Source organism: Polyodon spathula, chromosome 1 (genome assembly GCF_017654505.1).
Source record: "Polyodon spathula isolate WHYD16114869_AA chromosome 1, ASM1765450v1, whole genome shotgun sequence".
Lineage (NCBI taxonomy): Eukaryota > Metazoa > Chordata > Actinopteri > Acipenseriformes > Polyodontidae > Polyodon > Polyodon spathula.
This window is the reverse complement of record NC_054534.1, coordinates 33,085,922-33,207,817: the sequence shown is the minus strand read 5'-3', so window position 1 is coordinate 33,207,817 and position 121,896 is coordinate 33,085,922. Positions and strand designations below refer to the sequence as shown.

The following is a 121,896-nucleotide window of genomic DNA, read 5'->3' as shown; positions in this document are numbered from 1 at the left end:
ATAGTATAGCTTGCTAGTTAACCATGTTACTCCGTATATATCCGAGGCATGTCAACACAGCTCTCTGCCCTCCGTTCAATCCAGTAGGTGGCGCTAAAGAACTATATGCATTACTTAAACCAGTACAGTAACCAATTAGTAAAGAATAATTACAAAAGAAATCACACAAAAAAACTCTGACTTCTAGTGGCTTATAGGACTAGTACATTTAAAAAGCGTTAGAAGTAAAGTACACAGCAAAACCACAGAAAGACCAAGTGCTAGTCATTACATAAAAAGGACGCAGCATTAGGAGGGTTAGCGCTCTGGATCACAAAACCACCACAGTGTTGACACTGGGCATATTTTACTCATGCAAAAGAGACTAAAAACACTTCTTGTTGTCTACCTACATGAGCAGACTGACAGAACTGCCCCCTCACCTCCTAAGAGGTGGTTCCCCAGGGGAGGACTGGGCGTGCTTTCCGGGTGTTGAAATGTTTGTACTGTTTAAACACATGTGCACCCTGGATGGGGCATGCTTTCAGGGGAACCTGTCTGCTCTGCGGAGCACCCCTGCATTCGCTGAGGGTTCACTAGGAAAAGCTAGTGCATTCAGCTAGGACCAAGAGGGACTCAAAGTCACCTAAATGAAACAATATTTCAGATTAAGAGTTGCAAAATCAATTGTATCTAGTTTGAATTAATTCAGATTTTCATTTTATTTCATTTCTAATATGTTGTCTTTGGATGCATATATACAGTGCAGGCCTGCATTTAATACAGGTCTCCACACATGTGCCTGTCTGTTTTTGAATGCAGGTCTCTACACACGTGCATGTTTGCCCTTCTATAAACAGTGAGCCGAGTTCAATAGCTGTGTCCACAGGGGAACTCCATTACGTAACACACATGCAATTAGACAGTCTTACAAGAGCCTTACAAGAGCCTTGGTGAGTAAGAGAAAGGTGACATTGTTGTGAGCCTGTTTCACAAAAAATAAAGCCTTACGTGTTCTTAGAAATTGATTGATAGTTCTTGAATGGCATGAATATACACAAGGCTAATTAATTATATTAAACTTTTTTAAAAAATCACAGTTATTAAAACAATTATAGTGTTTATTATTTATTGCGATTTTTTCTACAAAAGTATCGCAAAGCACTGTAAAGTACATAACAGAAAAAAAAGAACAAACCACAGCACATTTGTATAGCATGTCACACATACAATTGCCACAATCAGACCATTAAAATACCGATTTAAACAGTATACACATAATACAAAAGCAGCAATTTTAAAGTTACATTAAAACCTACTAAGATAAGAAAGCCATTTTATAAAAGTGCATTTTTAGTCTTGATTTGAAAACAGTAACGGTCCCGGTTTCCTTGACAGAGCAGACAAAGCATTCCACAATTTCGGAGCTCTACAAGAAAAAAGCCCTACCTCCCGTGTTGCTTTTGTTTCAGTTAAAGAGGGAGTATCAATGTTGTAATCCTGAATTAAATCTCTTATTAACGGAGCCTTATTAGACAGAGACCTGACATTAAATAAACCTAGGTGTACATTGGTCCAATCAAGGGCATGTGATTGAGCAGGGGTAATAGGAATTTGACGAAGGTTGCTGTAGCACACACCTCTCTGTTTATTCAAAGCGTAGCGGGAATGGCATCCTTTAAGTGGCGCTAGATGTTACCAGCTAGCCCGCTTGCCCCTGACCTATTTAGATGCAGTAAATACATATCAATGCTACTGCCACATAATTCACAATTATTTTGTTTATGCTAAACATTATTTTCCTTGATAAACACTTTTAACCAAGTAGAAACGGCACAAAAAATTTGTGGAAATATTTTTTAGTTGAAGCATGCCCCCTCGTGGCTAAAACCAGTCAGTTCTTAACACTGTTTTTATTTTTAAGACGTTTTACTCAATTAAAGTGCGTCCTGCCCCCCACCTCCCCCTAGTGGTAACATGTCCAAATGACCAAAGAAATGGTTTTACTTTTTGTAAAACGCGTTCACGGAAATGTCCCCTTTCACTTGTTGTAGCTGAACCAACGACCTTTCTAGAGCAGTCGAGTCTGATGTATTTAGGTAACCGGGATCGCTTCAGTTAGAAATCGGGTCTTGTTGGTACCAACATAAGGTCGGACCGGGACCACAGGATAGGTAGGTAGGTACTGATCCCGATCCCCGATAGCAGAACTAGTGAGGCCTATCTGTGCAAGGCAGGCTTTTGCTGAAAACACATGCGTAAGATTAGAGCTATTACATACTAGTAATCTTAGGAGTTTGCATATGATATTAATAATGTATTATAGCGATTTATCAAATCCAGTATCAACAGTTATATTTATTTTGTGTTATTTTTCAAATTTAACTTTAGCAAATATAAACTCTCAGAGAGTTGCTGTGCTTTTCCCCCGTGGACTATATATATAATAAGATATTAAGAAAACTCAAAAGTGAAAACGTCTTTTACTTCATTACTCGTCATTTTGTTGTGGTTTGTTCGTTTTACCAAAGGAATAATGACCCAGCAGTCACAGTGAGCAGGGTTAGCTGTATAGCCCAGCAGTCACAGTGAGCATGGTTAGCTCACAGTGAGCAGGGTTAGCTGTGTAGTCCAGCAGTCACAGTGAGCAGGGTTAGCTGTACAGTCCAGTCACAGTGAGCAGGGTTAGCTGTATGCTCCAGCAGTCACAGTGAGCAGGGTTAGCTGTATAGTCCAGCAGTCACAGTGAGCATGGTTAGCTGTGCAGTCCAGTCACAGTGAGCAGGGTTAGCTGTATAGTCCAGCAGTCACAGTGAGCAGGGTTAGCTGTATAGTCCAGTCAGTCAGGGTTAGCTGTATAGTGAGCAGGGTTAGCTGTATAGTCCAGTCACAGTGAGCAGGGTTAGCTGTATGCTCCAGCAGTCACAGTGAGCAGGGTTAGCTGTATAGTCCAGTCACAGTGAGCAGGGTTAGCTGTATAGTCCAGCAGTCACAGTGAGCAGGGTTAGCTGTATAGTCCAGTCACAGTGAGCATGGTTAGCTGTATAGTCCAGTCACAGTGAGCAGGGTTAGCTGTATGCCCCAGCAGTCACAGTGAGCAGGGTTAGCTGTATAGCCCAGCAGTCACAGTGAGCAGGGTTAGCTGTATAGCCCAGCAGTCACAGTGAGCAGGGTTAGCTGTATAGTCCAGTCACAGTGAGCAGGGTTAGCTATGCTCCAGCAGTCACAGTGAGCAGGGTTAGCTATGCTCCAGCAGTCACAGTGAGCAGGGTTAGCTGTATAGTCCAGCAGTCACAGTGAGCATGGTTAGCTGTTCTACTCTGTGAATACCTGAGTCGAATAGAAAACAGGGCACTGCTGTAACAAGGCCCTGCCTGTGAAAGAATGAAAAAGCAAAGAGAAAGGAAGGTCACAGTAAAGCCGTTTTTCAGCGGTACTGTTCAGACAGACATCATGTAATTGTGTTTGGTAAAGTGACTCACCCCTGCCTGATTGTATTGGGTTTTATGACCTGTGCGCCAGTGCTGTATTGTCTGCCCAGTATAAGGACACAGCTGCCTAATCCTCGTGAAGCCTAGCTTACAGCTCTCAGGCACATGTATAAGATTCAGCTATTTGGGTCCATCCTTGTAAAATTAAATAAAAAAAAAAAAAACACAAAAACAAACCAACACATACCTGCAAAATATTTTGATTCTAAATGGAATTTCAAACCCGAGGCAGTAGCCTGGCTAATGTAGTGTTGTGTCAGCAGCAAGGGGTGCAGTGCCCTCCAGTATGTTACAATGAGCATACCCCAGAACTCGCTTGAAGATCGCGGGAGATATTTACATGTGATTTAAACGCTAAGCGATTACCTTTATTTTGATACCAAGGTCGTCCTTGTTTGTCTTAAACGGGAGTAATCATTCTTCAAAGTGCACATGGTACATTTTTGGGGTGCACCCCTTTCCGCCCTGCAAGGGTTGCAAAAAATATACATTTTTCACATTCTTTGAATGCAGGAATATCTAGGACCTGGAAATGGAGTAGGTAAAGGGATTGGATTGATGTTGGAACTTCTATACTCAAATATCACCCGCTATAAGTTTAGGGGATGCTTAAGTGAGAGTGACAGATATCTGAATGCAAGTACTGTGTGTTCTGTTGGTGATGATTTGTCATTGTGATGTACATCTGTGAGTGATTTAGTTATTATGTTGTTAGAGGATTATAGGCCACTGAACAAGTAGAAACATCTACGTTTTAAAAAAAAGCTACTATAAAAAACATTACTTTTTTATTTATTATAAATCTTCAAATAAAAAAAATGAAAATACCCCAAAATCGACGTAATGGACGAGAAGAGCACAGTATTCCAGTATTTTGATAGGACATTTTTGAACTTGTGTATCCAAAGGGAGGGCAAAACTCCATAGTTCATTTTTGATAATTATTTGAATGTGAAAGGATGCTTAAAGTTCACTTTTACTAGCTTTCCCATTTTTTTCCCCTGGAATTTCAACTTCATAATGTCTTTTATTTAAGCTGCTTCTGTAGAATGTCCATTGTGACAGACTTCAATGACATCCCATGGGGGAATCACCTCTCAGGTAAATTATTGGAGAATTTTCTAACACTCTAAATATTCTAAGGGGGTTCTAACGTGACTCTGAATTGATATTGTTACACAGTAGCCTACTATTGAAGTAGACACATGGCCTTTTCAAAACAGACTAAATGAAATTGACTTTTCAGCAAGTCTGTGTGCATATGAGTATAGTGTAGCTATTTAATAACTGAGTGGCAAGAATATGATTAGGACATGGAGTATGAAAACAAAAACAAAAAAAAACCCTTAAAGTACAGATTCCTACCTCTTGGGTTTTAAGACACAAATCTCTTCGGCTGTAGCGTCTGCATGCTCAGCGTTTGGATGCTGTGCTGTGGGGGTGTGTGTCTTGTGGGTATTTTCTGTGTAGATGGTTAAAGCAGCAGTGGCTCTGTTTGTAAGGAAGAGAGGTGGAGGGGACGTGTCCTTCTTCTGACTGTGGCTCTGATTCTTTCTGTTGTGAAGGATGGCATCGGGGTTGCTGTGCCAGAGACTCCCTTTGTGTGGGATATGCAGGTTTGCCGCGGTGTCCTGGAGAGCAAGAGGTGAAGTGACAACGGACGGCCCCGTCCAGATGAGCAGTAACCATAGCAATGAGGACCAGGAGGAGGGACAGAATCGTGACGCTGCTCTGCCCATTTTACCGGGGTACGCAGTGCCCTACAGCCCCTCCGCATACTGCAGAACACGCTGGAGCCAGGTGGTAACAACGCGTAGACCCGGTGCTGCAGATGAGGATGAGCCCCCTGAAGTCAAGCCTCTGGCCTCGGGCTCAAAGCAGCAGCAGCTACAGCAGAAGCAGACGAGAAACACCTACACTGTGTTCTGCCCTCGACAGCTCTCCAATGCAAAGAACATACTCCTGGACCTGGCTTTTAGGAAGGCTGGTGAGAATAAGCAGGGAACGGCCGGACGCAAAGCAGGCTAAGGGGGCACAGAGGATAGAGAGGCGCTATATGACAGCAAGGAGGATCCTAGGGCTTTCCAGAAACTGAGGGAGGAGTACAGGACTCTCTGTCACAACCTCTCAGACCTGCCCAAACCCATTTCTGCAGAGGAGGGCTTCCTGGTCCTGCATAAAGTGATAGTGCTGAAAGGGACTCTCAGTCTTCAGTCAATCAGTGAGTTTTTTGAGAAACTGGGCCAGCTTCTGACAGAGCAGCAGGTATTGGTGAAGTCAGACACTCGGTTTGCCATGCTGAGTCGCTATGCTGTGGAGGACCTGCGTCTGTTCACCTCCCCTCAGCTGATAGACGTCTTGAGAGCCTTTGTATGGCTGGGGATTCCACCCATGCACAGCATGCTGAATGTGTTTGATTCAGAGCTTTGCAGACAGGTCTGGGATCTAGACTCCAGTCAGGTTCTGCAGGTGGGGGACCTGTGGTGATATCTGGGTCGGGCTGTGCCACAGTACTTGGACCTTGCCTACAGCAGGCTAGGACTGCGGTGCAGAGAGCTGACCCTGCCTCAGCTTGTACAACTGGTTTACCTCATAGGGGAAGGCAGGAGAGTCCCATAGGAGCTAATGCAGAACCTGGAGGTCCTGGTTCTGAGGTTCTTGGATCGGATGACTCCTGAGGAGCTAGGAGCAATGTGTCTGGGCTTCTTCAAATCCAAGAGTATGCTCTCTGAGCAGGCCATGCACAGGGTTGGGGACAGAGCCAAGGCCTTGCTGGAGGAGATGAGCAGCTATGCTGTAGTGAATGTACTCAAGATGCTCCGATACAGCCATGTGGGTCATGTGGGATTCCTGAGGAGACTAGGAGAGGTGGTCCCAGAGAGAGCCCCCTCGATGGGAGCTCAGGGACTCATGCACATTGCCTTGGCCTGCTCCTCCTTGCACTATCTCGACGAGAGGATCTTTAAAGCCGTAGCTGCTGAGGTGCCTGTTAAAGTTGCTAAGTGCTGTAGCAAAGACACTGCCAAGTTGCTCTGGGCCTTTTCCTCCCTGAACTACCAGCCCAGCAATGCAGAATCCTTTTTCTCCAGCATCACGCAGCAGCTGCGTGTGAAAGGCACTGAGTTTTAAAGGTGCCCTGAGCACCTCTTGACTGGGCTTTTCGCACTAGCTTTCGTTGGTCACTTTCCACATAGCCTCATAAACCTTGCCCCGAGTCCTGGCTTTTTGAAACTAGCTGCCGAGTCCACCCAGTTAGAGCTGAAGAAGGACCTCTTCACCCTGGATGGCACAGTGGAGCTGGAGCTGCCTGGATATGTTGGCCCCCATCTTACAGAGGGAATCTGCACAGGGGTGACTGAGATGCTGTGGGGATTTGCCAGCCAGGACGTGTGCCAGAAAGCAGAAGTGCGAGAGGCTGAGACCCTGCTGCAGTCCATGCTGGGGGCCCTCGGTATGTGAAGAACCACATGATCCTGCCACACATGAGGTCCAGTGACCTGGCGATCCATCTGGACTCCGCAGGCAAAGCCCTGCCCTTCAACACATAGTCTGCCGCAGCCCTGGATCCGGGTAAACCGCATGAGCGGAGCATCAGGAAGTGGGAGATGAAGCACGTAGGAGTGCCACTCACTGATGATCTAGTGTCTCAGCTCCTGAATGTGAAGAGCAGTAGAAGCACCCCTCAGCCTGCACCTGATGAGAGCGGCAGTGGTGGCCCCAGGACTCTGGATTGCACGAGTCCAACAGCAGGAGAGAGCAGGAGGGAGTTCTTCAGTGGTGTTGACCTGACTGAGGTGCACCTTGATGCCATGACAGGGTCCCCCAGCTCCAGATCCCCCCTCTCCACCCTATCGGATCCCCCCTCTCCCTTCCCTAGAGTGCGCAGACTGGCGGTCTAGGTCTCGAACCGGAACCAGTTCCGTTACGGGTCCCGTCACCTACTGGGGCTTCATGCTATGAAGAGATGGCAGCTGAGCCAGGCTGGCTACACGGTGCTGGAGCTGCCCTTCTGGGAGTGGTTCCCTCTGCTCAGGCGCACACGCTCTGAGAAACTCACCTATCTCCATTGCAAGCTCTACAGGACCCTTGACTGAACAGGCACAAAAAACAGGGTCAGGGAATAAGCCATTCGAGGCTTTACTCTGATCAGAGTTCAAATGGGTGTGCTGTAGACATGCCACTGATCGCCTCTGAGTTCATATACAGGGTAGAAGCTCCATGTCTTTATTTCAAAATGTTGGCTATATAAAGGGGGTATTGTAGCCAGTGCATATTCTGAGCAAAGTTTAGGAATAAAGAACATGATATGTACCGCAAATCTGGCATTTGTCATTCAAATGTGTTCAGAGTTTTAAATGCTAAATCTCTAAACTGTACATTTTCATCCTGTAACTGCCATAAATACTGATAGATAGATACAGTATCAGTTAGGTTTCTTTGCCTGTGAATTCTGTGCCTCGTTAGGTGAATTGGCAGGTTCGCAGGCACGATGCCTTTCAGGCTGTGGTTGGTTACATTTTGAACACCTAAAACATGTCTTTCACAGTCCTGAACTGGTTGTAACCAAAAAGTCGTAATTCAGTACTTTTCATCTTTAGGTATGACTTTGGTAAATTTGTTGGCATTCTCAAACAAAGTCTTCACCAAAATGAGTCCTGCATAAAACCCTTGTTATGCAGCTATGGCCAAAAGTTTTGCAGCACCCTGTAGAATTACTGGTAACTCGTCGTTTTGCTTCATAAAGGCAAATAAAACCTGCTGAATAATGTTACATTAACATTGAATTACATACCGCTTTGTAGTTTTCCATATACTTCACGAAAAACTGACAAAAATTGAAATGAAATACTACCGCTATTATGGCTTCCGGTAGACTTTTGCAATATCATTTTGTGGTTTTGATTGATTGCATGATGTTAAATAAAAGTTCTGAGTTATGTTCATATATCCTAAAATTCTACACGGTTCAAAACGTAGCATTGATTGAGAGGAAAGCACTGAAGCTTGGATGTGTTTAACTCTGTCCATAGTGAAGCCAGGAATGGATCACACCACTGGAGTTATAGGCTGGACTGAAATACCCCTACTCCAGTGCAACAGACAATCAATCACATTGCCATTAATAATAATATAATATGTTTTCAAAAATACAAATGCTTAAAAATAATTGCTTTTGGTAAGTGGAGGGAATATGCAGTGCTGTAGACAGGTCAGAGTAGACCAGTTGTCTGTGCACCAGGATAAACACTTGTCTATTCTAGCTAGGCTAGCTCTCACCATATGATAGTTAAACAGTGCTTAAAAAATAAGATTGGAATAACAAACACTCTAAAAGGGTTTCATGAAATGAAAATGTGATTTCATTCATTAAATGGTCCTTAAAATTTTGTGGGCAGTGCCCCATATTTCTACAGTTTTCATTGTCAATATGAACCGGTTATTGGTCACACTGAAGACTGAAACAGCATATGATGTGAAACAGAAAATGATGTCGAAGTGATTTAAACAAGTTGTTAAGATAACTGACGTTTCTCACCTGTAAAGCTTGTCTTTAATATCCAAAGCACCAGATAAGCATTACAGGTAAATGTCTAAGCAAAAGTTCACAGAATCTCTTAAAATAATTTTTCAGATTGATGAAAAATCTTTGAAGATTGTATCTAAATTTGCAATTATTAAAATGTGAATACCTTGGCTGTATTGGGTGGTGGTAGAAGGGAGTACCTCACTGTTGAGTGAAGGATTGTTTGGATAATGCATTTGTGTTTATTGTTTCCGTCCTCCTTGAAAACATGCAACAGGAATTAATTTGTGTCCCTGGTTCTGGAGACCTTGTAGATGATTATTTGGATTTTCTTTTGTGATGGAATTTGTACCACAACGTCCTTGAGATGTGTGTGCTCATTGCAGAATGACATCAACTTCTAAAAACAATGGATGTTTTTCTGTTTTCTGTTCTCTGTAGATATGTTTGTGTTTGCTCAATTAAGTTATGTTTAGGTAATGATGCTCAGTTACACAGCTTTATTAGCAGACACACTCCTAGTGGTACATTTTGAAAAACCTAATGCATTCAATATAATATAATACAAACCGGGTTGTCCTCGGCTCTCCGCACACCAGTGACCCCTGTAGTTTGGCCGGGTGCCTGCGGGCTTGCCTGTAAGCTGCCCAGAGCTGCGTTGTCCTCCGACACTGTAGCTCTGGGTGGCTGCATGGTGAGTTTGCAGTGTGTAAAGAAACTGGCAGCTGACGGCACACGCTTCGGAGGACACCGTGTGTTCGCCCTCGCCCCTCCTAAGTCCGCGCAGGGGTGGTAGCGGTGAGCTGAGCCTAAAAATAATTGGACACGACTAAATTAGGGAGAAAACAATGAATATAATTGTAGACTACTAAATTAAAAAAAAAAAAGATTTATATATATATATATATATATATATATATATATATATATATATATATATATAATATATATATATATTTATATTATATATATATATATATTATTATACCATGCGATCGATCCTGTTTTGCACCATGTGATCAATTATAAAAGATCAGTTATAAAAGCAGTTCTAGTAGTAAAGTAAGACTTTATTCACAGGGTCTTCTTTTAGACTAAAAACTTTATATTGTAAGTCTATTGCTTAGATTTTCTGAACATTTCTAAAAATCACATTATTTTTGTCATTCTGTTCATTACAGTTACAGTAAAAGGCTATTCTTGAGTTTTGTAAATGGGCCAGTTTACAGCCTGATTCACACACATGTTGTATCCTTTTCCGTACAAAGCAGAGACAAGAGCAAGAAGCCTGGAGAGACCATGGTGATCAACCTCTGTCTGCCACACTTCAGACCCTCCATTTACTGCAATAAGGTAGTGTGCTACAAACCCACTGTTTACTGGAAGATACTGCACCTCAAACCCTCCACTTACTGCAATAAGTACTTCATATCACTAGAATAGACACAATACCCATCAGAGCATGTATCTGTATCTTTATTCCTTTTGTAATGATAAGATTTCCTTCGCAAATTCTGACACAAGCAGTACATGAGGCTACATCAAGCTGCTGCAAAGGTGGAGGTGCTGTAGAGGTTTGCAGTGCTTTGAACTATTAATCCTGTTGAAGAATTGTAAATAATATAATAAGCTGTGGTTTCCAAAATGGCCATGTTAAGTAACAGAACTAGAAGTCGCTATTGTGCATAGGTTATACCAGTGCTCTAAAGAAGCAGTGAGCTAGCTGCAGCTTGCAGCCCCATTATAGGGTCTTTTTAAAAGAACTGTAAAAAAAAACAAAAAAACAATTTAATATAAAATCAAATATTAAAAGCCATGTCTGCTTCGTGCGATCTTAAATATTATTACCTATTATTAATATCAATAATTGTAGGATTCCCAAAATATTGTGTTGGGATTTTGTCATGATTGTTTACCAAACCTTTCTGGGGCTCAACATTAGACCATATATTTGCTGAGCCCCCTGGTCACACTTTCAGAGTAAAGCTAAATATAAATTGCAGCAGTGAAATGGGGATGAACAGCAGGACTTATCAATTCTTGAGTTTGTGGTTTTGCTTAAAATGAATCTGACGGCACACACATATAGTACAAGAGCTCTAACCCACCCTGCCCTGCAGGACAATGTAAGCAGGATCCTCTACAGGGCAGTGTAAGCAGGCTCCTCTACAGGGCAGTGTAAGCAGGCTCCCCTGCAGGGCAGTGTAAGCAGGCTCCCCTGCAGGGCAGTGTAAGCAGGCTCCCCTGCAGGGCAGTGTAAGCAGGCTCCCCTGCAGGGCAGTGTAACCAGGCTCCTCTGCAGGGCAGTGTAAGCAGGCTCCTCTGCAGGGCAGTGTAAGCAGGCTCCTCTGCAGGGCAGTGTTACCGGGCTCCTCTGCAGGGCAGTGTTACCGGGCTCCTCTGCAGGGCAGTGTAAGCAGGCTCCTCTGCAGGGCAGTGTAAGCAGGCTCCTCTACAGGGCAGTGTAAGCAGGCTCCCCTACAGGGCAGTGTAAGCAGGCTCCCCTACAGGGCAGTGTAAGCAGGCTCCCCTACAGGGCAGTGTAAGCAGGCTCCTCTACAGGGCAGTGTAAGCAGGCTTTTCCAATGTAGATTTAGTTGAGTGTGTTTAGCTACTGTACCGAATGTAACTTTAAGTTACTCCACAGTTAGAGCTTATCGAGGTCTGTGAAACTGGCCCAAATTTTTTAATTTTTTTATTGTTTTTTTTTTATTTTTTTTAGGACTTTCCTGACCTAAGTACTGGTTTTGTTAGCCTCTTCACTCTCTAACTGTCTCTACAAAAGGGAGGTGACTAAACTGCAATTCAATCATTTCTCCCAGCGCAAACACCACCATGTGTTCACCTCCAACACAGTTGCACTGAATGGACTGAATTAGACTGGGTGTCTCATTCAGACTACCTTGAGTGAATAACTTCTCCAAAGAAAAAACAGTTCTATTGTTCTGTAGAATTAAAAAAAAAATGACAATGAGCAGAGTAAAGGTTATTGTTGCCACAGTTAAATTACTTTTTATTCCTTTGATGTTCTTTATATCTTTTATACCACAGACAATTAGCCTCCATTTCCAAGGACAGAGATTTATTAGCGTGATGTTAGGGGAACAAAGCTGAATGTATTAGATGGAATAAGGTGTTAATGAGAAGAGGGTGTTTCCTGATTGATGTTTTATTTAGGAACTATTAACAAGGATCCCAGATTAAGGGGTTTATATGATTAACATAAATCTAATCTGATTTCCTATACTCCCTGTCCTATCCCAGGTGTGTGCAGATGGCTATGAAGTGTCCAACCTGATCTCTGAGGACCTCAGCCTGCGGAGACGAGGGTTCAGGGCAGAGTACTTCATCCGTCCTCCTGTCCACATCACACTGTCCTTCCCCTTCAGGACTGAGATCAGGAGAGTGGATGTAGACATGATGACGGGGGTGACAGACAGGGGACAGACGTCTCGGGGACTGGAGATCTTCACTTCATCCACCTCCTGCAAGCCAGTGTCTGATAGCCCAGAGTCAGGTTCGTGGAATAGCCCAGCCTTCTCCGATAAAGATATTTTTACGTTGCTGGGGAAAGCTGTCCTGAAGGAGCACTGCCAAGCCTCCTTCAGCCACCGAGGATACAGACACAGGCCTCCCTTTCACAGTGGTGATCCTCCAGCCCTGGACTGTAGTCTTGTGCAACATCAGGAACTCTGGAGCAAGGGCCCTGCCTCCCTGTCAAGTGTGACACACCTGAGGATCTGTCTCTCCCACACGGGTGGCTCCTGCCCTATGGGTCTCAGAAAGCTGGAAGTTTGGGGGCAGCCCTCGAGATCCTGCTCTCAAGATGTGATAGACAGAGTCTTGAAGGCTCATCTGGAGAGCCAGAGAACTGTACCAGCCTTGCTCTGTCTTCCACTTCCTCCCGCAACGGTTCAGCCTTTGGAAGCCAATGGAACGTCTGATATTCCTGAGGAGTTTATAGACCCTATCACCCAAGAAGTGATGACTCTGCCCCTGCTGCTGCCTTCTGGGAAAGTGGTGGACCAGAGCACCATGGAGGAGTATGAGCGGAGGGAGGCAGGCTGGGGACGCCCCCCAAATGACCCCTTCACAGGGGTACCCTTCAGCCGACATTCTAAGCTCCTGCCTCACCCCAGCCTGAAAACCAGGATTGACCGGTTTCTGCTGCAGCTTGGAGACAGGCAGGCAATGGCAGTAGGTGTGCTTGGCAGAGCCACCCTGTCAGCGCTGCCACGCCCATCAAGATTAATATCTGTATCGGCAGCAGCCTCTTCAGAGAAGAGGAAGAATGAGCCTGTGGAAGAGAGTGGACTCCCTGCCACCAAGGACTTCAGAAACCCCATAGCCTCTGAGTGCAAGGTTTCCCCTAGAGACTCCACATGCCTCCCTGTCTGTGTTGCCCCACTGGGCCGAACAGCCTCTTCTAGATATACAGTGAATGATAAAGCATCCCGCAACCCAAGGCACTTCACTACCTCCAATAAACTAAAGAGATTGACTGCGTCAAGAGACTCAGAGAGCCACTCCGAGACTTCCTCAGGAGGCTGTGAGGACACTCTGTCCTCTGGAGCTCTAGCTCTGCCCCGCAAAGAACCTGCGACTCCCAGTGCGTACACACACCCTGAGACCCAGCCTGCCTCTCGAGACTGTGCCCTGGCTACCTCTCAGGACCTGGGGCTCCCTGATCTGGCGGCAGCAGACCCCAACAGCAGCTCTGCCTCAGAAAGGCCGTCCAAAAGGCTGAGAACAGAAAGAGCTTCCAGCTTCTCACAGATTCCTCCCAGCTCAGGTGAATAGTCTATCATACTTTTGTATGTGTACCTTCCCTAAAAAGCATATTTTTATATATAAAGGCAAGTTTTATATACAGTATCTCATACATACTGTAGTAATTTAGAGGTTGAAAAGTCATCATAGGATCACACCTTGAGTGAAATACAGCACTCCATGAACGATCGGGCGGTGTTTATATTATGATTTATTTATTTATTATATGTATGAAGGTGAAGCGCTGTGTGTTTTGTTTTTGTTTATTTAAATGTGTTTTGGCAGAGGTGAGGTTGGCAGCTCGTCCTCTGCCAGGAGTTAAAAAAAACTTGTGCAGAATGTGACCGAGGGATTAATAAATAATTGGTAGCTAGCTAATCCCTCGGTCACTAATATAAAAGCCTGCAGCTCTCTGCACTCCGGTCGTGTGTTCGAAGGAGGAACTGAAAAACGAGAGGAGACAGTAATTTAACGAAGCAAAAGAATAGGAACATTGACAGCAATCTTCCCAGTCTGACCTGTTATATTTTGTGTTTGTGATTTGTTTTATTTTACACTTTTTCTTTTGTGCCCTGTGAGCAAGTGTTTTTGTGTTTAAATATTTCATTTAGTTTCTGTAAATGAACGACATGCAGCATCTTTTGAACTGCAGTACTGCATCTTTGTTTTCTTCCTGGATCTAGCCTGATGTCACCTCACACGCCGTCCTGTCATACGGTGTCAGATTTGTCGGCCCTTTACTATTTGTGATAGATGCTTGTGTTTGTGGGGAACAGCATGATATATTCTAAAGAAACAAAATTACCCCTTAAGATACCCTTTGAACTTTGGGGTGAGAAACAGTTCTGGGAATTACCCATCAGGTTTTATCACCTGTATAACTTTTGCCTCTTTTTGTGTTCTTGGAGTAGCTGCATGTACAGCTTGCTGTTAATTTGGATTATTTCAGTTCTGTAGTTTTTTTACTCTAAGCTCTCTTCTCCATCGTGCACAGGCTGGCTTGCAGTTAATTCTTGGTCAGGGCTCAGGCCAATGGAGGCTACAGTCTTTTATCTGTTCCAAGGTCGATATGGTTTCTATGGCAACACTAGTGACATGTTAAAGAAATGAAAGTCTTGTTTTCTTATTTAATTAAACCATTCTTTACTCTGTGTAGTGTTGAGTCAAATCCAATCTTTCACATGCCTTTGCTGTATTGCATCTAGGTTTAGCACTGTGCTGTTCTAGCATTTGTCCTAGCCTCCCCTCTGCTGTTCCAGCGTTTGTCCTAGCCCCTCCTCTGCTGTTCCAGTGTTTCTCGTAGCCCTGCCTCTGCTGTTCCAGTGTTTGTCCAAACCCCACTGTTGTTCCAGCATTTGTCCTAGCTCTTCTCTGCTGTTCGATTTTGCTTTTTTAGTCCTGTGTGAATCATGCTTTAGCCTCCCTCATTGGAACAAGGTATTAGGAAATATATGTGCTCTCTTCTTGTGCAGTCTGGATCTCACCAAAGATATTCTATTACACCAAGATATTCAACTCCAGTGATTCTCAATGGAGACTTCCTTCAAGCTACATGCAAAGGATTGTGGGATACAAATAGAGCTCCAGGGAAGTTTTTCTATTGAGAGTCAATGGAACGGTAGTGCATTGAGCTGGTTTAAGCTATTGTTACCCAGGTTTAAATATAGAAAAAACAAAACTAAACTGTGTATACTTTACTTTTCTGAATGCAGTCCCAGAGATGGCGCATGCACAGAAAACTGAGATGAGCGTTTCACACAGTATAGAGGACAGGAGCAAATAGAAAACTGAGATGAGCGTTTCACACAGTGCAGAGGACAGGAGCAAATAGAAAACTGAAATGAGCGTTTCACACAGTGCAGAGGACAGGAGCAAATAGAAAACTGAGATGAGCGTTTCACACAGTGCAGAGGACAGGAGCAAATAGAAAACTGAGATGAGCGTTTCACACAGTGCAGAGGACAGGAGCAAATAGAAAACTGAGATGAGCGTTTCACACAGTGCAGAGGACAGGAGCAAATAGAAAACTGAGATGAGCGTTTCACACAGTGCAGAGGACAGGAGCAAATAGAAAACTGAGATGAGCGTTTCACACAGTGCAGAGGACAGGAGCAAATAGAAAACTGAGATGAGCGTTTCACACAGTGCAGAGGACAGGAGCAAATAGAAAACTGAGATGAGCGTTTCACACAGTGCAGAGGACAGGAGCAAATAGAAAACTGAGATGAGCGTTTCACACAGTGCAGAGGACAGGAGCAAATAGAAAACTGAGATGAGCGTTTCACACAGTGCAGAGGACAGGAGCAAATAGAAAACTGAAATGAGCGTTTCACACAGTGCAGAGGACAGGAGCAAATAGAAAACTGAAATGAGCGTTTCACACAGTGCAGAGGACAGGAGCAAATAGAAAACTGAGATGAGCGTTTCACACAGTGCAGAGGACAGGAGCAAATAGAAAACTGAGATGAGCGTTTCACACAGTGCAGAGGACAGGAGCAAATAGAAAACTGAGATGAGCGTTTCACACAGTACAGAGGACAGGAGCAAATAGAAAACTGAGATGAGCGTTTCACACAGTACAGAGGACATGATGCTGCTATTATTGGTATGAGATGTCAGTTTATATATACTTTGAGGTTTTTTTTACAATTTATTCGTATTTCATTTGGATCATTTACTGCTGCAACATCTCTGTGTATAGTAATATTAAAGTAGCAACTGCAGTAGCCTAAGTACAGCAAAATATACTTATTACTGTACTGGTACAGTAAGCACAGTAAGTTGCTGCATGTCAGTATGTTGCTGCAGTCAGAAAACGTCTTTAGTACTAGACTTGATTTTAAGTTGTAGTGTACACTGGATTTCGTTTTTATTTGGGTGGAGGGTTCTTAACAGACTGGCAATTGTGCAAACATCTCGTAAAAAAAAACCATCTGTCTGAATTGTTGGATTCCCGCAGTCGTGCACTGAAATGATGCCCTGTTCAGGCACTAGATCCAAAAATTGCCCCGGAGCTCTGTTTGTATCACATCATCCCTTCTGCGCCTCATGACGGAAGTAAAGGCAGAGTTGAGTATCTTGGTAATGTAGAATATCTTTGATCTCTAAGGAAGTGTCTATGCTGTCTTCCTGTACAGGCCCCTCCTCCCATGAGCAGAGGCTGTCAGAGAGTTTGGATGTGGCGTTGACCTCTGCACTGCGTAACCTCCCATCATTCACTACACAGCTCGGCGTGGACAGGCCCATGCCAAGAGTCTGCGAGGGGACCTCCAGCTACAGCCGGACCAGTCCAGGTAGGTCTGACAAGGGGGCTGGTTAGACAGACACGGGGTATTTGTTGAACCAATGTGAGTTCATTTGGGCATGCGTCTGTAATGGCAGTTGCACAGGAGACCAAGGGTTTTGCTGTCGGAAGACATGGGCTCAGGCTGCAGCATATATAGGACTGCATGGCCAATGCCAGGACAACATCACCCAGGAGCCAGAACCAAGACAAGTTTGATTTACGATAAGATGAGACCTAGAGTGCTTAGACGATAGATAAGAAAGAAGAGAGAAACTGAAGCCAGAATCCTGTATCTCTAGACTCGGTGTATAGGAACACACTTGAGTAGGAGGCAATACATTGTTTCAGAGCAAGCCAGTACTAAGACCATTCACTGATCCCAAACAGTTAGCTAGAATATACTATTTTCTGTATTCTTTGCTTTATCAGTGCCACTTTTCGTATCGTGTTGTGGGAATGCAGCAGGCACTCATGAATACATGCAGCAGATGTTTGTTCAGTTGCTTGTCGTCTTGTTTTTTCTCTACAGATCACGGGGCGGCAGTGGCTGGTGGACACAACTGCTGCTGCTCGTGTTCACAGACGCTGTCTGTCTACTCGCTGTCCACTGCCGTCTTCCAGCTTCCCTGCGCCCATCTGCTGTGCCGACCCTGCCTGTCCCAGAAACACGCACACCAGTCAGTCTACTGTCCTTCCTGTGGGGTCACTGTACCAGCCCAGGATGTTACACGTGTCTATTTCTAATAAACAAGAGACACAGAGAACTGTCTGTCCATCTTATAAAGACATAGCCTCAACCGGGGACATCACTTACGAGTTTGGAGGGGAGACATGTCTGTCCCCCCAATGTGGTGCAAATTGGTGTTTCAGTGTTGAACTGCATTATAAAGCCATGGCTTGGAAATAAAAGAAAAAATGAAATGCTTGCAATACAACTTCTTCACAGAGGAAAAAAAAAAACATTCATTGAAAGGTTGGGTACTTCTGTCAAATAACAAAGTATAACTGTATAGAAAATAGTTTATGCTGCTGGGCTTGGCATTAGAAGCAGCAGCAACATTCAAGGCCACAGAGCAATTAAAAGTTCCACCTGACTTTATTCAGAAGCACTTTCAAACGTACACCCTGGAAGATGAGCGCAGTGGCACTGAACAGCAATTGCTCATCTCACAGACACATTGTGCAGGGGTCCGTATTTGTCAAAGCAAGAAATAAATAGCTTGGAATGTTAATTCAAGGACTGTACTGTGCACAAAAGTTGTTTGTTGCTAGTTTTGTAACATAACTGCACCTCTGAGTAAACTGCTTTGATAAATAGGGATCATTGTGCCTGATGAATCATGAGGAATTAAAAAATAAATAAATATCACCGTTTAAGGTGTTTTGAGACAGTAGTATTCAAGATGTGCATATTGAAGATGGTCACTTCATCTCCTTTTTGGATGTTCTAATTTGACTTTGTTTCACGCTGCTTAGGTCCTGAGTCCCCCTGAATTCTAATGTAGAATGATTTGCATGGTATATGCGACTGCACAATTAAGTCTGCAGGCTGGTTTAGATGAGAAACTCTGCAACCTACCACTTTGACCTTCTGTGTCTGGGAAACAGACTTCTGCGTCTTTGTTCAGCTGTTTCTAAATAGCTTAGAAGGACAGCATACTTTGTTTTCTACAAGTAAATGTACTTTGAACCATTTCTTACAGACCAAGTCTAAGCTATTCAGCATAGCGTCTGTCTTGTACTGCATTGTAAATCTGTGACCCCTCCATGAAGACATTGAAAAATACTTTGTCAGAATATAGGTCATTGAACGTATGATTCTTTTAGCATTTCTAAATTCACTGTTGAGTGTTTAATAGTTATCAATGGTAGTTCTGCGGTCTCATCCAGCAGTCTTTTTTGCAATCCTCACATCAGAGTGGGGGGGGGGGTCTCCATTAACACTTGGATTCCTAAAACACATTTCAGACATTTAAAGTTAAGGAATAGTAGTTCTAATGGAGTAGTTAATATGTTGCTATGGCACCCAAGCATATCCTTAATTAACAGGTAAGTCAGTAACTGTTCCCCCACCCTTGTCTTCTTTCTTTGTACAATCCAAAGTTAATGAGTGAAATTGGAATGAGAGATGCCTGTGCACACCCAGACTGCCTTATTACCGTCTCTCATTTACTGGGAACACTGACTCCTCACAAGAGCGCACTCATGAAAGCACACCAGCAGGGATCTCTGTCACTAAACAGAACTGGACTTCTACTTGTGATTTCTGTAGCCTGTCTTGAACAGAAACCATTAAAGCTGGGGTCACACAAAAGATTCAGCATGGTTGCAAATTAACCAATTGTTTAAAATGTTGATATTATATCTGCTCTGTTAATTAGAGACTTCATATTGATGCCTGTTCAATCAGATAACCAACCAAATAAAGACACCCACCATGTATAGATGGTTTGACCCATCACCAATAACAATGAAAACAGCCTGCACTTTACAGCAGACACTGAGCTGTGGAACCAGTTCTGCAGAATAACTCCCAACCCCACATAATTTTCTGTCGACATACCTACTTGTATATTTCTCTGCTAACTGAGGGGTACTTTGATGCACCCCTGTACTTGCCTCTGGAGATTTGATGCTTTGTTCACTTCACTGCAGTTCAGCAAAATCCTTACTGGTTAGGGTTAGGCTCTCCATTAGACCTGCCAGATACGTCCCAGGCCCTTACCCCCACGGTTCTGTTAGATTTGTACTAATATGATCATTCTTATTTTCTGTAATAATTATTCCATTTTCTTAGATGTATGGGTAAAGTATGGTAAACAGTAATTCAACATTTATCAAATTATATTCTACCACGACATATCAGATTACAGTTATCACATTATTAGGAGATATAATATATCAGATAACAATATATCAGAATACCAATAAGAAATAGACCATCACTCAATGTAAGGTTCATGTTCTTTTTACCAACAATTAACCATAGTCCATTGTAACATATATATATACATACATATATAAATTGTGACAACATATTATCATACTAGTTTAGAAATTGATATCCTAATACAGCACAAAAGTAATTACCACGTCTGATCTATAACTTTGATGTATGCAGGCTCTTGTCTGAACCTAATGTGATACTGCTGGGTATGGATGCTGTTTGGGTGTGGATGGGTGTAGATGCTGTTTTGGTGTGGATGCTGCTGGGTGTGGATGCTGTTTGGGTGTGGTTACCTTCAGGGATTAACATTCTTGTTCTTTTCCACAGATTTTTTCTGGCTTGTGTGACCTAATTATTTTCGCCCAAATGTAAACACATTCTCAGCACACAGGACCCTACCCAAACTGGTTATACAAAGCAGAGATTTTACAAAGTAATAATGGTAACAATGTGTTTTCAAACACACACACACACACACACACACACGTTATACAAAGTAAATATATAGAAAATGAAGCTTATTCCAACACTTAAAACACACACACACACACAGATTATACACTGTCATAGACTAGGGTTAGAAATACAGAAAATGAAGCGTATTCCGGCAGTTTAGTAGACTGCTGCTTTGACTCGGTGGATGAAGAGAGGCAATTAACTGCAGGAAACAAGTCTTGCTTACTAATTTCTGTAAAGCCTCCCTCAGATCTGCTCTGGGTTCAGAGGGGCCTGCACTGTCCTGCCCTTGTGTCGTTACATTCGTTAACGCGCCATTAGTGCACCTCGAGCTAACTTGCTTAATGTGCTCTTAATAGAATTTTACAATGCAGGCTGCTTTGGAACGCACACTCTTCACTAAACAATCTCAAATGTTGATTGATGATTAGAATATTAATGCTTGTTTAACCAGCTATCAGACTTCTAGATATGCTTTCTCTTAATGTCAGGTACCCATAAGCATTTAAAAGTAACACTGTATGTTCCCATAGTAACTGACTTCCAAGTAGGTCTAAAAATTAATTACACTGGCCAATTACATCCATTAGGATATGATTTTTAAAGTTTGATCAATTGTTTGTTTTTTTAACAGTCTAAAGTGTGGGCTTTATCATTGTGTAAGGGAGGTGGGGGTAGTTTTGCATTTCCCTCTTGTACAAGCACATGTGCGGACTAGGTTTAGGCCATGTCATAGGTCATTAAGGGGTGGAGACAGCAGAGGATAAATGGAGCCAAGCTGAAATAGAGCAGACTGCAAGGTGGTATTAAAAGGACTGAATGAGCTGTGAAGCTCCGTAATGCAGCTGCCCATAAGGAAGAGTCTTGACGTGTACTACTGTGCTGTAACTATTCCTGTTCAATGAAAGCACCTGATGTCTTGCTCTCCACTTGTGGGGTTTTATAAGAGCATAAGATTGTTGAAAAAGTCCCCTGGGTCTACATTGTCAATACCTTTTAGAATTTTGAATGCTTGAATCAGATCACCACGTAGTCTTCTTTGTTCAAGACTGAATAGATTCAATTTTTTAAGCCTGTCTGCTTATGACATACCTTTTAAACCAGGAATAATTATGGTTGTTCTTCTTTGCACTCTTTCTAGAGCAGCAATATCCTTTTTGTAGCAAGATAACCAGAACTGAACACAATATTCTAGATGAGGTCTTACTAATGCATTGTAAAGTTTTAGCATGACTTCCCTTGATTTAAATTCAACACTTTTCACCATATATCCGAGCATTTTGTTGGCCTTTTATAGCTTCCCCACATTGTCTAGATGAAGACATTTCTGAGTCAACATAAACTCCTAGATCTTTTTCATAGATTCCTTCTTCAATTTCAGTATCTCCTATATGGTATTTATAATGTACATTTTTATTGCCTGTGTGCAGTACCTGTAGGTTAGGAATAGCAAAGGACCTAATACTGATCCCTGTGGTACTCCACTAGTTACCTTGCTCCATTTTGAGGTTTCTCCTCTAATCAGTACTTTCTGTTTTCTACATGGAATCCCTACTGCGTTCAGTTTGAGAATTAATCTTTAATTGCTGTTATCCATTGTCGATGTTGCATCCTCAAAAAATCAAGCAGGTTAGTTAGACACAATCTCCCTTTCCTAAAACCATGTTGACTGTCTCCCAGGATACTGTTACCATAAAGGTAATTTTCCATTTTGGATCTTATAGTTTCCATAAGTTTCCATATAATAGTAGTCAGGCTTATTGGTCTTTAGTTACCTGGTTCGGTTTTGTCTCCCTTTTTGTGGATTGGTATTATGATTGCAATTCTCCAGTCTGTCGGTACAACCCCTGCATCAAGAGACTGTTGCATGATATTGGTTAGCGGTTTGTAAAAAACTTCTTTCATTTCTTTGAGTACTATTGGGAGGATCTCATCTGGCCCAGGTGATTTGTTTATTTTAAGAGCTCCTAATCCCTGTAACACTTCTGCCTCTGTTATGCTAAAGTTATTTAAAACTGGATAGGAACAGGTCGAACATGTGGGGCATATTGTCCGTATCCTCCTTTGTAAAATCTTGTGAAAAGTAATAATTTAATATATTTGCTATTTTTTTCTCTTCATCTATGATTTTGCCATTTGTATCTCTTAGACATTTTACTTCCACCTTGAATGTTCTTTTTCTGTTATAATATTGGAAAAACCTTTTGGAATTGGTTTTAGCCCCCTTGGCAATGTTCATTTCTATCTCTTTCTTGGCCTTTCTAACTTGTGCTTTCAGTTTCAAGTACTCTCTGTGTACTTTGTCTCTTTCAAACACTCTGTAAAGTGCCCTTTTTCTCTGAATATTTTTTTTAATTGATCTATTGAACCATGTTGTTTTAGATTTTGATTTGTCTACTTTTGGGATGTAATTGTTTTGCACCTCTACTACTACATTTTTGTAAAATAGTTAGTGTAATAGCTTCAAGTTTGAACATTTTGTTTTTGATACTTCTAGCATTTAGATAAATACATTTAATGGCTCTTATCTGAGTTGTTGCCCTTGTTTTGATGTGGTCTCCTTTCTGTTTTTTTTGTTGATTTCTTCCTCCTTCCTTTCTAGTCTAAATGCTTCTGAACCTCCTCGAGGATCCTTTCTTCAAGTAGATTGATTCCCTTTTTATTTATGTGAGGTCTGTCCCACCTATATAGATAGTTCTTGTTGTAGAAAGTGGTCCAATGTTCAAGAAAGGTGAAGCCTTTATGTGTGCACCAGGTTTTCAGCTGTCTGTATGCTCCATTACAAGGGGCCGGCAGTACATGTTTACATTTTGTCAGTTTTTTATTAAGAATATGGAAAACTACAAAGTGGTGTGAAATTCAATATGTTAAACTGACATTATTCAGAAGGTTTCGTTCGACTTAATGAAGCAAAATTAATAATTCTACAGGGTGATTGTTTGCCATAGCGGTATAAATAGGTCAACATTACAGATTTTCGGAAATGTCACAACATCACTGGAGTTTAAAAAAAAATACATATTCATCAATGGTTTATATCGTTCATAAATATTCAATCCAATTAGTTTTCTGAAGCAGTAAATACATGAAAAATATGACAGAACATGTTTCAAAATTGTTTTGGAAAGTGCTGATTTGTATTTCAAATGCTGCTCTAGTTCCAGGCTGTGAGATGTCTCTCTTGTGACTTGTATGAATACATGTTAGATATTTAGATATTGCTGCCAACCAAATGTCTATTTGTTCCAGCAAATGTATAGTGAAGCGCAGGTCATCAAGTAACTTGGTGAGAGCAAACCGTTATTAATAAAAATGTACATTATAAATATAATATGGGAGATACTGCAATTGGAGAAGGAATCTATGAAAAAGACCTAGGAGTTTTTGTTGACTCAGAAATGTCTTCATCTAGACAATGTGGGGAAGCTATAAAAAAGGCTAAGAAGGTGCTTGGATACATTGTGAAAAGTGTTGAATTTAAATCAAGGGAAGTAATGTTAAAACTGTACAATGCATTAGTAAGACCTCATCGTGAATATTGTGTGCAGTTCTGGTCACCTTGCTATAAAAAAGATATTGCTGCTCTAGAAAGAGTGCAAAGAAGAGTGACCAGAATTATTCCAGGCTTAAAAGGCATGTCATATGCAGACAGGCTAAAAGAATTGAATCTGTTCAGTCTTGAACAAAGAAGACTACGTGGCGACCTAATTCAAGCATTCAAAATTCTAAAAGGTATTGACAATGTCGACCCAAGGGACTTTTTCAGCCTGAAAAAAGAAACAAGGACCAGGGGTCACAAATGGAGATTAGAGAAAGGGGCATTCAGAACAGAAAATAGGAGGCACTTTATTACACAGAGAATTGTGAGGGTTTGGAATCAACTCCCCAGTAATGTTATTGAAGCTGACACCCTGGGATCCTTCAAGAAGCTGCTTGATGAGATTTTGGGATCAATAAGCTACTAACAACCAAACGAGCAAGATGGGCCGAATGGCCTCCTCTCGTTTGTAAACTTTCTTATGCTCTTATGTTCAACAAAAAAAACATTTACTGCCTGTAATTTGTTCCCAGATTTGAATAAACTGTATACAAAATATTGTTGTAATGTTTTACCCATGTTGCCTCAGCACTGCTATTCACATACTGATCAGGAAAATCTCCCGCTTTCATGCCAATATCATCAGTGAACATAGATAACAAATATTGCTAAGCTACTGACCCTGCCTGGCCTTATTTGGCCACTGACCAGTAGTGGGTGCTGTGATGAGCCAGTTTACTTCTCCAGAGGCCAATGCAGCACTCCCTGTGTAACCCCAGGCAATGTATTCAACTCTACATGAACAGGATTGGAACCTGCGAGCTCTTGGTCGCAGGGCTCGCCCTGCACTCCTCGCCTTCATAGTATCAGAAACATGACGCTATACATCTCGTTTTTTTTTTTTGTGTGGCACATATTACTTCAGTTCTTACCTATTTGAGCAAGGTCTGTTCCACTTGTTTGGATTAACGAGAGTCGACTCGATTAGAAATGTCACACCCACTTATCTCCCTATCGCTGCATCTTCTTCATACCTTCTCTGCCTCTTTTCATCTCAGCACTCATCCTGTTCACTTACATTACTCCTTTTTATTTCACAACCCCCTCTATCTCTATTAATCACTCCTCTCTTTCAGTTTCTTTCTGATTAGCATTCATGTAGAGCTCCCAGATACCTAGCCTGCGAGAGGTCAGGAAATGAGATATGAATGGGCAGAGAGTAATTGCTTAAATAACTTAAGTGACTCGAAAGATGGAAAATATTGATTATAGATTAATTTGTGCTCCTGACCTTGAGCCAGGCAGAGAAAAGTGAAATTTAGGTGAGGAGTCATTTTCGTGAGGGAGAGATTTTGAGTCTCAATGCTCAGTTCACAGGCACCTGCCTCTTTCCTTCTGTTAGACTTCGTAAAATTAGGAACTAAAAAAAAAAAAAAAAAAAAAAAAAAAAAAAAAGATAAAAAATAATATTTTTTTAAATAAAAATACAAAAAAAAAAAAAAAAAAATGCAAGTTAATGGAACCCATTCAGACAAGGTGTCATTATTTAATTACTATAGTGGTTTTGCTCTTTGGAAAAAAAAAAAAAAAAAAATTCAAAATTGAGCCTTTCAGCTACTCCAAAAGGTCCCAACGCTGAATTTTACATTAGGGTCCATAGCTACTAGTTACTTGGGTAAAAGTATCAGATTGGATACCACAATAAAATATGATGGATCTGTTCATTAAAGTTATTAATCCAGGAAAAAAAAACAAAAAAAAAAAACATTGAGATTACAAATCACGTTTCAAGGGCTACCTGGTCAGGTTTCTACCTCGAAATGTCATTAAAATAAGAATGTGTTCATTAAGCACACAAAGCCCTTGGATGAGGGTTCTCCTCTGCAATCATTGCTCGGGCTTGGTTAGCAGTGCTTCTTTGGGGCAGCCTTGGGGTCTGGAATTCCCTCCTGCATGCCTCCAGGTTTACATCTGCAGCTCAGCGGCACTTCTTCTTCAAACTGGCCTGTTTATCCTGATGAGCATAATAAAGATTATCCTTTAAAGTGGAGTAAATGTGTCACAGTGTGTTCATTCTTATTTATATGATGCAGATTTAGTGTCCATGTCCACTTGAGCCACCAGACATTTTTTAACCTGAGTTGGTTTTGAACCAGGACCTCCAGTGGTGAAGAGCTTGAAAGTCTGGTAAGTACCTGGATTAGTACAGAGGTCAGCTCCTAGATTAGTACAGGGTCAGTACCTGGATCAGTGCAAGATCAGTACCTGGATCAGTACAGGATCAGTACAGGGTCAGTACCTGGTTGGGGTTTCATTCAGTTTTAAATAATACCTATCAATTAAAGCATGCTAAAGGTAATTTCTCTGGGTATCTACACACAACAGTATAAAGTATTTCTTTAAACTAAGAGCGATGTTGCCACTCTACTGCATGCTTCTCTATTCCAGATAAACATGCACTTTAAACAAGTTTCATGGTATTTGCCTACTAAACAGATCTGATCCAATCAAGGCTGTTGACGCATTTATTAGGTAGTTTATTCTGAACTGCATATTCATTTCACGTCTGCTGGGTGAGACCCCTGCCTGCTGTGCATCACGATTTTAATTCTAAACAACCAGCAGTGATTCTGCAAACTTGTGTTTGTGTTTGCATGGACCGACTTAAAATTATATCTTTTCTATAAAAGAATATTAGGTTGAATGCCCACAATCATTTTTAACCCTTCCTTGTGCATGCATCCAGTTGAAAGGAAATTAGATAAATAATTCCTGTACTATAGTAATTATTGAGTGCACTCCAGATGTCTCAGTTGTCCATCAGAAAGTAAGCACTGAACTCATGAGGGTGAAAATATGGTTCAGAATAGTTTTTAAAAACAATACTGCTGAAATAAAAATCAATTGTCTCAATCATAGTCCTTTGGTTTCCAGTTTTATTTTTCATTAACTGTTGTTTCACATTAAAAAATTCTCTTGCCTCTACAAAGTGTTGAAGATTTCAGATTGTAACACAACAAACTGTAAAAACATCCAAGGAGGGTGAATACTTACTCATAGGCGCCATATATATATATATATATATATATATATATATATATATATATATATATATATTTCATATATATATATAACTGCAAAAAGTCATTTTTAACATAACAAACCCCCCCCCCCCCCCATTTTTAACACACACACACCCACCACCACCACACACACACACACACAACTTTGGCTAGTGTTTACCAATACTGCCTGCAAGTAAATATTTCACATGTTCTAAGAAAATAACCAGTCCTGGTTATTAGAACTACCTTGTAGAGAAGTGGTAGCTGCAATCTATGCTATCAGGCTCTTTCAGGAGTTATCCAACCTGTAATAAACCTCTCCTGAATCTGCATACGTCTTCAGTTGATACTTACTTATTCCTAGTAACTATGGAGGGGTTCAGCATGGGCTTAGGTGCAGGACAAGTCACAGTCCACATATACTGTATATTTGTGCTACCAAGGGAGTTTCCTTTCTTGCTTACAGCGCTGAATTCATATTACTCCTTTGTGCAAGTTAAACAATAATATAATTTACAGAAATCACGCGCTAAAAAAACGACAGGATTGGACATAAAATTGTGTCACCTGCCTTAATACTGTCAACTGAGGCCGGGGTGTTTGCAATTAGTTAGTTAGTCAAAGTGTAATCACTGTTTGGATCATTTCCCAATGACAACCGACTACAGTACCTTTAGAGGAAAACCGACATTCAGAGATCTGTAGACTCCTCTCCAGAACAGCGCATAGTGGTTCAATAGAGTTCAGAGCTGGCAGGATATGGGAGACTATATCCCTAGAGAAGTTTATCACAGTAAATGTGCACGGTAAATGTGCCGTTTTCCTATCGTTTTACTATGCATTTAACATAGTTTCACATTGATTGCCATGTTTTAATACGCTGTACCATACCTCCCTGAGCTTTGCAATGTTTACCTATGCTTTACCAGGCCAATGTTAAGTAATTCGATTAACAAATATACTTGGTGCTTAGTCTCAATCCCTGGATGGGGTTATATCTGCTCCAGAAGAAACTCAGGAGCGCAAATATGAGACAAACAGGAACAGGGTAGGGAAGGGCAGGGAAGCGATCGTTTCTGGACGCCGGCGCCAGACAGGTAAATACCAACGCGCAGTCCGGTTTCCTTTTCTTTTCAGACTCCTTAAAGTGAAACTTGAATTTCAAATACAAATGCACTGCCTGAGTAGAGCTATGTTCAGAGCCAGAGCATGGTGTTAGAACTTCATAATATCGGTAATGGACTTGACTGAGGTATCACATTTTTAATTTCATCAAGGCACAAGCGTTCTGCAATTGTCCCTATCTTTTTTGCAGGACACATGATCATTGATTAGGTTTTGCTAAAGAAAAAAAAAAAAAACAAGTTAGGTGCAGAAATTAAATTAACATAGCGAGTGTATTTCTATTTTTTATCCATATTTAAATGATTTTAGAACACCTGACATTTAAAAACGAAAACAAACATTAAGCAGACCCCTCTGTCAGGTTTGTTCGATTACAATGTAGAGAAAAAGTGATGATCAGCACCTTGGACAGCGTAACTTCATAAAAGTCAGCAAAGTATTTTTTGCAGGGCTGTCTGTTTGTATGTAGCACAATACTGGTGCTGTTTCCTGTTTCTGAGCTAAACTTGTTTGAGTCATTATTTTAATGTGTAACCTGCTTCGTGTACATTTTTAATATCACTGTGTATTGTTTTAAACTTTAAAGCGCTTTGAGATGTGCTGTATGAATTGCACTATAAAAATAAAGATTATTATTATTATTATTATTATTATATTATTATTATTATTATTATTATTATTATTATTAGCTATGATTTGATAATAGCCATATCCGGTAAATTGGATACAATTTCCCAAACAACACACACACACACACACACACACACACACACACACACACACACACATATATATATATATATATATATATATATATATATATATATATATATAATATACTTTATTGTAATACCTTGAGGAATTTTTTAATGTTTGAAAAACATAAGTAAGACAATGTTTACATTGTGTTCCCTATTCCTTTTTTGCGCTGAAGGGTTTTCATTTATTATTGTCAAATTTGTTCTGCACAAATGAGATTGTGAATTGAATTATTGTATTGGGAAGGAGATGGCCACTTCAGAAGCTATGCTGGATCAAGTAAAGCTGCGTTTTTTTTATTATCGGTGTCCTTCAGGCTTTGAATGCAGTTGCCTTGTGCTGGGCTGTTTTGTTCATGATTAATACATATAACACAAACCCTGGAAGTAATTGTTTTGTATTGTGGCATTAGACGGTACGTAACTGAACAATGACTCACTTAGTTTAAATGCACAAGAACACAAAGGGGGGGGGGGGGGGGGGGGGGGGGTCAAGAAGAAACAACTATGGTGACGTTGAAAAAAGAATACATAAAGCGTTGTATAAATAGGTAAGCAAGACATGAAGAGACATAGTCGTCAGTAGCTAAACAGCTCAAAGGAACCGAGTGCAAAGACAGAAGATTTTGGACCTGTCGTCATGCCCGAGTCTGCCTTGCCCCTGTGCCTCCTGGGTCTTCTCGCTTTGTCCTCCGCCTGTTATATCCAGAACTGCCCGAGGGGAGGAAAGCGATCGTTTCTGGACGCCGGCTCCAGACAGGTAAATTCCAATGCTCAGGCGGATATCAGTTTGGGTACGTGTTCAGTGCGCCTTTTCTCTTCGGATTCATGAAAAGTGAATCTTAAATTTCAAATGTAAATGCACTGTCTGAGTAGAACTGTGTTCAGAGGCAGGGCTTGCTGTGTTAGAACTTAATAGTACCGGTAATGGATTTGAGTGCGATATTGCATTTTTAATTTCAACAAGACACGACTATTCTGCAGTGGTCCCTTAAGTCACATTTGATCATGGACTATGTTTTGCTTCAGCGAAAGAAAGAAAAATGCACGTGAGAAATAAGTTAGTTGCAGAAATTAAATTAAGATTGCGAGTTTATTTCTATTTTTTTTATTCATGTTTAATTGATTTTAGAAAAACTTTGTTTTTAGAAAACCTGAAGTAAAAATACAATGTTTAAAAAAACATCACGTTAAACATCCTAATTGTAAAAAAAAAAAAAAAAAGATTTCAAAAACGAATATCTATCTATCTATCTATCTATCTATCTACGCTTGAAGGGAAGTAGTTGTAGTAAAACTGACTAGCTAAAACTACATTTTTTTTGTAAGGTGTGGATAGAAGTGAAATATCTGACATTTTAAAGCACATAAATACATTCTTGGTTTGTTTAGGTAACTCGAACCCTGTTTTGTAAGCAGCTATGTGCCTTCCCTTGGATACCTTCTCGCGCTTGTAAGAAATCACTGAAGCGAGCGGGGAATTGGAAAGTATCACATCTCCCGTCTGTTACCGTATCAATAATGTTCCAAAACTGCTCAATGCATTTCCATGGGATTTAAGCCAGTGACCGATATCAATGTGTGATGATAGTATGTTGTTTTCAGCTTGTGTGCAACAATGCAATTATAATCCTTTAAATGTTACTTATTCTAAGGACGAACTTTCAGGTTATACTATTTTTAACATTTGATGGAAACCAAGGAAATGACGGCTTGTCTCGTGGCAAGCTATGATAAATACATAGTATAACTGTAGTAAAAGCATGTCAAAACTGCAGAAACTCCGAGATAAACTTGGAAAAGGTTCCTACTAACTAGTTGTTAACATACTTCCATTTTATGGATATGGGGCCATCACAAAATATTTATTCCCAATGCTAAACTAAACGGCGCCTTTCCTCAGCCCCAATTTTAATCAATAAATATCTTGACAATCTTAATTCCTAACCGTAAACTCTAATGTTTAGATTTTGTGTTTTATTACTATTTTTTTTTTCTCTAAATGTGATTGTCCTAGCTGTTAACCTGTTGTCACAACTTCAAATTGTGACGGGTAATCTTCCCACCAGGTTTAGTCATGAGAAATGGGTCCCTGTCGAACTCTACCACTATCTCAAGAAGGAGACTGGTTCCACACAATAATGTTTCTAGCTTGTTTTTTTTTTATTGCTGAAAGAGCTTTGTGTCGCCTCCAAATCCTTCCTTCCCTCATTCTAAAACTCTTCTACCCAGTCAAGTGCAATACAATTGTTCGGAGCAACCGGAATATAATTCTGGAATATAATTATGTATATACAGTGGCACTGGAACAATTTTTAAAGTGAGGGGGCTGAAAGCCATTGAACAAAACTGTAACCCCTGTACAAGATGGAAGCCAGCTCCCCTAGTTCCAGCGCCCTTGTGTATAGATAATAATTCTGGAACTTTCAAATTCTGAAAAAACAGCAATACAACTGTGGATAATACATTATAATTCTGAAATGTTCTTATATTTACATACATGAAAATAATACATAATTACAAAGACATACATGTAACCCAATGGCTCATTCTAATACTTTAGCAGATAAAAGTGCCCCTTTATATCTTATAAACTGGCAAAACAACCTGTTTAGAATTTATTAAAAAAAATTTACACAGATCAGGAAAACCTTGTTAAGTTGGCACAGCCAGCTTGTTTTCAAGAGGTGGTGGAAAAAGTAGACAAATTTACATTTAACATCATCCGTTCTCATACACGTTTCTCATTGTTCAGTGATTATATATACTTCCTATAAGAAAATAATATCAAGTGACAATGAGACCTTTGTTGCAATAAGTTATTAATCAGATTTACTATGTAATTAAATAAACCTGAATGAGTTGAATCTTAACCACCACCTGCAGCTGGTGATATTCATGTTTTTTTTTACTTGTGTCACTTCCACCTGTACCCAATACTATTTCACAGAGTAACTGTACACTCTCCCCTCTCTCCTCAGTTCATGGCTGTGCATTATTACAAACTCTCGCCTTTTTCCTCTGTGTGTTCTTGTAAACTCTCCCATCTATTCTCTGTGTGTTATTATAAACTCCCCCCTCTCTGTGTGTTCTTGTAAACTCTCCCATCTCTTCTCTGTGTGTTATTATAAACTCTCCCCTCTCTCTCCACTGTGTGTTCTTGTAAACTTTCCCCTCTCTCCCTCTCTCCTCAGTGCATGGCGTGTGGTCCTGGGAGCAGGGGGCGCTGCTTTGGCCCCAGTATTTGCTGCGGGGAGGAGCTGGGTTGTTACGTTGGTACCCCGGAGACGGAGCATTGTCTGGAAGAGAATTCCCTGCCGTCTCCGTGTGAGGCTGGAGGGAGAGTGTGCGGCGCCGAGAAAGGGGGCCGCTGCGCTGCACATGGTATCTGCTGTGATGAAAGTGAGTCTCATGGATTTTGAAGCTCAATGTTCCATTCAATGATAGACTCAGCCAAAGGTTTACTTTTAAACCGATCTTCAATTAGTTATTAGGATTTAAACATCTTACATGTAAATAATACCCTAATAGTGTTTGCAGTCACCTTATTTTTTTTTTAGTGGACTGCAGAAATGAGGTTTACATTTGTGTAGGTTATATTTAGGCATTTAGGCATTTATAGATGTCTATGGATTTTAATGTGTTCATGAGTAGCTGAGACCTGTTTTATATTGCCACATTTTATTTCAATGCAGTTAGTTAAAATTGAAGATCTGTCTTGATAATATCTATATCCTGTTCTTTTGTTAATATAGGATACATCAAACATATTAAAAAAAGTGTCCTCTGAAAAAACTGCCAATGAAATATTCCTATCATTGTATTGAAAAGGCTTTTCCTGGGGTTTGTGGGGGAGCTTAAATAACCCCATCATGCGTGGCTGTAGCCAACGCCATTGTCTTTTGCTAGTCATGATCACTAAAAACCGTCAACATTTACAAAGCTCTCACTTCCAATAATAATTGTGTCATTCTCGCTTTAGAGAGCTGCATGCTGGACTCCAGTTGCCTGGATGAGGACAGTAATAAGAGACGCACCTCCACAGAAAAGAACATGACGCTGATGGGCAGTACTGCCAGTGACTTCCTGCTGTGGCTCATGCACATGGCTAACAGGCAGCCACAAGGGCCAGACAGGAACCAACAGTTTTAGTGCCAGAGCCTCAGAGCCTCAAACCAGTTTAGACTGACTGGTCAGAGGGATTGCTAGGTGGTATAGATGTTTTCCATTGTACAAAAAGTAATTACAAATAAAATATATACTCTATTCTGGCATTTCTTGACAAGTGTATTGCAGTTTTTATTTCTTATATTGAAATTTAACATGTAAAAAGAGAACATGTGCACAGTGTAAATATGAGCAAATAAAGTGTTTTCTTGCACTACTTATGGAGCTATGTTGAAGTCATTACTCTGGGGAGCTGGCACTTAACTCCAGGGTGTCCTCTGGACTGTGCAGTTCAATGACTGAAGGCTGTCCTATACAATGACTGTAAAACAAAGAAGCCCAAGTCTCTATGTGGGTCAGGAATCCTAATAGTTTGCATAGCAAATAAAAACACCTTCACAGTGCAGAGAAACAGGCCTGTACCAGACTACCTTCACTGGACAGGAACACAACACTGAACTGAAAATACATTCATCACAGCAAAATGTTCTTGAGCATCAAGTCAAATACACACACATCAGTGCAGCAAAAGTGCTATAGAAATACTTATTGTCAACATGTTCATCAAATAACTTTACTTAGATTATTTTATTATAGATGAACGTTTGAAAATAACTTTGGGAACATAAACCTGCCACAGATCTTTTAAAAAAATTTCAGTTTTAATAATTTTTTTTTTTTTTTTTTAATCAAGTCTTTCTGTTTGATCAACTCTTAAGAGAGTGTACTCTTACGGGCAGTATTTTAGTTTATATACTGGTTTATATGTTGTTGTGATGATCCCTGTGTCGTGTTTTCAGCTATCACTGGCATTTCCTCTTAGTAATAGTGTGTTCACAAGGGTGTAAATTTGACACAATGGAGCTAGACTACCTCATATAGCACCAGCAACATTCAATTCTGCCGCCAACAGACATGTTCATTGTTTGTTTTTTATTCCATAGCAACCATAGATTATGATAGTTTCTCATTGGCTCCCTATTACTCACATGACCCACCCACTCATCCACATATGCAGAGCGAAGGTTTGTGTCATGTGGGAAGTTGTGACTGGGGGCTTGATTAGAGTGGGTTTGATTATTTAGCACCAGTATGCTCTATAGTACTAAACTTTCAAAACACTTTAGCACTAGTTTTCAAAATGATTTGCAAACCTGGTTCATCAGGTTTGCATGGCATTGAGTTCACTGAAAAGTATCCTGAATTCGAGGACTTTTGCAACTCTAGGCTGTGTGAATTCAGAACCTTAATTTTGGTGAACATATAAATATAAAGAATAAGACTGGTGTGCTAGAAAATATGTGTCTGTGTGTATGCTGCATTGATTATAAAGTGCAAGCAGAAAAATTTGACAACTGTCTGTATCTACCAGCTCCCTGTATGGTGTATATGTGTATAGTTATAAAATACTGATATTGGAGAGTCAATACCTAATTTCTTGGCAATCATTGATTTTATGAAAAGGAAGCATTGCATAGCCCACTCTCTTCATTAACTTTATGAGAATATTATTAATTAGTAATGTGATTTACAGTGGTTACAAAATATCACCTTACAAAATGTCACATTACAGATAAGATACAATACAGTCAGTAATACATAGGAGCAAATTCAAATAAGAGAAAATAAGAAATACAGCAAATATGTATATATAAATACGGATGCAGCCAAGGCAACCTTTGATGGTCATCTAATCTTATTTGAAAAAAAAAAAAAAAATCTGTTTAAAATATAGAAATAATCCAGATGCTGCCAGGACAAAACTCAGTCTGGACCTACACTATACATATTATAGTTTCTAATATTTAATTTGTAATAAAAAAAAAATAAAAGGGTATGTAGCGTATAAACTAAAATTCAACTATGGTAGGGAAATGAAAAGGATAACGTCCAGTAAACTGGTTTAGTTTAATCATCAAGTAGGGTTGTTTGCCCTGGAGATGCCAGGGACAGATACAGTTCATATAAGCAACAAATTACATCCAGCCTCACTACTTATGGAAAGGACGAATATAGACAGAGGCAGAGCAAATGGACAGACTGGCTGTGTTTCCTTCTCACAGCCCTGCAAGGGCTGCATCTATCAGGGGTACACTCTGCTGACCCAGAAAAATCATTAAAAAGGAGAATCCCATCGACAAAATTACCATTCAGAAGAACTTCAACCTAGACCAGGAAAGTCTAATAATATCTATATTCAGGCCCACTGACCTTCACTCTCAGCTTTGTTAATCTGGGGTACTGAAATCATGGGGAGTAATGGCAACACATTAGAGTCAAATCTTTGTTTTTGTGATGTTTAAATGACTGTATCTCTTGAAATTGAACAGCTAGAAGTTTGAAACCTGTGCCAGTTAATAGCTTTGTACTCTATTTGTACTATTACTTGTTTGTAGTATATATATAGCAGTTAACTTCACACGACATGCATATCATTCATTTGGTGAGGAGGCTGTGTGGTCCAGTTGTTAAAGCAATGGGCATATAACCAGGAGGTCCCCTGTTCAAATCCCAGCTCAACCACTGATTTACTCTGTGTGACCCTGAGCAAATCACTTACCCTCCTTGTGCTCTGTTGTAAGTGACTCTGCAGCTGATCCATAGTTCACACACCTTAGTAAAGCGCTTTGTGATGGTGGGCCATTATGAAAGGCCTAAATAAAAAAATATTATTAGCTGTCACTGTCCAGCAGACAAAGCTTCAGCATCCATCCTCAGACAAGGCTGCACCAAACAATTCTTGAGAGATTCATAATGGACGACACACATTCATGGGAAATTACAGGAAAACACCATATTTATAAATTATAATCTAAATGAAAAATACAAACAATACACAGACTATGTCAATTTGACTTTTTAAAATATTCTTTATTATTGTTTTACTCAATATACCCCATTTTCAAGCTTCTAAATAAATCTAAAATGATAAAATTGTGGCCACAGTGGTGCGTTGGTGGCTATTTTAAATGGTACATTGCCTACATATTATTGACAGATTCTACGTTTTGTTAGTAGTCATTTGCCACATGGGCACTAAACAATCTGTATTTTTTTTTAATTAAATGAACAAACTCCCTTAAATAATGCATTTCCATAAAACACGTTTACTGGGACAGCTAGCAATAACCCAAATTATATTTATTTTTTAATTGGTAGAAATACAGTATAAAAATAAAACTTGTTTTCTTCAATATGCTGTAAATGTTTAAATGTTACAATAGTTCAAGCAGTAGTCAAATCAGATTTACAACATTCAAATCCAATAAACAGATTACAGTGTGTCATCTCACAATTTCCAAAACAGTCAAGTCACTTTCCTTAATACAACAATAAAAGCAGATGAATCGCAAAGATCATGTCACGTATTTGTAATAATAAATATTTTTTTATTATGTTTCCAATATATATATATATATATATATATATATATACACACACACACACACACACACACACACACACACACACACACACACACACACACACACACACACACCCCTCCAAAACTATTGCCACCCTTGATAAAGATGAGCAAAAAAGGCAGTATAAAATATACAACACAGGCAATGAGCTATATTTTATGCTCAGAAATATTGGAAAACTATATTATTTTATACTAATACAATTTCTCAGAGAAAACTTTTATTTTTAACACGTCATAAGGGCAAAAATTATTGGCACCCCTAAAGACTCTTATAAATAAAATCAACCAAAAAAATTTGTATTAAAATTCTACTTTTTTAAGTACATCTCAGTCTTAAGGCACTGTATTGTGGCCTTCCATGGCTTCCTGTTTCACTGGGGTATAAAAATGAGGTAACATGCATGTAAAATTCATTTCTCATCCATCTCCATGGGGAAAGGCAAAGAACTCACAAATGAAAATAGACAAATAGTTGTTGACCTTCATAAATCAGGCAATGGGTACAAAAACATAGCTAAAAACCTAAATATACCATTTACACTATTAGGGCAATAATTAAGAAGTTCAAAAGCAGTGGAACAGTGGTGAATCTGCCTGGTAAAGGATGCAAGTGCATCTTGCCCCCACGCACAGTGAGGAAGATGGTTCGGGAGGCAAAGAAGAATCCAAGAGCCACAGCTGGGGAATTACTGAACTTGCATCTTGGGGTCACCAAGCCTCCAAATCTACAATTAGACGCCACCTCCATGCCAATAGCCTATTTGGAAGAGTTGCCAGAAAAAAAGCCTTTATTGAGAGCAACCAACAAATGTAAGAGCCAGGAGTTTGCTAAACGGCATTGGCACTTGGATTAGATCCCTTCCAATGTGTTTTCCAGTCTCATAAAAAAATTATAAAAAAAGGCTCAGTGCCGTTATCCTTACAAGGGGAGGGTGCACAAAGTACCGAAAACAAGGGTGCCAATAATTGTGACACAAATTTTTTTTTTGGAAATAAATTTACAATTTGAGAAATGTGTAATTTTGGTTAATTCCCTTGAATCATTAATAAAGTACAATATATTCCACATGTTGGAAAATTACAATATAGCTCATTACCTGTGTTGCTTATTTTATACAGCCTTTTTTGCTTATCTTTATCAAGGGAGCCAATAATTTTGGAGGTGCCTATATATATATATATATATATATATATATATATATATATATATATATATATATATATATACACACACACACACACACACACACCTACAGAAAGTCTACACCCCCTTTAACTTCTTTCACATTTTGTTTTGTCAGTGCCTCAGAGTTTCATGCATTTAAATTATGATTTTTTTCCACTTATCTACACATCATACTCCACATTGTTCAGGGGAAAAAAGTTTTTATTGAGAAAAATATTGTATATTAAAAATAGTACCAAAACTGAAAGATCATAATTGGATAGGTCTCCATCCCCCCTGAGTTAATATTTGGTGGAAGCAGCTTTGGCAGCAATTACAGCTGTGAATCTGTTGGGATAGGTCTTTACCAACCTTGCACACCTAGATTTCGCAATATTTGACCATTCTTCTTACAAAACTGTTCAAGCTCTGTCAAGTTCCTTGGGGAGTGTTGATGGACAGCAATCTTCAAGTCATGCCACACATTTTTGATTGGATTTAGGTGCTGCTCTGATTGGGCCACTCAAGGAAATTTACCTTTTTGTTTCTTAGGCACTCCAGTGTAGCTTTGGCTGTGTGCTTTGGGTCGTTGTCATGCTGAAAGGTGAACTTCCATCACAGTTTCAGCTTTCTTGCAGAGGGCAGCAGGTTTTCCTCAAGGACTTACTCTGTACTTTGCTCCATTCATTTTCCCTTCTATCGTGACAAGTGCCCCAGTCCCTGCCGATGAGAAACATCCCCATACATGATGCCACCACCATGCTTCACAGTAGGGATGGTGTTCTTTGGGTGATGCGCGGTCTTGGGTTTGTGCCAAACATAACGCTTTGTATTTAGGTCAAAAAGTTCCATTTCAGTTTCGTCAGACCACAAATCTTTACAGAAAATCTCCCGAGTGTTTTTTTGAGTACTTCAAATGGCACTCAAGGTAGGCTTTCTTGAGTAAAATACAGGCCAGATTTGTGGGGAGCTTGGGATATTGATGTCACATGCACACTTTGACCAGTTTTGGCCATAAAAGTCTGTAGTTCTTGCAAAGTTGCCATTGGCCTCTTGGTAGCCTTTCCTCCTTGCTTGGTCATCCAATTTGGAGGGACGGCCTGATCTAGGCAGGGTCTTGGTGGTGCCATACACCTTCCACTTCTTAATACTCGTCTTGACCATGCTGCAAAGGATATTCAAGGCCTTTGATTTTTTTTTTATACCCATCCCCTGATCTGTGCCTTTCAACAACTTTGTCCCGGAGTTCTTTTCAAAGTTCCTTGGTGCTTAGTTGAGTCTTTACTTTGAAATGCACTACCCAGCAGAGGGACCCTACAGGAACTGCTGAATTTATCCTGAAATCATGTGAATCACTACAATTTAACACCGGTGGAGGCCACCTGGCATGTGATTTTGAAGGTGATTGGTTACACCTGAGCTAATTCAGGATTGCTATTACAAGGGGGTTTATCCAACCAAGCTATTTCAGTTTTTATTTTTAGTATAGTGTAGGATGTGTAGATAAATGATTTTTTAATTTTTTTTTAATGCATTTTAATTCCAGGCTATAAGGCAACAAAAAGGTGAACATTTTGTAAGGGGGTATAGATTTTCTATAGGCACTGTATGTGTATATGTGTGTGTGTGTGTGTGTGTGTGTGTGTGTCTATATATATATATACCACACACACACACATATATGATTATATATATATATATATACATATATATATATATATATATTATACACACACACACACACATACATAAGAGGTATTTAAATAGTGTTTAAAAACCCCCACCAAAATTAGTTTTGGTGCAAAAATTAGTACATTTAACATTTGATTGTTATTGCAACCTACCTTGTAAGGTGTACTAAGCTAAAAGTTTCCCTACACTTGATTAAAAAAAAACAAAAAAAAAAAACACTTTCTATAAACTGTTCGACTGTATTTGTGTGTTATATTGTCCTTGCCACATATTGTTAGCAGAAGGGTTTGACAGTTGCCTTGCCGATAGCTAGGTCACGTTAAAGCAGTGAATCACTAACCCAATCTTTCTCTGAACGGGGAAAAAAAAAACACCCCAAAAACTCCCACCAAAATGTAATTCTAAAATGAACATGAAACACATATGACTACTAACAAGTTCTTAAGTAAAAAGTCTTAGTTGTTTCTACCTGGTTTGGTAACTTTATTGGGTGTGTTTCTCCTTTCTGAAAAAAAATATGCAAATGCCGATTTGGAGTAAATAGCTTTGAGAATTTAGCTCAATATGTGTAATTAGAGACAATATTCTAGCACCTAAATCACACCTACTGTGCATGTGTGTACTTAACCCAGATATATATATATATATATATATATATATATATATATATATATATATATATATATATATATATATATATATATATATATATATATATTTTGGTATTTGAATGATTACAAATTTTGATAACGAAGCTCATTGTCTAAGACCCTAAATTTCAGTCAGAAGTAATGTGGAGGCTTTTATTTTCTTTGGACAAGACATGGATCATATGCCTAAGCAATGGTAATTACTAAATTGGAAACTGTCTACCGATATGAAATTACAATACTGCAAATGTCTTGGTTAAACATAGGTATTTACTAATTAGCCACAGCAATGCTTGTGAATCCAGTGCACCTTGCTGAAAAAGTCTTTAGAAAATTCAGGAGTGTACCTAGATAAACCCTAAAAAAACACACTTGGTGGAACTGAAATAGTCAGATTTCTAGCAAGCAATATTTGACTGCTGTTTTTAATTTGAAAACCAAAATACCAAGAGTAATAAAGACCTGTGGTGCACCTGTCTATTTAAAACCACTTACTTAAGCAGTTGATGTAAGCAGGTTTGACTGTAGGACTATGGACATAAACTTTATACGATTTGAAAGGGTTTTGCATTGTACAGGTATTCTCTACTGCCACAAAATGAGTGATTATCAATACATTATCAATAATAAGTGAAGAACATTCAGGAGAGACCAAACCTAACAAATTTCCACGATCATTGTTACTATGATAGTCAGCATATGTTTCTAACAAATCCCATTGTTTGCTCATTCTGGAAGCAACAATCCGCATGTACTTATTTTACATAGTGTCTGGGTTAAAGCAGTAACACACTTGATTGCAAAATTATTGCATTTGAAATACCTGGTTTCCTTTCCCATTTCCTACCGGATTGTAAACACACAGGTCACAGTGCACTCTCAGTAAACTGCAATTAAATCTACAGTGAGATTCTTTACTGCAGTAACTGGATCACTAGTATTACATCTTCCTTTTGTGTCGAAGTTTAAGTTTTATACGTGCTACATAAACAGTAAAAACAACACCATTCACCTTTGTCCTAAATGCTGCTGCAAAATATATATATATATATATATATATATATATATATATATATATATATATATATATATATATATATATATAATATATACATATAGGTATATAATTTATATGTATTTATTTTTATATACTTGGGCTGGTACTATACATTGTATATATCTATTGCTATGATCCTGCTGGAGAAGAACTCAGCTGCTTAATTTCAACATTTGGAGCAGACCCCCAGTACGTTCTACGGTATCCTTTGCCCTTAATGTGTGATGGACAAATAAAGATAAAGTACCTATTTGAGCGAAAATTAAGGTTATTGCACACTGTCTGATGCATCTTCACTTAGTAATATTCACAGGAAAAAACTAAATGTTTAAAATCTGACTTCCTATTATAACCGAGTAAGTTTTGTTCAGTTCAACATAAATAGAGTAAAAAGGTCCATTTACTTTACCTCCATATTCAAACGAAGTTTACCTTCTGTAGGAAAGACTAATACTTCGTACCATTCCTTCCTTCATAAATTTCATTCAGCAGAATATCTGAACATGAACGAAGCATTTTACAAACCCAACAATGTTACTTTCACATTGTTTTTAAAGTCTTGATCACAGGCACCAGTGTAGTCTCCCATTGCTTACTCTTTCATGCAACGCTCACAGTAGCATGACGGCTGCCCATTTTAACTCTTGATGTCAAAGTACTAGTGTTTCACAGTAATGTTAGAGAATATGCAGTCTTCTTAAAATCCTAATCTGCAATGGTATGAAGCTACAGCAGGACGGTCTTAGTCTGCAGGTCCTTTTCTATTGTGGTGATGCCGTAGCGCTAGGTTTGCATTACAGTCTTACGGCCCCCTGATTGCAGGCGGGATCATTCCTGTTTCTGTTAGGTGGGATTTCAATGCGTTGAAGATGCTTAGTTGCTGTTCTGGCTGCAGAACCAGAACCTGCTGTAACACTTTACTAGGGTTGGGTCCCCTGAAAAAGGAAATAAATAAATGAGCACATCTACAGTACTGATCAGCTAAAAGCCTCTACACAATTAGAAGTGCTACATCTGTAACTGATACACAAACATAACTATTGCAAACTAAAGTCTCAGGGGCTGTGAGTACTGCACCTGGAAACAATTATATTTAGAATCTGGTTGCAACATAATCCTGCATTGGAATAGCCCTCTTACAACTAGAGTACAAGCTGCCATATTAAACTTACTCACTGAATTCCAGTTTCTGCATTACGAAGAAAGAAGCGAGGATACCTCCTTTATTGTTATCCAGGAAAAAATAGATTACGTTTCCTTGATGCAGTATTAAAGTATTATTAAAGGTATGCATTTTTTTTTTTTACCTGATGAAGCTGGTGAGGTAAACATGGACAAATGTAGCCACTAAGTACTGGCAGTCAAACCGATCCATGATCCCACCATGACCAGGAATTGTGTCTGCAAAATCCTATTGAAAAAAAAAAAAAGAATTTATTAGGTTGTAAAGCAGGACTGACTGAACTAAAAGTTATTCTGTACCCTTTCCATCCTGGGTTTTTGTAAATTGCTGTTATACAGTCTTGCACCAGCAGATGGTATTCAAACTGATATTCCTACAATGCTGTGTTAAAGCAACCTCATTTTAGTAGATGTAGTATACTACTGTGTGTCACAGCAGTCACGCTGTTGCTTCCCAGTTACTACTGCTTTTTGGGAGTCTTGGTCTGCAACATTTCTGGGTGAAAGATTTTGAACCACCCTATAGAATTAACTAATTTTGCTTCATAAAGTCAAATGAAACCTGCTGAATAATGTTATGATAAAATACTGAATTACATACCGCTTTGTAGTTTTCCATATACTTAAAGAAAAACTGACAAATTGTCAAAAACTAAATCTAGCATGAAATACTGTACTACTATTATGGCTTCCGGTATACTTTTGTGATACCATTTTGTTGTGTCTTTCATTACATGATGTTAAATAAAATAATCTACAAAATCATAATGATGTTCATATAGTTTATTTATTTATTTATTTATTTTATTATTATCGCTCAATCCTAAAATTCGAGGTGATGCAAAACTTTTGGCCATATCTGTAAACTGCATTATGGAGAAGAAAGTAGTTTGGTTATTGTTTCCAGAAAATATATATATACTGCAGTCTCAGGCAGATACAAAATGACATACATACATTAATACACTCAATTGCTTCATCTACAGGTAAATAATTCAAATATTGAATCTTGTTTCAAGTAAAACATTGAATGTTAAATTAAATAATTGTACTATTTTTATAATAGCAGTAGTATAAACCTGTATGAACTTGGTCCAATACAATCTACTTTTGCTATAACATCCAATTACAACAGGCAGAAACACAGGACCACGTTTCCCTAGTGTTAGCAAGGGCAGTACTGTATCAATCTACATATATAGATATATTATATATATATATATATATATATATATAATATATATATCGATTATACCATGTGTGTGTGTGTCGGTGTGTGTTATATATATATATATTATATATATATGTGTGTGTGTATAGGTGCCTGTATGTATGTATGTCATGAGCCTTGCAAAAGTATTCAGACCCCTGACCAATTCTCTCATATTACTGAATTACAAATGGTACATTGAAATTTTGTCCTGTTTGATATTTTATTTTAAAACACTGAAACTCAAAATCAATTATTGTAAGGTGACATTGGTTTTATGTTGGGAAATATTTTTAAGAAAAATAAAAAACTGAAATATCTTGCTTGCATAAGTATTCAACCCCCCCACATTAATATTTGGTAGAGCCACCTTTTGCTGCAATAACAGCCTTAAGTCTTTTCGGGTAAGTATGTACGAGCTTTGCAAACAGTGTCGGAGTGATTTTGGCCCATTCTTCTTGGCAGATTTGCTCCAGGTTGTTCAGGTTGGTTGGACGACGCTTGTAGACCGCAATTTTCAAATAGTGCCACAGATTCTCAATGGGATTGAGATCAGGACTTTGACTGGGCCACTGTAGGACATTCACCTTTTTGTTCTTGAGCCACTCCAATGTTGCTTTGGCCTTGTGCTTGGGATCATTGTCCTGCTGAAAGATGAATCTCCTCCCATGCTTCAGTTTTTTAGTGGACTGAAGCTAATTCTCTTGCAGTATTTTCCTGTATTTTGCTCCATCCATTCTTCCTTCAATTGTAACAAGATGCCCAGTCCCTGCTGATGAGAAGCATCCCCACAGCATGATGATGCCACCATCATACTTCACTGTAGGGATGGTGTGTCTTGAGGCATGGGCAGTGTTAGGTTTGTGCCACACATTGTGCTTTAAGTTTTGGCCAAAAAGCTCTATTTTGGTCTCATCTGACCACAAAACCTTTTCCCACATCGCAGCTGGGTCACTCTCATGCTTTCTGGCAAACTCCAGGCGTGCTTTCAAATGGTACTTTTTGAGTAACGGCTTCTTTCTTGCCATCCTCCCATACATGCCAGTGTTATGCAGAGCTCTTGATATGGTTGACTGGTGCACCATTACTCCACTCCCAGCCATTGAACTCTGTAGCTCCTTCAGAGTGATTGTTGGCCTCTGTGGCTTCTCTCACAAGTCTCCTTCTTGTTTGAGCGCTGAGTTTTAGAGGGACGGCCTTTTCTTGGCAGTGCCTGGGTGGTGTGATGCAGCTTTCACTTCCTGATTATTGATCCAACTGTGCTCACTGGGATATCCAAACACTTGGATATTATTTTGTACCCTTTCCATAATCTATGCATTTGTATTACTTTATCTCCAACTTCTGTAGAATGTTCTTTGGTCTTCATTTTCCTTCAGATTCACAACCTTACCAAAGATCCTTCAACAGTGGGGTTTTTATCCAGAAAATGTGACAGCAACTTTAATTGTTCATAGGTGGAGGCCAATGGTAAGGTAATTGTGTCCTCGTTAGGGCAATTTCTTTCATCGGTGCAAACTGGGAGCTTCCACAGCGCAGGAGTTGAATACTTATGCAAGCAAGATATTTCAGTTTTTTTTTTTTCTTAAAAATATTTCAACATAAAACCAATGTCACCTTACAATAATTGATTCTGAGTTTCAGTGTTGAAAAATAAAATATCAAACAGAATGAAATTTCAATGTACCATTTGTAATTCGGTAATATGAGAGAATTGGTCAGGGGTCTGAATACTTTTGCAAGGCACTGTGTCTGTCTGTCTGTCTGTCTACCTGTCTATCTATAGTACCAGTCACAAGTTTGAGTACATCGCTTGAAACCTGGTTTTTCATGATTATCTATGCTTTTAACTGTATAAACTTGTCTATAAACACTTAATATTTCATTATATGATATGTGTACTTATATAAGCTGATAATCATAAGTGAATTGCATTCAAAAATGACATTTTTAAATGAAAATGTAAATCTTGTCAATTTCAATGAAATGGTCACTGTGATGAGTCAAAGGGTTTTCGGTCTGTGATTCAGCCTCCCGACAGTAGATGGCATCAAACCAACTCGGGACTTCCCTTACCAAGATCTCGTGACCATGGCAAAAGTCATCTTTTGAGGGGCGGCACCTTGGTGAGGGGCGGAAGTACGAGTATGTAACTTCCAGCCACTGGAGTCAAGTGAAGGAGAAGGACACGTGTCGGTTGGGGATTGGTGTTCCACTGACTACAGAGGCGGGACATTACATACTAAAGGGAACGTACTACTGTGTTCGGGGTTGGTCCGAAAGTAAAGTAGGAGGAGTAACGGGTGGAGGGAGAGTCTGGTTTTGTGCAGCGGGATTTTTTGAAACACTAACATTTCTTTTGTCTTTTTTTTGTTTATGTATGGTCACCACGAAGACAAATTAAAGACGAGTCATCACAGTTTGTTTTGGATTCCACCCCTGCACTCCTTCCCTCACACCATTTTGTTTTTCGTTTGTTATTTAATCCTTTTGTTGTGTATAGAAAATAAAAATAAATTATTTTATTTCTGTACACATAAATTACTGTCTGGACATTCCATTTAATACACTCTCGCCTCACAGTCACCCAAAGCAAGGGGATTTCAGTCTGAAGCCCAAGTCAGTTAAAAGTCTGAAATGTGTATAACACAGTGTTAGAACACTGGCCTAAGTATACAAGTGTCTTTGTTAGATGTTCTCTGAGTTAACTAGCATGTTAGCTAATTAACCTTTTGTCACCAATTATTGTTAACAGGTGAGGGTCCATGATTATTATAAATATAGGTAGCTGTAGCAGGGGGAGATCTGTGCTGACTCTGCTGGCGTGTTCACAGTACTGCAGGAAGAGGGCGGCAGTCGTCCAACAACCGCCTGTGAGTCATGGCAGTGACACTGGGAGGTGGGAAAGTGGGTGTGTGGACTTTCCCCCTCTCTGAATGGCTGAGAGGCGAGTCTTGGGAGATTGCTAGCCCTATAAAAAAATGCTCTGCTGTTTCCTCAGGTCGGCCCTTTAAACGCGCCGAGAGTGTGGAAGCGCTGGTCCACGACCGAGAACCAGTCGGGAGAAACCGAAACTGAGTGTGTCAAAGCGAGACAGTGAGAGCGGGGAACCCTTGGGCAGACCCCGGAGTATTGTAACAGAGCAGGCTAGTTAGCCGGCAGTGTAGGTCGGTGATCCGGGTCGCACAGGTAGCGGCGACTGGGATATAGCTGTCAAGTGCAGCACCTTTTCTTTGTAGTTTTGTTACTGTTTTATTTTCCCTGTTTCTTTGTGCCTTCTGTTTTGAATTATTGTTTCGAAGCACCTGCAAGGGCGCCGGTATTGTGTACCATCGCTTGGTATGCCCGTGGTTCTGTTTACCATCGTTGGTAAATCAGACCACGGACCCACAGCGCCATCTGCGGGCTAAAAGAAAAATAGCACCCTTAAATAAACCTGGGCACCTGTTCGGTGTTGCCAAATCCACCTGTCTGTCTCCTGTGTCAGTGAATTACCCACCACCCTTACACAGTAGCATAGGCACAAGTTTGTCATTCCTGAATGTAAGGGAGCAGAAAATGGCAAAATACACTCAGTTAAGGAAAGAAAAAAGACTGTAATTACTTTAAGAAATGAAGGTCAATCTTGCAAACAAATTGCAAAAACTTTGCAAGTATCTGTAACTGCTGTGGCCAAGCCCATCAAACGATTTGAAGAAACTGGCACTAATGAGTTCCGAACAAGGTCAGGCAGATGAAGGGTGACCTCAGAATCAAAGAACAAGTTCATTTGAGTCACAAGTCTGCGAAACCAGCGATTAACTGCCCCTGAAATACAAGCTCAGCTAAATGCTACTAGATGTACAGATGTTTCAACATCAACTGTTCAGAGGAGATTGCGTGAAGCTGGCCTAACTGGAAGAATTGCTGCAAAGAAACCATTGTTAAGAGTGCAGAATAAGAGGAAGACTTGCCTGGGCCAAAAAACACAGAAACTGGACGTTTGAGGAGTGGAAGTCGGTCTTATGGACCGATGAGTCAAAATTTGAAATATTTGGGTCCAACCGCAGAGTATTTGTAAGACGCAGAGAGGGTGAGCGCATGAGTTCTGCATGTGTGGTTCCCACTGTCAAGCATGGAGGAGGCAGTGTCATGGTCTAGGGTTGCTTTGCTGATAACAGAGTTGGTGATCTTTACCAAGTCCATGGCAAGCACAACCAGCATGGCTATCACAGCATACTTCAGAGGCATGCCATTCCATCAGGATTACGGCTAGTTGGGCAGTCCTTCATTCTTCAGCAAGATAATGACCTGAAACACACCTCAAAGTTGTGCAAGAACTATCTGGCGAAGAAGGAAAGTGAAGGACAACTCAATCTAATGACCTGGCCTGCCCAGTCTCCAGACCTCAATCACATAGAACTTGTATGGGACGAACTGGACAGAAGAGTCAAAGCAAAGCTACCCACAAGTGCCCTACATCTTTGGGAATTGCTGCAGAAGAGCTGGGAAGACATGTCAGTTGATTTCCTGCTGAAACTTGTTAACCGAATGCCTCGTGTTTGTGAGGCTGTTATTAAGGCAAAGGGTGGCTATTTTGAGGAATTCAAGATTTAGAGACAATTTTCAATTTTCTTGAACATTGCTTTGATACTCCTTATGTTTTGTTTTGTATATTGTAACATATGTTTTCATTTTCAAGTATTTACAGAAACGTATACAATGTAAAACATTGTTAATTATGAAAAAACCTACTATCCAGCAAGTGTACTCAAACTTTTTACTGGTACTGTATGTGTATATGTGTATATGTGTGTATTATATATATATATATATATATATATATATATATATATATATATATATATATATATATATATATATATATATCTATAATATCTATCTATCTATCTATATATATATATATATATATATATATATTATATATATATATATATATATATATATATATATATATATATATATAGAGAGAGAGAGAGAGAGAGAGAGAGAGAGAGAGAGAGAGAGAGAGAGAGAGAGAGAGAGAGAGGTCTTAGCACTTCTAAAACAGTGTTCATTATATTACTATATTAAACTGTTGATAATGCCTGTTATGGTAACAGTACTTGTATTCAGTATAAAGGAACTTATAAATGCAATGAATCTACCTCCTGCCAATTTTGTTAAATTGTGTACAGTGATCATACTAACTTGCACGACAGCTTTAATGTGTGTATGAAATCAGTACATATGAAGAGATGTTATATAAGGTCTCTCCCTCACAGGCCCACTGCTTTACCACTACTGTGTTTAGCGAAAGCTCTGGATAACATATTTGTCTGGTTTCACCAACTCTAATTAGCACCAACTTTGGACTACCTTGTAAGGTTATGCAGTCCAAAATCAGAGCTAAATCAGGATATTTTAACAAGCCAAAAAGCACAAATAATAAAATACTCTTCTTACTTTGATTTTGAAAGCTCTTTTAAATCCACTAGCAAAGAATCCTCCAAATGGCCCTATAAGTGACGCAAAAGTAGAAAGCGCAATGCTGTGGATCTGGAATGGATAGAGCTTCACTGTTTTCTGTAAAAAATAAAAAGCATCATAAAACGTAAACAAAATCATACTTATGGCAACCTCAACTGACAAACTTAGCACTTAAAATACTTCTTACTTATTAAATTTAATGTTCTTACCCATCTAAACACAGTTTGCAACACTGAAGGAAGTGTGTAGTCCTGCAACACGAACAGATCTGACGGTTCACAATCGATTAGAAAACTGTTTGATTCACTGTATTCCACAGGGCACACAAAGTAATTGTACTGTGCCAATAGATAGGCAAACTGAAAAAGAAAAAGAAAAAAAAAAAATATATATATATATATATATATATATATAGCAAAAGAGCAATCGATTATATTTCTGCTGCCATCCTCACACCTCTACAAAGAAGTCATCACACCTTGGAGCTTAGTTTTTGGATGGACAAGTGCACAAAATATGCTTACTAATTAGAATCAAATATAAGTAGACTTGCTCCCTTTGAACACCAACTTGTCAGGAGCTCATTAAATACTGATACAATCTCTCTCCTTTAACAGTAACATATTTTGAACCGACTTGGTTTCTTTATTGAAACCTCATGAATCGGTGAATTGTGGAACCCGTTGCAGGGTTTTTGCTATCCAATATTTTCAATTTCCCCGCCATCGTATGTATTCTTGCAAGCTCCCATCTCGCCAGCATCTCCCGCTACCAGTACCGGCATCATCTCTCGCTTTGTCTCGTGTACTAGTCATAGTAGTATATGCATGCGGTATCGTTGCTCCGTGTTAACTTAGCGGAATTGTCACCCGTCAACAACACCCTGGCCTTCAACTCAAAGGATTCAAGGTAAATAAAGCATTACTTTTTATTATGTTATAATTTTATTACTTTTTACATGTTACATTACCCAGTATGTTATAGTATTTGCATTGTTTTTATGTTACTGTGTTTTTCATTTGTGTTTAGTGAAGGAAAATGCAACTTAGATAGGCTTTGATAAGTGTAACCCCCGTGGTTGGCGAGGGATTACTGTATTCTTTATATCTACAAATGCAGCCTGGTGATGCCAGCTTCTACTCCCTGCTCAATTACATCACGTCACCAGCTCATCTGATCAGAACATACTCAAACCAAAAAGTGTCACACCTGTTCTACAAGTAACAGAGTATATGGTGCTCCATGAAGAAACTTAGTCAGACAAGGTGAGTGATTTACTATTGTATTTTATGAGACTATGAAAAATAAACGTTGAAAAGGCGCAAGCCTACATATAAGGATTGGAAAAGCCTCAGCCTTGTCAGGTTAATAAAGATGTCAGTGACCTCACACCATGCAAGACCGGCTGTGTTATGAGTTATCAGACGCTTCCATGCCCCATTTAAATACTGTTGTTTCAGTTCAGGAAACTGATTATAAAAGATTATAAAAGATAATAACCACAGACACAGACTGTGAAAAATGTACACGCACGCACGCACGCTCTGAAGGCTTCGCCCAGCCTGGTTACATTAAATTAAAGAGTGGTGTTGTTGGGAAAACATCTTTGCCGTCCCAACCAATTACATAGGAAAACCAAAAGTGTAATTAGTACTCTGAGGGGAGTTAGGTTTTTGTTTGTTTATGTGTTAAATAAACGTGCACAACCCCGCTAAAAATACAGTTCCATGTCTAGGTTAGTGCTTTATAACGGCGCAAACGCACCTGAGCCGGGAGATCTGGTTACATAATATATACATATTTTTTCTTAGTGCGGGAACAACATTTGTTTAACTTACTATGAATCCAAACATGACTGTTGAAAAGAAACCGCCAATAAAACCTTCCCAAGTCTTCTTCGGAGATAACTGTAAAGAAATTGATCTGTTGAACATTTCTGGAGAAATCCAAGATATATTCAAGCAATTCACCTGCAACTGTATATATATAGCAACGACACACAGCCCCTAAAAGAGTGATATACAGTAAAACATCAATTATTCAAACTAACAGAGTATAAGGGTTGTACAATCAATGTAGTGTAGTGTACGGGGCTATCAGGTTCGATCGTAATGTTATCCACTTTCAGGAACTATTACAATGTTTTCATCACATAAGTGTTTTATTTTTTTCAGCATTACCTAAACAAAAAATACAAATGTAATATAAATATTTCAGGAATTATGTAACTTGGGGACCAAATCACCAGCATCAAAATATAATTACCTTAATTAAGGGTGTCCTTCCAAAGAAGAAACCACAAATGTAAGCCGTTATGTCATTACAGATGACAGTAGAGATTGGCACAATAAACCTATCAAGGAAAACAACAGATTCAGCAATTAAAGAACAGAACCTACATACATGTAAGCTGTATTTTACATTAACAGGCATGAATACATAACTATGACCCCGTTCACATTTACTGAGCCGGTCTTGGGCCGTCTCTGGGCCGCCTCAAATTTCCGTTCACAGTTGAGGTCTTAGGGGGCCTAAGTGCGTTCACATATGTAGCTCAAAAGGAAGCCTAAATTGCGGCGAAGTGCTTGTCGGGAATGTAAACAGTGACGTAAAGATCGCATTCCCAGAAGTCAACATAAGAGACTGAGCTGGGAGATTTGCAAACATAAATATGGCAATCTTATTTTTTGCAACACTGTTGGTACTGTACTTATTGCATAAGATACAATAAAGGTGTGTGCTGACAGTGCAGTCGGTTACTGTGGAAAGAAGCCATCGTGTTGGATCATGCATAAATGAAGCAAATAAGGATGTGTATATTACATTAGTGCAGATTATTATATTAATGGTGGCTGAATATGCAATGTCGTATGCATTTATCAATATTACGTATAGTATGTATTTATCAATATTGACATTTACAATCTTAGTTACAATCTGAAATGTGTGTGTGTGTCTGTGTGTTTTATCGTTTTAATGAAAGCTGTACAATGAAGAAATACTTACCATTCATGACTGACCCATCATTGTCAAAAGTGTCGGTGTATTCAGTGCATTCCCCATTGCTATTTTCTGGGCTGGAGATCGCCGTAGATCCTATAGAATCCAAGATCCGTGGTGGGTTTATCTCTGGCCTGCTGCTCAGTATTTCAGAGAGTTCTCGGAAACGTGCAGGTTTTTCTCTGAACTCCACTCAAAAGAGTGTATCTGATAGCCCCTTGCACCACAGAGATAACACAGACATAAAGGAGATAGCTGCTTCTGCATCCAGCGCTCAAAGAATATCACGGACATTTGCAGTGCTTTTTGAGATGTTATAGTAACAAAATAATGACTTGGATCGCATTATTGAGGAGTTTGGTGATAAAACGAGTGATCGGTAGAAGATTTATCGGTATGCACGTCTATAAACAGGTATGTGAAAAATACAGCGAACATGGGGTGGGGCTTGTTGGCTGGAGATGCAGGGCTGTCCTTTTGCGATTCAATATCTTTTAAACTTATTCTATTCTGAAAAAAATATATATTTAATACAGCGTGTGTAAAATTAACAGCATGTGTGTAAATAAATTGGACCTGACACGCCTGACAATATATGGAACGCTAAAAATGAATGAATAAATGGAACGCTAAGGGTTAATTTCTGCATCTTCCCAGAGGCTACCTCTTAAACCAACATTGTTTGATCTACTACGCTCGACCTAGTAGGGGAGTGGTTTGAGCGACGTCACCGCATTGACGCGATAAGGCCGGCCCAGGGCCTGCGTTGGGTTCACACATGCAGATAGGCCGGCCCTGAGGCGGCATTGGTGTTTAGGCCGCATCAAAAAGCTGGTCTAAATTTCACCGGCCCAGGGCCGCCTTTTCATTTTTCGAGCGTTCACACATGAGATAAGGTGGCCCTGGGCCGGCCTAAACCGCAAGTGTGAACGGGGTCATAATTTCTATAGTTAGAAAAACAAACACATACAGGTATTAACAAGTTAGGGTTAGGATTTGAGTTTATATACACTAGTATATCATTTATTGTTTTCCTATTGAGTCATCATTATACATCTAAAACAGATTGAGCAGGAAAAGAGTTTTAATCTCACCAGATCAGTCCTTCAAACAGGTTTTGGATGACAAGGTGTGACTGTGAGACTACAATCAACAGTGTCACATGGGTCCAAGCAAACTGCACATTTCCAAAAATAAAACAGAAATCAATATTATACATGGCGGTGTGTAACAGAAAATGAAACATTCACTTCTACCAGTTAGACATGTGGAAGATAACTACTATTGTATGGATCACAGCAACATTCGTTAGAAAACGTAAGCGGTGAAGCAGACACTAGTCAAAGCAGATGTTTTAAATATATTTCAATATATATCTAACATTTTAGAGACCATTTCATTTTGTGCACTCTGGATAATGATAACAACTCAGTTAAATTGGGTATTGCTTCATGCAATTAGAAACAGTGCAAATGAGTCATCTAGAAGCATTTTTTGGGGGTTTAAATACTTTAATAAGCATGGCAAATAATGATGTAAGCAGAGAGAGTCATAAAAATAATCATTCAGACAACACATAACAGGATACTAAGCAGGGCACTTGTATGCAAAAGCAGATTATATAAAGTATTGATTCCTTTTAAACAGGAATATTGTAAAGCATGCATGGATAAATGTATTTCACAAGAAATATAGGCTACAATATCAAAGGAAATATCTTTGTAGAGTACTCTGTAACACAATCAAGAGATTCATACACTATTAAATATGATTAAAGGAATGCTGTATGAAGCTGTCAAGTTTACCATGAGGATAATGTTATAATCTAGGAAGCCATGAGCTTGATGGTAAATGCAAACAACTCAGACATATTAGAATAATTAGCACACGTTACATTGCTGATACACACCATATAAAACTGCAGGCGGTAATGTTTCTTCACTAAACTCAGTACAAACATGCAGAAACCTGAAAAAGTAATAACATGCAGTCAGTTTTCTCAACATGGACAAAACAAACATTTAAAATCAGATTTTGTTTCTAATCAAGACGGCAGTTTTTAACAAGAAAAAATAAAAAACATTTAGCAGTGTTATGAAAAAAGGGACAATTGTAATTATAGTATGGCCTATATAGCCTGGAATCATTGGGATGGAAAATGGTAAATTAAATTAAATGTATTTGGGCCGACTATGGTCAGATGGTTTTAAATCTATTTTAACAGCCATGAGGCGATTTCTGTTGATGTAAACTGAAGTAAAGGACTAAAACTGCATTTTAGTAAAAAAATAAACAGAACAACACAACCCTATTCACAAAGCTGTTCTTAACAAAATTATTGAAAGCAAGTACATTTTTATGAATAAAATACAGGTGACTGTTTTTTGTGAATGGGGCCCATGAAGATTAAACCTTGAACACACACAGCAGCACACATCCTCCACAGATATGCAGATATGTTTCTCGATGTCAGATCTACAACAAACTGAGGAGCAGATGTACAAAAGTCTAGTGTGAAATGTACTAAGCAAGAGCAATGCTGTTTGTGACTTTTTAGGGAATACTGCGGCAGCAGTTCTTCTTAGTGGTTCAACCTTAGACGAATATGTAATTATGGATGTTCCTGCATAAATTCACAAAAATGGGGTGGAGATGAGGGTTCTCAAATATTATAATGAGATGTACTAAAGTTGCGGCAATTGCAACACTTATAATTGCATCAATTTGTTAAGTTATTAAACTTAATAACTTTTGAAAGCACGTTTTAAACAGTTGCAACTGTTGCTGGCATTTCCCAGTGCCCTTTTTTTGTGCTTAGCCAGTTGTGCTCAATGCATTTTTGAGGCGAACAAAATTTTATCTGAACTAATTTTCACTAAAGGCAGGGTGTATTTACAAGCCTTTCTACGACATTTCTGGTTTTTCCAACTTGTTGGGAGCAATAGACTGCACATATGTGACACAAACCCCTCCAGCTCATTCTGAGCATCTGTACAGGACCGTGATCTATTGTGTATTAATTATCTAAGCTAATAAGTAGGCCAAGTTTTAAAAAAATTATAACAAAATAAAAACACTACTATCATTTAGTTTGAATGTAAAATAATATTTTATTCTCACTGCACACCAATGATTTATTTTTTACCAGTAAAAAGAAAGTGCTCTAGGTATTCACTCGATTTTACTGTTGTACTGTATACTGTATAGGCCTGCTGTACAGATTTATATTTTTTTACATAATCTAATGTGCAGCCTACCCAAAACACATTAGTGTTATTTCGGCACAATGATTTACATTTAAAATGCATTGAGCACTAGAAATGTATGTGTGTTGTGACAAAGTGCCCGCCCCTGTGTATATTTTCTGTCATATGTTGTGTGTTAATGTTGGTGTATAGTCATTGGTACACAGGATATAAATGGGTCTGTGCAACACAAGTGTTTAAAATGTATATTTGTATTTAGGCACGAGGATTGCACAGCTCTTTGTGTGCAAGTAAAAAGTAATAATATGTGAGCACGGGGAATTGCACTTTTATTAATTCACGTGCAGTTGTACCGAGACTCCAACTGAATGATTGATTAGCAATCGAGTCTAAGTACAGCTGCATAAAAACAGCATGTTTTCACCCACTCACGGTTGGGTGTTCGGTGAGTGGAGAACGGGAGAAACAGGAGAAATTATTTACAATTGCTATTGCGTGCTGGTGGGACCAGCACGATACTTGTTAATTTATCAACTCACTGTGTTTGTCAGTGTGTCTGTCCGTGCACCGTTTTGTTAAGTATAGTCCGTTTTTGTTTGTCTCTTTTATTTTGGCGTAGAGTGCTGTGTCCTGTTTCTGTTTGTTTGTTTGTTAAACCCTTTTATTTTTCAATAAACCGGCGCAAGCAAGCGCCATCATCATTTCACATTCATCTGTCCTGTCTGTGTATTTCATTCCTTCCTGGTTCTGACGCCGCCCACTTCGTCCGTCTTTGTGACATGTGGTGTCCTGCGTGGGACAACAGCACCTCCAAGCGTCACACCAGGAGAGGTGTTTTTGGTTAAAATTGGATTACAAAAATAAATAATAAAATGGGAAGGAAGGAGAATAAAGAGGTGAAGGACAGGGAGGAAGAGTGCCGCCTAAGGGCCTGACATCCCTGGCGATTTAACAAGCCATTGCCGGGGTGCTTCCTCTGCAACCAGGACCATCTGTTCGCTAACTGTCCCTTCCGTGGCCCCTACCAAAAGGGAGAGGAGAAACTGGCCCAGGAGAGGAAGGGGAGGAGGAGGCAGAGAAGGGGAAAGAAGATGAGGAAGGCAGAGTGTCCACCGCTCCCATCTCCACCAGCAGAGGAAGAATTCCTGCTGGTTTCGCCTCCACAGCCAGAGGGAGAGGAGCCATCTCCAGCGCCAGAGGGAGAGGAGCCGTTGCTGCCGTCTCCAGCGCTAGAGGGAGAGGTCCCACCACTGTCTCCAGAGGCGCACCAGTCCCCTGCAAGTGAGGGAGAGCCACACCTGTCCCCTGCAAGTGAGGGAGAGCCGCATCAGTCCCCTGTAACAAGGTTAGACTACACGCCGCTCCCACCTCCGTTGCCAGGAGACTACACGCTGCTCCCACCGCCAGGAGACTACAAGCCTCCGCCACCTCCACCGGCAGGTGCAGAGCAGCAGGAGCTGCCTCTGCCTCCGCCACCTCCATCGGCAGGCGCAGAGCAGCAGGAGCTGCCTCTGCCTCCTCCACCAGCAGAGGGTGAATGCCTGCTGGGTCCCTGTCCACCAGCAGAGGGTGAATGCCTGCTGGGTCCCTGTCCACCAGCAGAGGGTGAATGCCTGCTGGGTCCATGTCCACCAGCAGAGGGTGAATGCCTGCTGGGTCCCCGTCCATCAGCAGAGGGTGAATGCCTGCTGGGTCCCCGTCCACCAGCAGAGGGTGAATGCCTGCTGGGTCCCTGTCCAACAGCAGAGGATGAATGCCTGTTGGTATCACTTTCCCCACCAGCAGAGGATGAATGCCTGCTGGTATCAATTCCCCCACCCTCACGAGGAGAGGAGCTGGAGCTTCCTCTGGCTCCATCACCATCAGGGGGAGAGGAGCAGGAGCTGCCTCTCCCTGTACAAGAAAGAGTACCAGGACTTGATGCTGGCATTCCTCAGCAGTCACTACATAGTCTGCTGAAGGGAGCAAGGGGAAAAATGACCCGGCCACAGCGGCTACGAAGAGGGCCAGCACATCAGCTTGTCCTGACTCCCTGCCTCGCTTCGCCCAAGGATGCCTGCCTCGCTTCGCCCAAGGATGCCCGCCGCTCAGCATCGCCTGGGGTTGCCTGCCGCTCAGCATTGCCTGGGGTTGCCCGGACTGCTTCACCTGGGGTTGCCAGCCGCTCCGCATTGCCTGGGGCTGCCTGTTGGTCCGCAGCGCAGAAGGAAGTACTGTGGCCGGAACCCCACCAAGGGGAGCTGCCGGCCACGAAGAAGGGGGAGGAGGTCTGGAGACCACCAACCCCATCAGTAGTTTCGCTGCTGGAGATGAGGGGGGGAGGTCCGGAGGCCTGCTCCCACTGCAGCTTCTTCACTGCCGGAGATCGTGGGGGAGGTCAGGAGACACTGCAGTTTCTTCGCTGCTGGAAGTACTGTGGTCTGAGCCCCACCAAGGGGAGCTGCCGACTCCGAAGAAGGGGGGAGGTCAGGAGACCACCCGCCAAGCAGCCTTTCCGCTGCCAGGACTACCCTGGCAGGAGTATGCCACCCCGCTGTCAGCACTGCTGCTGACAGCCTTACGACCTGTGGGCCCCTTGAAGCCTCTGGTCCTGGCCCAGGACTTTGTGCTGGACTTCTGGGCTTTTAAGGGGGGAGGTGGCCATTGAGACCATGTGTGCTTTGCACAGGGGGGGGGGTATATGTGACAAAGTTCCTGCCCCTGTGTATATTTTCTGTCAAATGTTGTATGTTAATGTTGGTGTATAGTCATTGGTACACGGGATATAAACGGGTCTGTGTAACACGAGTGTTTAAAATGTATATTTGTATTTAGGCACGAGGATTGCACAGCACTTCACGTGCAAGTAAAAAGTAATAATATGTGAGCACGGGGAATTGCACTTTTATTAATTCACGTGCAGTTGTACCGAGACTCCAACTGAATGACTGATTAGCAATCGAGTCTTGGTACAGCTGCATAAAAACAGCATGTTTTCACCCACTCACGGTTGGGTGTTCGGTGAGTGGAGAACGGTAGAGGAGAAATTATTTACAATTGCTACTGCGTGCTGGTGGGACCAGCACGATACTTGTTAATTTATCAACTCACCGTGTTTGTCAGTGTGTCTGTCCGTGCACCGTTTTGTTAAGTATAATCCGTTTTTGTTTGTCTCTTATTTTGGCAAAGAGTGCTGTGTCCTGTTTCTGTTTGTTTGTTTGTTAAACCTTTTTATTTTTCAAAAAACCGGTGCAAGCAAGCGCCATCATCATTTCACATTCATCTGTCCTGTCTGTGTATTTCATTCCTTCCTGGTTCTGACGCCGCCCACTTCGGCCATCTTTGTGACAATGTGCAATTTTATAGTATTTTTTTTAAACCTGAATCCTCCTTATGTCGAACAAACATGGTTTAGCGAGGGGCCACTGTATGAGTATGAAAAGCTTTTTAGGGGGCAAGGTGAAGCCCCCACTATAGAATCTGATGTCTTTCATTTATATAATATATATATATATATATATATATATATATATATATATATATATATATATATATATATATATATATATATATACACACACACACACACACACACACAGAGTGCCTATAGAAAGTCTACACCCCCTTTCAAAGTGTTCACCTTCTGTTGCCTTGTAGAGTGGAATTAAAATATATTTGTTTTTCTTTTATATACACATCCTACCCCTCAACTTCCAAGTGAAAAAAATATTTGAGAAATTTGTAGATAATTAATTAAATATAAAAACTGAAATAGCTTGGTTGGATAAGTGTCCACCCTCCTTGTAATAGCAATCCTAAATTAGCTCAGGGGTAACCAATAACCTTAAAAATCACACACCAAGTTAAGTGGCCTCCACCTGTGTTAAATTGTAGTGATTCACATGATTTCAGGATAAATTCAGCAGTTCCTGTAGGGTCCCTCTGCTGGGTAGTGCATTTCAAAGCAAACACTCAACCGTGAGCACTGAGTCGCTTCCAAGTCGCTTCCCTTGGAGCACAGTCAACACGATTACTAAGAAGTGGAAGGTGTGTGGCACCACCAGGGCCCTGTCTAGATCAGACTGTCCCTCCAAACTGGATGACCGAGAAAGAAGGAGACTGATCAGAGAGGCTACCAAGAGGTCAATGGCAACTTTGCAAGAGCTATAGGCTTTTATGCCCAAGACTGGTCAAAGTGTACATGTCACAACAATATCCTAAGCACTCCACAAATCTAGCCTGTGCGGTAGGGTGGCAAGAAGGAAGCCATTACTCAAGAAAGCCCACCTTGAATCCCGTTTAAAGTATGCAAAAAAAAAACACTCGAGAGATTATGTAGCCATGTGGCAAAAAGTTTTGTGGTCTGACGAAACTAAAATGGAACCTTTTGGCCTAAATGCAAAGCATTATGTTTGGCGCAAATCCAACACAGCGCATCACCTAAAGAACACCATCCCTACTGTAAAGCATGGCGGTAGCAGCATCATGTTATGGGGATGTTTCTCATCGGCAGGGACTGGGGCACTTGTCAAGATAGAAGGGAAAATGAATGGAGCAAAGTACAGAGAAGTCTTTAAGGAAAACCTGATGCCCTCTGCAAGAAAGCTGAAACTGCGACGGAAATTCACCTTTCAGCATGACAACAACCCAAAGCACACAGCCAAAGCTACACTGGAGTGGCTAAGGAACAAAAAGGTAAATGTCCTTGAGTGGCCCAGTCAGATGTAATTGCTGCCAAAGGTGCTTCCACCAGTATTAATTCAGGGGGGTGGAGACTTATCCAATTATAATTTTTCAGTTTTGTATTTTAATATTTTTTTTTTTCAACAAAAACTTTTTTCCCCTTAAATGCATGAAACTCTGAGGCACTGACACCACAAAATGTGAAAAAAGTTCAAGGGGGTGTAGACTTCCTATAGGCACTGTGTGTGTGTGTGTGTGTGTGTGTGTGTGTGTGTGTGTGTGTGTGTGTGTGTGTATATATCTCAGTATTAAAATAGGTCAAACGAAGACAGAACAGAATGCATTGTACAGATGACGTTTACATTTAACAAAAACAATGTTATTTTGATTCTTGCATGCATAGACGTTATCATTTGGGCACCCTCTGCTTCAGCAAACCACAACTCAACTCCCGCTATTTATTTGAACAAAGTCACATGACTCTCGCAATGCTAGAGATCTCGCTAACAAGACGCAACAAATACTTAAATTAGTATACTTCGGCTCTGTTCAATAACATGTTTTATCTTGGTACAGACGACAAAATGTACACTTTGTGAACAGTGACAACGAAAATGCTAATTGCAGTATGTCTGCGCTGTGATGGGCCCATCTTAGTACATCTACCCCTGAATGTTTTAACCCTAGAACGGTGCTGGCATGCAGCACACTCCAATGAGATTTTTAAAAATCTAAATCCCATTTATGCTTTGATATTGAATTTTTTTTTCAGAAATAAATAAATAAATAAATAAATAAATACATCATTACTATCATTACATGTAAAAATCCCTGCCACCAAGGATAATCTTGTAACACTAATGGTCTCTCAGTAAAATCATACAATTGCTTGCTAATTGTCTTAAATTACTAGACCAATTTCTTGCTAACTGCGTTAGATTTCTTCCAGGTGCACTGAGACAAGTGTGAATTGCAACGGCCTGTGTTTGTTTCCTAAGCAATAAAGCAGCAGGTAACTTATTTTAAATACTAGCTATGATTACCTTACTGCTTATATTTAGAACCCTTTATAGGTTAAACGGCTTGTTAAGTTATCATTACTAGGATAATTGCTTGCTATCTGTCTTGATTACTAGGCAAGCTGCTTGCTAACTGTCTTAGATAATTACCAGCTGCAGGCACGTGAGAGTAAGCAGACAATCAAACACTTACCTAACAAGTAGAGTGCGAAGGAAATGAAGCGGTGGTAGCGAACCAGAAACTGTAGAGGTTCATCTCTTTGGACCAAATTCCCAAAGTTCTCAGCCACAGTCTCTCCATAGAAGAAGTAATTAACACACAGCAAAAAGTACCTTGTACAAAACAGAGGCAGGTATGAAACTTTACCTTACATTTCAGTGTCCTTCTCAGTTACTTATGCCACTTTACAAGTGTGTGACAATAAAGCTGTCGTGGTATTGTGGTGGTAATACTGCAGCTCACTGTTAAACTACAGTCATCTTTCAATTTCCAGTCATATGGTAGAATAAGGTAGGTCACAGTGTAGATTTTTTTTTTTTTTTTTTATTTTTATTTTACAGTCAAGGGTTATTGTTGGTCCCCCACCCAGTCATTACTTCAAGTATATATTTTTAATGTTTTTATAAATATATCTGGTTATAAAACTGCCAAATTCCAAAGCCTAAATTTAAAAGACAGTATTTATGTACATTGTTTGTACAGTCTTCTTAACCAACTACAGCATTTGTGGAATCTTTTGTTGCTAGCAAGAAGTTGTTTAACATTTTTAGATGTAATCCTAAAAATACAGGCCTACTGTACCCACATTATACAAATTAGAATTGGGTCCTTACAATAACTAATCTCCTAGTGTTTAATTTTAGTCATAATTTTAGTATTTTAAAAGGAAACCGTATACCAACAAGAGATATAAAAATAAAAAAAACATTGCACGGATTGCGAGTATCAGAGCTCTCCACCTGCAAAACAACAATGCATTTTGTCTTTAATACTCCCTGATAAATATGGGCCTTACAGATTGCATCAGATACATGCTTGCATTTGGTGCCAGTCCACTACTATGATACTGTACAGTAGATCACACCAAAGACTACCCACAGGGCGTTTAATATATCTTTACCCATGTGCAATACCAGGGAGTATTGTGGAGCGTTTGAACTGGGAATTAACTGGCTCCACTTTAGCTTTGAAAACAATTCTAGTATTTAGTGCAAATTCTCCCCCAAGACTAATTTATAACAGAAGGCTGGGTTTAGTCATTAGAGTCCTCTCTTTGTCCCCAATGGGTTGTTGCTCTGCAGGCTAATTTTCATTGCAGGCACTATATACAATGTACTTTGTTTAGCAGTGCTATTTGTTTGGAGTCATTTACAAACAAACTGAGGCATTATGAGCCATTTTCTACCATTATACATGACATGACTCTGTCCTTTCCAAATATGTGACCAACATAATGAAAATATATCCAAAGGGCAGACCAGCAGCATGTTTAACACCTTGTCTGAACCATGTGCTTTAGAGGTATAAAATAATAAATGGCCTTGGGATGACAAAAAACAAAGGTTTACTGTAGCTTCAATCATTTGTCTGGCTGTAGGCGTTTACATAACAAACCTGCATATAGTCCCTTGACGAAACCTAATACTACGACAGAGTGAGATTTAAAAGCACATAGCGGTGTAACCCCCAAGAGTTTTTATTTTTTTTCAGCAAGTACTGTACTACCCATCATTGTTTTTCAGATACTAGCTTATAGTTTACATCAATCAGCTATGGCACACATTATAGTTTTTATATATTAATCTTGTATTGAACCAATTTTTATTTGGTTCTTTTAAGTATTTTTTGTCAGAAAAACAAACCAACATTTTATTTGCAGATATTTCAAAATCACATTTCTAGCAATAAAAAAGATACTGAAAAAAAAAAAACACAATATTAAATCAACATACAAGACTTGAGTTCTAGCCTTACTTCTGAGGAATGCAGTGTCATTCTACACCACAAATCAGGAGAAACATTTACAGATTTACAAAGGAGTGAAGGTCATCACAGCGACTGCTCCCCTCAGTTCAATGCTGCTCATACAAAGTGTCCTGTTTCCTTACCAGCTTAGTGTTCTGAACCACGGAAGCTCATAGGAATGATAAACTCTGTAGCCGATAGTTATAATCTCCTGGAAACACTTGATTTGAATGGCTAGGACCTAAAACCAGGAAAGAGAATTCTTTATTCAACATATGGGAAAGGAATAATATCCTTGTTGTAATTAAGTAAAGATTTTTAATATTTCTGGACACTTGACACACATTTTTAGGATTGGGTGTACATAGTCACATACTGTGCTACTACATGGGTTATTCTTGAGACCTGACAAGCGGGGTCTAATACTAGTCTCTCAATGCTCTACAAACTATAATTGTAATTCCAACAGAACCCTGTAAATAAATACCCAAGTGTACCATTAGCATTAGCGGAAGAGGTCCCATGTAGATGATTAGAAAAAAGCCAGAAATCATTGTTAATGTCAAGATCCCACGAATCCACCAGTTCTTCCACCTGCAAAGGTAAAAGCACAGTGTTAAACATGTCCTTTCCAAAACCTTTTTAACTACAACCAAGGACCAGAATATTCTTCTATTTTTGTTACTGCACCAGGCTAGGGTGTCTTCATTCTTCTATGTTAACATTAACAGGGTTTGCTCTCAGACAAAAGACTAGGATACCTTTCTGGGAGAGACAGTAATCTTATGATTTTTTTTTGTCCTATTCCTTATATCCATCCATCATTGTATATCTGTTGATTTTATTGTAATTAAAGGCATTCTATGTATAATGTGCTTTACTGAGCAGCCCCGGGTTTCATCCCTTGTATAATGTGTACCCCTTGTGTGTTACCTTATCAAAACACCACACTATATAGTACTTTATAGAACCCTATATACATATGTTATTTGTGCAGCCAATATATAAAACTCACAGAAATTCTCCCAATATTTGTAAAAGTATGGACATTATAGTCATACAATGATGGTAATGTACTGTATGAGCCTCCTAATGAGATTCACGTTATATTGGATTTCCTCCCAATTGATGTACATTGCAAATAACAAACCTGTTGCAAAAGACATTCAAATTGAAATCAATGCATTGTAGCCATATTGCTACAGCTCTGGACTGGAAGCCCAACGGTGCTCAATTTAAAATGGAACTGGTAAGTATGAATGCTTCTGTATACACTTTGCAGAAAAAAGGCTGCTAAGCTGAAGAAAGGGTCTGAGAAGTGTTGCTCCTCTACTGTAATTGAATTTATTAGATATAGGACTAGTTTTCCGGACAACACTTGGCACACAGATTGCAAATACCAGAATCTGTTTAATGTCAACTTGGTCATTAACTACAACTAAAATGTCAATGGATACAAATACAGTGATGCTCTTTTGAGTATGTTGATCAAATCTAGAATTGTAGCTGAATATGAACTGCTCTGTCTTGCTCAATCCCAATGTTTTCCTGAGAACTGGGTACTGGTTCCAGTAGTTTAAAAATAAGAAGAGGACATTATTGGCTACAGTACCCCTTTTACTCATTTAGTGCACCTTGATAATCACTATTTTTATTTTGAAACCTAGCTTATTGTAATTGACAAATATAATTTTATAAAGGCTAATTCAAATGCTAAAATAAGGAAAAGGAAATTTGGTATATCTATATATTTTAACCTTTAACCAATTCAGCAAAACAAAAACTTTTTGAGTCAACATATTAACACATCAGAGTTAAAAACAAATTATGAATCAGGCAGCAAGAATTTCAAATAAAGCACATGATGACTATTTGCACAACTCAAAAGCATGTGAAAGAAGCCTGTTGTCTGCCAGTTAAAAGAAAAAAAAAAAAAGCTGTGTCATCTTAGAACCTTCCGTGAAGTAACTGCAGGGATATTATAGAAGGCTTTGTGGTTCACAAGAGTTTGCACCGACTTTAACTGTAATTCTATCCGGCAGGGCAGAGGAAAGGCATCCAGCATATCCTGCCCGCAAAGCTGAGAAGGATTATAGATGTACGAATAGTATCTGCTTCTTATTAGAGCTCCAAAACTGTATTCTCACTTTACTACTTGAAACAACATATTTGATGTTTTCCACTAGAACTGTATGTAGAAATATAACGTATTTTTTATCAGGACTGCATTAGTCATGTAAATCATGAATTTGATCAAATGTACGACATATCCACTTAAATATTGGTGCACTGTAAGGGACCATGAACAGGAAAGTCTTTCTTTTTGTGATGCCTTTGGACACACCAACCAACATAATCACTGTAATGCATGTCATATTAAAATAAAAACAAATTAAAAAGCCTGCAACATCTGATGACAGTATTACAGTGTAGCAACACGTATTAACAAACAGAGGAGTAGTAGCATGCAGACTTCAAGGTACCTTGAAGACATCCCGGCCAGGGCTTTGTTGAGACATTTGGGAGTGTTATCTACAGAGGGCTGTACTTCTGGAGTATCTGTGTCAGGTTTGGAGTCTCTGTCTCCTTCTCCTCCCACTCCAATCCTGTCATCTCCATCAGTATCCTGTGGAAATTGAATAGCAAAAGATATTTTGCTTACAAGAATTTCATTGAGCAAGAACAGATGGGCAATGCACCATAATCCTATTGAGCAAGTTGTAATGCAAATATGCCCAATCAGTCACCCAAATAGCAACCTAAAAAAAATTAATATATATATATATATATATATATATATATATATATATATATATATATATATATATATATATATATATGTATGTTGTATGTAGAATTTAAAATTGCCACAACTTAAAAGTATTTTCCAACTGACAGAGGAACAGCAAATACAGTTGCTTTGGTACAAGTACAAGCAATATGAAATCAACAGAATATACACCTTGCAGTTGGCATTTTCTATGCTCTGCTGTTGTCTGGAGCTCCCTGTAGTTTCTAACACAATCATTTTTGTTGGAGAGTAGCAAGGTTTTGGAATTGTTATACAGTGCAGTCACACAAGCAGTCATTAGCCATGGAGGCACTTGTGATTGTGAAATGCTAAAAATTCAAGTTTCACAATACAGTGCTTCCAGTGCTTCTAGTAGATCAAACAACACTCACATCACCTGATGATATTGGGCACTAAGGGGAAGTCAGGGTTCTCCCCAGGCCTTTTCAGCCAGGCCTGGCAAAGTGGCTGAAAAAACCTTATCCGCCCGTCTTGCAGATGCTACTGTGCCTTTAACAAAAATGACTCATTTAGCTTCTAGCAGACTAGATCAGTTGCCCAGTGCTGGATGAAAAAAAAATCTTCGAACCACATGACAGCTGTGTTACGTCTTGACGCAACATTTAACCAATCAGACAGTGGGTGCGGGTTTTCTGTGTTAAGCACTTCGAGAGGCTAAAACTTAAATGACTGCTAAAAAAATAACCAATTATTTTCAAAGCAAAAATGTAAACAAAGAATTTGGGTCGTCAAAATAAGCCAGCGATCTGTGCAATCCACTGCCTAATACTATATTTGCGGCAGCTACTTTATTAAAAAAAGATTCCGATTATTTTTGGGTATTATCATTGTCCATTTTTTGTCGTATTATTGTACCGTAAGGTGATATATAGTACATAATAGCTAGACATATGTGATATCGTAACAATATGTACCCAGGTGCTTGTGAGAGATATTGGGGGCTCATGTAGAGGCTGTACGCCTTTAAGAATGGGCGTGATGGGATATCAGCTGAACACTTGTCAGCTGACATACAAATGCTTAAGTGCAGAGGTACTGGATTATTACACTGTGGTTTCATGCAACAGTTATGATGGTGACCAAAAGTGTGTGAGTACTGTTGTGTTAAAAAAATTATTAAAATGAACAGTTGCATTCAAAAAATGTAGAACAGCGAAAAACCAAAATAAACATGCATTAACAAAATGCCCTGAAAACTTAACATAAAGAAAATAATTTAATTGTAGCAATAAGCTCAAGAAAGAAGCGAAAAAGGAAGTAAAAAGGTTGCCGTTTTTTGTTTTTTTTTGTGTGTGAACTCTAATAATCCTACGTTATCTTTCCCCAGTCAAATCGTAGAGTGCCTAAATTAGCACGGTAACTTACCATAATAAAAAACAGCAACAAAAAGAAAATGTAGAACATAAACAAGCACGACCTGATACAGTCAAAGACAAACAACACATTATTCAAATTCTTTGTCTTATTATGTATTTAAGGTAAGGCAAGTTTATTTTTCCGTTAAAACTGCTCCCGGCTATAATGTTCTGCCGACCGGCTATACAGAATTCCTGGGGAGAACCCTGGAAGTGATACACTTCCAATGGCACTGCCTCAACGCCAAGTTTTTATTTTTTCCAGCTGCCAAGCCAGTTGCTTCATTTCGTCCATCTGTGTATGGCACAGAGGGCTATAACCCTGATGTATCCTCCAAGATTAAAAAATCTAAACAAAATCCTAATCTTTACAATATAAACTATTAAGCAGTAGAGATTACATAACTCCAAGCACAAGCACATGCACTACTGTATAAACACAAAAAGCCTTACAACCAATAGAAGGAAATGTTTCAAAGTCACATATCTCTGCTCATTAAGCCAGCCTTGCATTCATGAATCCAAAACATCTTCAAAAGGTGCCTGGAAGCACTTCAATTTGCAGATTAGACAGCTGCAATCATTCCTCAGTGTGAAATATCTTCTCTCCACACTTCCTCAATTCAATAAAAAATGCCATGAAGGTATAGAAATGAAGGTTTGGGGAGACCAAGTCTGTAAATGCTGTATAGGACTGCTGAGATTTAAAGGACATGTTCCCTATGAAAATCTGTCAGAGTATAAATGGAACACCCTAAAGTGCTAAACGTGGCTAAAATGATGTTTTTTTTTTTTTTTACATTTGCATTGCTAAAAAGAGTATGGTAAATTATGACTGTAAATGTGATAAAAAGTATTTAACTTTCTTCAGTCTTTTACTATAACTATAATAGTCCCACATGGACATGCTCTTCTGTCACCTGAAGGCAACTTCCTCGCACCATGCAGTACACAGTCTCATTTTTTTTAGTAGCGCAATTATTGTAGGCACTCATGCCAACCGTTACTGAGAATAAACATTTCCTGGGTTACAAAACAGAAACAGCAACCTGAAGTTAAAGCCTCTTGAATATATTTGGTCTTTCTTTGCTACATTTTACTGGGTTTGTTTTGGCTCCACACAGAAATAATCACAGTGAGCTTTCTTTTCTGGCAGCACGCACATTTCGCATTAAAAATTAATCAAATGAGCTAACTCCTAAAGGGAATCAAATCAACCGTCTTCAACCATCTACTGCATAATTACATTTAAATCTGAATTTACAGTGTATTTAATACACTCGGTTGGCTGTACATATGGTAGACCTCAACAGCTTTACCGGTGGAATCTTGAAAAATACTGTACAGCTTCTAATTAATACTTTAGTGATCCAGAGTGTGTTTCAGCATGATTTGATTTACATTAGATTGTATTGAAAGCTTTTGAATTAAACAAAGACATACAGTATTGGAGGATTCTGGCTGCACAGCACTTGTCAAAGCTACAGCCATCCACATCAGATTTTTTACATATTTATCTGTGCATTTATTTAACACAAAAAATCAATCAATCAATACATAAATGACAAGCAATCACTTTAATAACTACTTAAGATAATCTTCCATTAATCTTGGTTAACCTTTGGAAGACTATCTACCTTTCAAAAAAGGAAAGGGGTGGTTTGCTGTCTTCTCATCATTAAGATGAATAATACTAATCTATATAAAAAGTGCACTGCAGAAGTACACTGTACAAAGTAAAGTATGTTTTTGCCAACACTGTCCACATTTCACCTGCATAGTATTTTTTTTTTTTTTTGGTTGCTCACATTACAATGTGTTGAAGACCTGTTTATCAGCTGTCACTTGTTCATATGCTTCATCTAGGCCCCCCTTCTCCAGCTGTTTGGTTCCTAATTACTGTAGAAAGTAGAATTTTATTTCATGAGACTATATATAAGTTTTCTTTGGCCTTTTAAAAAAAAAAATACAATTGTACATTTTGCAAAACAATTTGTGGTAGATGGTACTGTACGTATCAGCGGAAAGGGTATTTTTACTTAATCAGACACTTATGATTAGTCATAGTGATGGTTAAACTGTAGGAAATTTGCAATGCACAAGAGTTTAATCTACTATACAGTATGCTGTGCTCAAAAAGCTTGCTGACATTTAAGAATTTCCTTTTATGGAGCAGTCCGTAAAACCATGCTAAATAAGGCAACCTCCCACGCCCAGGAATTAAAACTTAGCAAGGAGTCAATTAATATTTTTTTCTAGTTTAATTCAGCAGTAATTGGGAGTATGTTTCTGAAGAATGGAATGAACCATATCTCAAACTGGGTTCAAACTCCTGGCATTACTTAAAACTAATGATCCACACTGCAGAAAACTACAACTGTACTTGCCAATATGTTTTCCTGATCTTTCAAGCAATAACCTCAAGTGTCTGGAAACACAGGGCTCTATTCACAAAACCTTGGAGAAGGGCTTTTTTTTTTTTTTAAAGGTTAAACAATGCTTTGAAACCTTCATTAAAGATTTCATGAACTACAAACTAGAATCATTTAATCAAAACAAACTTCAAAATACTAATCCTTCAAGTTTTGTTAATAGTGCCCATAAATACTAAATTCTTTTGCTTTGTAACATGCAAACTCCCTTTGTTTTAAGTAATTCAAACAGTGATGATATGCAAAACCACTCCAACAGCAACATGTATTTTCACCAGCTTGGCCAACAGCTTAAAAATGTTTTTCAGTTCTTTGTTGGTTTGACTTTTGCTCTTTTGCTAGGTAGAAACACTTCACGATTTTGGTAGGTCACAGACGGTATTGCTGTCCAGTCCTCAGGTAATGTACATTGGTTTGGTTGAGTTCAGGTAAGGGCTTTGGAACCACTCTCTCACTGGATTTGTACTGGGTGTCCAAGTCACATCTGAACCCTAACACGTGTTATTTTGGAAGTAACATGGTTACCAATATGTCAGTCCCAATAATCTGAGAGTGACCAATCTGTTCCTAACACTGTGATTTATCACTTCATAGGACACCTTACACCACAGAAGGCGCTGTTGGACATACGTCCCAGCAACAAAGGGTTTGGTGTGAAGCTGCTCGACCATAGCAACCAAGCTCATGACTGGATTTTCTTCCTGTATTCACACAGACAGATGCTTTCTGAAACACATTTGGACGTCCCCCCAGGCTACCATTCCAGTTCCAAGCCACAGTGAGTGTCCAATAGAAAGTCCATTCTGTCATCCTCCATTTTGTTACAGATTTTTTATTTATTTTGTTTTATTTTTAACTTGAGAAACAGAGGTATAATGCAAAGCAGACCAGCGACTGTATTCTATCTATCTCAATATTTGTTGAGGTAGTATGTTTTTATGTGTGCACACATCATTTTCTGTATTTCAAAAAGTACATACATACATACATAAATAAATAAATAGATAAAATCCCATATTTTATTTGGCCTTGATGCTTTTTCATAGTCCATGGAGCGCTTAAAATAGATGACAATGGACACAGGATTTGATAACATCAGCATTCTTAACCAGACAAAAAGAATGTTATTGAGGGGATCTGTAGGAATCTGCTCTCGTGAAACTGGCTGAATCTGCACTACACTATAGCTGAAAACTCCCAACCCACCCACCCCCTAGTGTTGTACAAGCATGGTTAATTTCAACAGTTTGTACATATTTACAGTAGTAGCACACTGTAATAACATTATCCACTTTATTCACTTTTTTCCTTTTTTATAATTTCACCCAACTGTATCCTGTAGCTTCCTCCTCTAAGCCCAGTGAAATCATTACACTGTTTAATATTTTTTTTATAAATTGGATAGTGACATATTTTTACACACATACATTCTACTTATACATCTGTCAGACTACAGAATCAAAGGTGAAGATTACACAGGTCATTTGAAAAGCTGGGGTATAAACCCAAAATCTCCTGGCTTTTTAGTAATTTGCTCCACCCATTTGACAACTCCTCAGTCACAATTATAGTATGGACTTAGTATTGCTGATAACGTACAGCACCACCTTCACACACCACTGATTATTTGCATGTGTTTTTGAAAGGGAGCTGAAAGGCTGACAGAACTCTGTTAAACTGATCCACAAATTCCTTCTTTCTGCTGACAATCCTAAAACCAGCATGAAAACAGAGTCTTAAAACAAAGAGACTCCATATCCTCTAGGTTTCCCTAGCCAGCGTACAGTAACGTGTTGCCGGAGATTATACTGCAGCAATGCTGCAGAACTGGATTTGAGAAATTAAATAATCTTAGTGGACCCCCCCAGCGGCAGCTCACTTTGGTCGCCTTGGTTTCACTGTAGCCGTCTTCCTGAATGTTAACCTACATTACAGTAGCAATGCATTATCAATTAAAACTACAACACTGAATTCACACAACAACTCTGTAGCTTACGAAAGCAAACCAAAACAACGTTCAAAAGGCAAAGGTCATCCAGGATGCCCAGCAGTATAAAAGTCCAAAGCAACTATGATAAATGATAAGACAAGAGAATAATAAGTAACCAAGGCTTTGACATCCATTTTCTTATAGAATATATTTATTTAGATATTTCTGTATTTATTTATTTAACTCCATCATGGAAACATTTTTTTCCCCCAGTATCTAATCACTTCCTGTACTGTAGCTCAGTCTTACCCCACTGGTCTAGCTGTAAACAGTGTGACCAACAGAGCATTAGAAGTAGTATTAAAACATAATAATCTTTATTTTTATTTAGTGCCTTTCATAGTAGACCACCATCTCAAAGCACTTTAAAGATATGAGACTAGGGTGTATGAACTATGCATCAGCTGCAACAACGTCTCACCAGAAAGATGGAGCACAAGGAGGTTAAGTGACTTGTTCAGGGTCACACAATGAGTCAGTGGTTGAGCTGGGTTTGAACTGGGGGCCTGCTGGTTACAAGCCTGTTTCTTTAACCACTGGAACACATAGCCTCCTTATACCTCTCATTTAAAGTGAAAAATAAGCAAACAACAAGATATTCAGCACAATGATATGGAGTCTAGTGATTACGTTTACAGTGCGAACAGTAGATTTGAAAACCTTGGGTAACAGTAAGAAGTTATTCTTAACAGTTCCTCAATTCAATTCACTTGGCTGGAGTGCCTGGAGTTTGTAAACAGATTTAGACTTTAGAAATATCAAACCATGTTTCACCAGTAAAGTATTTATTGTTTACTTATCCATATCCCTACCCCTCCTTCCCCTGAGGAACTGCTTCACAGGACTAGTTATACCAGCTTTTCCAGAAGCTACCCTTCCAGTTACTCAGTTAAAATGATGATACCGTAACTGTGGTTAATACTCAATTAACACTAACACTGCATACAAAAACAGTTGTGGCTATTTTTAAAAGCTGTTATGAGCATAGCAGTGTCATGACTAAAATGTAAGTGTTAGTGCACGTCAGATCCGGAATTACACTTAAGACCTGGAGCTGCCATGAAACCAACATGGTGATCAAGCTGATCTTAACTGACTTAATAAATACACCACAGTCATAAGGCATGCCCGGTATCTGTAACACAGGTAATAGTTTCTACTACTCATGTTTTCAAACAGACTTACTGGCCTATATGCAAAGTAAACAGTTAAAATAAAGTAAATTGTACAATAGTTTTCAAAAGGTAGCATTACAGTAAAACATACTTTAATGCAAATTATACATTTTTTTAAACATATTTTTCTGACAATGTAGCACGACCATATGTTGAATGCTGTTTAGTATAAAGAAGTCCTATAGGGTTGCTATTTTAGTCTGATTTTTCTTTTTTTTTTTTGAGGATATGAAAGTATATTTTATTTTATCACTTTTTATTTGTTTATTATTTATATTTTCCATTCTGATACGACTAAGGGAAATAAGGGACAATACATTTGATTTTGATCAACTTCTCCATTTAAACTGTACTGAGTGTATAATTTTGCCAGTACACGGCCAAGCTATGTAAGAGTCTATTTTATGTTTTGTAGGTATTACAGCAATTTACAGGTAGTGGACAAAAAAATGGGAACACCAATCTAAAGTCACTTAATAGAGCATTGGGCCACCACGTGTGGCCAGCACAGCCTGTATGCGCCGTGGCATTGAGTCTACCAGCCTCTGCAATTCTGCTGGAGGGATGCACCACCATTCTTCCACAAGAAAGTTAATCAACTCACACCTGGTTGACAGAGGTGGAAAACGCTGTCTCAGGCGTCGTTCCAGAATATCCCATAAATGCTTGATTGGGTTCAGATCTGGTGACTGAGAAGGCCATGGCATATGGATAACATCGGTGTCATGCTCCTCAAACCACTGGGCGACCACACGTGCTCTGTGGATGGGGGCATTGTCATCCTGGAAGACACCCCCCTGGCAGGAAAGAAATGCTGCAACATGGGGTGAAGTAGATCACTCAGCCCAATTAAGTAGAGATTAGCATTGACCTTGCCTTCTAATGGAATAAGTGCACCCAAACCATGCCAGGAAAATGCGCCCCAAAATATTATGGAAACACCAGAACCCTTCACTGTTGGAACCAAGCACTCAGGGATGTACAGTTCTTTAGGTTGGCGCCACACATGCACTCGTCCATTTGTCGAGAACATGGTGAAGGATGATTCATCTCAGCATGTCACATTTCTCCACTGCTTGGTAGTCCATTACCTGTGCTTGAACCACTGGACTTGCATACATACATTGCGCCCCAGGTTGAAATTTGCAGTCAATTGATCTGCAGTTGCTCACCTGTTTTGCCTTGCACTTCGAATTAATGCATGGATATCACAATCCTGGAGTATGTGCTTCCGCCCTCTTTGCTGATGATGTCTTTCCCTCTGAGTTTCTTGCTGACATCACCTTAGACACCGTTGCTCGTGAAACATCAGCAAGTTGAGCTGTCTTGGTCACTGAAGCTCCTGCCAAACGCGCCCCAACAATCACCCCTCTTTCAAAGTCACTGAGGTCTCCTCTTGCAGCCATGCTAGCCATAATTATAGGCAAACAGGCCTGTCCAGCATTGTTATACATGACCCTAAGTATGCTGGGATGTTATCTGCTTAATTAACGCATAAGCCACACCTGTGTGGAAGCCCTTGCTTTCAATATACTTGGTATCCCTCATTTACACAGGTGTTTCCATTTTTTTGTCCATTACCTGTACATGCAGCTGTGAAAAAGATTCTGGCATTGGGCATCCCGCAAATCAAATGGGCATCCACATGCATTCCAAGATACAATACAAAAACATGTTGTTCAACCACCACTGAAACACTACTTTGTTTTACTTGTCAAGTCATGAAAAGACAGAAGAATTGTGTTTGGCCTGTGATGTTATAGGCACAATACATGCTGAAGCAATGTTTTAGTTTGGAATTAGATGTTTTTGTTCACTGTGGGTAGTCCACACTGGGATTCAACATCTTGCTGGTGAAGAGCAGATTTCAGAGCAGGTGGACAAACAGTCAGGTCAGGTATCAGCTGCTGAATAAAAGACTCACTAATCCCAAGCAACAGGGAGCCACAATTTCACATTGCAGCAGTCATCAAGAAGGGAATTTTGTGCCTGTCCAGCATGAAACAGCAACACATTTAGATTACAATCAAGCAGGCTGCACTATAGCTACAAAATGTACTTTATCTGTAGTGTACAGTCCATTTACATCCTTTGCAGAGGTGGAGAAGTCCCTAATTGGATATTTCTACTAGTGCAGCACACATAAACTGAACAAGCACACTGCAAGCAAAAGCTATTTAGTTGGATTTTGAAATTAATACCATAAGCTGCCATGGTTAAGTGTTTGGCCTGTGATGTTATAGGCACAATACATGCTGAAGCAATGTTTTAGTTTGGAATTAGATGTTTTTGTTCACTGTGGGTAGTCCACACTGGGATTCAACATCTTGCTGGTGAAGAGCAGATTTCAGAGCAGGTGGACAAACAGTCAGGTCAGGTATCAGCTGCTGAATAAAAGTCTCACTAATCCCAAGCAACAGGGAGCCACAATTTCACATTGCAGCAGTCATCAAGAAGGGAATTTTGTGCCTGTCCAGCATGAAACAGCAACACATTTAGATTACAATCAAGCAGGCTGCACTATAGCTACAAAATGTACTTTATCTGTAGTGTACAGTCCATTTACATCCTTTGCAGAGGTGGAGAAGTCCCTAATTGGATATTTCTACTAGTGCAGCACACATAAACTGAACAAGCACACTGCAAGCAAAAGCTATTTAGTTGGATTTTGAAATTAATACCATAAGCTGCCATGGTTAAATGAGAAAGCCACTGTGAAACAGATAAGACACAGGCATCTGCCATCTTAGTCAAGGTGGTGTGTGGTGACATTTTGTAATGGACAGTGTTCCATATCGTTTAAGGAAAAAAAAAAAAAAACGGGTTACACATTCTTTCAGAAATGTGTTGCTTTACAAAATTAACAAAAATCACCAAATGGTGAAACTTGCTTGTATTTGTAGATTTCTAATGCATATTAAGCTTCCCCAGAGGCCAGAGCAGGAGAGGGGGTTTGGGGTTTGGTTTCTAGAGTTAAAGGAAGGCAGCAGAACAATTAACTTACTGTAACACCACTAATTTTTTTTTAATGATAAAAACAACAACAACAATTTCTGTTGTGCTTTTCATCACAAGGACACCAAAGCACTTCACACACACACACAAAGAAAATGAACAATAAAATGTTATAAAATTTGAATTTAAAAAAGGACAAAAAGAAAATGCAGTTTTTATTGTAAAATAGGAAAACTAAGACAGAAAAGCAAAAAAAAAAAAGTTTTCAATCTTTACTTAAAAACAGTAAGAATCCCAGCTACCCTAACAGCAGGCGGCAGAGAATTCCACAACTTAAGAGCTTTACAAGAAAAGGCCCTTCTTCCTGTATTATTTCTATTCACCCTAGGAATAACCAGCAGCCCCACATCCTGTGATCTAAGAGTGAGGTTTGGAGTATACAGGGTCAGTGATTCCTGTAAGTAACTGGGTGCTAATCCATTCAGGGTCTTATATGTTAAAAGCAACATCTTAAAATCAATTCTAAACTGCACAGGGAGCCACTGCAAAGAGGCCACAACAGTAGTAGTATGTTCACTTTTTCCAGTCTTAGTCAGAATTCTAGCTGCATGCAGTGTTCTGAATGAGCTGTAAGAGAGACAAGACATGTTTGGGATACCAAAGAAAAGTGCATTACAATAAATCAATTCTAGATTAAACAAAGGCACACATTAGTCTTTCAGTATCAGATACAGAAATAATAGGTCTAAGTTTAGCTATATTTCTCAAATGATAAAAGTAACTTTTTTGAACGATAGATCAGGGTCAAAGATGACCCCCACATTTCTCAATTCTAGTACCATCAGCGCAACAATGGAAGTTCATTACATGTCTGCGGATAATGACACCTAAAGTTAACATATATAACAAAAATAATAAAGGGCCTAAAAGTCCTGTGGATCACCGCAGACAACTTCAGACAATTCTGATTTCACCTCCTCAACAAAGACAACCCGAAACCTATCAGAAAGACTGAACCAAGATAGGACACCACCTGACAATCCCACTGAGCTTCCAAGACGATTCAGTAAAATGGTCCACAGTATCAAAAGGTCTAGGAGGATTCAAACTGAGGGATGGCAGTCAGCGCTTATCAATAGATCATTTGCTACTCTAACTGGGGCTGTCTCATGCTATGTGCAGCACGAAATCCAGATGGAAATTTTTCATATGCACTATTAAGAACTACAAATGTATGTACTTGATTGGCAACAACTCTCTAGAAGTAAAAATGGCAGATTGATGATTAGGCTACAATTATTTCCACTAAGATTAAGAGCACATGTAGCGGGTCTCATATGCAGGACTAGCTCTCTCAGTTCTTCTAAGGTAATCAAGAAAAAAGCTTCCAGAAGCCTTAACAGGTCTAACTGGTACAATTATGAAGGAATTCTCTAAAGAGAAAATAATAATATACTAAAATCACTGATTAGAGTGATTTTATTAAAAAAACGACATAACATTAGATAAATCCAGGCATAGATTGATCAATCAAGTGAATGTGATTGAGCAGAGGTAATAGGGATATGAAGATTACTATAACATGCACCACTGTGATTACTAAATGCCAACGAGTAGCGAGAGTGGTAAGATACTTTAACTTCTATTTTGCACACCTGTTTAGATTCGCTCCCCTCCCTGAGTCCTAGCTTAAATCATTTGCTTAAATTAAGACTTTTTCAATATTTGCAGCTAGTTTACTTTCCCCTGACCTATTTAGGTGCAATCCATCTTTCTTTTAGTATCTAGCTCTTTCCCAAAAGCAGTCTCATACCCCTTTCACACAGATGAGTTAGGACGGCTAAGAACCAGCACTGATGTAACATTTTATCTATCTATCTATCTATCTATCTATCTATCTATCTATCTATCTATCTATATGTATATATATATATATCTATAACTATATATCTATATATCTATCTATCTATCTATCTATCTATATATATATATATATATATATCTATATCTATATCTATATTATATATATATATATATATATATATCATTTCTGACCAGCTGAGGTGGCGACACCCTGTCATTGAGTGGGGCGGAGATACTGCTTTCCAAAGTCAACAATAGGAAAGTGTCAGCTAAGACTGAAACCATTTCCATTGCTGTAAGAATTTGCTTTACTTTTTATTTATTTTAATAATTTAATTGTAAAGATACATATTCAGTACCGACACAAACAGTAGAAACAACAAATAATTTACAGCAGGGGTGTCAAACTCATTTCCTGGAGGGCCACAGTGTCTTCTGGCTTTTATTCCACCTGAGCTCTCAATTACTTAATTGGTCTAATTACTTATTAACTCGTCATCTTTAACACTTCTCTTCAGGCCTCCGAATGTTTCACAGGTAGTGTACCTTGAATCAAGTGCATTTTTAAAACCATCAACTGTAAAACACCTTGAAAAATAGAACTATGTCAAATTGAACAAATACTTAGATCAATTATTTTAATTGAGAGCGCAAATTGGAATGAACACCAGAAAACCCTGCGGACCCTGAGAACTGGAGTTTGACACCACTGTTTTAAAGAAATCTGGGGTTGGGTTTGTATTTTCCATTTTTCTTCACTCAGACCCCTCCCTTACTTACCAAAATACTGTGGTATCTCTCAATTGATAACCATTCCCTATTTAAAAATATGCAAGGTATTAAAGAGCAATCCATCTCACACGTAAACTAGTACCGCCAAACACTCTTTTTTCTTTATTGGTAAGCAGTAAAACTGGGGAGGGAAGCTTTTTGCTGGATAATTTCATTCAGACTACTTGCTCACTAAGGGCCTGATTTTCAAATGGGGTACAATAAGTACGAGGTCGCAAAATTATTTTTAATACTGGACTATAATTAAATCAATTTATTTATAATTTTAAGGGTTCAACAGGTGGGTACATGACATATTTTATATCAACCCTTTGAAAGCTATATGTTTAGTGACCCAAATCAAGTTTTAAAAATCACTTTGCGACCTAGTTCTTATTTTGCCCCTTTTGAAAATCAGGCCCTAAATATCTTGGTATTCCTGAATAGAAAATCGTCTCTTTAAAAATATGCAAAATATTTTAATGATGCAGTTTGTTCCACAAGTACTGTGCTACCCTAAATATGATCCACTTACTATCGATGCAGAGTGACAACATTGCATGAAAATCCTTTTTTGGGGTCAAATACAGTACAGATTATCTGGCAAAAAAATCTCCATCTCCAGTTGTACTGCATTGATAGAAAATGGAGAACATTTTGTGGTACAATTCTGCATGTTATATGTGTCAAATGGCTGCCATGAACAATGCAATGTATAATTTTAGTAAGCACCTTGGCTAACTGAAATCAATTAAAAATAATATTATATACCCTTCAGTTGACAATGAGCTACACATTCCATCTCAATCCAAACAAACATCGCATTGAAGAACACCTAATGCATCTTCTTTCTCAGTTGAGTACTCAAGAAATTATTTTTATTAAAATGTTTATGGACAAAACAGAAATACATTAATAAGAACGTGTAAAATATGATTTGCATTTAACTTTAAATTGGTATAACATACTTGCTTTTCAGTAATTAGTACTAACATTACTGTTGTTTACATCAATCCAAACAGCCTAATTGAGGACTCCAGCAGCAAAATACTAATAGCACATTACAGTTACTGCATTACTGCAGTGTTGTAAACGAGGTTAAAAACGTTGGTTGTCCATCTTGCTGTAACTGAATCCCTGACTTCTGTAAGACTGAATCATTGTGAACGCACTGATGGTTCTAACAGTAAATATATAGACTATAAACAATAAAACACTGGCAAACTTCGACCTTTCACAAAGGTTAAAGTGTAATATTTATTGTCTTTCGATAGTTAAATTAATTGCTATAGGTCAGGGCTTTGCACGCTCATTGACTGTAGCTATAGTTACACTAGTATAAATGACTAACTCAGTCCCATTGCGAAGGGGGGTGCGGTTAGTGTCTTGTATACCTTTGCAGTGGAAAAGTTATTCACAATGAAAACCATCACAACACAAACACAAGTCTTCACGTGAGCAGGCAGGGTATAAGAAACTATATATGTTGTTCATAGTGCGTTATTTCTGTGAAGACACCCAACTGCTTGTGTTTTTATTTATTTACTTTTTAAACGATCTTTCAACACTCCTTTGTTGACCGGGCGTGTATTAACAGCACTCCCACTTGGCTGTTCACGACAGGTTAAACGTTACTTCAAATCTCTGTCATAACAGGTACTTTTCCACAACCGATATGCATTACTGTAACTTAATGTATCGACACTCAAATATATACAGACTACTAGGCTATAATACATCAATAATAAGTGCCCTTGCGTATATGATAACGGTCGTTCGCAGTTCTGACTTGTGTGAAAAAAGAGAAATCCGTAACACAACTAGCCAGGTGGGGGTGGGGACTATTCAGTTTTTCTCCAGATAGTCGGTTTATTAAATAACAAAAGTCGCGAAGATTTCGCAGTTTAACAAACTGTAAACGTTAACGTGTTTGACAACAAGGTTTCTTAACAAGTCATCATGGAAATTCTACTCTTAGCAACACATTGCTAGTAGTACTGGTCTTTAAATGTTGTACTTTTCGTAGTTTAACTTATTAATTATAACACGATTGTGAATTACATGTTGATGGTGGACTTAGATACAGATTTTAAATGTTATGATTTGAAGAATCATTTTAACGTTTCAACTATTAACTGTTACCAATAGTAAAGCAAACCATAGCGACTGTAAATAATGTAAGCAGTGCGTCGCCTTTTCTAATCGAAATATGTCACTAGCATGTTATAAACGTAGTGGTGTTTACTAAAGTCCCATGCTTAGTTTGCTGTGATGACGAACTAGAATTGTATTATCTAAATTCGTGGGTCGCGCTGTATATTGTCAACTGTAATTACAAAGTGATTATTAACTTGCATATTTTCAGTGTCCTACCTTGTCACTGATGTTTTCTGCATCACGGTCTCCGCCTCCTCTCTTTCTCAGCTCTGTCATTTCTTCTGTCAGTTCACGAAGACAGTATAAAACACTGTAAATATCTACAGAAAAGCACCTTGTTACTCCTGCGCTATCTAGAAAACAATTAACTCACGAAATGTCAGTGTTTTAACATCACCTTCCCAGGTAAATTACACCCTGACACGACAGTTCTGTACTGACAGTAATTGTTAAGCCCCACTTCCCTGTCAGTCTGCCTGCGTTTGTTTATAACTCTGCAGCAGCAGTGTCACCAAGCTCTTGCAGCAGACCTAAGTCTAATCCTCGTTCTCTCCTCTCTCACTCTCTTTCTGACGCAAGTTAACCTACAAACGCCACACTCTGAATCTACAGGAAACCCAAAGCGTTTGCACTGCGGCAAAGACCGCTCTCAGTCGGCGCCACAGCGACGCGTAAGTGTGGAGGGCAGTACTGACTACATTTTCTCTATTCAACAGCTTTATGTGCGATATTTCAGTGATTCTTTTTCCCTTACGGTTCTGACTATTCTGAAGTAATGTTGTACTGTATTTCTACACACAGTCTGATGCAAGTTATATTTTGTGTTTGTTGTGTGTTCGCCGAACATTTAGGAAGACATAATGTGTACGGTATGTTTCCACGATTTGTATGCATTGGAATTTTCAATCAATGCATTTCTTATGGCGCTGGCTTCAGTGCTGCAATGTTCTAATCAGACAGTGTTCATTTTCATCTACATTTGAGACATTCTTTGTTGTTCTCAGATGACTGTAAATATATTCCTTGGAGAGATGGCAGCCTGACCCTTAGTACAGTGTTCCTATGTTGATTGCTAATGCTAGATAATCTGCTTATTACTGTGGTAAAGTGAGCTAGCGCTGTCACTTTATGTTTAAGTGATTGGGCTAATAACGCCATTATAAATTACTAAAATGATTAGACTAGTTTGTAGTTTAGCTTTTAAATTAGACCACCTATTCGATAAGATTTGCAGCACCTAACAGTGCTGATAATAGTGTGACTGTAAAATGAGTACAATGTATTGTTATTGTAAGACTTCTTAGTTTTAACTGTTAATTATAGTAAATGAAAGTACTGCATATATATTAGAAATACATGCGTATACAAAGCATTCTCGACAGAAAACTGAAATAAATGACATTTCATATGTGTTGTTTTTTAGATTTTTCTTCTAGTGTCACATTACAGTACCGTCTAACTAATCAAAGTTCCTTAATTTCTTTTTTCAAAGGTTCATTCTAGCAAGAGCAGTTTATATTTCAATACTCTTCCCCCTAGTCATTGAAATTCAGTTTCTAACATGGCACAACTCAGTAACTAAAAGGAACACATTCTCTTTAAGGGCAAGTAGTTTTTTAACCATTACAATTGTTTTTAGTAGTTCGAAGCATTTTGAGCGGATCTGTGCCTGTAGAATCCTAGTTACCAGGTCTGTGTAAGAACTTCCTGATTTCAAAGAAATCATGTGATGCTGGCCTAACCTGCTTCATAGACACCATCAATAGAGTTTAGACATGTTATGTTTCCATTCCTCAATGATTAATCTGCAGTATTCTTTACAGTGGTCCTTCGCTTTGCCTTATAAAACCTCACTAATTTGTGCCAGCTTGGATACAGAAGCACCTACCAACTGAGGAACTACTTTCAGCCCTCTAACATTAGATAAGCTGCCTTGTCCACTGTGACTGAAACTGGTGATGTAGCATATATTACAGAACGTATGTAAAATGCTTCAGTGTGCATAACATTATAATCAGAAATGTCATCCAATTTAGGAATCACATTGTTTTTCCAATCCAATCCAAAAATTCTAGGTGATGCTAAACTTTTGGCCATAGCTGTAGTTGCACACAACAAAGAATAGAGTAGCAACTGGCTGTGGCTGAGATTCTGGCTGGGGATCTCAAGCACAATAGAAAGAAAGCAACGCTGATGTACGGGTAACTAAGCTGGGCCAAGTTGCATGGGGGACAGAGGGGGGTGATGCTGGGATGCCAGAATCACCATCAAGCCCTCTTGAGGTGTCGTGGGTTAGTCGACGAAACACAGAGGATGGAAGGTACCCACGTGAAGACCCCAGAGATGTACCCTACTTAGCTCAATCCAGACGGTTGTCATGCTGATGCGCTGGGGAGACCGCACTGTGGTTAATCCCCGGAGCCAGCATTGCACTTCAGCCATCAAAACAAGGCAGAAGGATATCATCAGATGGAGCGCAAATGGATGGAGATGCAGATGGATCACATTAGTTTACTGTAAAGCTACATCTTAGTTGATGCTTATCTTGGCGAGAGCCGAGTTCAAATCAGCATGAAGATTTAATATCTACTTTCATGTAATGGAAATCATAATGGGATTCAAAGCAAGCCAATGCAGTATAGCAATTATTTGGCCACTGCTGGTCTGAATCTGCCTTTTTAAAGGAAGTTAGCTAGCTATTGAGCAACATTCAAATCACTGCACAAATCATACCGATACAATAGTTACAATCAAAATAGGAGATCCCAGGGTTTGGTTTCTAGCTAGTTAGTTCATGTAGGAGATCCCAGGGTTTGGTTTCTAGCTGGTTAGTTCATGTAGAAAAATAAAAAAACAAAAATGTAATATTACAGATCTATACACATTATTCTGTAAGAAATGTCCTGCTTCTCAGGTGTGTGAGTCACTATCATTGTATTTACATGTGAATTATTGGGGGAGCATGTCCCCTGCCCCCTGGCACTGCTGTTCCTTTATTTTCATAAGGATGAAGAGTGTGTTGTTGTATCAGCATTAATGCTGGCTACCTGTAATCAGGTTCAGAGAGTATTTCGCGCGCACTCTTTGCTGTCAGGCTGCTTGCTTATAAACATATCAGAAGTCATTACATCTAAATACAAAATAGATGATACCTCGCTATTTACATAATCTGTTTATATTATAGAGCATGTTGTGTTTAGAATGCTTTATTGTTGACATTCTGACTGCGAGATCTACAGTCGTCATAATTCTGTGTATTTGCAGCTCATAGGTTCCAATGGGGATGTGACCTATGATTCCTTACAACAGTGCACCCTGCTGGAACAATTGGGAACAGCACAGCAAACTGAGATCCCTGCATTGCAGTCTATCACACAATGAAATGTCAGTATAGCAGTGAGAAAGCACATTGTTCAAAAGCACTGCACCACGAATCCATAGATTCTTTGACTACTGCAGTACATACCCCACATAAAATTGGGGTTCAGACGAGTAGTGCTGACTAATCAATTCAAATAAAAGGATATTTTTTGTTATTTCTTTTTTTAATGTTGACTATTATTATACATTTTATGTTTTGCAGTCAGATTTAAAGGATACAAAAGAAATAGCAGAATGACCCATTATAGCCCAGATACTTTTGACATCAAAATTATAGAGAAAGACACAGAGTTTGAATTTGAAGACAGATACATTACCTAAACAAGTTGTGGAAGCAAATTCAGCAAGTGACTTCATTGTCTGGTTTCTCAACCTCACAGACTTTGTTTGTTTTACCATACAAGGTTATAAAATCAGGTACAACAATCAATACTTGAAATGTAAATGGAATTGCTTTCTGCCAGGGAAGACCCCAGTTTTCTCAGGGTAATTTTTCCAGGTCTTCCATGAACATTACCATTGTTCCTGGATGACCTTACCAGGATACATACTGTGGTAAACAATGGAACTGTGACCAAGTACTTTTCTCTATTTTCATTTATTGCTGTGTCTGTTGCAACTATATTCAATATTTTTGCCAGTTTGATTGTGCAATAAGCATTTGAAATATGTTTCTTCAAAATCAAAATCACGGTGAACAAACACTAAAAACTAGTACAGCTGTACAAAGTTAGTGATTTGAGGAACTATATTTAATCAAAATGGCACATTATATTACATAAACAGTAAATACCTTGTTCCCTAATACCAGCTGTTTCTTCTTTTGCAATACCTTCTTTCCCAGGCATTGTAATAATGTGACATGTTTTGCCTTCATCAAGCAGTAGACGTACACTTGATGTTTTTCCCTTGAGGATTACAATTGTAGCATTGGGTCCCACCCACAAATCTTCACAGTTATTATTATTTTTTTTAATCAAGATATGCTTTTCAGCTGTTTTAGAGAAGAATTGTTGATTTATTCGATAAAAAAGTGAAAAAAAAGCATTCCTTAAAACAATCCTTTAAGTTTTGTAAATAATGACTTATTAAAAGTTAATATTCAGCTGCTTCACCCAGGATAGGTGTGATTCCTGGTGTCTTACAGCAAATGATTTCATACTTTAGTAAAATGCTGGAGAGTGTTAATAATAATCAAGCTCACACAGCAGTTATTCAATTTTATTCAGAACAAAAATGGTAACATAAATATATCCATTTTGCAGTTTCAGGTTTTGGAACAGCTTAGTTTTTATATGATGACAGTACCGCTCACTACCCAAGCTTGTGTACAGTTTGCCTATAAACAGTACAGTTGCAGTGTAGGAATTGGAGTGCTCCCTGTGAAAGTCAATGCTACCATCATGTCAATAAAGATTTAATTACATGCTAATAAAGTATTTTATAACTAGCACTAGGACATTCTGACAGCTAAACTATTGACTGGGAACCTGAAATGAAAGTGTGTCCACCACTGTATAAAGCAACTCACTGTAATTATACATGAAAGAAAAACAACAATACGATTCATTTAGCCCAAAAGTTTACATAAAACATAGGCTTCCCCAATCATGCCTTCCTAAATGGCTGCTATTAAGTGAGGTATTTTGAAAATGGAACCAGGGCTATGTATAGTACAGGGAACTGAAAGCTGCACTGGCGTTGGTTTCCGGTATCAATTATAACAGCATGTATATACCAGGGTCTAAATACTTTCAAATAACCAACTCCGTCGGTTTTCAGCTATGGTGATCTGTTGGTCTGTTTATACCTGCGACTTTATTTTTAATTAATGAGTCGTAAGATACATTAGTTGAAACAGTATTCACTACTAACAACATGACACCGAACAAATGACATTTGAAAACAATTTGGGCAAGAGCAGTAAAGCACATTATTAACCAGCCAGGCACAAGGTATTTTGCTATATTACAGCAGCTTAGATTCACTCATGTACCAGTTCTCTGTGCATGGAAACCACATTTTCACAAAATTTCACAAGTAATCTTCAGAAACAGCACAAGTACTTTACGCATAGCTAATTTACATATCACTCACCACCTTTCCCATTCATTTGCATGACGTCAAGTGAAAAGCCCGGTTTACTCGAGTAAAATAAACTGAGTGAATGGAAACACAAAAAAGCATTTTACACAAGACATTTTTCTCGAGCAAATGTCTCAAGTTAAAAAAAAAAAAAAAAACTTGCATGGAAACTCGGTACTGATGTCCCCGATGTAGTTTAAAAAAACCTTGTATAAAAAACTACTAACTTTTTCACTTTCAGTGTATGCTATTGTTACTATTGCACTTCCCAGAATCTGTGAGAAACCAATACAATAATTCCAAACTTTATTTGACTCATGAATGTATAAGAGATTGGGTGAATACCTGGTGGTAGTGTTTCGCGAAGTCAACGTCCCAGTGAATGTTGCATTAGTGGGCTTTCTGCCTCGTGTTCCTCCAATTCACTGAACGAGTCCATGGAACACAATGAGTCAGTGGCTGAGCTGGGATTTGAACCATAATAATAAACCCTGGCAGCAGTGGCGTAGCCAGAATTTTTTTTCGGGAGAGGATGGAAATGGTAACTTTTTATAAGGTGAGTAATTACAGTGGTGCAATTAGCAACCTGATTTCTTATTCGTGCATTGACGTTTTATTTTGGAAAAATAAAGAAGAATCTTTTGTTTTGTTTTTAACAGAAGATCCAATAACCAAATACACTGTTGTGCAAAATAGTTAAAATAAAAAGATTCAGTTTAGAACATGTCAAAAAAGGAAATACAAAGCAAAGGACTTGAACTTATAACATACGCATCAGATTTTAATTTCACATTATGATAACAAATAAAAATAACTGTATATAAATTTTCATTCATACTTATGGTTGTTCATTTTTGTTAACTAACATTTTGTGTTCAAAGCAAAGCAAACCATTTTATTTCATCTCACAAATCCTGACTAATTAGCTGGTAGTAGTTGCTAGCTTGTTGTCTTCACACGGTTCATCAACAGTTTTCTGCCGTTTAGACCAATTAGGGCAAACAAAACAAATAGCTCATTTTTTAAATAATTTTTTCCTTTTTCCTACTGCTGGCAGGCCATACTTCACGTCTTCACTCAGTGTTACGTCACACGTCTGTTTGGACTTTAAAGTGTAAAAGCTGTGTGCATTGTCCAATCAGAAGAGTTCAAGGTTGAACCTCTCACGAATGACAGTAAATAGCCCAATCACAAACAGAAATTTGAAACGCACGCTTTGGTAGATGGAAAGCATGTCACTGGTCAGTTGTGAGTGGCGGTTCATGTGTATACTAATTGAAAGCGGTACTGATTGAAGCGTATTGAGGACACCAAAAAAAAATCTTTTCAAAACTTTTTTTCCCCCTGTAACGCTAAGCCACTGCCTGGCAGAAATCTCGGGGGGGGTGGGGGGGGGCATGCGACCAGGCGTGCCCCACCTACCCGTCACCACTGCATTCTTGTCCACAGCAATGCGTTGGTAAGCTTTTTCGTCAGCTAGCAATTAATTGTGTAATGAAACAGATAAAAGGTACTGGAAAAACTACTTGGATGAGGTGAGTTGTACGTAACTTCTAAGTGAGTTTCAGTTGCAATAGCTTAAAGTGACTGTGCTTTCTTGGATGGGCTAATTACAGTAGGCTTTTCTTTAAATTTACATGTACCTTAATACATGAATGAACTCCATTCTTGAGAATGGAGTTCATTCATAATGTCTATTTGTTGAAGCTAAAGAACAGACAGTCAAAAGCCTCTTTCTAAGATTACTGACACAACAGAAAGCAGAGGGGGGCGAAGGTAATGCAGTGTTTCATGACCTGTCCACTCTCCTCTCATGAAATATTAAACTTTTACCTTAATGATAGAAGCTTCACGAGTCATAGTATCAAACTCCTTCAAGCAATATTTATGGTTAAAATGTATGGTCACTACTGAAGTACCTGCACTAATGGTTTCAATTACCATAAAAGGTAGAGCCATTTCAAATGAAGGAGAAAAAGTAAAGCAACCAACCCAACAGATTTTTTTTCTTGCAAGTGTATTAAAATCTAAGCTAAGACAACACATCATTGAACGGCAAACGACTTTCATCTTCCTCTAGTGCATTGTCCGTTGGTTTGGCTGGACAAAACACTAACCTTAAAAGTGCCAAGGCAACGCTGACAAGAACACGAAGGGCCAGGAAAGCAAATGGCACAATGATTTGCATGAGATGGAAAATCTGGGCACTGAATTTACTCAAAATGCAAGTGAGGAAGAAAGTGGTAAGCGTGACACAGGGGTACAGGGCAAGCTTGGCAAACATGAAAGCATGTTCTCTACCCCCGTACCTCACGTATGGATGCAGAGTTTCCCTTTCATTGAAGAGGGCAGTGACCCAAATGGCGAGCTGGAAGATGCCAGCGAAAAAGATGATGACGCAGCTGATCTGGATCGCCTCCAGTTCGTTGCGTGAGTTTTTTGTGAACTCATGAGTAAGCTGATAGGCCAAAGGAAGGCCCCCGATACACGCCAGTGAAAATGTATTGAGTAGACCCATGAACCTTGTCGCCTTGGTTACGTGCAAAAACAGTGAATGATGGACAAACCAGAGGAGCCCCACAGTCACAAAAGAGCCGAAGTAAGCCAGGAACTCAGGGCCAAACTCGCTGAGAGCCGCAACCAGACTGCCTTGATACCTCTCCTTCACCTCGTTGCGATCAGGAACATTGTCCTCACTGTAAAAAGAAGATTGCAGTTTGGGGAAAATGAAGAGTACTGAATTCAAAAATCAATCATTTGTTATACTGATGGCTCTTCCTAAAATAAATCAATAACTACCGATGCTATACATTTAAAAATGTATCCACACATTACTAAAATATAAAAATATCCTCATTCTATTCCTATGCAATTGTTATGCATATTTTAAGGTGAAAATATGTCTTCTGACTATGTGACTTACCATATATCCAAAATTAAAAGCGTGGCTACAATAGCATATACCCCATCTGTAAAGGCTTCAACCCGCTCTTTACTGAGAGGCTCACTTGGATGGTATGAGTAGAGCAACATGCTCTCAGGAAGTTCCTCTTGACGACCTTAGGAAAGCAAATCACTTGTATATATTCAAAAAAATATGAATAATTAAATAATACAAACACAATCAAGCTTTATTTTCCGTGACGTCACAATGGCAACAAAAGCTGCAGCAACCTTCCCCAGAACATTTTCAGCAGCTTCAAAAAGAAAAAAGAACATTTCCAAAAATATATGGAGGAAGAAACAGCAACAGCTTCTGCTGTCATGAGTTGTGCAGCCTCAACCGCTTTATTTAATCATTCAAAGATGGTACCAATGCTGAGATTGTTAAACATATTTTGTAATGAAATATATTAGCAATGTACTGTCAAAGTATATTATGAATTTATAGCAATATGTACCAAATATTTAGATGGCTAACTCACCAGCAAGCTTGTTTCCACACCATTTTAAGGACTGGGTTATGTAAGGAAGGAAGATGACCACTGCAAGGAGAACGTATGACTGCAAAGAAAAAATCAAAGAAACACCAGGATCAAACAAAAAACAACGCAATGTTAGACATAACTAAGCAACATATAATGTGTGTGTGTGTGTGTGTGTGTTGTATATATATATATATATATATATATATATATATATATATATATATACACATACACACACACACACACACACACATTTCTTTAGAAAATGCACCTCTACATTTAATAACATATTTTTACAAATACATTTGCCAAAGTTTAAAAAAATATATTGTCATTTTCTGGCAACCCAAAGCAAGTTGGACTGAACAAACGTTAATTTGTATTTATTTTTTTATCCTTGTGTTGGAAAAGAAATTAGCACCATACAAGCCTAACAATCAATAAAGACAGAAAGTGTAAAAACTTCTACCAGTAGCAAAAATGTCGATGCAGTTCAGGCAAATAAAGCTTTGTTACAACTGCAGTGGTTCTTAAACATGTACCGTAAGTGTCATGTACGAATGACTGACTCCACTATAACACCGTCTCCTACTTGGGATAATGATATATACCCCAGTGTATCCCATTTAAATGACAAGCTAGCTCTTTAACTGTTTGTGTAAGACTGCATAAACTGTTTAAAGCAAACACGTACCAGCGGGAAAAATATGAAAGAAAAGATCCCTGCAAAAAAGCAGAAAGCAGGTACTCTTAAAATAATCTCTAATATGTGGCGTTTGTAGAAGGTCTGGTTTTCTGATATCTGTATGCAGTCATTCAAAAGGTAAGGATGGCCAAATCCGTATATGACAATCACAGCCTGCAAACAGAGGGACATGGTTAGTAGATGCAAATATGGCATTCATGACAGACTTGCATCATGACTTTTTACAATACTGACATACAAATAAAGTGATTTAAATAAACTTGCTCAGTATAATACTGGGAAATTCAGAGGCCATTTGTGTACTGATAATCACTGCTATTATTATGGTTAACTGTATGTTATATAAGCAACACTAGTAGAGGTGTATGAGTCACTTCATTGGAGGTTCTGTCTGTATGATTCACAAGATAGTACAGGCAGCAGGCTGTTGAAGAGAGTAAAGACTAGGAAATGCAAGGACTCATATTTAAAGGCAGAAAAGTCTATTTTGTTATGTGGTTTAAACAAGTTTATTAGAAAACCTTAAAGAATCCAAAATGTAAAAAGTACAGTATGTGCACGTAAAAATAATTTAATTTAATAAATCTTGAACAAGCTTTTATTTATTTATTTATTTATTTATTATTTATTTTTTTTTAGCTTTTGAAGGGGTTAATGTTGTTAAACAGCTTTAATAATTAACAGTTTTCACATAATTTAACTAGGCATTTTCCTCATAGTTAAACGATTTAAACTACTGAAATCAGAAGCTCCACTTCAAATTGAATTAACTAGAAAGACTGTTTAATAAGTTTAAACAATAATAACAAAAAACAAAAACATTTTTAAACACTGCTATATGAATATCAACAATAGAACATCTTACCTGAATCAGACCTATAACTATTGCACAAGCACAGAATAACAGAATTCCAAGTGGAACTTCTGGGAATGTAGCCATCAAGGAGAACTACATAAAACAAAAGAAAGCTACATTTATCCAAAGCAAAAAAACCATCACATCATGAAAGGTAAAAGACTATGCCACTGGATACACTCAAGTACAGTACACCCTGCCATTCATTTCCAGAAAAGGCAGAGATTGACACTGACACAAATTTTGTGATAGTTTTTTTTTTTTATATTGACTTGTGCTTCTACAGGAACTAAGCTAAGACCACCAAACACATTTAACTTGATACTAGTCTTTATCCTCACCTGCCCTACCCAGAGACAGAAGACATGAGAAGGTACTGAATCAGCCTGCGGCACCACTTAACACACTGAGCAATACCTGCGTTTAGCACCCTTGAACTTTCCAAATGACTTTCACCAATTGCAAATTACAAATTAGGACTTTTGCATGACACTTCATTCAGTATACTTTCGATGTGGGCGTTTACAACATGGAAATTGCAGTTTTCATCCCGATTTTATCTTGTAGATATAACACCGTGTAACAATTTTTTTTTTTTTTTTTTTTGTTCCTGGGTAGTAAGTGTTATTTCCTAATTGCTTATGCCTCAAAAGTATAGAAAATGGCTATTATTCCCCACAAACTTTGCTTTTGTGACCAGGACAGTGATATTTTGAAATTTACCTATCTTCCAGAACATTCCAGATAGATTCAGTGCTGAGTAAACCTGGAGTAACTTCTAGAACTTTCCAGTAATATAAATAGTAGTATAAATACAGAGGCCTTACGCCCACCAGTTCAGTTTAGTTCCAGCTGCCTGAGTGGATACATATCTGCATTTTTCTGAGATGGCATCAAGAGGCTGCAAGCATCCGGCAGACACATTTTGCTATGTCTGCGGCCAATTTATCAAGACAAGAGCGAAAAAGTACTCCGTGGAAGCATCTGCTAAGATGTGAGGCCTACAAGGCATATTTCGGCATGCCTGTCGGGATCAAGACAAACCCTGGGCACCTCATTTCACCTGCGAGCACTGCAAAAAAACTCTGATAGGTAAGATGGACAATTGTTGCTCAGAATTTTATGTTAAAAAATGTGTTAATTTTTAAAATTGTAAAAGTTTTTAATTTTAAAATGTTTTACAATTTTCAATGTTATTGAAAAAATATATCATATATGAAAAAATGTTGCGAGAATCTCTTACACATCAGTCATGGGTGAAATAAATGTATTGTTGTAGGATGGTACAGAGGGGAAAAGAGAGCCATGAAGTTCGCTATCCCAAGAATTTGGCGGGAACCCACTGACCACTCAAGCAACTGCCACTTCTGCATGGTGGACCCTTCCAAACGTCGGACTGACAAGAATGCACCTGCTATCACGTACCCGGACCTTCCTTTATCCATCGCCCCGGTGCCACACTGCCATGAGCTCCCCGTATCCACTCCTCCGGAGAGAGAGCAGCCGTCTTTAGAAGAGAGCAGCAAGTCAGAGAGCGAGGAAGACGTTGTAGATCCAGATGACAATTTCAGAGGTGGAGCTGAGGAGAGAAACCCATACTACCCCAACCAAAAAGACCTCAACGACTTGATTAGAGATCTTGGTCTCACCAAGTCCAATGCCGAGCTTTTGACGTCTAGGCTCAAGCAGTGGAACTTGTTGGATGAAAGTGTGCAAGTCGCAGATCAGAGGAAGCGTCACCAACCTTTTTCCAGCTTCTTCACCCGTCAAGATGGGCTCTGCTTCTGCCACAATGTGACCAGTCTGTTCGAGGCAATCGGAATCGCCTGTAACCAGAATGAGTGGCGCCTCTTCATTGACAGCTCATCCAGGAGCCTCAAAGCCGTGCTGCTCCATAATGGTAACAAGTACCCGTCTCTTCCCCTGGCTCACTCGGTGCACCTCAAAGAGGATTACAACAGCATCAAGACCTTGCCGGACGCCTTGAAGTGTGATGAGTACGGCTGGGAGGTCATAGGAGACTTCAAAATGGTGGCATTCCTGATGGGTCTCCAAGGCGGTTTTACCAAGTTTCCCTGCTATCTTTGCCTTTGGGACAGCAGGGACACCAAGGCGTACTACCACAGGCGGGACTGGCCACAGCGGACCGAATTCTCTGTGGGGAGGAACAACGTCAAGTGGGAGCCACTGGTGGACCCCCGGAAGGTGCTGATGCCACCACTGCACATCAAATTGGGCCTTATGAAACAATTTGTCAGAGCTCTAGATAAGGAGTCGGCAGCCTTCAAGTACCTTCAAGACTTCTTCCCTAAGCTGTCTGAGGCAAAGGTCAAAGCCAGTGTCTTCGTCGGACCACAGATAAAGAGGATCCTGGAGTGCAATGAATTCCCCAAGAAGCTCACTAGTAAGGAGAAAGCGGCTTGGAACAGCTTTGTCGCAGTGGTTCGGGGCTTCCTGGGCAATTACAAGGCCGAAAACTATGTGGAGCTGGTTGAGACTCTGGTGAAGAACTACGGCACAATGGGCTGTAGGATGTCCCTCAAAGTCCATATCCTTGATGCTCATTTTGATAAATTCAAAAAGAACATGGGAGCGTACTCGGAGGAGCAAGGTGAGCGCTTCCACCAGGATATACTGGACTTTGAATGCCGCTACCAAGGACAGTACAACGAGAACATGATGGGAGACTACATTTGGGGGCTGATGCGTGAAAGTGATTTACAGTATAATTGTAAATCTCGAAAAACTACTCACTTCTAAATCTTTTGTAGTTATTTTTGTATTACTTTAGTATAAATACATGTTAATTTGGATTCACATGTTGTTTTTTTCTGACTTTATGTGAACGAAAAGACACAAATTCGCCCGTTTTCTCATTGGAAATAGGTAAATTTCAAAATATCACTGTCCTGGTCACAAAAGCAAAGTTTGTGGAGAATAATAGCCATTTTCTATACTTTTGAGGCATAAGCAATTAGGAAATAACACTTACTACCCAGGAACAAAAATTGTGTTACATAGTGTAATCGAAATATTTGTTATGGAAATGGAATCACAGACACATGTTCTGTAACATACAAAAGCTGCATCTCCCTTATGCAAGAGATTTTTAATACAGCACTTTCCCGGATTCAAGGCAGCACAGAAGGAATAGTCTTTGAAGGTTGGAAGGGCTAAATTATTGCAGATTAGGGATCATTATCCTTGGTATGCTAAAACGATCTTAAGCGGTACAAGGTCTCCTGCACTGTTCATATCGAGCAACATATTCAAATTCAATTTAATAATAACTAGAACAAAAACATAGCTATAACTAAAAAGGAATACTCACTGTATATGGCAGGAAAGTAATTAGCATCATACATGCCTTAAAAAAAAAAAAAAAACAAGCACATAGTTAAATTACATACTGCTGTTCTTTTGTTTCTAAACCACTTTTTAATAGTGATTAGGTTTATTAAGTGCTGCGATGTATGTCTCGCTACACAGTATATTACTTGTATCCTGTTCTGGTGTTTGTACTGTAATATGATGCACAATAAAGGCGATACATAACTCACCAGGTTAAGAAGTGCTAGGAAGTCATCTATCCGTTCAATTACTTGGAATAATCTGCAAAAAGCCACATTAAAAAGAAAATCCTTTAAATTAATTTTTGGGGAAAAAACTGCCCTTTCTACATTTTTGTCCCACTTGAGATTTAATAATCCTACAGAAAAATAGAGTGTGTTTTTACCATCCTTTAACTGCTGTAAATGAAAATGAAAACAGGCAGTATATCCCACAGCTTATGGCAAGACCTAGTCACTAAAACGTTTATAAGCACCATGCCAAACATACACTAAAAGGTTCACAATCCAAAAATGTAGATTGTTGAGAGGCACATCTGAGATTTTCTTACCTGATATGTGCAGCCCAAGCCACAGTGACTATTAAAAAGGTCATCAGGTACACAGCAATTTTTGTTGTCAGGAGCTGCTGTAAACTTTCTTGCAATTCCTGTTTAAATACATAGTGTTTTAGACTGTTCACAGTGACACATTGTGTGAGTCAGTGTTGGCCTACTACTGTATTTGTTTAAAATACAATTGTCCTTTTTATTAAAACATACTGTTAATAAGTTCAATAAGCAATATCTGTGAAATGCAGTACCTCATTTACACCAGTGTCATTGAAATGAAAAATCTATTAACACACAGCAATAGCATGCATATAAACCCCACTGACAGCCTCTTAAAGCCAGTTCTGTCTGGCAGATACTGTTTACTGTGCTGCCATCCAGGTTATGGGGGATTCTGATAAAGGGACACTGATTTGCCAGACAGCTGGTCCAATGTGGGTGTGGTCAAGCTGGTCCCGACTGATTTGTAACAGTCCTGTGAGCTTTAGTGTGGAAGGAACAGTTTTACAGTGAACTCAGACCACAAGCATGTTTCTACCTACTGTGTGACTCGCATTTAGGCTCACAAAAAAAAGGGAGGAATGACTAAATACATGCATTCACAATATGCCAGTGAATGCATTGCAGTCCTAGGCACTGGCATGAAAGCATGAATTGTTACCTGGTCCGGCTCTATCTTTGTATGTGCTACAGGCAAAATCTGAAAACAAAGAAAGGAAGGTTTGGATTATTACAGCAAAAACAAAAACTTTGAATCATTACGCTTATAGTTGCACATGTGTAGTCTGTTAAGCAATGTTGTGCTTAAATGTACTGGTACTGAACCAGACAACAACTGAAAAGCACCACCTGACTATAAGCATGCTGGACAGATATTGCATATGCACATGCTAAATCACAATGGACATAATGGACTGCTTGCTGCGGTAAAATGAAAACCATGGAGGAAGGAAGTCACACAGTATACACTTCACAGTAGGCAAGAAGCCATGCCATAACACAGTGAGTCAGGGGCTGAGCTGGTTTAAACAGCACTAGCACAAAGTTCAGATAATCTCAGTGCTGGAGGCATTTGGTTTATTTTACCAGGATGCCATTTTACATCTCTGCCTATCCAGCGTATATTTACAACCTCTCACTAGTTATAACGATACTGTGCAACTCTAGGGGTTGGTTTGCATTTTCACTACTGTAAATGCAGGGTTTCCTGTGAGATTTCCCAGCCCTCCAAAATACTGTAGTTTTGTCTGATTTGGTGTTTTAAATTCAGATTTTACAAGTTAAGTGTTAGTTGTTGAATGGTGAGCGACTCCAAAATCCAATAACACATTTGTAATAACGTATGCATATTATTGTTCTGTAGTTAGAATGTTACAAGATGTGCATTGTTTTAATCAAATATGTTCTACCATCACGCGAGTGTCCGAACTGCGGCTGAATTGTTGAAAACCGTAAAATACACCAGTATGAAAAATAAAACAAACAAAAACAAAATCATGTTAGATCTTACCATGACAGTAGCTATTATGGAGATGAGTGCATCGCTGTACGCTAGAAGCCGGTGAGATGACTGGGTACTGCTGCGTCCCTCCTTCTCAGAGAAGGTGTCACTCTGCAGAAATGAATGAGAATCTCTTGTCCTGGATCTTTTCTTTTCCATTTCCTCACTAACATGGTGTTCAATAATCTCATTCTCCTCTTTTTCTGCCATTACTATATCTGCAAATGTCTAAGCAAGCTTCAAAATTACATTCATATGCAAGACCTCTGTTTACAAACAAAGCTGCAGTAAAACGACCTATGAGGAAGTTGGATTCCTGAAGGAAGTGACATAATAAAGACGACGTAAATTAATTAGTTAGGGAACTGCTGCACCGCATAACTGGTGAGATTGTGAATTAAAATAATTTCCACAATGCATGTTTTTCTAATATTGACACTGCACATTTTGTAGCTTTAAAATACATTCTAAACGCATTTGACTGGGACTGTGGTCATACGAACATCAATGTAGCCAGGATTAATACATTAAAGGATACGTGGTGTTTCATATGGTTTTAAATATTTTTTTACTCAGTAAGTTCCTGCACTGAAAATATTATCTGGTGCTTATAAAATGTTACCAGTTATGCTGAGCATTAACATAACTGAATTAGTTTTAAACTATTTCTGTTCACAAAAGCAGCACAGACGTCCTTGTTTAACTCACAGTGATGCACAGTGGTAAGCAGTTTTCAAAGGGGAATATAAACAAACAAAATTATATAACGCGGGGAAACTAAAACAATGCACCAAACTGACACCATAGGTCCGGGTCTGTAGCGGGGGTCTCCTATCCCAGCCCAGTTCTGGTCCGATGCAGTACACTTAGGGATGTACAAGACATTCTTTTTATTTCTTTTGAATTTTGTTGAAACATTTTGGGGGTTATTGGTACTTGTACCAGCTGTGAATTCATATTCCTGTTAGGCGCTGTATTCGTAGCTCGATGTATCAACGTCACACTTTAGAGTTTTCGGAACAGTTTTCCAGATGTCACAAAAACTGTCAGATGAACTGTACTTGTATATTTTAACTATAGAGCTACTTGTCCAGTTGTGATGAATCTTGTAAGGACCATTGTAGCAGGGTGGTAGAAAGCCCTCCACATGAAAAATGCATTAAAATAGTTGTTTTTTTTTCATTTAGCTACACATCCTACCCCACAACTTCCAAGTGAAAAAAATATTCTAGTAATTTGTAGAAAATTAATTAAAAATAAAAACTGAAATAGCTTGGTTGGATAAGTGTCTCCCCTCCTTGTAATAGCAATCCTGAATTAGCTCAGGTGTAACCAGTCACCTTCAAAATCACACACCAAGGTAAGTGGCCTCCACCTGTGTTAAATTGTAATGATTCACATGATTTCAGGATAAATTCAGCAGTTCCTGTAGGTTCCCTCTGCTGGGTAGTGCATTTCAAAGCAAAGACTCAACCATAAACACCATCGCGCTTTCAAAAGAACTCCGGGACAAAGTTGTTGAAAGGCACAGATCAGGCGATGGGTATAAAAAAATATCAAAGGCCTTGAATATCCCTTGGAGCACGGTCAAGACGATTATTAAGAAGTGGGAGATGTATGACACCACCAAGACCATTCCTAGATCAGACCGTCTCTCCAAAATGGATGACGGAGCAAGAAGGAGACTGATCAGAGAGGCTGCCACTTTTCAAGAGCTACAGGCTTTTATGGCCAAGACTGGTCAAAGTGTGCATGTGACAACACTATCCCAAGCACTCCACAAATCTGGCCTGTGTGGTAGGGTGGAAAGAAGGAAGCCATTACTCAAGAAAGCCCACCTTGAATTCTGTTTGAAGTATACAAAAAACACTCAGGAGATTCTGTAGCCATGTGGCAAAAAGTTTTGTGGTCTGACGAAATTAAAATGAAACTAAATGCAAAACGTTATGTTTGGTGCATCACCCAAAGAACACCATCCCTACTGTGAAGCATGGTGGTGGCAGCAGCATTTTATGGGGATGTTTCTCATCGGCAGATGAATGGAGCAAAGTATAAAGAAGTCCTTGAGGAAAACCTGCTGCCCTCCACAAGAAAGCTGAAACTGGGACAGAAATTCACCTTTCAGCATGACAATGACCCAAAGCACACAGCCAAAGCTACATTGGAGTGGCTAAGGAACAAAAAGGTAAATGGCCTTGAGTGGCTCAGTAAGAGACCCTTCCTAAATCCAATCGAACATTTGTGGCATGACTTGGAGATTGCTGTCCATCAACGCTCCCCAAGCTACTTGACACAGCTTGAACAGTTTTGTAAAGAAGAATGGTCAAATATTGCCAAATATAGGTGTGCAAAGTTGGTAGAGACCTATCCCAACAGATTCACAGCTGTAATTGCTGCCAAAGGTGATTTGTCCAGGTATTAACTCAAGGGGGTGGAGACTTATCCAATTATGATTTTTTAGTTTTGCATTTTTAATATATAATTTTTTTCTCAATGAAAACTTTTTTCCCCTTAACAGTGTGGAGTATGGTGTGTAGATAAGTGGAAAAAATCCTCATTTAAATGCATGAAACACTGAGGCACTGACACAGCAAAATGTGAAAAAAATTCAAGGGGGTTTAGACTTTCTATAGACACTGTATATGACGACGAAGTCTTGTATGTTATTGTTTTGTTTTTATTTATTTAGATGTGTTCTGGCAGAGGCGAGAAGCTTATCCTCTACCAGTAATTAATTAACCCATGCAGATTGTGGCCGAAGGGTAATAGAATAATTACTAGCTAGTTAAACCCCTCTGCCATGGTATATAAACCTGCAGCTCTCTGCACTCCAGGTGGGTGTTCGGAGGAGGACGGTAGAGTGAGAGGAGATATTAAAAACTAAACTAAACAAAAAGAATAGGAACAGTGACCACAATCTGCCCAGCCTGACCTATTGTTTTAGTGTTTGTTATTATTTTGTGTAAATCTTTTATTTCACTCTGTGAGCAGTGTTTTTGTTAAACTCTTATTTTTGTTATTTTAAAAATAAACGGCGCACCACACATCTTTTTGCCCTGCAGTACCTTGTCTGTTTTGCTTCCTGCATTCTGGCGTGACGTCACCACACATGCTATCCCTGTCACAACCATATTTAACTCAACTTGATAAAAATATCATGATCTTGAAGAGCAACCCAATCTAGAAGTAGATGGAGACATGTTGTCTTTGTGTTTGTTAAAGAAGCGGTTATTCAATTGGGTTGCAATTTGACTTGGAAATTCAGGACTTCTTCACCACCAGCACCATATGTCATTTTTTAAATCAAGTTTTGTATGTTACTGATGGGTCATATGTTTGAATTTACACCCTTGGCAGGGTATGAATGCCACTGACCAACTTCAACTTAAATGCCAGAATATGGAATGCCTAATCTTCTAATATAACCAGTGGCATGTGTCACAAAGACAGCTGCAGCGGGTGACGTCAGACCAGACCAGGAACCAACACAGAATAAACAGAGAGGTGGAGTTGGTGAAGCTGAGCACTTGATTTCGCTCAGCATTTAATAAATGAACAAACAGAAAATAAAAGGTTGAAAGACAAACAAAACACAGGACATGGCACTTTAGCCAAAACATAGAGACAAACAAAACGGACTACACAGACAAACATGGTGAGCTGAAATTATTATATCTGTTACTATTACCTCTGTCTCCAATCCCGTTCTCCACTCACCGAACACACAACCCTGAGTGAGTAAAAACATGCTGCTTTTATGCAGCTGTACCGAGATTCAGTTGGAGTCTCGGTACAACTGCACGTGAATTAATAAGTGCCTCACATATTATTACATTTTACATACACGTGAAGTGCTGTACAATCCTCGTGCCTAAATACAAATATACATTTTGCTCGTAACCCATATTACATCCCGTGTACCAATGACTATACACTGACACTAACACACTACACGCAACATACAACACAGAAATACACACAGGGGCGAGGCAACATTGCCACACATGCCTACAAACCAACTATATTTTGCTACAATGTTTAATTTGCCTCTGTCAGACACATTTCACTAATAGATTTTTATTAATTAATTCCTTGTGGGCACCTTTGAACCTTTTCATTCTTTATAAAATAAGCTGCTTGAGCACAAAGAAGCATATAAAGAAATACATATTACATGATGTTCTTTAAACACTGGAGTTACAAAGCCCCAGCAGCCAGAACTCTTAGTGGATATTGTAGGTCAAATTGTATGCTTCTAAAAATATTATGAACTATATTTTGCCAGATCAGGTTTTTCCTTCTTCAGGTCCAGAAGGCATTTATCAGTCTTATCCTGTGCGATATTTTTCACATGTGGAAGAAAGGCAACTGTAGGTACTATCGATGCACCTCGAACGCTTGCATTATATAATATATTATATATATATATATCTTATATTATATATATAATATATATATATATATATATATATATACTGTTTAGTAAGTGATTAAGTGTTTAATTTTCCAATGTTGAAAGAACTTTCTTGAGTGACATTAGAAAAACGTTATTAACTTTAATAAAATTATCACAGTAAAATGCACAATAAATTTGTTTAAAGGATTATGAATAACATGCTTCCTGTGTGACTTTCCCATCTTACAATAAGTGCTAACAAAGTAATATTTAAAAATGTTAAGACCTGAAATGTTTTTTTGAATTATTCTCAAACAACTCACTTTGGCCAATGAACAGTAGAGGGCACTGTTGACTGTCAGTAGCATATTTCCTGAGGGCTGCTGCTTATCTGATACCATCTAACTATATATATATATATATATATATATATATATATATATATATATATATATATATATATATATATATATATATATATATATATATATATGTGTATATATATATATATATATATATATATATATATATATATATATATATATATATATATATATATATGTGTTTCTAATATATATTATAAATAATAATAATATTATAATTAACATAAATCCCAAAAAAACCTAACAAGGTTTTTATAAAAATTTTTATAAAAAATTATTAATTTTGCACGAAAATACAAAAACAAAATAAAATAATAATATTTATCAACTGGGTAAGCAATACATTCGTTATTCCGTACTGTCCCACACCCTATATGAGATTATAGGTGTGTTATAACCCACACAATATTCAAGTGCTCCGCTTCGGCTATATAAGTTATATATATATATTATATATAAATATATATATATATATATATATATATATATATATATATATATATATAATAAAGCAATGGAATGTACTCTATTGCATTTCTCAGTGTAAGTATGAATCCAATGGGTACTCTATTGCATTTCTCAGTGAAAACATGAATCCAATGGGATATAGCTGGGCTGTTGCACTAGATATATAGTATTAGCAGGTATTTTACTACAGTGTGCCACATTGAGCCCTTTGTGTGGTAAAGTTATAAACTTTTTTGTGAGGTTCAGGAGATGACAGCTAGGGATTATACTTAAAATCTCTCCTTCATACCTTCTACTTCCGACCTCTGCTCAGCAACCAGACCACCTGCCCCGGAACTACGGAGATCAAAGCATCCTCGCCAGCAAGCCCAGCCTTCGGAGAAGCTATTTTGTAAGGATTGGCCACTTACCAAACTCTTAAAAACCCTGCATAACAACAATATCAACATCCTGGCCAGAAGAGATCATATGGCGCTGTTCAATATTTACTGTACCTTCATATCTGCTACACCCATGTTCCCTGCTTCTCACAGGCGCGCTTCGGCAAACCCACCCGCCCAAAGTGTCAGGACAGGCAGCCGTCACCTGGCAGCCTCCTCTCCCATCCTGGCAATTCAGCAACCTGGAGACTTAATCAAAACAGATCCAATCCTTCAGCTTCACAACAATATTTTCGAGGACATGAAGTCCCTCCTTCACACCATCGCTATTTCAATTGCTACAATTAATACACAGCTCAACGATATGGACAAATGGGTTGCTTCCAGCTCTGCAGCAATCGCCATTCCTACAGGCTCTCTTCCGGTCCAACACTTCCAGTCCCCGCAGCTGACACCCCCTCCTACAACCTGTCATCAGCAGCCCTCAATGGTCAAAGCCAAGCTTCTGTTGTCACTCTGGCTCCTCATCTCAGGCGTCAGATCATTGAAGGCAAGGACATCAATCATCTCCCTGGGTAGAAACTTCATTTCATGTCTCCTCGCTCTTTCTTCTACAGCATCAAGTCTGGAGGTTCGAATAAACATATCCGCTGAATCCAGGAAGGGCATCAAAATGTGAAGATTCAAAACTGGAACGGGCTTTTACTATTTTACGAAGACTACATCTCAGCCCCCCACGATTTGTCCCTTTTCACCGATGCCTCATTTCTATGATTCGGGGGTTACAGGGTACAGAGCGATTCTCCAACAGCTGGCCTCTGGAAATTCAAAACCTATCTGTGCATCTCAAGGCTACAGCACTCCTGGAGTTACATCCCATAATAGCAGCCGCCTACCTCTGGGCCCATCAGTGATCTGGGAAGTCAATCCTATTCTACAGCGATTATATACCCACAATGCATATTATCGACAAAGGCCGTTCATTCTCCCCTCTCATCATGAGCTTACTCTGCCACATTATGCAGATTTCATTGTCTTATAATTTCATTATTTAAGCACACCACATCATAGGTATTCATAATAACGCTGACGATGCTTTATCTTGCCTCCAGATCAGCCGATTCCAGCAGCAGCTCCAGTCCCATTGCAGGTCCTGCTATTCCAGCACCTGGTGTTCAATTAACCTGAACGCTATCCAAGCTCCTTCAGTCTGCATGGCTTCATCTCTTACTCCATTCACAAGGTCACCTTACAAAACAGGCTGGAACCGCTATTCAGTCTTCTGTGCTCAAAATAAAATTCTTCCTATTCCGTTCAATCAAGACCGGACCCTCGGTCCATTGCACACACAAAAGACTGTCCCCATCTGGCTCCAGGCACAATTAAATCATACATCAGAGGGATCCAGTATCACTATCGCTTAAATCAGTTTATGCTCCTATCTTGCTGTGTATTCCGGCAGTCCGTTTGACACTGCGAGGAATCATCAAAAGCATAGACCCAGCTTCCCCATCGCGGCTACCTATATCTGCGGACATTTTATCCGCTTTAATACAAATCTTTCAAAATGGCTGCTTCAATCCTTTTAGTGACCTACTCATGGAGACAATGTGTTTAACCACTTTCTTTAGATTCCTCAGATGCACAGAGTTCACAGTTCCATCAATCGCCAGTTTACCCTCCATCATTATCCTTTCCTGTGACCTCTCTCTGGTTCCCAGATCGTACTTCATCCTCCTACTATCCAAGATCAGTTTTGTCAAGGCCAGTTCATTCAGCTAAGATTAATTCTCCGCTCTGTCCTTACTGGTCCATGTCTAGATACCTTGCACGTAGGAAAACCCTCCTCCCATCAGATCAGCTGTTTGTGGATTCTTCCCATTCAGTTGTATCGGGACATTGGTTCTCTTCTCACCTGGCCTTCCTGATCTCCAAGGCAGACCTCCCACCCCAGTTCTACACCCCTCACTTCTTCAGGATCGGGGCAGCAACATGGCAAGAATCAACCAACATGTCATTAAGAGTCGGGGGTGCTGATCTTCTTCAGCAGCTGACTTGTACATTCGCTCTTCAATTTCTGTTATTTCCACAGCTCAACAAAGTATTGTTAGCTTGCCCGGAGCGGGGGCTATCTCTTTGCAGGACCAGAGGTTTCCTCCCACAAGGTTTTTTTTTTCCCTCTAAACTAAACGAGAGATATAGGTACAGTTATACATATACATAATCCATACATCTATTTAACCCCCTTCTTTACTGTTGTCTCGTGTGTTTTTCCTATGAGTTGGCAGATGATCTTTTTTTATTGTTTGTCACACGGTTTTGGGGAACTTGTATGGAGCCAGGGGTCCTACTTTTGGGGGGCAGACTATGCCACATCTGCCTTTGGATAAGGGGGGTACTCATCGTATGAGTCAGTGGGGACTCCAGACCACACCTATCCTTTCGCAGCTCATACGCTCTACAATTCTTTCTTCCTGTTATCTGCTTGGGACTTAGCATGCTATGTGCTTAGTGCTCAATGTCCTAACTAATCATTCTATTTTCTACCTCTTTTCAGATTTCCTGAGGGAGGCACTCTGGTCCCACTGCAAGCAACTCTCCAATAGCCATGGTAACTATTCTTCTTTCCTGCCCTTTCATTTTAAGGTTTGCATCCACTGCCTATTCCATCCTCGAGAGATGCTATGCACGGTCTTGGAGGCCACACCTGTCCTCATCAGGCAAGGCAACCCTTTTATATTTTTTCTCTAGAGGTTTCTCCTCTACCAACCCAATCTATGATCTAACAAGATATTCCTATAGCCTGGGCTCCTGCCCCGTGAATATGTTATTAGGGATTTCAAAGGGATCAATTTAAATATTTTATACTTTGTATTTCTGTAGGGCTGGAACTCTTCCTTATTTCATTATAAAGTAATTTGAGACCTTGTGCTTTCAAGCCTCAGAACATTAATTGGACCTAATAAGGATACACCTGAATCTAATTTAGTCCATGTCTTTAAAAAGTGAAGTGGATATTTGCTGCTATCCCTCAGAATGTAATTAAAAAGCAAACACAAATCTAAGGGTTCTCAGACTGGGAGGTGAGAGACCCTGGGGGTTGTAAAAAAGTATGTCAGTGGGGTTGCAAACTACATTTAGAACCTGTTTACAAACAAAAAAAAAAATACATTCAACAAGCAGCTCAATTATTTGCCCACTACCTATTTTTCAAAAATAATTGAACTTCATGAACAAAAAATACTTTAAGTATGTACATTTTAAGTAGTGGGCAGGTTGGCTAAGCTGCATTAGCTAAAGCATGATTTCATGTCTGCATTATGCTTTATTGAAAAAACTGACCAAAACCTGATAACATATAGGCAGTTTAAATAAAAGTCACTTGCGAATTCCAAGCCCATTTAAATGTCACTTGTGTCAAGTAAATCTTGGCAGACTCAAATATTTCTATTTTATGGTCACATGAAGACAATTTGAATGCAATACATTGCATAAGCAATGTAGGCTGACACATGTTAAATACTTCAATGTAGGTGTAACCATTAAAATATATATATCACTTATTTACCAAATGCTATTTAATAAGAGCTGCATTGAGGTGAATAATGCCATGATTCAGAGCTGGGCGTCATTCCTTACAGGTTTTACCTCATCACTTGAACTTTACAATTTCAGAACCAGTTACATGCCCTTTATTTTTTTGACCTGACATAACATTGTAAGTAGATTTAGGTTCTTGAAATGCTGAAAAGCACATTTTTCTGTTTTTGGAAGTGTTTAAAACCACGTTGAATTAAAATTCCTCTGTTGGAGTACAATCATAACCAAACTCCACAACTGTAGCATAAGGTAAGGTTTTTGCTCGTTTCAACATATTGTCATTACTAGTATTATTAATTGCAAAAAGAAAATATTTCAGCTCACAAAATACATTCACATGTGAAAATGCAGGTTTTATGGTGTGTTTGCAGTAGAGTACAGAACATTTTCTGTGGTTTGTGCGAAAATGGCATTTTAATTTGTTTTTTTATTTTTTACCATAAGCAAATGCCATGTTCAGTGCATGTTTTGAAGGATATGAAAAGAATACTCTTTCTGTAGTGCTGTCTAGGTTATAATTAATGTAACAATGTAAGCCTGGACAATAGCCAGCTTGTTAGAAGCTACCTTTGTGTTCTCTGTTCAGCTGAGCTAAACAGTCACACGTCATCAAATATACATATTTGTGAGTCATTGGTATATCCTTGTCTTTACAATGGTATAATATTGCCATGTCTCTATATATAAAGAAAGCCACTCTTTTAATGCACAAATATTTTTCCATAACAACATTTAAATGGTAAGCAATTGTTCTTTGCACCGAGATGGTTTAGGCCTACCATTCCTGGAGACCTGGTTTGGAAGTGTCATGGGAGAACAGAAACTAGAAAATATCCTCAGTTTGGAAACTGGAGGTGATGTCAAGGAAAGTATTTTCCACTGCTGGGTGCATGTGAAGCATGATGATTTCTGAAGCAGCTCTCTCCTCGAGGGAGGTAAGCTGTTGTGTAAGGAGCTCGGTGCTGGCCTGGCTGCAGACTTTCAAAGGCATTAGCTCTGAGGAAGCTTGCAGCTATTCCAGTGGAGCTTCTCTCTGCAAGATCCCCCAGACACTGCTGGAGGCAATAATGTCAGGAACATGCCTTAATGAAAGTTCAGAGGGGATTGTAGGAAAGGAAAGAAATGTAATTAAAAGTAAATAAATGAGATGTGTACTGTTGCCAAAAAAAGGAGCTGGTTAAATGAAATTAATTTGCCTCAAACTACAAGGAGTTTGCCTAGTGATTGAAGGCAGAGGTTGGGACATGAACCAATTATGGGATGCTAAATGAATCCTGATGTTTGAGCATATTCTATGAGGGTTGCTTTCCAGTACCTAACGCCATTGGTGGTAGGAGGTTGGCAAAACAGAATAGAGCAGAAAAAAGACTGCACTGACTCTGGTCCTCGGCTCCGTTATGTGGCTGCTCAGAAGATAGTATCAGGTCTTGTCTTGAGCTCTTTGTGTGTAAACATTTTCCTGTCTAGTTTAATAAAAGAGCCTGGTTCCTGCGCTCTGTGATGGGAGGTTTTGTACAGCAAGTCTTGCCCTCCTGTCTGTTTTTCCTTTTTGTTTTCCATCCTGTAAATGTCAGTATGCAAAACAAGATTATAAAACAAAAACAATAAAAAAAACAATCAAACTGGAATTTATATAATGACCACAACTATATGAAATAGAGGTATACTGTACATAATGTTTTAATCTCTAATTGGAGATATGAAGCTAGGCAAGTAAAATAAAACTTTCATTTTTTTTTTTTTTAAATCTAAAAATGAACATTGTCAGTAATGCTCTTACTAATATGTGTACAAGAATAAGGTTTTATTCATTTAGCTTAGTAATGGATGAATGGTCCTTTAATTCTATAAAATCAATTCTAGAACGAGTGTCAGTACATGTTATTTTCCACACAACGGCAGACCACCAACCAGAATACAGAACATATTAGATGTTCATATCTTTATAAGGGTTGTTCACTTACTGAACCTCCAACTAGCGATAACGTATTAATCAAATTGCTGTATTTCTGAGCAGATACAAATATAATTGGTTTAGTTTTACTTTAGTTCCATTGTAATGTATCTTCATTTCAAAAGGTTTCTATGATCTTCCTGTTAATTAAGATTAGTAAAAAAAACTGAAGACTGGATTTGTGAACTATACCACAGTTAATGAATCCCATGTCAGCCAACGGTTTAGATCATATAATATATATATATAGATATATATATATATCTATATATATATATATATATATATATATATATATATATATATATATTAATTCTAGAGTGTCCAATTATTTGACCTCCATTTTGCTCCCTAGTTTAGAATTTCTAATCATGTTCTATCACAGCAACAATTCCCCACATTAACTCAGGAGTACTGAATGGTGGTGGTTCGCTGATTCCATGGCCAAGTCATTTTCCTCCTTACACCCAGGAGGTTGGCAGCTGATAATAGAGAACTAGCGACCCCAGGAGGACACAGTCCTGAAGGTGTCAACTCAAGTTCACCAGGTACTTGGCCAGTAGGGGCTGCGGTATCATGGCAGGATGAAACGGTCCCTTTCAGTTTTTGTCCAGGATGTAAACCTCTTCTGACAGTGTGATTCACCCTGTACACCACATGCTCAATCCTTTCTAACAGATCCTAGATAGATTCATAGAAATAACAAATCTACATTTAGAATGCCATACAATACTACTTAGATCACAAGGCAGACCTACGATGTAACCTGACATGTTTTATTATTGTGTCATGGCAAATGAGATTTGCTTTGTTTGCATTTCAGACATGTGGCGTAAGGTTCATTTCATTAATTATATCAAGAACCATTTAATTTAATTTAATTGAATCAAAGAAAGCCTTCAATCCACATTTAAATAATTATATATATTACCAACCAGTTCACACTGGAATTATTACAAATTCATTAAAGTGGTTTACAAAATGTGTCCTAGAAACATCTGGATGTCAGATTGCAAGTCATTTGTAATGTTTATGTGGAGCCTGTATGTGTGTATACCCAGAATGGAAGTTCACAAGGAGAAACGTTCTTTGGTGTAAAAAGTCCTGCTCTAGGCCACAATCTTCTTTTTGTCTTTCTTTTCTGCTTGTTACAGTGAGACGAGTGGTGCAGTTTCTTGACAGGACAATACAATTTAGTGCTGCTTTGAACAGTGACTAAATTCAAAAGGAAAACACTGACAATACAAAACTGCTGTATATCATTAAATACTAAATGCAATCTCATTTTGCCATTAGTCCCTTTAGAACAACCTTACCTCCAAGGTGTCAATTTCAAAACTTTTTAAATGACACTTATAAAAGTTTGAAACATTGGAACATTTGTCAGATAATGTTAGTTTGTTTTAGTATAAATAAATATGGTGAAGTGTTTTTTTCTTTTTTTTTAATGATGGCCGAGTTTCTGTCACGCTTATATTGCTGGAGCTGCCCATATCTTTCCATCAGAAGCCAAGTTTTATTGTAAGTTGTAACTAGTGGTCTTCATACAATTATTATTTTCTAACGAGGTAGAAACGAGCCGCATTATTCTTATCACTGGGGCTTTCGCTAACCACATCTCTTATTGATCGGTCTGGTTCTTCCTATCTTTTTTTAAACATACTACTCATTATCCCCTTTGAGATGTGAAGATGCGATTCCCCTATGACTGGTTATCATTGTGATTATTTATTGAGACACAATGCCAACAACTGTTGTGCAGCACACAATGTTTTTATATGTTTTTTTTTTTTTTAAATGTTTCTTATTTATGTGGGAGTTTACAACAAATAAACTGAATACACATAAAAAAAATAAAATAAAAAAAAACATGTTGTGGAGATCCATACATTAATAACATGAGTGTAAAGCAGATTGTGACTTTTATCCTCCACATCATTTGTCAAACATTTGTGTTAAATGTGTAAATAATGTGGTTTAATTGACTATGTTTATTAATTACATCTTACTCCTGTAATATTTGTTCTCCTAAACCTAACAATTATTAATACAGTATAATCACCATTCAAATTACTTTTCATTGATAGACACTTATTTAATAGAATATTTAACAGGGTTTAGACAGCGTTCATTGGTTCCAAACAATAGAGATTAACAAACACTGGTTCTTAGAAATGTGTGGGCTTGGTTAGGCCACAGCCTGGACATGGCACAATCACCCATTTTACATCAACGGTTTGAAAACCACAACCTTAAAACCAAAGTATCTGCATAAGGAAGGAACTACTTCCCCAAATACAAAAGGGGGAACTATACAATGTCTATCATGCAATTTGTATATGATCAGTAAATTTCCTCACTTCAAATGATCTCAAAACTAATTTGCTGAAACTGGTTAAAATAAAGGAGAGCGAGAGTCCAGGTTGTCTACTGTTATAATTTTACCTTTGGGACCAAGGTTCAAACCTTGAGCAAGTCATTGTGTGCCATCTATAATAACAGCTGCTTGGGGTCTTTTACGAACAGAGTCTTCTGCGTGTTTTGTAGCTGACAGGAATCCACAGCAGATAACTCCTGCCACGTTTGGCACATAATACATCAATGTTATCCCAGAAAGCCCTAAGTGAAAGTACAGAGTTAAAGTGGCAGATGGTGTTCAATGGACATTAACAAGCATGTTCAAAATACATGTTATAAGTGCAGCTGAAAGCCCACTATGTCATTTTCTAAAGCATGAAGGAAGCAGGCCTCATATAGTGTGTGAAGAAGTAAAATGCTGGTTGATTCATTTGAAATATAGTAGACTCCCGTTAATCCGTGTTTGAATAATTTGTGTTTCAATAATCTGTGCGGATTAATATAGTGCATTATCAAAATGTATTAGTCCAGAAATCAACTGATCAATGCGGAAGCGGATATTGGCACGATTTATTAATGCGGAAATCAGAGTATCTGTTTGGTAGCGGACAGTCATCATTTAATTTCATTAAGTACAGTATAGTGCAAGCTAATGGACAGTACTATATTGTAGTTATTGAAACCAGTGACAAGCGAGCAGAAAGCAGACTTAAGACTTAAGCCTGGCAGTCTGAATATGAAGAGCAATTGTGCCAATTAAAGACAGCAAAGCAAGATCAATGACTTTTTAAAACCATGATACTAATGCTTTTGCGTGATACATAATTGTGTGGAAATCTGGTCTGGTTCTAAGGTTCAGCTTGATGTGTGGAATATATTAACTCAGTTGATGACAATTTACAACTTAAGTATGATTTAGATATGCACAAAATTCATTTTTTAGATTTGGAAATTTACAAGTATGACAACAAGTTACACACTACTATATTTAGTAAACCAACAGATTGAAATTCGTTGTTAATTTTTTACTTGCTGTCAAAACTGAAGAAATGTATTCTAAATTTAGGACACAAGGATATAGAAATTGTCTTCTAAAAAAACTATAGAAGAAATTAAACATATAGATAGGGAATCATTACTTCAAAAGAAAGTTAAAAACCATTGTGATTCCAATATGATTTGTTTTTCAATTGAATTTAACTACATTTCAAGTGATATTAAAAGGATAATTTACAAACATTGGCATGTTTTGAAATGTGACCACTCTTTGAGAAAAGTAATACAAGAAAACCAACCTCATCTTACATTTAAACGCGCCAAGAATATAAGGGATATCTTGATGCATTTCTTTAGTCCTAAAATAGAACTTCCTCAAACTTGACTTTCAAATAACCCTCCTAATGGGAATTATTAATGTGGACCATGTACATTGCTCTAACACCATGAATACAAAACATTTTCCCCATCCATGATCAGGTATAAAAATTAAAATTCAAGGGTTTATAAATTGCAACACTACTGTTGTAATTTATATGTTAACCTGCCGTGTGGTCTGGTCTATATTGGACAAACTAAGAAAAGCTTGAAAACACAGATTGCAGAACACAAAGCAGCTATTAAAAATCAGAAATGTCAGGCTGTTGTGGCAAAACACTACACAAAAGCCTGACATGGATCTTCTCCACACTAACTGACATTTGTGGGTGTGGAGAAAATCAGTATACCAGCTAGAGGGGGGAATTTGGTAAATATTTTGCTACGTAGAGAAGCACATTGGAACCACTGAGTCTCAACGACGATATTAATTTATGTCTGTTAATCTAACATTATTTTCGAGGAGTTATACACATTTATTAATGATTTTCGAAATATATTAAGTGTTGGTAATCATGATGTTTTTATTATCGCCTGTTGAAACAAATATCTAGTAATTGATTATTAACTAATTAACTGCTGATAGGGTGCAAATTGTTTTTAATCATTGCTATAAGGTGTGGTCCTGGCTTTGAAATATTTAAATGTTTGAAACACATGCCTTTTACAATGTTCTGATGAAGACAAACTGTTGAAATGTGTAAACATTGTTGCTCACTGACTTTTGAAACATGAATATGCAAGAATAAATATACTTTTATCTGCAAACTGACTACAGACCCGGATTAATCCAAGGGAGTTGCGTTTTTTTTTTTTTCTCCTGTCTATGGTTTTCCACAGTCAGGTATTTTGTGTGTGTGTGTTCCTATAGAAAGTCTACACCCCCTTTCAAAATTTTCACCTTTTGTTACCTTATAGCCTGGAATTAAAATGTATTGAAATAGTTTTTTTTTCATTTATCAACACATCCTACCCCACAACTTCCAAGTGAAAAAATATTCTAGAACGGTGTAGAAAATTAATTAAAAATAAAAACTAACATAGCTTGGTTGGATAAGTGTCCACCCCCGTTGTAATAGCGATCCAAAATTAGCTCAGATGTAACCAATCGCCTTCAAAATCACACAACAAGTTAAGTGGCCTCCAGCTGTGTTAAATTATAGTGATTCACATGATTTCAGGATAGATTCAGCAGTTCCTGTAGGTTCCTTCTGCTGGATAGTGCATTTCAAAGCAAAGACTCAATCATGAGCACCAAGGTGCTTTCAAAAGAACTCCGGGACAAAGTTGTTGAAAGGCACAGATCAGGGGATGAGTATAAAAAAATATAAAAGGACTTGAATATCCCTTGGAGCATGGTCAACACGATTATTAAGAAGTGGAAGGTGTATGGCACCACCAAGACCCTGCCTAGATCTTGTCGTCCCGCCAAACTGGATGACTGGGTAAGAAGGAGACTGATCAGAGAGGCTACCAAGAGGCCAATGGCAACTTTGCAAAAGCTACAGACATGGCCAAGACTGGTCAAAGTGTGGATGTGACAACAATAGCCCAAGCACTCCACAAATCTGGAGTTTAAATCTTTAAATCTTTAAATCTACTTTAAATCTTTAAAGTACACAAGAAACCACTCAGGAGATTCTGTAGCAATGTGGCAAAAAGTTTTGTTGTCTGACAAAACTAAAATGGAACTTTTTGGCCCAAATGTTTGGCGCAACCCCAAATAAGTGCATCACCCAAAGAACACCATCCTTACTGTGAAGCATGGTGGTGGCAACATCATGTTATGGGGATGTTTCTCCTTGTCAGGGACTGGGGCACTTGTTAGGCTAGAAGGGAAAATGAATGGAGCAAAGTATAAAGAAGTCAATGAAGAAAACCTGCTGCCCTCTGCAAGAAAGCTGAAACTGGGACGGAGGTTCACCTTTCAGAATGACAACGACCCAGAGCACACAACCAAAGCTACACTGGAGTGGCTAAGGAACACAAAGGTAAATGTCCTTGAAGAAAATTTGTGGCATGACTTGAAGATTGCTGTCCTGCGATGCTCCCCAAGGAACTTGACAGAGCCTGAACAGTTTTGTAAAGAAGAATGGTTGGTAGAGACCTATCCCAACAGACTCACAGCTGTAATTGCTGCCAAAGGTGCTTCCACCAAGTATTAACTGAAAGGGGTGGACATTTATCCAATTTTGATCTTTCAGTTTTGTATTTTTAATATTTTTTTTTTCTAAATTCAAACTCCCCTTAACAGTATGGAGTATAATGTGTAGATAAGTGGAAAACAATCCTAATTTAAATGTATGAAACTATGAGGCACTGACACAACAACATGTGAAAAAAGTTCAAGGGGGTGTAGACTTTCTATAGGCATAGGTATATGTGTGTGTGTATATATATATATATATATATATATATATATATATATATATATATATATATATATATATATATATATATATATATACACACATCTAAGAGTGTACTTGTGCATGAAATTTCATAATACCTGATGTATTCTTCTTTAGAATTACTCTTTTTATTATTTTCTGATTCATGCACCTATGTGGCCTCAAGAGGGCTCTTGTATTTTCTTCACATTCAGTTGGTACACCAATATAACTGTTAAGAGTTTTATTCAGCAGCAATTATGGGAAAGAATAAGGAACCCCATGACTTTACAAGGGGCATGCTAGTGGGTGCCAGTGCAACCATCTCATGTCTCAACAAAGTTGTTTCACTGACCATGTCTTGAAAGACAATATTTGTAGAAAACCACCACCCAAGGGCGCTGGAACTGGGGGCCCTGAGGGTACGGCAGCACCCCCTGGCTTTGCATGGCTTCTATCCTATACAGAAGTTACAGTTTTGTGCAATGGTTTTCAGCACCCACACTTTAAAAATCATTCCAGTGCCACTGCCACCACCATATGAAAAGGATAATAACAAGGTTCAGCTATGGTATGTTTATGTAAGTGATGACAAATCTGCTGCTTGAACTTGATCCACTAGAGAGCTGCGCAGCTATGAGTTTAGAACAACAAAGAAGTACATCCCTGTGTAGTGTTTTGTCACTGAAGTTACGTGGATATTTCAGCTGTGTTTGGATACATTTTGACCTCACACTTGAACTTGTGTTTGTTGACATATTATTAGTACACGTTGCTGGAAATGCTCTAATGTGAAAAAACTTAAAACGCTTGTGCCTAATTGATAAAGCTGCACATTTATAATGTGCAGCTTTATCTGGGTGGCCATCTGCAGCTGTCAGCAGGGATATGATAGAGATATCGAGAGAACGTACATGTTCTGAAGGGTTTGCCAGTTACCCTTTTCATTCTTTTTCCCTACCCTTGAAATTTGTTAATTAGAAAATGAATTGGAAGTTGTACTTTCTTATAAATTACCTACAGTTTTCTTTCATTTTCTGAAGACTTGGATGTGTATCAGGTGGTTCCCTGCTGTTGTATACACTACTGTGATAGATGACGTAATGGGATATGAGTCTGAGACCCTTTTGTACAGTGGCTTACTTGGGAACTGTGAAGTCGACAGTTATAAAAGTTGGCCATAGCAAAAGCATTGCAAAGTGAATTAAAGGATAGACGAAGCGGTCAAGCATATGTTGGCATTGTAAAGTAGAGTGAGGTTTGGTAAAGGATATCAGTAAACATGGCAAACCAAGGTAAATTATGGTAAATGCATAGTATTATCATAGCAAAAGCAGGGTAAATACAGTAGTAAACTTGTGTAAGGGGTTATAAAGTTGGTAACAAAGCAAATATCAACTTGGAATGAGAATCGCAGTTAGGTATATGTTAAAAAAATGTGTTCCTTTTAGTGAAAACATGAGATAACATCATTTACTGGTTCCATGCTTTGCTGTGGTCCCTTTTAATTATCATATTATACCTCTGAGCAGGTAATATTGCTTAAACACTATGTATTGTACCTGTCACACTTTATTATTTATTTATTTAGCAGTCACCTTTATCCAAGGTGACTTAAATGTGTTACAGTGAAGTAAGGGGTTATAATTCAAGTGTAATATTTAAATATAGTGTAGTTTACATTAAGTGCAAATAATACTACTAAAATACAATATGAACTAGGATGCAACAGGTTAGGATTACAACAAGTTATATCTACAATGACATAATAGTGCAAAGGTAGTGCATTATCTGAGGATCCAGTAACGGTGCATAGGTTAGGCAAGTCCAGTGCATACTAGGAGTGGTAGAGCAAGAGTTCTACAAGTGCAGTCTAAACAGGTGGGTCTTGAGGAGACAGCAGAAGGCAATTAGAGACGGAGCAGTCCTGAAGTTCTCTGGTATCTGGTTCCACCAGGGGCTAGGGAAGAGAAGGAGCCAGCAGTTGGACAAAGGCATGACCAGCTGGCTAGTAAAGAAGACGTGGAGAGGGCGAGGGGAATGTAGGAACTAAAATAGTTTACCTTCTTTTAACATACAGTATGAATAAAACTAATAGAATTAAAAGCATATAATGCAGTGTAAGATGTCAATCAAATGTAGAAATATTTGGTTGCAGAGTTTTAGCAGTTTTCTTTTTAAACATACTACTTGTTATATAAATTAAAAGCTGTGGTATGATTAATGTGGTCCAAGAAGAAAGGGGGATAATTCTCACCTGAACTATCGAGAAATACCTGATAATAGGTATTGTTTGTTCATTATGAACATTTTATTCAAACATTGATCATTAAAATACCCTTACAAGGAGGCGCTGCCAGCAGTCAGTATTTAACGCACTTTAATACAGTAATGTGCCATAAGCATTCATGTTCTTATCTGTATATTGTAAACTAGAATTGGAATCAATTGATGACATAGATTTGGCACCGTATTCCCGAAAGTAAACAGCAGATTTTCTTTCCCCCTAATAGAGTCAATACCATTCTGGCAGCACAAGGAAGACTGACATGTCTAGTCAAGTACCAACAAAAACAACCGATAAATCAATGTAGTTTTTTCTTACTGCTGAAAGGATCACAACACTTTGTTTCACCCTGGACAATATCAACGTGCAGAAGTTAGTTGGTAAAAATTGACTCAATTTTAATGATCTTAATGAATGTAGTCAATATTCTATTTTGAACCTTTTGGTCTTTTAAAATGAACAAAGCTAGTTATTGCTAAAGCATTTGTCCTGGTCCTATTTATTACTTAAGGGAGATTCTATCAGTGGAGGATTGATTAATATACAAAGGCATTTAATCCTGTCAATCGTGGACTATAGCTTCAGGGACTGAGAGTGATTGCATTTCGTAGTGAACTGCATTAGTTTAGTCTTATCTTATACAGTAGGTAAGTATCGTACAACACAACATAATCATATTATACATACTACTGTTAGCAAACATGGTTGTCCAGAATGCAAACTTTATTATTATTATGACAGTTATGCCTACTGTATCTTTTTCAGTAGACTTCCCTATTGGCTGATAAATAGAAACTTGATACCACTTGATCTTTTCTCCCTTGCTAATCCCCTGCATGGATGTGACTTTTCCTGGAACACTAACTGTGGTCCCTAATAGACTGAAGGGTATGGCTGAGTGCACAGAAATGTCCACTTATTACTGGCTTCCAATGTAATCAGCAATACAGTTGCAGGAGGGTGATGAGCTTATATTTATAAGATTGGTTCAGTGTCGTTGAGTAACTTTGCAGATTACATTTCCTTAAAAATTGTTGAAGGAACCATGTGCTGTATTTTGACTCGATAGGTTCACAGCTCTTAATTCAGCAAATGACAATAAATAGATACTCCCCTAAAATAATGATAAATAGTTTATCATGGGGAATCTGATGACTGTAACAGTGTTAGGGCTGCAGTTGTCCGGTTGGGTCTTTCATACTAGGAGCATATGAGACACCCCTCTAATACAATTAGAGGTAGCCACAGAACACACTATTATATGTCATAATAATTTTGACATTATTTAAACAAAAAAAACTTTGAAAAAAACATTCTTTCAATACTGTAAGTAAAACTTTAAGAATAAGGCCTAATATTTCTGCAAGAGAGAATGTTTTGTTGACGGTGAGCTAATACCCTACTATCATGTTTCTTGGAATTTTCATCTCTGCATCATTAACCAGATCCACTCTCATGTAATAATGAAACATTGGCACTGCATCATCAGCTGCCCAGCCACAGGGCTAATGCACTATGTTTATACACGCTTTTCTCTAATAGTCTCAAACAGTTTTTTTGCAGGGCCCATTGAACTTGTCTATCTCCTTCCGAGGTTACATACATTCACAAGATCATTAAATAATTCATTGGTTCTTGCTGTGATCCAATTTATATAATATGAGGTGGTATAAAAAGCATGTTTCCGAAGTAGGAAAATGTCAGTAAACGTATACAATTTTATAGATCTCTTTCTTTTTTTATTAATATTTTTTTCTCAATTTTAGCTCCATTTTTCTACCCAACTGAAAATGCCAGTTAGGGGTGACCGCAATCAATGGGTGATTTCTGTACAGACTTTCAAGCCTCTTGTCACCAGCCGGACAACAATTGTTTCCAAACTATTGACCATGGAAGTAAGGGTCCAGCCAGGTATTTCCAGGAGGACTTCTTGGGTACTTGACCTCAAAGTAGCCCCAGATGACTTTCCTTCTTAACTCCACAGGAGCACATAGGGTAGTGCAGCCCTCCCTGTGCAGCCTCCACATGTGAGTCTTAGAGCAATCGTTTAGCAGAAAGTGCCAATCAAAGGAAGACATGTGCATTGTGGAGGATGTTGTTTCTTAACAGAGACTTGAAGATAAAATATGAAGATAACAGCAATGTTCTAAATTGAAAAGAAGGGGTAGGGATATCGCTAGGTTGTAACTTTGAAGTGAAATAACAATTTGTTTTGGATTTAAACTATTGACCAGAAAATAAGTAACATACATTGACATTAAATACTAGCATATCTGTGATTTTACATTTTTAGGATATAAAGAGTTTATTTTTCTTTCAAATATAATTTCGTTCATTAGTCATAGCATCGTTTTTTAAGAGAATGTGTCAGGTTCTGGTATTGCCTAACAGTGTAAGCATGTGCATCAAATACGGCTGCTTGTGAAGAAACCCTGAAATGCTTCCCAATCTGAAAATGTTAAAATTTAAGCCTTTTGCTTGCATGGAAATATTTAAGTGTAATTCTCACTGATGTAGTTTAGTGCACCATTCAATGTTGCACAATGTTTATTTTATGAAGTCATCAATTCAGCAAGTTAGTGATGTCTAATTAATGTATTCAAGTTAATGTATTCACAGTCAAGTTCTAACACACTTGTGCAGAAAAAGTGCTTTTGAAGCTTCATTGCATAAATCTTATTATGTGTCCCTTTTATAGACACGTTTCTATAGTCAGATTTATATGAAAGTGGATAATTGGAGGTTTATGCAATGCAAAGAGGTTTGAAACAGATGGTAAAACATGTGTGCTGCTGCAATGTGTAATAATTGCAGAATGCAAACAGGCAGAGTTTTGTTACTTTGGCTACCATAGTTCCAGCTTCTGCAGATCTTCAACACATATAACATATGTATTGTAAATATAGAACAGATACTGTACATTAGTCTCAATTACAGCTATTCATTCTAGACTTTCTGTCTAGCTCTGCTAATTATAAAACCCAGCAGAATTCAGAATGTTGTATTTTGTTCCCTTATGTTCTGTACCTCAACAGTTTGTGTTTGTCTCATCTGTATTATAGTTGTTGGTGACAAGACATCAGTCAGGAGTTGCTCACTAAAGACACAATCAACAGAAACTAAACATGTTAATAGTCTTCAATGTTGTACTGAACAAAAGAAAACAACGTTCTCACCCACACAAATGTCATTTTAATGCGCGACTAATAATTCAAGGCTGTAACCCATTTTTACTCCACAAGTAGCAACAGTAGGAATGATGAGCACGCATATTAAGCTTTATGAAGGTGTCAGAATGATTAATTTAGTGAAACAGAACATAACTTTAGCAGTATATGCAGTGAGGTAAATCTCAATCAATCATGTTGTGACAGCTAGCTACCAAGTAGCAAAGATTCCACTTTACAGCTCACTGCTGGTGTGCTGTTTTGTGTGTTTTACTTTGATTGCTCAAGGGGCTGAGTTCCTGGCTACTGCTGATGTAATGGCCATTCTACTGCTGACCTGCATTTAGAGAGATGACAAGCAGAATTGAATCCTGTATATCAGTGTCTGTGTTTCCCTGGAGAATTGAGCCTGCCGTGGGGATGTCTCTTTACTGGAAAGGAGGTTTCAGTCTAGTCTCAAGAACGAATGCCTTTAACACAGAACCAGCAGAACACTAAACAACAAAGACATAACAGATGTCAGGAAAAATAAGCTGCTATTCAACCCATCCCATCAACCTACAATTTTAGTAAAACTGAACACTCTGCTGCCAAGGTTTTTACAAATAAAAACAACAAAACTAGTATTCCAGGTGTTAGTGTAAGCAGCACGACCTCAGTAAACCATTAACAATAATAAAGCAGCCCCCTAAGGTGACTAGCATCAGAACCCCTGCAAGCACCAAAGGCACAAACACTTCCCCAATGACTAACAACTTCTTCAATGCCTGTCACAATGGTCACAAACCAGTTGCAAATGAATCAGAAGTCTTGGGTGAAATGTACTAAACAAGCGCAATGCTATTTCAGACTTTTTAGGCAATGCTTTACGGCAGCAGTTTTACTTTGTGGTTCAAGTTTAGATGACAATGTATTTATGGGCATTCCTGCATAAATTCACAAAAAGTGAGCGGAGATAGTGCAAATGAGGGTTCTCAAATATTATAACGAGACGTACAAAAGCTCCCGGCAATTGCAACACTTACAATTGCACCAATTTGTTAAAAACTTTTGAAAGCCCATTTTAAACAGTCGCAATTATTGCTAGCATTTCCCAGCCCTCATTTTCTCGTGCATTGCCAGTTGTGCTTTTGTGTGAGTAGATGATCAATAATATAGCTGCTCCGTGTGATCTGGAGCATAAACTTACCTGCTGGTTTGTTGTTGAATAAACTGCCTTGCCAGTCCAACTTTATTAGGGATACTGTGTTCAGCTATTGCTCCAAGTGGAGTTAGGGTTTTGTTTAGTTTTCAGGTTATTGTTTGTTTTGGTTTCCCTGCTGTAAATAATAAAAGTAGCCTAAATCACGTATTGTGTTGGAAAACAGCTGTCAGTCTACAAGCTCTTTATTGTGGAACAGTAAACATACAGCCACTTCACCACAATGTTAAAATACCGTAGGTAAAATGAAGACAGAACAGAATGTATTGTACATATGACATTTACATTTAAGAAAAGGTTATGCTATTTTGATTCTTGCACTCATGTATAGACATTATCCTTTGGGCAGCCTCTGCTGCAGCAAACCACAACTCAGCTCCTGCTATTTATTTGAACAATGTTGCACGACTCTCACAATTTATAATGCTAGAGATCTCATTAAGAAGACGCAACAAATATTTAAATTATTATATGATAAAATGTTTACTTTGCTAAGTGTCACAACGAAAGTGCAAATTGCTGTACATTTGTGCTGCGACTGCCCCATCTTAGTAACACCTATGCCTTAGTGTGACCTCTTGGCCAACCATTTAGAAAAATGAGTCCCCTTTTGGGATGGAGACTAGCTACAGCCAAGTTGCCCCACTTGTTTAAACTCACCTTAGCAGTTACCACTTCTGACATGTTACAATATGGCTTATGCCCTTGCCCATTTGACAGGAAGTAGTATTGATAAAAATAAATAAAATAGTTGAAGAAATGTGCTGGCTAAAAATAAGTGCTGCCATTCTCTGACAGAAATATAATGAATCTTGGTTGTAAATCTTAGGGACAGCGACAGCTATTTTTCAGTCATCATCAGCATTATTATCATCAACACCATCATCATAAAAGCAATACTAGTTTTGTATGCTAATATAGCATTCAAGGGCTTTCAATTGATGACAATGACATATCTTTTAACTACAGGCCTACAGGGCATTTATTTATTAGAAGCATTAGTATTGTAGGCTCACCCTTACCATGGTGAGATGTAATAGTCTGTATGCAAATGAAAAAAAAGTTTATCATGGGCATCTCATGACAGTTTGCCACTTAATAGCTGGTTAGTTATGGCTTAGCTGGTAACGACTACCTTCAGCAAAATATTCTCGGATGTGCCTTCTGATGCAGTATGACAGCTGCTGCTTCGAGGGAGAGGATCACAATCATACAGACAGTAGTTCATGAATATGCATGTACTGTACAAATAAGCTAGATAGGGTCTTCATCATGAATTGGGTCACAATGTACACTTTTGAGTTTTTGAACATTAATCTACAGTATTCCAATATTCATATTGTTATGTAAATGTAGTTGAAACTAGAGAATCCACACACGTTCATCACAATCAGCTTGGCAGCAGAAGTGGTCCTTGACAAAACTGTTTGTTTGTGGCATTCTCTCAATTCACTTTAAAGATTAGGTGAAAAAGCATGAAAGTGGACTTAACAAATAAATTACATTAAATGTATTTACGAATATAAAGGTAATCGTTAAGTAGGGGCCATCTTACAGCTACCCCATTTTCATTTACTCCAAATATGTATACTCGGCATTAATCTGAGGTATGCTATACGAAGAGCAAAAGTGAAGGCCAAGGATTCTATCTAAACTGACCTAAAGGATAATGACGTTAATAACACCTGGTAACAGGGCGAGCAGCCCTGTACAGTATTTACTTTTAGAACGGGGTCTCCCCCTCCGCCCCTGTGTTGTT

The 121,896-nt window shown here is 38.7% G+C and overlaps 5 protein-coding genes across 9 annotated transcripts; 3 read left to right on the top strand and 2 right to left on the bottom strand.

Moving 5' to 3' along the window:
* The first annotated feature begins 2,011 nt into the window (after window positions 1-2,011).
* ubox5 (U-box domain containing 5) lies at window positions 2,012-17,971 on the top strand. Of its 5 annotated transcripts, XM_041253484.1 has the most exons (6): window positions 2,012-2,153; window positions 4,507-4,571; window positions 10,263-10,347; window positions 12,259-13,786; window positions 16,902-17,057; window positions 17,580-17,971. In XM_041253484.1, exons 2-6 carry the CDS (start codon window positions 4,552-4,554, stop codon window positions 17,792-17,794), a joined length of 2,004 nt encoding a protein of 667 aa, XP_041109418.1. In that variant the 5' UTR covers window positions 2,012-2,153; window positions 4,507-4,551; the 3' UTR covers window positions 17,795-17,971. The 5 variants fall into 5 exon arrangements, with proteins under 5 accessions (XP_041109418.1, XP_041109452.1, XP_041109436.1 ...); XM_041253518.1 differs by lacking the exon at window positions 4,507-4,571 and having other exon boundaries at window positions 10,266-10,347; XM_041253502.1 differs by lacking the exon at window positions 4,507-4,571.
* Window positions 5,823-7,776, top strand: LOC121317514 (FAST kinase domain-containing protein 5, mitochondrial-like). Its single transcript, XM_041253532.1, has one exon. It carries the CDS (start codon window positions 6,096-6,098, stop codon window positions 6,597-6,599), a length of 504 nt encoding a protein of 167 aa, XP_041109466.1. The 5' UTR covers window positions 5,823-6,095; the 3' UTR covers window positions 6,600-7,776.
* Window positions 17,972-29,514: 11,543 nt separating the features above from the next.
* Window positions 29,515-33,207, top strand: LOC121295563 (vasotocin-neurophysin VT-like). Its single transcript, XM_041220393.1, has 3 exons — window positions 29,515-29,699; window positions 32,134-32,341; window positions 32,922-33,207. The coding sequence occupies exons 1-3, from the start codon at window positions 29,580-29,582 to the stop codon at window positions 33,089-33,091; spliced, it is 498 nt and encodes a 165-aa protein (XP_041076327.1). The 5' UTR covers window positions 29,515-29,579; the 3' UTR covers window positions 33,092-33,207.
* Window positions 33,208-41,172: 7,965 nt separating this feature from the next.
* On the bottom strand, window positions 41,173-81,479 carry LOC121317481 (phosphatidate cytidylyltransferase 1-like). The gene is made up of 13 exons (XM_041253471.1): window positions 80,538-81,479; window positions 65,295-65,437; window positions 63,309-63,405; window positions 62,955-63,052; window positions 61,039-61,178; window positions 53,868-53,926; window positions 53,053-53,135; window positions 51,224-51,311; window positions 50,797-50,865; window positions 49,168-49,317; window positions 48,935-49,054; window positions 42,405-42,508; window positions 41,173-42,032 (listed from the first exon to the last, which is right to left on the bottom strand). Exons 1-13 carry the CDS (start codon window positions 80,595-80,597, stop codon window positions 41,900-41,902), a joined length of 1,344 nt encoding a protein of 447 aa, XP_041109405.1. The 5' UTR covers window positions 80,598-81,479; the 3' UTR covers window positions 41,173-41,899.
* A 5,631-nt stretch (window positions 81,480-87,110) lies between these two features.
* Window positions 87,111-96,484, bottom strand: LOC121317478 (endosomal/lysosomal potassium channel TMEM175-like). The gene is made up of 10 exons (XM_041253457.1): window positions 96,189-96,484; window positions 95,340-95,378; window positions 94,679-94,776; window positions 94,338-94,389; window positions 94,109-94,144; window positions 90,787-90,870; window positions 89,910-90,074; window positions 89,213-89,291; window positions 88,711-88,846; window positions 87,111-88,483 (listed from the first exon to the last, which is right to left on the bottom strand). The coding sequence occupies exons 1-10, from the start codon at window positions 96,387-96,389 to the stop codon at window positions 87,820-87,822; spliced, it is 1,554 nt and encodes a 517-aa protein (XP_041109391.1). The 5' UTR covers window positions 96,390-96,484; the 3' UTR covers window positions 87,111-87,819.
* Between the last annotated feature and the right edge of the window lie 25,412 nt (window positions 96,485-121,896).

What these genes read in the sequence shown, in the direction of transcription:
- ubox5 (XM_041253484.1), top strand. Translation starts at nt 4,552, where the DNA reads ATGGGGGAATCACCTCTCAG. An exon ending in CCTCCATTTACTGCAATAAG is followed by an intron (nt 10,348 to 12,258) that starts GTAGTGTGCTAC and finishes GTCCTATCCCAG; the next exon opens with GTGTGTGCAGATGGCTATGA. An exon ending in ACAGATTCCTCCCAGCTCAG is followed by an intron (nt 13,787 to 16,901) that starts GTGAATAGTCTA and finishes CTTCCTGTACAG; the next exon opens with GCCCCTCCTCCCATGAGCAG.
- LOC121317514 (XM_041253532.1), top strand. Translation starts at nt 6,096, where the DNA reads ATGCAGAACCTGGAGGTCCTGGTTCTGAGGTTCTTGGATCGGATGACT.
- LOC121295563 (XM_041220393.1), top strand. Translation starts at nt 29,580, where the DNA reads ATGCCCGAGTCTGCCTTGCCCCTGTGCCTCCTGGGTCTTCTCGCTTTG. An exon ending in TGGACGCCGGCTCCAGACAG is followed by an intron (nt 29,700 to 32,133) that starts GTAAATTCCAAT and finishes CTCTCTCCTCAG; the next exon opens with TGCATGGCGTGTGGTCCTGG. An exon ending in TGGTATCTGCTGTGATGAAA is followed by an intron (nt 32,342 to 32,921) that starts GTGAGTCTCATG and finishes TTCTCGCTTTAG; the next exon opens with AGAGCTGCATGCTGGACTCC.
- LOC121317481 (XM_041253471.1), bottom strand. Translation starts at nt 80,597, where the DNA reads ATGACAGAGCTGAGAAAGAGAGGAGGCGGAGACCGTGATGCAGAAAAC. An exon ending in CTCTTCCGCTAATGCTAATG is followed by an intron (nt 63,053 to 63,308) that starts GTACACTTGGGT and finishes TCCTGGTTTTAG; the next exon opens with GTCCTAGCCATTCAAATCAA. An exon ending in CTGTTTGAAGGACTGATCTG is followed by an intron (nt 51,312 to 53,052) that starts GTGAGATTAAAA and finishes TTTCCTTGATAG; the next exon opens with GTTTATTGTGCCAATCTCTA.
- LOC121317478 (XM_041253457.1), bottom strand. Translation starts at nt 96,389, where the DNA reads ATGGCAGAAAAAGAGGAGAATGAGATTATTGAACACCATGTTAGTGAG. An exon ending in TCCTAGCACTTCTTAACCTG is followed by an intron (nt 94,145 to 94,337) that starts GTGAGTTATGTA and finishes TTTTTTTTTAAG; the next exon opens with GCATGTATGATGCTAATTAC. An exon ending in GTGTGGAAACAAGCTTGCTG is followed by an intron (nt 88,847 to 89,212) that starts GTGAGTTAGCCA and finishes TGCTTTCCTAAG; the next exon opens with GTCGTCAAGAGGAACTTCCT.